Here is a 107,278-nt window from a genome sequence, read left to right on the forward strand (position 1 = left end):
ATTGGCAAATAGAGAGATACAAAAGAATTGTCCACAGGCATTGCATTATCTACCCATCTGTTTAGCGAGATACAGCTGTTTTGACACTGAATGTCAGTAGTTCGGCTAGGCATGAGTGACAAAGCTGAATAAAATGACACCAGTTCTAGTGTACCAAAACTATAATTTGTCTTTTAGACTTCCAGTGGCTGACCCCTCTCCAGTGTGCTTTCCTGTTAAGCGGAGTTAATGTTATGACAACCCTGCCTAGTGCACAATGAGCTCACGATTGGCTGGCCTGCAGCAGTGGAATGCTGACCATGAAATGCCTGTGAGTTTTGGCAGTGACAGAACAAGCACACTGCCAGGGACAGAAACTTCCTTGTTTTCTAAACCACATGACTACCCACACAATAACACTCAGTGGTTCTTTTAAGATCAAATATTGTTTATTTAAATTTGATATTAATATGAATATAGACATGCTGGAATTACTTATAACACGTTGTAGAATCAACTTGCATTTACTTGTGTAATAAAATAAGTGAATATCTATCAAACGTAAACTTACGAGGGCAAAAGAACCCAACAGAAAACCTCAGATGTCTGTGCTCCAAACTTTTTATCACATTGTCCAAGGAGCACATTGAACTATGGCCTATTTGTGGTCCGGTATAGGGCATCCAAATCAAAAATCCACGTAAGTCTCTGAGACATAATAGTTCTTGGGAAAACAGTCGATCTTGATAGGTTGATCCCAGGTCTCTTTCATTGGCTTTTTTACCTCCACAAAGCAACAGTTTGTTGGATGTTCCTGGATGTAGAGCTTGCTCTGCATGAAAAACATGTTTTGAGGATTTTTCACATTCAAGTTTTTTTTCTGTTTAAGTCCGTCCTTTGAATGTGCTCATACAGGTATAGCTTCCTGAGAACTTATGGATCTCTTCCAGGGCAGACTGGGGCAGAAGGCTAAAGAAAGACAATCAAGACAATTCTGTTAAGTGATCTGTTGCCAATGAAAACATGACATTCTAGAGTTATGCAAGTAAGGGATAATGTATTGTCAGTTTCGCATCTGCTTTGAGTCAGATCCTGATCACCCTGTCAGGGTTTGTTTTGCGATGATTGTTAATTATCCTGCTTATTACATGGCTACTTACCAAATAGGTAAATAAATGGACATGAAATGTTGATTCGAGGTGCAATGATTATGTTGGCTTGACAAAGCAACATACTGTTATTCTACAGGCTTGGTTTAGTTTTTTATTATTATTTATTTATTTTTTTATCTCTAAGCAAAGACTAAAATTATCAACTTTAACTTCTTTTCAAGCTACATCCACCAAACTTGGTCCAGAGCTTCAGGCTGTTCTAAATTTTATACTATATTTGTATATCTGATCAGACAGTGACGATTAAATCCCATAGACTTACTATGAAGGAATGTTTAAACAAGCAAAGACTAGTCAAACTCCTACTGTCAAAAAATGTAAAAGTAAACAAACACAATCCCTTTAATCTGCTTTTTGTAGCTCTCTCGCTCTCTTTTCTTGCTTTTCTCCTTTTTATATTTTCCATTCTTGGCCTATCTATCTATCCAGCAAGCCAGCTGTTTGTCTTACTGTAAGGTCTGTAAAACTTTCAAACCTCAAGCTTTACATTTTTCTTTAAACTTTTATGCCAGGCTTTATCAAGCCCACATCAAAGTTTGACTTGACAAATTTCTAGATTCATTATGTGAGAACAAATAAATGTGAAGTGCTAGAGAGATATGAAACTGACAGAGTGTGGAGACTGATTGCCAGGGACAACTGTCAAATATATAAATAGCTGTCATTATTGTCACGACTACCCAATCAGAATCAAGTATTCGAGAGAGCTGGGTAATAATATTTGTTATACAACAGTTAGTTCCAGTTCTCGAATTTGATTGACTAAGCAACAATCCAAGTGTTGTGATATTTTATTATTTATGCTTCACTATTTGTATCACTAACTGCTTGTCTGTTTCCCAAATAGTGGTGGGGATTTTGATTCAACATTCATTTTGATTTCATCCACTGATTCATTACGTGAGCATTTCTGCAGATTACATATTTACACCAGTAGGTGAAATTATGAATTAGCGTCTTTTATGTTATGAGTGAGTCACTGAATCAATGACTGATTTGTTAAGTCGTTCACCACCAAAACAGTGGTCGTGAATGATGTTCATTTAGGCCACATCCACACCAATCCGTTTCCTAGCATCATTGTTTTTCAAATTAGGCCAATGCGGTAATGTAAATAATTCTTCATCTGTGTTTGGTGAAGTAAAATGTTTTACTAGTGTGTATGACAGGAGTAAATATAGCCAATTTAAAGTTGCTTGTCACTGACCAATCAGAGCTAAATTTATTCACAACCAATCAAACGATATTTAACTTTTATGTAGTCAAAAACAACATAGAGAAAAATATACTCACTGAGCTACAGTATATTTATTACATTTCTTTGAGCGTTTATAGAGACATAAATAGGGAAAGAGCCTCATGGAAAGCTGTGAGTGGACGAGTCGATGTACCAGGTGAAAATAGACTACGGAAATATGTATAGCTTATGTTTGTTAAATAGACGACTGTGCGATGTATACAAATTGGTCATGGACCATACTTTAATTTTCTCTTCTGCAACAGGTGTCTAAAAAATCAACTTTAGATAAACAAAATACAATTGTCCAGGCAGGTTATTGGCAGAGTGTTTTGTTGATTTTGAATGTTAATTTGTTGCCTACCCATTTTAATTATTGATGTGATGTTATACTATGCCAATTTGACATAAAAAATATGAAATAACTCATAGCATTTGGAGACAGGTAGCAAGATGCCATCAGTATTTACAATTACTTTGTTTAGCCTTAATACTATAATGTTACATTAATATAAAAAATAGCTTATTACAATATTTAGAACACATTTTATGAAAAAAGATTATTGACTTTATTTAAGTGCAATCAGTTACATGAAAACTAATACAATATTTACAGTAATCGCCTCATAGACTCAGTATCTGAGCAGAAGCAGTTGGGGGGGAACTACTCCACTTCTAATGGTGTGTTTCGCACCACTTCTCGTGTGAATGGAAAACGCCTGTACAAACAAAAAGCAGAAAGATCGCAAGCAAATCCTACCACCCACCGCATCCCGTGTAAAACCGCCTTTTCAAACGAAAAATTATTAGTGTGGATGTGGCCTTAAATGATTCATTCAAAAACAGATTTACGAATGAAAAACCACTAGTTTTAAACCAGAGTATGAGAGCAATGCTGAGAGTGGAGTTGTGATTGATGCTTTAGCTTCTTTTGGAAATATTTTCACTGGTGGCATAGAAATGTAAAATCTAACTGGGGTGGAATTGCAGATGCACTGATATTCTGGAAAACTAAACTCTTGTTCGTGGGATGTTTAAAGTAAAGCTGTTATTCTGTTCTAATTCCTACAGGAGTGATAGTCTCACCTTTTAAGTATGACAAGCATGTGCATGGTCCATGGCAGCACAACAAAGGCAGTGTTGGTCCTAACAGCATCAACGGTATGCTGGGCCACCATCTCAGGATTCAGAGGAGGAAACAGCTTTGGGAACCTAAAATTCCAAAATACATGTTTTTCGTGAATGATAGATTGCATCAATTCTAAATAATCAACACCAGCTACTCAGAGCATTATAGTCCCATTACCTAACTCTCATGCCCTGGAACATCTCTGTGTCAGTGTGGAAGGGTAGCACTGTTGTGCAGCCCACTCCAGGGCAGTCCAATAGGCCTAGCGTTAGGCTTTCCATGAAGGCATAAGATGAGGCCTTGGACGTGCAGTAGTCGATGGCTCCAGGGATGGAGGCAAGGGAAAGAATGGAGTTAATGCACACCACGTGGCCATTGCACAGCTCCAGCATACGAGGCAGAAATGCTTTTGTGGTCTGTGGGGGAGACACAATTACACATTGTTCTCTCTGTTATTTCTAACTATCTTCTGGAAAATCCAACAATAACAAAGAAAGCTTCAGCTATTAGGGATCAAGAATGTGCTAATAGTCTAGGATTTTCTGGAATACCTTAGGTGAAAATCAACAAGCTTTGACTGGCTCAGCAGATATTTGAGCCCACATTCAGTGCTTGATCTTGACTATGACTATGGCCCTTTATTTTTGTTTCAATTCTCTGTCCATGGCTATTAATCAGAACATTTCTCTGCAAACTCCTTAAAAGGTTGCTTCCTGGCCTAAGCTGATTCAGCTGATCTCTCTAAACCCAACCAAACCAGGCTGGGATACCAGTTTACCACTTTAGGCTGATTTAGGCTGTTTGTTTTTTTTTTTCAGCAGGGTTGGTATTCAGAAACTTTACAGTTGTTACTCAACTGAAATGGCCATTTTACCGCTGCAGTTGGCTCAGCAATTATGCATTTGCTGCTCTAAACCACTAAGTGGTGCTACTCCCATAGAATTTCCGTTGGAGGAATGTCAAAGCTCATTCCCATGAGAAGCTGTTTGAGTAAAAGAGGTGTGGTTGACATCAACTGTGTCTGGCACCACTGTGAATGTGTTCGAAAATATAAAATATAGCAACAACAGATCAAAGCAATACCCAGTGCGGGCTACTTGTGCACAAGCATCAGATGATCACCATTGTTCTCATTGACTCTAAAGTGCCAAGATTTTTGGCCAGTCTGTTTTACATTAAATGTAACTTTCATTATTCCCTAGAATTTAGCTTTGAGAAGTTCTCTGAAGAGTTTGCTCATGAGTCTTTGTCTATGACTGTTCAATGGAACATAGTTTGACTTTTTTTCTCTCTTGGCAAAAACATGTTTAAGTGATAAGGAAAGCGTCCAAGGATTACAGCATGCCAAATGACATGAAACATTAAGTAGCTCAGTGTTTTTAGTTCTTGTTTGGTTCAAAGCGTAGGTACAGTACGCTATAATAAACAGACTGAAAACAGTTAGTAACCCAAAGTATTGATTAGTCTTTGTCTCTTACCCAGAACTGTCCAAGTGTGTTTATGTGTTGAGTTTTCAGGAGGGCATCATCATCGCTGTTCATTAGACTTTTCCCATGGACAACAGCTGCATTATTTACAAGAATGGTGACGTCCCCAACCTGTGAGAACACATTGCATCCATTTAGAGGAGTCATGATGGTGTGGGTTGAATTAGGGTTAACTAATACGTTTTTGTCATTTTGCTATTTTGCTAAGTCTCTTTTTAAAACTCTTGCAAATGTTTGGTCAACTCATTAAGTCCAGCTAGTCATAATCTTTAATGAAGTACCTAAAGAATGGGTGAACAGTTGTGAGTACTAAAGAATGCGATGTGCTGAAACATCTGCTCTTGTTGGTGTGGCTTTTAATTCACTTACACTTTGCACTTTTTCACTCTGCAAATTAAAAAATAAATATATAATGTGCCTACCTTTTCCCTGAGCACTTTTGCCTGCTGGTACACCTCCTCTCTGTTGCCCACATCACACACAAAGTAATGGCACTCTGTTCCAGTCATAGAAATCTCCTCACATGTCTCTTTTAAACAGTTCTCTGTACGGCCCCATAAAATCACCTGAGGGAGAAAAGGCATAATTGGTAAAGAACAAATGCAGAACATAATTTACACTTTTCAAGACTGGATGAATTTTTACATTGTGAGCTGTGGAACAACGTTATCCAAGTTTATGATGTATTATAATTGGCTGGTCTGTTGGTATGATTGCTGCACATTGATGTATAGGTTGAGTTCTTTAAGGAGTTTAGTGAATAAAGCATTTCCTTATCATTGTACAAGTGTTTTGGGGGAGCGAGTGAGAGTGACTGAGGACAGGGTCAGGCTGTAGGTTGGTTAACTCTCCGGCTATTAGATCCATCACTCAGTAAGGTCAGCAAGAGGTAATGAACACAAGCAGCCCTAGCCCTCCCCATCCTGTCAATCTCCATTTACCTCATAAACAAACATACACACATAAGACAGCCAAATGCTCCGCATGGCCTCTGAGGAACCCTTCATTTTGATGGCAATTTTCAAGGCTTCTCAAGGATGTGCTGCATTCAGATAGGGAGTGTATAAGTGTATGGGTAAATCTCACACTAACTATCAACAATATGCCTGGGTTATATTTCAATCCAAAATCGAAATAAATAAAATATATTTTTTTTTCTTAAAGAAAATGAAGCCTGTTTTTAGGTTGTGACAATATTTTCACAACAATTACACTATGTAACACAGTTTTTGTTCCTGGTTAGTAAGTAGTATTTCCTAATTGCTTATGCCTCAAAAGTATAGAAAATGGCTATTATTCCCCACAATCTTTGCTTTTGTGACCAGGACAGTGATATTTAGAAATGTACCTATTTCTATTGAGAAAACGGGCGGATTTGTGTCTTTTCATTCACATAAAGTCTGAAAAAAACAACACATGAATCCAAATTAACATGTATTTATACTAAAGTAATGCAAAAAAAATGACTACAGAAGATTTAGATCGAGATTTACGATTATAATGTAAATCACTTTTACGAATCAGCCCCCAAATGTACTCATCATACTTCAAGGCCTCCAGCAAGGTCTTGATGATTTTGTAATCCTCTTTAAGGTGCACCGAGTGAGCCAAGGGAGGAGACGGGTACTTGTTACCATTATGGAGCAGCACGGTTTGAGGCGCCTGGATGAGCTGTCGATGAATAGGCGCCACTCATTCTGGTTACAGGTGATTCCGATTGCCTCGAACAGACTGGTCACATTGTGGCAGAAGCAGAGCCCATCTTGACGGGTGAAGAAGCTGGAAAAAGGTTGGTGATGCTTCCTCTGATCTACAACTTGCACACTTTCATCCAACAAGTTCCATTGCTTGAGCCTAGACGTCAAATGCTCGTCTCTATACAAGATCTCTAATCAAGTCGTTGAGGTGTTTTTGGTTGGGGTAGCATGGCTTTCTCTCCTCAGCTCCACCTCTGAAATTGTCATCTGGATCTACAACGTCTTCCTCGCTCTCTGACTTGCTGCTCTCTTCTAAAGACGGCTGCTCTCTCTCCGGAGGAGTGGGTAAGGGGAGCTCATGGCAGTGTGGCAGTGTGGCACTGGGGCGATCAATGAAGGAAGGCCGGAATATATGATAGCAGGTGCATTCTTGCTAGTCCGACGTTTGGAAGGGGCCACCATGCAGAAGCAGCAGTTGCTTGAGTTGGTTCCCGCAAAAATGTTGGGATAGCGAACTTCATGGCTCTGTTATCCCATCTGTACCATTCTACAAAAATACATTTATTTCACCCATGACTAATGTTTAAGAGATTTTTCATATTTCATATATGATATATTTATTCAATAACATTGAAAATTGTAAAACATTTTAAAATTAAAACCTTTTACAATTTAAGAAATTAACAAATTTTTTAACATAAAATTCCGAGCAACAATTGTCCATCTTACCTTCCAGCGTTTTTTTTTTTTGTTGCAGTGCTCGCAGGTGAAATGAGGTACCCAGGGTTTGTCTTGATCCCTGACAGTCATGCCGAAATATGCCTTGTAGGCCTCACACATCTTAGCAGATGCTTCCACTGAGTACTTTTTCGCTCGTCTTGATAAATTGGCCACAGACCAACATGCGTCTGCCGGATGCTTGCAGCTTCTTGATGCCATCTCAGAAAAATGCAGATATGTATCCACTTAGGCAGCTGGAACTACACTGAACTGGTGGGCTTAAGGCCCCTGTATTTATACTACTACTTATATTACTGGGAGGTTCTAGAAGGTTGTAGACTTCAAGTTTACTCAGAATCTATCTGGAATGTTTTGGAAAATAGGTAAATTTAAAAATATTACTGTCCTGGTCACAAAATCAAAGATCGTGGGGAATAACAGCCATTTTCTTAACTTTTGAGGCATAAGCAATTAGGAAATAACACTTACTACCCAGGAACCAAAAAAAAGAATAATTATTGTTACACTGTGTTATGCACCCCAACACTCCCCAACCCATCCATGCTGCCCCAGTTTTATAATAAGAAAAAATTGTATTCTTATTACTGTAATGGGGGAAAAATTATAAAGGGGGCAATTCACTAAGAATGAAAAGAGCACAACAGTCTCTGCCCACGTTTTCAGCCATATGAGTTTCGGAAGTATTTTTCCCATTCTTTTTTTTTTTTTTTGTAATAGGCTTTTCATAAAATCCTTCATAAAAGAGTTGTGCTGAGTCATGAACCAAACAAAACAGCTCAGAGGTGAATCACAACATTACAAACTTTGATTTGATGCAACACAATTTTTTTTTTAAATTGGACAATAAGATAAAGGTACAAGATTGTGTATTTACCGTCTTTCATAAGGGCATGAACTACAATCCCATGAAGAATTGCGAATGATGTAATCATAAAAAAAACTATGGAAAAAACTGTTGATTTTAGGTTGTTGATTACAATATAGAAACAATATATTTTCAGTTAACGGCAGAATATTCAAATATATACAAATGTAAATGTAGTTTCAGGATGTATGAAGACCAACTCGACTGCATCAGTTACAGTGAGTCATGGAAGTGGGCGGTTGCAGCTGGACTTTTTTATTTTATCCCGTGTTCTCCCCAATTTGGCATGCCGGATTCCCACTACTTAATAGGTCCTGTGGTGGCGCGGTTGCTCACCTCAATCCGGGTGGCAGAGGATAAGTCTCAGTTACCTCCGCTTCTGAGACAGTCAATCCGCGCATTTTATCAAGTGGCTAGTTGTGCTTGACACCGCGGAGACTCCCATGTGGAAGCTCATGCTACTCTCTGCGATCCACGCACAAATTATCACTCACCCAATTGAAAGCAAGAACCACTAATCATGACCACGAGGAGGTTACCCCATTTGACTCTACCCTCCCTAGCAACCGGGCCAATTTGGTTGCTTAGGACACCTGGATGGAGTGTCCTAAGCAACTCGCGACTGCAGGGATGATAGTCAGTGTCAATACTTGCTGAGCTACCCAGTCCCCCCTGCTGGTCTTGTTTGGTGGGATTTGTTGATCATGGTTCTGTGATTGGTGGAATTTTTTCTGCTGGATCATGGTTAGTGTAGTTGTTCACTAGGAATTCCGCTATTTCTAAACAATGAAGTTGAAACAATGCAGAATGATGGCTTCAACAAAGGCACATAGCATCGATGATCAACCTCAGAGCTCACAGTAGGTCTATAGCTATAGGCCTGTCTTTAAAGGTTTATGAGTTATCATTGAAAATCAATTTGTCTATGGAAAATATCAGACTGTTGCGCTCTATTGTCACTCTGTAAAAGTGAGACATTTTCACATGCTGTTTGTGCTGGTTTAGAGCCTGATTCACTAAAGGAATTTTTCCTGGTTAAAACACTTTTCTCCATTAGTGGATGAATTACTGCTGCTGATATGATCAATAGAAAATGTGCACTAACAACTCTTTTAAATAAAAAAAAATTGAAATAGCGCAATCTAAATTGCGGCAGGCATTTTTTGCGAATGAAACGTAATCTATAATGAGCCTAATGTACATGACTTAATTGAAATACTCAAGACGCAGCACAATTTCAGCTCTGATTGCGTTGGTTAAACTAGATTGAGGGTGGTTAGTGAATAAGATGTAGGTTTTTGCTCAACTTATATTAAACCTGGAACATTCCTTTAATAAAAAGTATATTATAGTTTGCCATAATACAGTATAAATTAATAATAAGAATCTAATGAAAAAGGTTGTTGAGAATAATCAGATCCACAAAAATGCATTACACTAATGAAAATTTGGGGGTGAAATGTACTTAAATTTCATGAAAATTTTACAATGCAAAAAATCATAATGGTCCCAAAAATATGCTTCATTTTTATCTTAAATATGATTATTATTATTTTTGAAAGATAAAGAGAAAGTACTAGTTTACCAGTGTGAACTAGGGCAAGAAAGCAACAGGTGTGCCCCCTCATGTGTTGAGTGTAATACCGCCTGACTCATACCCCGCCAATGTCACAAACAGCACATGGTGAGTGTCCCATTATCAGTAAAAGTTCAAGCAACAGAGCCACCGGGAGACATAGGCAGGGGCAACCACACTCCCCCTTATTAGTGCTGTTCCACTGGGGTCAGGCATGGGACAAAGCCCAGCTGGGAGTATGGAGAGCTAGCCTCTATTCACCTTTACCTTCTCACCTTTATACCTCATACTTCTGTCATCTATTTACCTTGTAGCCCTTCCTCATTAACCCCTTGTCAATGTATATACAATATTTTGACAAACTGCTATTCTTTGTACTGTTTATAAACTCATAGACTAATTAAATAGATTTCCAGGAGAAAATTAAGATTGTTTTCCCTTGATAACTACATAGAATTGATTCATCTGATTTTTGAATTTTCCGCCTAATTCGATTATTCTTTTTTTTTATAGTTATGGATTTTTTTATGATGTAATAAGTGAGGGGCTATTCCTAACTTGTGTCTGCATGAGTCTCAGCTCCTTTGGCTTTCCATTCAATGTTTTTCGCTTGGAGTCAGTCGTAAGCAGCCCAATACAATAACACAAATGACATCATCAGCCCTGCTCTGCAAATGCTGGCTGACCTGCCAATGAACTTGGTTGTGGTAACCAATCTGCAAGGTACTTCTCTCCCTACTACACCCCCTTGCAATTGATCCATTCACACACCTTTACATGTGGGGGGGCACACAGGAATACATTACATGTGTTCTCTCTCTCTCTCTCTCTCTCTCTCTCTCTCTCTTTACTAAAGCAGACCAGCTACTTCTGTCACCTGATGCTCATGATTTAGTGATATTGTTGTTTTGGCCTAAGCTTTCTATTTATGGACCATAAAGAGATTTAATTTGGTGTAGTATTAAAGTTTAGATTCAGTTTTATTTTCATTGCAAATAAATCACAGCAATAGCTGGTCTGAACTTCCCTCGAAAGTTAAAGAGTCACACATGATTTGAGTTCAACAAAACAGTTAGCCTTGCATGTCAGTAGTCCATTGTTGGGTATTTGTAAAGGCATAAAGGGTTAGGAAACACCTGTGACTGTGTGCCCAGTGAGGAGAATAAAACAACAGAACTAAAGCCAGCAGACGAGGGCAGCGACAGGTCAGTATACCGTCTGTTAACTGAATACGCCTACTGGGAAACAACACTGTACCTCGATCAGGTACACTCAACGAATTCAAAGTATATTTCCATAGCTAGAAAGGTCCCTGTTGTATGAAAAAATCAAGTATACACAACCCTGATGAACCCTGCTAGACCTGGTAAAGTCAGGTTTGTTAGTATTACATCTGACATTTTAACCAGATTGATCAATTTGTCTCATAAGATGCCCTACTGACATAAAAGCATAACTTTGAACACTTTTTTGTCACTTACTTGTAGGTATACCAGTTTGAAAGGATCATTACTACACTGTATAACATAATGAACCACTCCTGTATATGCATACACTAATGCAATTATACATATGCAGATATGTACACTCACCTAAAGGATTATTAGGAACACCATACTAATACTGTGTTTGACCCCCTTTCGCCTTCAGAACTGCCTTAATTCTACGTGGCATTGATTCAACAAGGTGCTGAAAGCATTCTTTAGAAATGTTGGCCCATATTGATAGGATAGCATCTTGCAATTGATGGAGATTTGTGGGATGCACATCCAGGGCACGAAGCTCCCGTTCCACCACATCCCAAAGATGCTCTATTGGGTTGAGATCTGGTGACTGTGGGGGCCACTTTAGTAGTTCAGTGAACTCATTGTCATGTTCAAGAAACCAGTTTGAAATGATTCGAGCTTTGTGACATGGTGCATTATCCTGCTGGAAGTAGCCATCAGAGGATGGGTACATGGTGGCCATAAAGGGATGGACATGGTCAGAAACAATGCTCAGGTAGGCCGTGGCATGATGGATCCATGTTCTCATTCTGTTTACGCCAAATTCTGACTCTACCATCTGAATGTCTCAACAGAAATCGAGACTCATCAGACCAGGCAACATTTTTCCAGTCTTCAACTGTCCAATTTTGGTGAGCTCTTGCAAATTGTAGCCTCTTTTTCCTATTTGAGATGAGTGGTACCCGGTGGGGTCTTCTGCTGTTGTAGCCCATCTCCCTCAAGGTTGTGCGTGTTGTGGCTTCACAAATGCTTTGCTGCATACCTCGGTTGTAACGAGTGGTTATTTCAGGCAAAGTTGCTCTTCTATCAGCTTGAATCAGTCGGCCCATTCTCCTCTGACCTCTAGCATCAACAAGGCATTTTCGCCCCCAGGACTGCCGCATACTGGATGTTTTTCCCTTTTCACAACATTCTTTGTAAACCCTAGAAATGGTTGTGCGTGAAAATCCCAGTAACTGAGCAGATTGTGAAATACTCAGACCGGCCCGTCTGGCACCAACAACCATGCCACGCTCAAAATTGCTTAAATCACCTTTCTTTCCCATTCTGACATTCAGTTTGGAGTTCAGGAGATTGTCTTGACCAGGACCACACCCCTAAATGCATTGAAGCAACTGCCATGTTGATTAGATAATTGCATTAATGAGAAATTGAACAGGTGTTCCTAATAATCCTTTAGGTGAGTGTATATTGATACACATATCTATTTCTTCTCTTATTTGTATTTATTTGTTTTTATGTAGGCTTTGAGGGGTGCTGTCCATTTATTTCCATATTTTCATGTCTGTTCAGCCTCTTTATTGTCAAATTCTTCACAAGTACAATCTAACCTGGCAAATAACAATCTATGCTGATTCTGATTTTGAAATCAAGAGTGAAATCGGAAATATACACCAAATAATAAATATTTTAATTACCCATCGCAAAATTAAGCTTGAAGTTATGGACATAATAAACACATATGACAGTCCTGTTTATTCAACAGTGTAATACATTACATTGCTCTGAACACTCCTGATCTTAACAGTGATAACGCAGCAGGTAGAAGCTGTGTTACCTTTCTTGCTCCTTGTCTGGCAAACTCTTTGGCCAGGTGACGGCCGATTCCTCTTCCACCTCCTGTGATGAGCACCACATCAGCGCCCAGATCTCTGCGCTGCTGGCGCGTGAAGAAGCGCACGATCGCCCTCAATACGCACAAGAAGATCTGGAGAGGGAAAAGCATCGCGCATCCCAGCACCTTCATCTCCATCATGACTCTCAGACAGTCCCAAGTTTGTGGAATAAATAAATGGAAAAATAAGCTGGTGAGGTGGTAGTGTGTTTGTCACTAGTCAGTTTTCAAGGAGTTCCCTGACAAACTTGAAAAGGCTTTGACTGGAAATGCGTCCTGCTCTCCTGGTCTGGAGCAATACAGTGAGATGCGGTCCCTTAATGTGCGCACATTTAACAGAGGAGATCCTTCAGCATGCCAAGTTCCTCGTGTTTTACCTACCTAGGAACTGAGACAAGTGATACGTCTCTCTCTCTCTCTCGCTCTCTCAAGCCCTCTTACTCAAAATCATGACGCTTGGAGAACGGTACTATATTAGAGACTGTAAGTCTTATTGGAGCTCAAGAGGCGGGACGGGGGTCTTGCAAGTGTTGTACAAAGATTGCGATTTTGGGGGGATAGACAAAGGGGCCGTTCACACCAATCCCGTTTGTGGATCCGTTCGCACATTTTTTTTTTTTTTTCAATTGCAATTGAAAATTGATATTGATATTATTAATATATAGATGTGTGTGTGTGTGTGTGTATGTGTGTAAACATGCGCTTTTTTTTTTACTTTTTATTCTCATTTCTTGTTCTGATTGTTTTTAACATAGAATTTTTGTGTTTCTTGTATTTTCTTTATCATTTTTATTTAAGCACTTTGAATTACCATTGTGTATCAAATGTGCTATAGCCTATAGTCTAAATAAACTTGCCTTCCGTAGACTGATGCGTCTCGCGCAGGTGTGCTGCCATTATTATACGCCGTCTCATATAAAAAGTAACTTTTATGCGTCATGCGTTTTGTGCGTTGCGCTGCGTCTAGCTTTTTGCGGTGTGAACGGCTCCTTAGACGCCCCATGAAGTTATAAAGTACCTCAACTTTTAAAAAAGGTATATCTTTTTGCACAAGAACGTGGTCCTAGTGAACGTTCTCTTGGACGCCGTGTCAAGTTTTAAACAACCTAACATTTTAAAAACGCGTCTCGAGACACATACATTCCATTATATGCGTCGGCTGCGTCTATCAATTTGCACAAGAACACTTTCGGTATGAACAGCCCTTAAGACGCCGTACCAATAAGACGCCGTACCAAGTTGAAGTAGCCTACTTCAACTTTTAAAAACACGTCTCGAAACACATGCATTCTATGATATGCGTTGCGTCTATCTTTTTGCACAAGAACACGTTCGGTGTGAACAGCCTCTAAGACGCCGTGTCAAGTAGCCTAGCTGCGTTTAGCTTAAATGGGTTTGGTGTGAACGACGTGTAAAAAAGAACGTCAACTTTTAAAAACGCGTCTCGAAACACGCGTTCTGTTCTTTTAGTTGCACAAGAAAGCGTTCGGTGTGAACGTTCCATTTGACGCCGTGTCAAGTTGAAGAACTTCAACTTTTAAAAAACGCGGCTCGAGACACGCGTTCTGTTATATGCGTTGTGCTGCGTCTATTTCTTATTTTTAACGCCAAAATGACCGATGTTGATCTATTTAAGAAAACATTCACCCAGATATGGCGTTGTGGGCAAGAAGCGATTTAATGTTGCGTCACGACTTGTTGTTAGACAAGTGTGTGAATTTCTTAAAATCACACAAACAGGGTATTTTCTAAATAAATACGTAACTCAAATAATACGTTCCCCTCTCTCAATCTTTCTCGGGTGTAAACTTTCACAACTTTTTAATTTCGTCAGAATTCACGCTAAATTCACTAGAAGAGAAAACATAGTGAGGCCATTTGAAAACCTTGTCTTTTATTGTTCATCTTTCTCTATAGAAATAATGACATTTCGCTATAAAAGCATTACATAACTGAGGTTTTTTCACATGTGTCTGGTTTGAAGATCTACACTGTCATCTAGAGGTCACATGTAGTAGGTGAAGCTTATTCTGATATTTCAAAATCAAGTTCAGCTCTGAAAGCCAGTGAGTGTCTTTGCACCCAGCTGCTGGACAATGTTAAGGAACAACATTAATTAAATTACATTACAGATTTCATTATACTAAACAGCTTATTGTAAAGTATTATCTGTATGTGGGCCGACCCATTCCACCACACTCTAATCCTTTCCTGCAACAGCTGTACACAAATAAAATGTAGAAAATGAAGGCAAAGTATGAATGTCACTGTATTGTGACAAAACAGGTGTGGAACAAACTGAACTGAAGTCACATGATGAAGGTCGTCGGGGTAGATTGAGGCTTGCACTCTCATTCTGAGCACACATTTCTCTGATGCATTCTCAGTCCTGGATTATAGCTGCTGGACAGCGAGAGAGATGGCAGTGGAGCTGACAAGAGTATCATAGAGGGTTTTAATTGAAAGTGTGTCCTGTAGTGTTCATGTTAACTCTAAAGTCAATGACACCAGTAGCAGCATCAATGAGGGTCCGAGCATAGCTCCACCAGAATCACTGACTGAAAATCAATTAAACAGTCATTGTGAGAGGTTATGTAGAATATAGCAAGACATTGTATCAAATATTGTGATTTCGTGTGAAATGGACTTACGATTTAGATGTGTAGTTTTCTTGATCCTTGGATTTTCTATTCAAACACACAGATTTTAAGATTAAAAAACTAATCTGCATAAAATAACAAAAGATAGTAAATTAAGAAAAATGTAACAAATTTAATCACATTAATGTATCTATGGACATGTTCCACAAAGTTTGACAACCAGAAAGTGTCCACTTTGTTTCTCAATTTTTAACAGTATATCGATTTTAGTACATTTCAGTAAAATTTTCTATTTTTGTATTACAAACACATTTTTTAATCATTTGAAACCAAACAAGCTTCTTTTTTTGAAAATGTTTGCTACATTTCTTTAAAAAAAAAAAATTGCTACTTGGTTTCATATTTTGTTATTTAATGCAAATACATTCATACATTTTTAAGTGTGCCTTAAACATCAGAATACTTTATGGGGGCTATATATATACGTACATACATATAGGCCTATTTAAAGGGTTAGTTCAATCAAAATGAAAATTCTCTCATCATTTATTCACCCTCATGACATCCCAGATGTGTATGACTTTCTTTTACTGAGCACAACGATTTTTAGAAGAATATTTCAGCTCTGTAGGTCCATACAATGCAAGTGAATGGTGACCATAATTCCAAAAGCTCCAAAAAGAAGATAAAGTCAGCATAAACATGATCAATCAGACTCTAGTGGTTTAATCAATGTCTTCTGAAGTGATCCAGTTGGTTTTGGGTGAGAACAGACCAACCCTAAACCTTGACATCTGCAATCTCCTTGGTGATCATGATTTCAAGCTTGATCTAGCACTCTGCACATGCCTCAAGCAGTAGAAAGTGTAATCAAGCTTGAAATCATGATTGTGCCTGGAGAATGCAATGACAAGACGTACAGTGAAAAAGGTGTTACATGTTTTTTTGTTCTCACCCAAAACCAACTAGATCACTTCAGAAGACATTGATTAAACCACTGGAGTGGCATAGATTACTTTTATATTGACTTTATCTGCTTTTTGGAGCTTCAAAGGCCTGATCACCATTCACTTGCATTGTATGGACCTCCAGAGCTGAGATATTCTACTAAAAATCTTTCATTTGTGTTCTGCAGAAGAAATAAACTCACACACATCTGGGATGGCATGACGATGAGTAAATTATTATTATTTTTATTAGAATTTAAATTTTTGGGTGAAACTATTATTTAATCTACATGAACAAGAACATAGCCAAACAGAACTCTTCAGTAACAAATTTGAATTGACAGGTGTAGTTCATCACATAAACTGTGGACATGTTCCACAAAGTTTGACAACCAAAATGTGTCCACTTTATTTCCTAATTTTTAACAGTATATCTATTTTAGTACATTTCAGTAAAAAATTATTTTAATAATTTGAAACCTAACGCATTTATTTTTGTAGGATGTTTTTCTTGAATAGTGTGTTTGTGCTATATGTCTTTAAAGGGGTCATAACATGCCTTTTTTTTTTATTATATTAATATGTTCCTTAAAGTTCACTTATAATATTAGTACAGGTTTTTGCACAAAAACCAGTCATAAATTTGACAGAAACACTAATTTTTGTGCTGCTTCTTAGATTTGACAGTAAATGCCCACTTTTATGATTGGCTCTCTGCCCTGGACTGACCTGCTCTCTCTCCTTGCCATCTCACTGCTCACCACTACTGGACAGGCTACGGAAGTAAATAAAGGTAAAGTAGGCATTGATGTGTTGTTGTGTAGGTGGTCAGATGCAATTGCTACCACACTGTGACATTACAATGAGCACTTTTACATGCATTTAAGAAAACTGATTATTCCAGTGTTTTTGCAGTAAGCGGCGTCTGAAACGTCATGCAAACAAGAAGGCAGAATTGCTTACGCCATTTAGGGGATTAAGAGAAAGAGGTTTAACACACCCAGGTTTCTCCCGGAAAACACAGATTATGTGGTCATGTATATATATAAGTGGCGTTGTTACTGGTTTTTGAAGAGTGCGCATGTGAACAGACCAGATAACAAACGTCATATGATGGAGCCCTACAATAAATCAACACAGCGGAAATAATTCAACATTTCTGAGAGTACAGTGTGAAAAGCGCATACACTATCAACTATACCCATTTATGCAAACCAAAGTAAAATATCAACGATTCCTCATGCTTGCGTACTGTATATGCAAGTTTACATTGGGGGAATCCCGGAGATTGACGTAAGAGGCTAAACCCACTCTTGCAGCGCAATTCCGCTGCATGTCGCAATAGAAAGTTAAGAAAACAAACACAGCAACCATACTGGAATATCTGGAAATAAAGTGAAAAAGCAAGAAATAATGAAGTCTTCCTCAGATACCTTGTTTGTTATTTACACAAGCATTGTGGGGAAATCATGTTGCTGTGGAAAAAGCTGCTTACTGACCATGCTGGGAGTAAAGAGTATGCCACTGAAACGGTGCTCGTAAATGGGAATGCTACTTTCTCGCAATACGCCACTTTCTAGTGTCCATGTAAATGTAGTCAGTATGAAGGAAGTAGAGAGTGAGTTGTTTTGGCAGCTTGGTTTTGACAAATGCTCTTTTTGCAGTGAGGAGGAACTTTTGAGTTCTGAAACGTTTTCAAAGTACAATGACCAATGATGTCAAAAGATCAATGAAAATTGTATTCCTCATGTCACGATGACCCCTTTAAAAAAATGTCACAGTTTGAAATTTTGTTATATAATCCAAAGAGATTCATACACGATTAAGCGTGACTTAAGAGTAAATTTTTTGGGCCACTAAATATATTAACATACTGTATATTTTATATATATGAGCAAGATCAGAACCCTTCTGTAACCAATTTGAATTGATAGGTGTTGTGTTCTACATTTCAGTCACAAATAATAAATGCACATGTTGGTATTAAACTGACCAAACACTATGAGTGTTCCATAATTTTTCATCTACAGATCATACACGTTGATGTCTGAACAGGATGAGGCATTTTATTATAAAAGACTGTGAGAAATATGGATGTTGGGAATAATCCGAATATTTTGGGGCATGCGAATGCTGGGTACATACAGACAAAACCCTGTGTGTGATGAATGTCAGATATATCGATGCGATTGGGTAGAGACCAAACACTATGAGGCATCTGAGTGTTATCTACAAGCCACCTAAAATTTCTGAAGTTTCTGGTACTGACCAAACACTATGAGGCGGGTGTGCATGTTGGTTGATCCCAAAGGGTTTTGCACTGTGCAGCGGTACATTGAGCCGTTGAGCTCAGCTGGGACTCTCTCCAGAACCAGTACTTTCCCAAATCTCTCCACACTGCCATCCAGCAGGCGTCCTCCCACGCGTGTCCATATGAACAGAGGCTCTGGAAACACTTCATTCTGTAACATGAAGAAAAACATTTAATATTCAAACACTTCATACACTATCCAACAAGTATAATATGGCTTGTCATGCCCAGACTGACTTGCAGAGTAAATATTCAAATCACAGACAAACCTAAAATATTTATGAGTTGCCAGGAAGACCTCTTCCTACTAAACACGATTGGCAGAATTCGTTTGCACATATATTATCCTATAACGCAATTTTTCAAATGAATCTCTCTAGGACATTTAAGGTCTAATACTCACACTTAAAACATCAAAAGAAGCGTAATTATTTTTTTCAAAATTTATCAAATATTAGTTTTATTATAGTATAGCTAAATGGTTAAACATTAGCCTTTGCAAAAGACATAAAACAGCATGCCATGCTATTTTACTGACACAAAAACATGAATCACTGGTACTGTTAAACTGCAAATCTGCACACTGTCACTGCACCCCTTCATATTTTAGCCAATATTGACTTTGATGATTATACCGCTTTAGGTCCCATTTGGAATCCTTCCACTTTGATGCGGACTGTGTCTGCCACTTTCGCTCTGCTTGGTGTAACAGAGAGTTTTGGGCCTTTCGGAGCAGCTTTTAAACACAATGAAAAAGTGTAGTCATTTATGTCATAGGAGGACTGTTAGTCAAGGTATTCAATGATTTTATTACATAACTGCAACATACTTTAATATACATCCAGTGGGGTTCAAAAGTCCACTTTGAAAATAAGGAATTCATAATTAAATTTAAGCATGGACATAAACTGAAAGTTTAAGGTTCTTGAAAAATCGAAAACAAAGAAATATTACAATGTCAAATAATTAAACATTTAAGATTTTGGACAATTTCTTGGTCACTAATTAAATATGCAAATGTGAGAAAATGACATTGTAAACTCCTGTATACAATGTGAGATTTGCCTGCTTCCACTAAAGTGCACACGATGCTCTTTGAAACACTGTCAAATCATGCTGGGGTAACATGGATCATCAGGTTTTGCACAATAAATGTCCATGCCAGCTTGAGAGCAAGTTGTCATTAAGGCAAATTTACAAACTTTTCACTTAAATTGAAATGCTGATAATATAATTTTTTTTTTTTTTTAATCAAACAAATTACATGACATGCTAATTAATTAATTTAAATGATAAATCGGATATATCAATATTTGCTGAGAAGGGCCCCCAAATAAATATAACTGAATATAACTAATACATAATATTTAAATTAGAGCTATGTTAATGCATGCGATTAATTAAAAAAAGTTTAACACGTTAATTTTTCTTAATTGCAATTAACACATTTACTGTTCATAAAGCATAAACCAGCATAAACACTGGTCAGAGAGTCATTACACTGATGCACCCATCACACACACACAAAAAACAGTGATTCGATGTCAGTGACCAAATGATAGAGAAACGGACCTCTTAATGGTATTTGTTGAGCAAAACAAGCCCAGATGGGACTTGTTATATAAATAAAGTACTTTGCAGCCTCTGTAAGGGACGTAAAGTCTTAACATTCACAAAAATGCAGAGCGACTAGTTCTTTCAACTAGTCACACTCCCACTTAGACTTTGGGTAACATTTAACATTATTACTTAAATTGGTGCGATTTTAGTGCATTTTTATCTTTATACTGAGGAAGGTTTTGTTTGGAAAATTTTTATAAAACGTTACATATTGTTTTGTTTTCTTTCCGTAAAAAAATGAAAATAACTATATTTAGAGTCACATTTCACCACTTTCAAATTTTAATCGACTGAGAGCACTAATTTAAATAATGATATACATTATTTCACAAAAGTGAGTACACCCCTCACATTTTTGTAATATTTGTTTATATCTTTTCATGTGACAACACTGAAGAAATGACACTTTGCTACAATGTAAAGTAGTGAGTGTACAGCTTGTATAACAGTGTACATTTGCTGTCCCCTCAAAATAACTCAACATACAGCCATTAATGTCTAAACCACTGGCAACAAAAGTGAGTACACCCCTAAGTGAAAATGTCCAAATTGGGCCCAATTAGCCATTTTCCCTCCCCGGTGTCATGTGACTCGTTAGTGTTACAAGGTCTCAGGTGTGAATGGGGAGCAGGTGTGTTAAATTTGGTGTCATTGCTCTCACACTCCCTCAAACTGGTCACTGGAAGTTCAACATGGCACCTCATGGCAAAGAGCTCTCTGAGGATATGAAAAAAATAATTGTTTCTCTACATAAAGATGGCCTAGGCTATAAGAAGATTGCCAAGACCCTGACACTGAGCTGCAGCACGGTGGCCAAGACCATACAGCGGTTTAACAGGACAGGTTCCACTCAGAAGAGGCCTCGCCATGATCAACCAAAGAAGTTGAGTGCACGTGCTCAGCGTCATATCCAGAGGTTGTCTTTGGGAAATAGACTTGTGAGTGCTGCCAGCATTGCTGCAGAGGTTGAAGGGGTGAGGGGTCAGCCTGTCAGTGCTCAGCCCATACGCCGCACACTGCATCAAATTGGTCTGCATGGCTGTCGTCCCAGAAGGAAGCCTCTTCTAAAGATGATGCACAAGAAAGCCCACAAACAGTTTGCTGAAGACAAGCAAACTAAGGACATGGATTACTGGAACCATGTCCTGTGGTCTGATGAGACCAAGATAAACCTATTTGGTTTAGATGGTGTCAAGCGTGTGTGGCGGAAACCAGGTGAGGCGACAAGTGTGTCTTGCCTACAGTCAAGCATGGTGGTGGGAGTGTCGTGGTCTTGGGCTGCATGAGTGCTGCCGGCACTGGGGAGCTACAGTTCGTTGAGGGAACCATGAATGCCAACATGTACTGTGACATACTGAAGCAGAGCATGATCCCGTCCCTTTGGAGACTGGGCCGCAGGGCAGTATTCCAGCATGATAACGACCCCAAACACACCTCCAAGACGACCACTGAAGAAGCTGAGGGTGAAGGTGATGGACTGGCCAAGCATGTCTCCAGACCTAAACCCTATTGAGCATCTGTGGGGCATCCACAAACGGAAGCACAAGGTCTCTAACATCCACCAGCTCTGTGATGTCGTCATGGAGGAGTGGAAGAGGACTCCAGTGGCAACCTGTGAAGCTCTGGTGAACTCCTTGCACAAGAGGGTTAATGTAGAGCTGGAAAATAATGGTGGCCACACAAAATATTGACACTTTGGGCCCAATTTGGACATTTTCACTTAGGGGTTTACTCACTTTTGTTGCCAGAGGTTTAGACATTAATGGCTGTGTGTTGAGTTATTTTGAGGGGACAGCAAATGTACACTGTTACACAAGCTGTACACTCACTACTTTACATTGTAGCAAATTGTCATTTCTTCAGTGTTGTCACATGAAAATATATAATCAAATATTTACAAAAATGTGAGGGGTGTACTCACTTTTGTGAGATACTGTATAAATACAGTAAATATAATATATAACAATTTAGACTATTTTATTATTGTGGCAGACAAGTAAAACATACAAAATGTGGCTTTAGAAGTCAATTTTGTTTTTGTTTTATTCCCATATCACTGAACAAGCCAACAGTCGACAGCAATACATTTAGCAATTTCAGTTGGTCAATCTGTTCTGTTCTTATGTGGCGTGTTTTGTGATCCACCTGTGCTACTTTTAATTGTTGTTCCACGTACAGTACATATGCATCAGAAAGATGCTATTGGAGTGTCTCAATGGTTTTCAGCATCATAAACGCCACGTTTTTAGGATGCTGTGGCAATTTAAAAGTAGTTGAAACTTGAATTGTGGCTCAAGATCCTTGCATTCTGCTGCATTCTGTGTGACCGGCTCTAATTCAGTGGCTGTGCTGCTTGTGAGGTTTGATGAGGTGCACTGACTGCCCCCTTCTGACGCGGCTTGTAAAAACACGAATTAACATGTATGCTGTGTCCAAATATCCATACTTCCCTACTATATAGTATTCCAAAAATAGCATGCCAATGGAGTAGTATATTAGAATCCTCAGTTTTTATATACCATAACCGAGAAATACTCAGATGACCAACTATTTCCTGAAATGTGGATCAACTGGACACTCTGCAATCCCTAAGGAGTTAAGCAGACATTCAAACATCACGTTGAAAATGCTTGATTTAAAAGAACTGTGTTAGACCCTGAGTCGACGGCTCTTTTCAACTGTAAGTGAAATATATACCAAGAAAGTTGTTCCTTGTGCTTAAATGGTGCTTGTTTAACAAAACCAGAGTAGATTATTTTAGTGGTTGTTGTTGTTATTACATCATATAGTCGAGTAACGGGTCAATACTCACGCCCCCAGATAAAGTATGTCCGCAATCTATTTATACTGCTCGCATGCATACGGTCTCCTAAAGAATGTACTGTTTTATAGGCCGAGAAGTGCGGCCTTCATCAAATACAGTCCATACTCTGACAGTATGCAATTTTGGATGCATATTTTTATTACAGAATTTACGTTCGGATCTGAGGGCATTAAACTTGTATTATTAACATGTTTTATAATTTATTTTATTTAATTAATTGTACTAATGAGTTTAATCGACAGCCCTTATAACTTAAAAACTGTATTCAATAAGAATAATGCAGGGCTCAATAAGAATAATGCAGTGCCCCAGGGCTCTGTTCTCGGCCCTACTCTCTTTTCCATTTATATGCTCCCACTGGGCCACATCATCAGCAAGCATGGCGTTGCCTTCCATTGCTATGCTGATGATACTCAGCTCTATGTCAAGCTGGACCCCATATCATCTACACCTTCACTCTCCACTTTAAATGCCTGCCTGGAGGAGACAAGGGCATGGATGATGGATAACTTCCTCCAGTTAAACAGCACCAAAACTGAAGGTCTCCTCATTGGGACCCCACACCAACTCCGATCTTCCCCCCTGACAGTCTACTCATTTGCTGGCCATGATATTTCTTTGACGTCCTCTATAATAAACTTGGGGGTTCGATTTGACGCCCACCTATCATTTAACACTCACATCCAACACACCTGTAAAACTGCACTTTTTCATCTCCGGAACATTTCCAAACTCCGCCCCTCCCTCTCTTTTTCTGATGCAGAGATGCTGGTGCATGCCTTTGTCTCCTCCAGGCTTGACTACTGCAATTCACTACTTGTTGGGATCCCTGGCAGGAGCATACAAAGATTGCAGTACATTCAGAATTGCGCTGCCAGGGTCCTGATGGGGGTTCGCAAAATTGAGCACATCACACCCATCCTCCAAAAACTTCACTGGCTCCCTGTTAGACTCAGGATTGATTATAAGATCTGTCTCCTGACCTATCAGTGTGTCTACGTTAGTGCACCAGTGTACCTTAAAGAACTCATTACTTTGCATAATCCACACCGACATCTCCGCTCTTCTGACAGCCACAAACTCCAGGTTCCTAAGTCCAAACTCCGTACTATGGGAGATAGGGCCTTCCAGGTAGCTGCGCCTAGAATGTGGAATGCTCTCCCTAATCACCTGAGGGCGCCACAGTCTATAGAGGTTTTTAAAAATAAATTAAAGACCCACTTATTTTTAACTGCTTTTTCTTAAAACATATCCTGTTCTTGTTGTCACCAATTGTTCTTAATTTTGTTATTAAGTGTTTTAATCTATTTTTATTTTTTATTGTTTTTTTTTTTTTTTTACCTGTGCACTTGTAGCACTTTGAGATATGTTCCTTCATGTGTAAAGTGCATTACAAATAAAATGTATTATTATTATTAAAATATAAACATTTTCTCAAGTGGACTTCTGACTTATACCCAACTGAATATTTACATATATATATATATATATATATATATAGATGTACATTCAATATACATAAACAAGAACTGAATCTAATTTGACACTCACAGAGTGTAACTTCTGCCTTCATGGGCATGGAAAGGGCTGGGTGCTTGACTTCACAGCTGAACAGAGCCTCATTGTCCAGTTGTGGATTCAGGTGCCAGGTGAGCATTGCTTGGACCTCCAGAGTACCGTCATGTAGTTCATACCGAGTATGGTTGAAAAAGTACAACGGGCTTGAGCTGAGCACCCAGCGAGGGAATTCTCTACTGATCACAGTCTCTGGGATGACCTCAGTGGTGGGGCTAGGTTCTTCCTCACCAGGGGCTCTAGAAGTGTAGCTGCGTTGGGGTCTGTCCTTGTCCAGACGCACCGGTTCGCTGTAAGGGCCCAGGAAAGACTGGGACTTCTGCACTTTTGTATCGTCCAGTTCTCGGCTAATAAGTGGCTGGTTGTCTTTGGCTGCAAGCAAGCCTCTGCTTTCTACTTTCTCAGAAGATGTGGAAGTATGAACTTCAATAAGTTCTCCATCCCTCTTAAAGTACACCTGAATTTGGAGACAACACAGGCAACAGAATAAGTAACAAAGGTGTTGAGACAAAAGACAAATTTTTATTCATATAACCTTTGCACTGATTATACCTGCATTTATTGAATTTTTATTTGAGCTTGAATGTTTTAATCTACTAACCACGGGGGCAGGTTTTCCTCCAGTAACAATGCAAACAAGCGTGAAGTTTTGAGCCTCGTAGAGATTAAATCGAGCTGGCTGATTTGCAGCAATGACAGCTATAGATTTTGGTGGAGCTATGAAAACAAAGACAATGAAAACTCATTATAAATGTATTTCTTCACTGCAGCAGTTCAAAGGGATATGGATAGATGACAGTGCAGCATTCACCATGATTATTAGTAACTTCCCCTCAAGGGCACATTTGTGTCTCAGACCAGAAGATACTCATTTAATGAGCTTTCACTTTATAAGCAAACAAGTGCATTAGTTAAGCAAGATCTATATCACAATAGTACAGTGGCTTATTTTTAATAGGTAATCCCTGTGAAATCTTACTGATGTCATTCCAATAAGTGAACTCTCACTTATATCTCACTCACACGTCACTCACACGTCATGACACATTATATCCACTGGGAGTTTTTTTATTAATTTACCAGTGCAAGCAGAAGAAATTAATCTCAATACCCTGCTGAATATCTCCAGACTGTTATGGACATATGGACATGTGGGTACATGTACAGGGAAATAAAAACAACTAACAGGGATGTGTTTGGAATTAAAACAATAAGCCACAAGAGGATTTGCATTACAGCGTTCTTAGGTACATGCAAAACTCTTATAAATCAGTGGCAACTGCAATGTGATAAAAGACATCAATGTTCAATAAAAGTTACATTTATTACTAAACAATTCTTCCAACAAGTAATAGTGTTCCTTATCCTAACTTTTTGCAGTTGCCTTTTGGAATCTTTTGGTTATTTACTGTAGAATGCATGGTCAAAGGTGTGCATTTGTTGTCACAACAATCTGTTTTATAATTTTTTCTAACTACCAGATTGTTTGAAATTTTGTCTTGGTCTTGGTTGACCACATTTACAAGATGTAGGCCTACCCACCTTTAAGGTATCCCAATAAAACTAAAAATCCATTAAATTAGAGTAAGCAGATTTCTTCTAATAATTAATCGTGAATTTCCCATTATCATTATTACATTTTATCCTCTTTAGAACCCAAGTACTCACTGGATTTTTGTTTAGATAATTGAAATTTAATGGCTAAAATAAAAGGCAATCATTAACAGGTATAATGACTTTGTGTTAATGTAACCAGACACTAGAGCAGTGGTTCTCAAACAGGGGACCGGGGCCTACTTAGGGGCCTCAGCAAATTTCCAAGGAGGCAATGATATGACTTTACAGCTTAACTCAAGATGTAGGCCTACATTTAAACTGATAGTTCCTGAAACATTTACATAATTTAAATAAATTATGATTAAGTATTATATTATAAAAAGATGGGGGCCTTTGAGAATTGTCTTGGACAATGGTTGGCCTTAGAGTCAAAAATGTTAAGAGCACATCACTGTATTGCTTGTCTGCACTATGCATCCGTGTTCCAGTTTCGACAGTAACTTTGTATGATGGATCGTTTATAGATATACAACTAGAACCTACACATAACATTAAGTGTGATACTCCCAGATGCCAGGACCACCTTCTCTCTAGACACCTTGTCATAGATCCCCACATGACATTCATATGGCCCGTCATCTTCCATTTGAACCTCAGGGAGCCTGGGAACATTGCGGAACAATCCGTCAAAACACATAACAGCAGCCATAAAAATAGCATGGTGCATATTGAGAGAAAAGCCAGATAATATCCACTCCAAGCTGAAGTCTTCTGGATATAACTATCACCTGACAGTAGACTGGTAAACAAGGTCCTCTCTTCTGCGAAAGTCCTCCATGTGAGAAACATTGGCGTTGTACATGGCATCATAAGTAAATATTTTCTGTTTTGAGGTACCTCCCTCCGTCACCTGAAAAAACATGAACAATGTACAACTATGCAATTAACAATGTATTTTTAAAGGGATAGTTCACTCAAAAGTGAAAATTCTCTAATTTACTCATCACTTCATGTGCTTTATCTGCTTTTTGGACCTTCAGATTTCTGGCCACCATTTACTTGCATTGTATGGACCAAAAGATAAAAAATATCTTTGATAAAATATTTGTGTTCAGCAGAACAACATTATACACATCTGGGATGGCATGAGGGTGAGTAAATGATGAGAAAATGTTTGGGCAAACTATCCCTTTAAGGCCAAAACTGACTTGAAAGAAATAAATCATACAATTATAAAGATATTTTCTTATGAAATCTTTGATGTTTTGTTATAATATACCCTGAGCATCACCTTAGATATAGGGAAATGTAGTAAATATATAACTACCCTCTATGACAGAGATTCTCAACTGGTGGGTCGTGACCCAAAAAAGGTTCACAGATCAATTCTGATACGGTCACGGATAGCAGGAAAAAACAAAGCTAAATGTAATAAAAATCCAACTGATCATACAGTGAGTATAAGCTCAGTTAAAGCAAAATAAATAGGCTTATAATCTTTAAAAAGGGAGAATAAAAAGCTTCCCATTTCTTTTAAGTGAGTCAAATCAAACAGTATTTTGGTGCAAATTTGGTAAATTTGGTGCAAACTTGATAATATAGCTAATACTGTACTGTACTGAGTCTGTTCCATAAGTTAGGCTTGTAAAGATATTTCTGCTGCTGTTTGTTCATTTACAAAATGGTCAGTTTTAATATTCAGCCACCATTACCACCTGGAATAAATTTTCAGGGACATTTTTTACCTTTATGATAGAATAAAATAGAATAGAATAGAACAGAATAGAATTAAATTATTCAAAGGTTAGATTACATATTATTTAACCATACATGTATCTGTGGTTTTGCATCCCTTTTGGGGGTATTTGTGCCTTGAGCCCTGGTTAAATTCTGACCCTAATTCCCTGACCCTGAGTCTATGCAATTCATGGCAATGTTAATAAATGTAACATTTGATTTTAAGGGCAAATTTGTTACTTTTTTATTGTAAACAATTTTAGTACTGTGTTGGGTTGCCACTTGATGTCCAATGTAAAATCTGGGTTCTGAAGCAAACCAGTTGAGAAACACTGCTCTATGATATGATAATTTATACTGATAATTTTCCCAGTAATAAAATAATCACATGCGTACCGATACACTGCAAATGATGTGACAGATTTGTGTCATGTAAATTGTTTGGCATCCTGATCATGTTAAATTGAATGTTGTATCTGGTTGTATCCCATCAGGCCTGACATACTCATGCCTCTGTGTGACAAGAAGATAAAAACAGCTTGTCCTAAAATCACTGAGCCATGCACACTTAATCCTGAATATATTTTTATATTTTTGACAGCTTCTGTTCTCATGTCAGTTTGCCAACAAAACACAATGGAAAGAGTTTGACACAACACATAACTAGTATACAGATAACAAGTGATCTATATTTACAGGATCCTGATATAAAAGATGCGGCACGCAAAGATGCAACGCTCTGAGCCCACTTACCCGAAACCACACTATCTCTCGAAGGTTGCCATCAGTCCTGAAATTGCACTTCAAAGTCACTGTGTCCCCCATAACTACAGGAGGGAGAGGCTCAATGGTGACTGTTAAATAACCTGGAAAAAAGAGCAGAATCACTTGCAGAAAGCTTTATTGCATACTCAAATTGTACAGCCCTCCCTTACAATCCCATCCAAATTACCAGCACTGAGCTCCAGCAAAATTACTGTGCCGTCCTCATTTCTAATACCATTAAGTTATAAGTTAGTGAAACGGTGCTTTGAAGAACCCAATATAAACCTCATCAAAGAAAGGTCATACTGCAATGAATGACAGTGAAATTATAGCAGATAATGAGGATTTATATAAGTGGTGGATATTTCAGATTAAAATCATTATTGTAAAAACCAATATAAATGGATGATTTGGAGAAGTCAAAAAATGTCTCCGTTCTCAAGTTTCATGAACTTTTAATATTTTCAGACATCCATCACTGCCTACCTGACAGGCATTCCTGATTGCCCATTATTTAATGACAACATCAGTGCAGAACAATAATGTCAACAGTATATTGCACACTATGTTTCAAATGTCAAACGAATTTTTACTCATCAAAAACAAACCACAAAACAGTGCTACGCAAGTGACTTAAATTGAACACCCATCTGTTCTCATGCATTTGAAAAGATGTTGCACACACACACATTCAGTCAGGTCCATAAATATTGGGACATCGACACAATTCTAATCTTTTTGGCTCTATACACCACCACAATGGATTTGAAATGAAACGAACAAGATGTGCTTTAACTGCAGACTTTCAGCTTTAATTTGAGCGTATTTACATCCAAATCAGGTGACCGGTGTAGGAATTACAACAGTTTGTATATGTGCCTCCCACTTTTTAAGGGACCAAAAGTAATGGGACAGATTAACAATCATAAATCAAACTTTAACTTTTTAATACTTGGTTGCAAATCCTTTGCAGTCAATTACAGCCTGAAGTCTGGAACGCATAGACATCACCAGACGCTGGGTTTCATCCCTGGTGATGCTCTGCCAGGCCTCTACTGCAACTGTCTTCAGTTCCTGCTTGTTCTTGGGGCATTTTCCCTTCAGTTTTGTCTTCAGCAAGTGAAATGCATGCTCATTCGGATTCAGGTCAGGTGATTGACTTGGCCATTGCATAACATTCCACTTCTTTCCCTTAAAAAACTCTTTGGTTGCTTTCGCAGTATGCTTCGGGTCATTGTCCATCTGTACTGTGAAGCGCCGTCCAATGAGTTCTGAAGCATTTGGCTGAATATGAGCAGATAATATTGCCCGAAACATTTCAGAATCCATCCTGCTGCTTTTGTCAGCAGTCACATCATCAATAAATACAAGAGAACCAGTTCCATTGGCAGCCATACATGCCCACGCCATGACACTACCACCATGCTTCACTGATGAGGTGGTATGCTTTGGATCATGAGCAGTTCCTTTCCTTCTCCATACTCTTCTCTTCCCATCACTCTGGTACAAGTTGATCTTCGTCTCATCTGTCCATAGGATGTTGTTCCAGAACTGTGAAGGCTTTTTTAGATGTTGTTTGGCAAACTCTAATCTGGCCTTCCTGTTTTTGAGGCTCACCAATGGTTTACATCTTGTGGTGAACCCTCTGTATTCACTCTGGTGAAGTCTTCTCTTGATTGTTGACTTGGACACACATACACCTACATCCTGGAGAGTGTTCTTGATCTGGCCAACTGTTGTGAAGGGTGTTTTCTTCACCAGGGAAACAATTCTTTGGTCATCCACCACAGTTGTTTTCCGTGGTCTTCCGGGTCTTTTGGTGTTGCTGAGCTCACCGATGCGTTGATTTGGCCACACCTAATGTTTTTGCTATCTCTCTGATTGGTTTGTTTGGATTTTTCAGCCTAATGATGGCTTGCTTCACTGATAGTGACATCTGTTTGTATCTCATATTGAGAGTTGACAGCAACAGATTCCCAATGCAAATAGCACACTTGAAATGAACTCTGGACCTTTTATCTGCTCCTTGTAAATGGGATAATGAGGGAATAACACACACCTGGCCATGGAACAGCTGAGCAGCCAATTGTCCCATTACTTTTGGTCCCTTAAAAAGCGGGAGGCACATATACAAACTGTTGTAATTCCTACACTGTTTACCTGATTTGGATGTAAATACCCTCAAATTAAAGCTGAAAGTCTGCATTTAAAGCACATCTTGTTCGTTTCATTTCAAATCCATTGTGGTGGTGTATAGAGCCAAAAAGATTAGAATTGTGTCGATGTCCCAATATTTATGGACCTGACGGTATATTTCAACATGTTACAGTATTACATAATGGCTGTTACAAGGATGGATTTTGTGTGTAGTTTGATGCCTAAAGACAGAGCTACATATCATCCCTTCCATGACTTTCATTTATCAATGGTGCCAAAGCTGTTCCCCTATTCTACTTAAAGGGATAGTTCACCCAAAGATGAAAATTCTCTCATCATTTACTCACCCATGCCATCCCAGTGTGTATGACTTTCTTTCGTATGCTGAACACAAATGAAACATTTTTGAAAAATATTTCAGCTCTGTTAGTCCTCACAATGCAAGTGAATGGACACCTATATAAAAGGTCCAAAAAGCACATAAAGGTAGTGTAAAAGTAATTCATTCAGTTGTTAAATCCATGTCTTCAGAAACAATCTGATACTTGTGGGTGACAATTAGATCAATATTTAAGTCTTTAAGTCTTTTTTTTATGATCAATTCCCACTTTGACTTTCACATTCTTTTTTGTTTTTGGCAATTAGCATGCTTTGTGCATATCGCCACCTACTGGGCAAGGAAGCTAATTTATAGTAACAAAAGACTAAATATTGATCTGTTTCTCACCCACACCTGTCATTTAGCTTGTAAAGACATGGATTTAACCACAGTAGTTGTATGGAGTTTTTTATGCTGCCTTTATATGCTTTTCAGACCTTCAAAATGTTGGTACCTATTCAGTTGCATTGTATGGACCTACAGACATGAAATATTTTTCTAAAAATCTTTTTTTTGTGTTCTGCAGAAGAAAGAAAGTCATACACATCTGGGTAGGCATGAGGGTGAGTAAATGATGAGAGAATTTTCATTTTTGGGTGAAGTCTTAAGTTTACTCAGATTTGACCAGCATCTGACAGAAAACATTGTTAAATCAAATGCTCTGTATTCAGAACATCACATGAAAGCAGCCATGTCTTGCTGAGCACTGCTGTTCCATTGAAACCGTCACCATCTACCAAGCAGGCATCAGTGTGGGAGGCAATCGGGCTATAATCTGTCAGAAATTCACTGACCTACAAAATCCCATTGCTTCACCGTATTGGCTTTTTAAATGTGACGGCAGCAAATGGATTAGTTTTTTCTTTGCATAATCCATGGTATTCCCCCCCCCCATCAAACAAGTGATTCTGCAGGTCACATGCAGTGCAGGGCAGTGGGATGTCCAGTGACCCTCAGGCACTTAGTTCGTCATGCCATCATTTACAGAGAAAATGCCACAGAGTGTCCTTTAGGAAGCTTATGTGGAGGCGATGTGTATTTTTGAAATACAGGGTTTATAACAGTCCCAGACAACAATCACATTTCATAGACTGCAATAATCTTGGAAATCATGGAAAATCAATCTCTGGTCAAATGTCAGATTTAGCAGAGAGAGTTTATGCATTTCAGAAGGTGATGTGCCAGGATTATTTGGGTCACTTAGATGTATTGAATAATCTATTTGATTATGTAAACAAACACTGGTAAAAGCATATAAATGAAATACAATGTAAAAAAAACAAATTGTGTGGGCTAACAAGGCAGGCCACAATTTGATATCTACAGGGCTTCTGAAAATTTGACCAATTTATTTTCATGACTGTGCCATGTTTTTCCAGTAGTTCATGATTACTGGATAATTGTAATTTTTTTTTAATCATTTAATAGAGATTCAATTCAAAAAATGTATATTCACTATTGAAATGAGGTAACACTCTACAACAAGGTTCCATTGGTTAACATTAGTGATTGCATTAAGTATCATAAACAAGCAATTGACAATATATTTTTACAGCATTTATAAAATCTTCGTTAATGTTAGTTAATAAAAATACAATTGTTCATTGTTAGTTCTTGTTCATTTATAGTGCATTAACTAATGTTATCAAATACAAATTTTGATTTAAAAAAATGTACTGTATGTAGAAATTAACATTAACCAAGATGAATAAATGCTGTAAAAGTATTGTTCATTGTTAGTTCATGTTAACTAATTTCCATGACTTTTTTTTTTTTTTTTAAGTTGAGGTCTTATTAAAGTGTTTTTCAGTCCTGGAAATCGTAAAATGTCCTGACACTTCCAGGTTTTCCATGACTGTAGGAAACCCTGTATCTATGAAGAATCAAGATAGAGATCAAGCCATGATGCATAATTCAAACAATTATGAAACCTCCCGAGGAGTTACCTGAGAAATTTCATCCACTTGTGAAAAAAGATATAGAACGTTAGATAAACACTGCTGACTTTTGGGAAATGCACTTTGTCCCAAACTGCTATAAGTATTGTATTATATTATATTATATGTTATATACTGCTAACACACATGCATTTTCCAAATTCCTATGTAAATCTATGATCTGACCACTTGACATTAAGTCCTTGTCTCACATTTTTAAGGGAAGGAGAAATTACATGATGCTAGCCAGCATTATTGAATTACTACCACAGTAATAAGTTTGATGGCTGTAATTACTGATTCATTTCCAACACAAACACTCTCTATCCCTCTCTCTCTGATGTACAGGCATGAATGAAAAGAAAAAAACTCTACCTACCCACAAACATACAAAACACACAAAGATACTGTACATAACATCATACATTTGTTTGCTCTATACTGTAGTTTCTAGATATTTTTGCTTTATTATTTAGCAATGATTAACCTTTAATTATTTTAAAGTGCATTCAAAAAGTGGGTCAGGACAAAAGCTTAAGCTTCTTCCACAAAATGACCACCCATCAAAATCATTAAACAAGTGTAGGCCTACCTGAGTTTAGCAGGCAAGACACAACACAGAAACCACGTAATCATTATATAGTACAGCAATTCAATACTCCAGATGGTTGTAAGTGACATGAAGAAAAATGTAACTTATTCGAGAGTGGTTTATGCATGCACACACACATTAGGAGTAAATGGTAAAGATTAGGTGGTTTTATGGACACTAAAATAAAGTTAAGGACATAGAAGAAATAAATGCGTTATGTTTCTTGCCTCACAGCAAATGCATAAACACGGTATTAACTGATCCCATTTAGAGCTATTCTCTGACTCTAAAGAGCTTTTAATCTCCATACAGGTGTCTGTCTCAAACTGCTGTCTCTGAGTGTTCTCGTACATGACGACAAACAGAAATCTAAGTAAAACTTACCTATGACGAAATCCAGGAGATCAGCACACAGGAGCAAAGTTAAAGTGATTATACTCATCTCTTTTATTTTCTAATTTTAATAACAGTCAAAAGAACGATAATGTCACTATTCCTTTTTTATGTTATGGAAATGTCATCCTCCGTACAAAGCTGTGATACTGGGGAACTCTTCGCAATTCTCTCGGTAATTTCTCATCGTGTCTTCTAACGGTGTAGCAGCACCATCGCTGTGGGTTCCGACGGGCGAAGATTATCAAAGCAACTGATTTGAATGAATTCCTTTTCTCGTGATCGCGCGCTCCCTCCCTGAACGCGCGCGCGCGCGCGCGCACACACACAAACACAAACGTTGGTTCAGCTTTCATTATGAGGACTCTCCATATACATAATGATTTTTATACTGTAAGAACTACAGATTCTATTTTTTTTTTCTTGTTTTTCCCTTTAGGTGCACCCAGTAATGTTTTCCTCATTAAAAACTTTTACTCCTAAAAATAATTAATTGTAATTTTGAAACATGTATAAAATCATGAGCACTCACATGAAATGAAGACCAGTCATATCAGTAACCTTACAAAAGGTTCATGTTTTATTCTACATGGAGAGGGTCTGCACATGGGAGCTACCATGTTAGGATAACATGACCAGCCGGATGCTACTTGGTTAATTTCAGTAACTGCCCTGTTATTGGACACTTTAACTCATGGATTAAATTAATCATGGCAGATAAGTGAAAAGTGCATTTCTACAATGGCAACAAAAACTGAAAGCTATTGTGTTTTAATGATGCTGCAGCAATGCTGTGTGTGTGTATGTTTAAGTTCAAGAATATAAACAAAGCATTAATGAGTGAACCTTTAAATTAAATTTTTTTTTTTGGGAACTCTGGCCATAAAAATTTAAAATTCCAGTATCGTCTAATTTTTACAACAGCCTGTTGGGTAAACAATTGAATACAATACAATAATGCTAGTATGCTTTCAGGTATGGGTCAACTATATAATGAAGGTAGATTTAGAAAAACAAACTGTGATCTCAGCACAAAGGTGGCTGTCACTCACTCAATTTTGTGTCGATCTAGTGACACTAGGGGTCGCTCTTAGGAGCCTCAAACACCTCTGATGGACATTGGTGGAGGTTACGAGAAGGCCGGGTCTGCTCGCTACGAGGCACACAGTGGCTTGCATGCACCTGCATCACCAATCCACATAACACAGTTCAACTAGTTGTGCCGTTTCATATAGGGACCCCTAGTGTCAATACATTGACACAATGTCAAGTAAGGGAACGAGACGTTGTGTCCCTATTGCCACAACACTGAACTACCCACTGAAATGGCCAGGACCCTGTCTCAGCTCCTCAGCGCAAAACCTGAATGAGTGGTTGCGAGCCAGCTCCTTTTATACCCGTATGTCCAAGGCAGTGGCATGCAAATTCCACTCGCCAATTCCCATTGGCCTTTTCTCAAAGATCAGAGGGGTTTGGGGCTCCCAAGAGCAACCCCTAGTGTCACTACATCGATACATGTCTCGTTCCCTCCATCAGGGAACAGAGGTTACAATTAGGGTTGAAACGATTAGTCAACATTTTCAACAACGTCAACAATAAATAATTGTCGAATAGTCGTTTGATCTCATTTAATGTAACATGGGATCACATTAATGCGAATGTCCTGATCAAGTGGGAGAGATTGAAACTGCACCCGGTTGAGGCACTCTCTGTCGTGGAGACGCTCATCCCATGAGCGTGCACGCTTAATGCAGCTAGATTATAACGTGAAGGCTCGTGACTTATCTAATTTAATTTAGAAAAAGATGCATTCACCTGAGAAGCAGCATATAAGATATTTAGACTTGCTTTTAGAGAATAGATCTTAAATATAATTATATTTTGTCTTTACTGCACTCGCAGAGGTATAACCAAGTGAAATAATATACACATATATACTAAAAACATGCATATTTAAGATGGATTCTCTTAAAGCATGTCTAAATATCTTATATGTTGCTTCTCAAGTAAATGTGTCTTGTTTTAAGGATTTTTTGACCATTTCAAATGGAAAACAAGACAAAAACACTTGATAACAATAGTAATTAATTTCTTTACTGAATTAAAATGAATACAAATATTTTTTTCCCTTTAATTCATTGAATGTCATTTAGAGGTATTTTTAAAAGATGAATTTTTCCTCTTTATTGTTAGTAAGCACGTTTAACACAACCTTTTAAATCAGGGCACAAGCTGAATAATCGGTTAAGGGCTAATGATTAATTGTTGCAATAATCGCCAAATAGTCGTTCTAATAATCGTTAGATTAATCGATTATCAAAATAATCGTAAGTTGCAGCCCTTGTTATGACAGTAACCAAGACGTTTTCATAAATCTCAGTTTGGAGCAAGTTGTCACATGTGTTTTAAATGTTAAATAAATGTATACAATTTATTAATTACATTAATTGTAGGACAAAAGAAAGAGAGAAAAAAAAAGATAACGATGCGATGGTTTGATATTTGGGCATGTTTGGCAAAATTGCTTTTTGTAACAAAAAATATTAGGTATATGCCAATAAAGAACTGCCTTTCAAAAATAAACCTATATAACCTCCATCAAGCACTGAAGAATTGAGATTGAAGGACAAAATACTTGTTTGTACATGTTATTTACTGAAATATGGTCATTTGTGTTTTTTACTAAATTAAGCAATGCTTTTTTATTTATTATTGCACATACTGTATTACTAATGCACAGTAGGTACAGCTAGCCAAATGGATTAATTCTCACATTCAGGCACCCATCCACACAAACAAACTAACACATTTAAACAGGTACACAGCACATGACATTTAGAAACACCTCACTCTATTATGATCACATTGGATCAGGTCAGACATGATATCTTTAATAAAAATTGCTTTCAGTCAAATCAACTTATTTTTTCATCTCTCTCAGCTTGGTATGGGGGAACCATGCAGGTGGATGGTTTTTGTTTTCTTTTGTCATTTTTGCACTGCTGAGAAAAATGAATTCAACAACAAAAACTGGGCAGCACAACCCATCTAAAGCAACTCACGTCATTGCACTGTTATTGCAAAATTCTCCACAATCAGAGAGGTATATCAACATTGTTCTTGTATTTAAGCATTAAAAAAGGAGTGGCATTATCTTGATCAAGTCCATCAATTAACCATAATGAGTGTCTTGATTTCCCACTAGACACAAAGCAAATCAAACATCTCTAAATAGGAGGCTTTGATGCAAGCATGCTTTACAGCCCCTTAGTCTAAATTGGGCTCTTAATATTATCTTACCACACCACAAGAAACTTACATAGACAAAAAGTATCATCCTTAAAGTAAAGCGAACTGGGTTGCAGAAAAGTAAACGCGATTCTCTTCTGCAAGCCTAATAGATTTAATATTCAATAATGGGCTAGATTGATTCATTTTATTTGAGCATTCACCAATACATCTTGACATTTATTTGTTCATTATTTTTGTAGTGCAATTTAATAGAAATAAATGTAAACAAATTAATAGATGAAATGAGCCAAGTCCCTTAACCATCATTTGCCAAATAGAATGATGAGTGACTGTTAGACAGCTCTTAAAAAACCTGACAGGTCAGTTGTACTCCGTGTCTGCCAGCAATGTGATTTAGCATCCTCTTCACGTACTACTGGTGTCACAACTTGCATATATTAACCACTGCCTGAGCTGCACCATACTGCATTTGCTGATATGTTTATTGTGAGAGCAGGCAGTGGCTGCCCAGAGATAAAAGGATACAAATATTTTCAGATTCAACATATAATATTTCTCTGCAGTATTAATTTACAGCAAGTCTTTGCACACAGTGTTGTTTCAAAACCATTTAATGATAACTGAATTTAATATGAAATGCATTTAAATAAAAAATGAAATAGTAATGGAAAGATTGCAGATGAAGAAAAGTCTCTCATAGCAAATATGATTTATTTTTTGACAAAGTGACACTGCGTAAAATAAGAACCATCTGAAACAAGTACCTATGCCAAAGGCTTCCTTTTTCTCATTTTTTGGCTATTCACATTTTACACTAAAATAACATTAAAACACATTTAAATAGAATTATGCAACATATTCTATTGCCTCACTTTTACTGTGCACACCTATGGTGGTGTTGCATTAAATTTATATTTTTTATCATTTACACAAGAAAGAATTAGGTCACAGCGCTTTCAGATACATACTAAGGATTATTTTCTGTATTACATCTAAAAAAAAACACTAAGCCTGATTCCTTGCAAGCATGTGGACTAAAATCAAATGTGATATTTTGGTGATACCAGTCATTTACCAGTCAAGAGGTGAAATTACTGTTATATTTAGTTGTGGTGCATTATACACCAAATACATGCTATTATTACAAAGAATGAATATTGAATGGCGCAGTTGGTCATCAACCTAAAACCTTCTGGAAGAAACGTGGAATGAATAATTCGGCATAAGCCATACAAATACAGGCTAATAGTCCTTTTGTCCTTCGGTGAGCCGACAACCCATCACTACAAAAACACCAGATGAAAGCCAATGGGAGGAAAATGTATTACTGCCTCACACTGTAATGGGCAACTGCCAGACCACAAGTGCATTCTCATTAGATTCAGTGGAGATAGAAGAGTTAGTGAGCCGACGGAAGCCTTTTCCACCTGATATAACAGCGGCTGATGTCACCTTCTCCCTCCGTGCTGCTTCCTTAGAAGATGGCCCTGGGCCCCTTACCCAAATCTCTGGGTCATCACTCAGCTCATAGATAGAACCGTCCTCCAGGCTGTGCTCCAGAGAGTCCCGTGTCGAGTCGGAGTGTGCTTCTTCGGGCCGAGCTGTCAGGAGCTTACCTGGGAGCTGAGAGGTAGACCGCAGGTGGTACTGCAGCAGCACACCTTTAGATTTGGCTTCTCCGTGTGAAGCACCATCTGCCTGCTGGAGGGACTCCTGAGATGAATTGGTCACCTCCTTATCCTCCTCTCCAGTATTTGAATCCACACCCTCCACAGCAGAATCCCGCTTTAGGATTGCTTGAGATAAAATGCTAGAGGTGGCTACCAAGAATTCAACGGGACCACTGTGAGCGTTGAGTGATGTCATTGTTTTACCTGTTGGGAAATAAAGTTTGTTTTTTGTATCACAATTCACTGTAAAAAATTAAAAGGTACTTGAGGCACCATTTGGGTTTCCTCAGATGGCAAAAGCCTCAGGGAGTTTCTCTAGACACCCTTTAACCCTCAGAGACCCACTGTAGCAGAATTACAACGTTGTGAAATATTCCGATATGTGCAAATATATAAGTAGTATAAGGTTGTGGGAGACCGACTCAATTATGCAATTAATTTATGTAACAGTGCGTCATGGGAGTGGGCGGTAGCTCCGAGGCACGTTTCGCTGGCCGCAGTTCTCTGATTGGTGAATTTATCTCTGCTGGTCCATGGGTAGTATAGTTGTTTTTAATGAACTCTGCTATCAAACACGATTTTTAAACAATGAAGTTGAATTAATGCAGACAGATTGCTTCAACGGAATTATATACCATTGATGAACAACCTTGGAGCTCACAGTAGGTCTTTCTTTAAAGGTTTATAAGTTATCGATAATTGAATGTGATTTTTACACCCAGAACCATACTGCTGTGCTCTATTAAAGCCACATCCAAACTAGTAAATTTATGTTTGAAAACTCATTGTTTCCCAAAGTACATTGGTGGCCAAAAGTTTGGAATAATGTACAAATTTTTCTCTTATGGAAAGAAATTGGTACTTTTATTCACCAAAGTGGCATTCAACTGATCACAGAGTATTGTCAGGACATTAATAACGTGAAAAATTATTATTTCAATTTGACACAAACTTTCAGATCTTGAAGCAATGACAGCTTTACAGATTCTTGGCATTCTAGCTGTCAGTTTGTCCAGATTCTCAGGTGACATTTCACCCCATACTTCCAGCAGCACTTGCCATAGATGTGGCTGTCTTGTCGGGCACTTCTCACGCACCTTACAGTCTAGCTGATCCCACAAAATCTCAATTGGGTTAAGATCCATAACACTCTTTTCCAATTATCTGTTGTCCAATGTCTGTGTTTCTTTGCCCATTCTAACCTTTTCTTTATGATCTTCTGTTTCAAAAGTGGCTTTTTCTTTGCAATTCTTCCCATAAAGCCTGCACCCCTGAGTCTTCTCTTTACTGTTGTACATGAAACTGGTGTTGAGCAGGTAGAATTTAATGCAGCTGTCAGCAGAGGAGATGTGAGGTGTCTATTTCTCAAACTAGAGACTCTGATGTACTTATCCTCTTTTTTTGTTGTACATCTGGTCTTCCACATCTCTTTCTATCCTTGATAGAGTCAGTTGTCCTTTGTCTTTGAAGACTGTAGAGTACACCTTTGTATGAAATCTTAATTTTTTGGGCAATTTCAAGCATTATATAGCCTTCATTCCTCAAAACAATGATTGACTGATGAGTTAGAGAAAGCGGTTTCTTTTTTTTTCAATTTTTGACCTAAAATTAACCTTTAGACATGCCAGTCTATTCCATAGTGTGGCAACTCAAAAACAAACACAAAGACAATGTTAAGCTTCATTTAACAAACCAAATACCTTTCAACTGTGTTTGATATAATTGCAAGTGATTTTCTAGGACCACATTAGCAATTTATCATGATTACTCAAGGATAAGGTGTTGGAGTGATGGCTGATGGAAATGGGGTCTGTCTAGATTTGATCAAAAATGACTTTTAATTTTAAATAGTGATGGTGCTGTGTTTTACATCAGCAATGTCCTGACTATATTTTGTGATCAGTTGAATGCCACTTTGATGAATTTAAGTAGCAATTTACTTTTGAAAAAGCTAAATCTGTACATTATTCCAAACTTTTGGCCGCCAGTGTATGCTTTACGTAATGGACAGCGTTTGCGAAACATTAAATTTTTTGGTGGAGGAAAACACCTTTCTAATGTGGGTGATAAAAATGTTTTATAAAAAGATAGGTATCATATAGGCCACTTCCACACTACTATGTTTACGTTTAAAAATGCATTACTTTGGCTAGGTTTACACCTCTGTTTATTAAACATTTTTATTTGAATGTCACAGCTTGCTCAAGTCACACAAAATTCACACCATGCTTAAAAATCAAGATTTGTGCATTGAATGTCACAGTCTGCCAGGGCCGTTTCTAGCTACAAGCGGAACAAGCAGCCGCTTAGGGCCACCAGGGGGCCCTGCAAATCAGGATTTCACTTATAGGGCCCCCATATGCTCATAAACGGCCCTGCAGTTTTCTACAAAAAGACACACAAAATTCACCCCTAAACAAAAAGTTTAAATAACTGAATTTTTGTTATCTGTGGCTTCCTAGAAACCCTTTCAAGGAGGAAAAAAATAAAAATATATTGACAATATCAATGCAGGAAAGAGTCTTTATGTGGTCTTGCTGGAACTAAGAGTCAACTTTTCAGAGAGCTAAAAGTTTGCCTAGAGGTTCTCCAGAGGGTTCCACCAGTGTGGCATTTGAGGTTCCTCAAGAATAAGTTTTATACAGAGAAGGCTCAGGTACAATACTTTGTTTTGTTTTTTAATTGTGGCTCACCTGTTATTTTGGGGATGCCCTCTAGTCTGGGCACTGGCAGGGTGACAATAACGCCCTGAGCTGTTCCCACCCATAGCAGTCCCTGGCAGATGAGCAGGCTAGTTACACACACAGTTTTTTGTCCTGCAGAGAAAGAGGACATATCACACAGTGTCACTGATTTGCTACACATTTTTACAAACCAACAGTTTCAAGCTCTTTACAGCTGTAAATATTTCTGTGAAAATAAAAATAAAATAAAACTTAGACCCTTGTTCCAGTTTTTAAGGCCTATGTGCCAAAACATCATCCGGATTGGATCAAAGACTAAGGAAATGATATTCTGCATCATAATCATATCTTGCACTTGCCGGGGCTGAAATATGCAGAGTGTGTTGAAATGTTGATCTCTTGGAGGTGTTCCATTGTTTCTGTGTGAAACAGACGGAGGGATGATCCCTCTGAAAACGCCATCCACACCCCTCCTCCAGCACGTACCATGTGCGTCACACTAACCATTGGGTCTGGGTGAGCTTCAAAACTCTGAGATTTAAAAAAAACATTTAAAAAAATGGAAATGATGAAAATGCATAAAAACAAGGAAGTGCATGAAGAATTTAGACTAGGGGGGGAAAGAGAAAAAAAACATCACAAGCTTCAGACAACGTTGTTGACGGTAGTCCTCAAGAATGAATATCCTTTGCAGTATACTGCCTACTGAAATTCTGTTTGGGCATGTGAGGCTGGTCAAAATCAAAGGCCAGAATGTCAACTTTAATGGAAAAACATGACAGCTTAAATGAGCAAATATCCCAATTTATACATTAGTGATTTAAACTATAAACCAATCAAAGAGCACTGTGATCATAATTATAAAACTAAGAGGCAACATGAAAAATTAAAACAGCAAAATTAAATTCAGAATTTAGTTCAAGATTCAAAGCAAATTTAATTTAAAAAAATAATGAAAAAGGGTAAATATATTATATGTTAAAGTATACATTATACAAAATTCCCTCAGCAGAATGGAACAGACCGCAGGGTTTTACAAAATTAAATTTACCTTGAAACGGCATCTTAAAAATGTGTTGCTAATGGTGCCTGCCGCTGAAAATAGCTAGATGTGACGCAACACCACAAAAACGTCCGTCGGACACGTGTCTATAGATTAAAAAATTAATTGCTGTGCACTGTAGCCCATTTATAGTCATATTTTCAATGGTATGTAAATAAAACATTATATTGACTTTTAAAGCAATTTTTTGTTTCTGCCACAATAACACTAATGATCTCCTTAATGGCCATTTCTTAGCAAATCAATTTAATTAATTACTTAAATTACAGTAATTAATCTGCAAATCATTTAATACATTTTACTGTATATCAGTCTATAGTTAACACTTAAAAGCATACCTCTGGTCTTTATAGACCCGGGACACATTTCACTCCCTGTACCTCATCCATTTTTTGGAGTTGTGCCCACACCTCTTTAGTATTCCTCAATCTATGTCTTATAAATAATGTAACACACGCACACGCACACGCACACACACACACACACAAAAGCCAAAACTGCCTTACTAGATGTTTAAGTACCAAAAGTGTATAGGGTCAATTCCATAAATTATATTGTTTATGATTATTTCATATCTACGTATATAAGTTTACTATCACAGGATATATATTTCTTTATAACAAGAGAAATGGAGTACTAGATTCATCCAAATATATACTATATAATTTAGATATTCTATGCAACAATGAAATATCAACAAATGTGAATTATCAGTATTCCATACACCATACACATACACTGGCGGCCAAAAGTTTGGAATAATGTAGAGATTTTGCTGTTTCAGAAGGAAATTGGTACTTCAAAGTGGCATTCAACTGATCACAAAGTATAGTCAGGACATTACTGATGATTACACTATTTGAAAAAAGTCATACCAGCAGCCATCACAACTTATCCTTCAGTAATCATTTTAAATTGTTAATTTGGTACTAGAAAATCACTTGCCATAATATCAAACACAGCTGAAAGCTTTTTGGTTTGTTAAATGAAGCTTAACATTTTCTATGTGTTTGTTTTTGAGTTGCCACAGTATGCAATAGACTGGTATGTCTTAAGGTTCATGACCTACTTTTGGATGATGGGCTATCAGATTCCTTATTTATTGAAATACATAATGGAAATATGAAAAGTATAATTGTTGGAATAATCTACCGACCTCCTGACTCTGACTTAAATTGTTTCTTGACCAAACTGGATGAAATACTAAGTAGCATCAATTACATGAATAAACATTGTTTTATTCTTGGCTGACTTTAACATCAATTTAGCTAAAGATGATGGTGCGAAAAATGATTTCTTAAACTGTTTGTATTCTTCTAATTTTTTTCCAACTATAAGCTCATATACGAGAGTAACAGAAACAACTAAGTCTACTATTGATAATATTATTACAAATATAAATGTCCATTTTGACTCAGGTGTAATTATATCAGACACCACAGATCATTTTCCAATTGTACTTTTCATAGACATGGATACTAAGACCAGGAAACAACAAAAGAATACATTACCTTTTAAAAAAAGCATAAAAGTATTATCAGGACAATACTTAGATAAATTGCTGAGCAATCTTAGGCATAAAACATGGGATTCTGTATTTAGATGGAATACTCCGGAAGAAGCCTATAGTGCTTTTATCAATGAATTAACCAACAGTATAAATATCACAATACCAGAAAAATGTGTTAAAGGAGATAGAAGCAATGAAAATACTTGGCTTACAAAGGGAATCCTAAAATCAATTAAAAGAAAAAATAAGCTCTACAAATGCTATATTAAAAATCCAACAAATGAAAATAAAGAAAAATATTTTATATTCAGAAATAAACTCACAAAGTTAATACTGAATAAGGAAGCGGAATTACTACACTGATTTAATTAAGGCTTCTCATGGTGATCAAAAGCGTTGCTGGAGAGTACTAAATACTGTGCTTAGCCGAATCAAAAAGCAACTGTCCTTCCAGAAATCAATGTCAAATATAATGATAACCACTACCTTAATGATGACGATCTCGCTAAAAGTTTTAACAACTATTTTACTTCTATAGGTGTGACTCTTTCGAAATCTATAAATCCTCCAGGGGAGCTTCATACCAACAATATTTAAAAGGAAATTATCTGAATTCTTTTTTCTAACACCTACCGACAAAATGGAAGTTCGGAAAATTATTATGAATATGGAAAGCTCTTATACTGCTGGTGTGGATGATATTTGTAGCAAGATTGTTAAATCTATTGCAGATGAAATTCTAGAGCCACTTGTCTATTGTATAAACCTCTCTCTATCTCATGGAGTAGTACCAAAAATGACAAAAATTGCAAAAGTTATACCAATTTATAAATCTGGTGGAAAAAATAACTTACAAAATTATCGACCTATATCTATTTTACCAACGTTTTCCAAGGTATTTGAGAGGGTTGTGTACAACAGACTTAGTGGTTACCTGGATAAAATGAATATACTCATCCCATCTCAATACGGATTTAGGAAAAAGAGCTCTACCTGTTTGGCAATGCTGGATCTCATTGAAAAAATCAACGACACTATAGATAATGGTGAGATTGGTATTGGTCTATTCTTAGATCTATCAAAAGCCTTCGACACCATTGATTTAGAAATTCTAATTGGGAAATTGCAACACTATGGTGTCAGAGGGAAGGCACTCTGCTGGTTCAAAAGTTACCTGCTTGATAGGGAGCAATTTGTGCAAATTAACAATAGTTATTCAGAATGCACAGGTACCGTTTGTGGTGTCCCCCAGGGCTCCATATTAGGTCCACTTCTTTTATTTTGTATGTAAATGACATTATAAGTTCAACAAATCTTTTTCATCAGGTTATCTTTGCAGATGACACTAATCTTTTTTGTCTCATAAAAATCCAGATATTTTACAAAAGCTTGTTAATGAGGAATTAGTTAAAGTAGATAGTTGGTTTACATGTAACAAATTATCAGTGAATGTATCTAAAACCAAATTTATTATATTTCGTTCAAATAGAAGCCGGGTAAACATTGAAAGGATACAAATTAAAATACATAACAAAGTAATTGAAAGAGTAGAGAACATCAAATTTTTAGGTATTTATTTAGATGAGTTCTTAAACTTTAAACAACATATCGAGAGTTTAACAAAAGAATTGTCAAAATATGTTGGTCTGTTCTATAAATTGAGATATGATCTTCCTTTTATTGCTCTTCTAACACTGTACCGATCCCTTTTGAATCACATCTAAATTATTGTAATATTATATGGTGTAACACGTATCCAAGCCATCTTGAAAAATTGCAGATCCTACAGAAGAAAGTTATACGTGTAATATCATGGGCAAAGCATGATGCTCCCTCTGATCCGCTTTTTTATAGGTATAAGCTTTTGAAGCTCGCTGAGTGCAACAGTTTTCAAAATGCTTGTATTATGTATAATGTAGTTTATAAATTGCATCCAAAACTTTGCCATCTCATTCCAGTTACCTCATCTATTCATGACCACAACACTAGAAGGAGAACCTTATTACGAGGGAAAAGCGTAAGCTGAAGTGTACCAGCTTTAGTATAACATGTAGGGGTCCTGGGATCTGGAATGAGATTGACAATTCTATAAAGGAACTACCTTCTCTCGATATATTTAAAAAGTATCTTAAACACAAATTGTTACAACATTATGCATGATAGACCCCACAAGGCTGAAGGTTTCATTCATATTTATTAATGTATCTGGCTTTCTCGAATACCCTACTATCGGATTTTGTTTGAGGGTTGGATGAGATGCGTGATATATGCTGGTTGGGGGTGGATATTTTGTGGTGAATGGTGTTGTTGTTTGTTGTGGATGGGTACTGGGTGGGTGGATTATTTTGTGATGTTATTAGTACTAATTATGTGTCTTCAAGGGCCCTATTTATAAGCCAGGACTTGGCTTCTGGGAGGTCCTTTTCTTTTACAGAATGGTTCTTTAAATCTGTAAACATGAATTTGTTGTGTTCTGTGAATGAATGAAATGAAATGAAAGGTCAATATTAAGTCAAAAATGGCTAAAAAAGAAACAGCTTTCTCTAGAAACCTGTCAGTTAATCATTGTTTTGAGTAATGAAAGCTATACAATGCTTGAGATTGCAAAAAATGGAGATTTCAAAGATTTAATGCACTGCAGTCTTCCAAGGACAACTGACTCTATCAAGGATAGAAAGAGATGTGGAAGGCCAGATGTACAACAAAAAAAGAGGATAAGTACATCAGAGTCTCTAGTTTGAGAAATAGAGGCCTCACATGTATTGCTAAGAAAAAGTCACTTTTGAAACAGAAAAACAAAAAGAAAAGGTTAGTGGGAGCAAAGAAACACAGATATTGGACAACAGGTAATTGGAAAAAAGTGTTTGTATTTTAACCTCATTGAGCTTTTGTGGGATCAGCTAGACTGTAATGTACGTGAGAAGTGCACGAGAGGACAGCCACATCTATGGCAAGTGCTACAGGAAGCATGGGGTGAAATGTCACCTGAGAATCTGGACAAACTGACAGCTAGAATGCCAAGAGTCTGCAAAGCTGTCATTGCTGCACATGGAGGATTTTTTGATGAATACTCTTTTAAGTAGTTTAAAAAAATTCTAATTGTACATCTATTTAGACTCAATATATGCCTGAGAAAATATTTATGTGTATCCTATGTGTATCTTATGTTATGTGTAGCTTAATATGTGTTTGACAGCCAGTTGCGTCTCATGAAATTTCAGTGTTAAAGTGTGAATATAATGAATCCCATTCTAGATTTGTCCTGATTTGTTGCATTTTCTCTTTGATATATGAAAAATTTAAAATCAAAATATATTTTATTTTATTATTTTCTAATTGTCTTAAAAATATTTTGAGAATGTTACACTATCTGTGCATTTTGAAGATACATTTTTGATAGATATACATGCCGGCTCTATAAAGACCCAAATGTGTAAGAGTGTTTGGTGAAATGCATTTAAAGTGTATGCATGCACTTTCTGCACCCCTTCTAAGATTAAACTACGTGCCTTTGCATAAGACTAATAACATTCTGACAGATACATTCTCTCCATGTTAGACATACTGTAAATATAAGTAGTAAACATCAACTGACTTCCAAATGTAAATCGGTTGACATGTCCATATGTGTACCCTTCTTATCTTCCAGTTGAACTGAATTTCAAACTTCCAGAGCTGAATTCAACCCTGATATTAAGCATAAAAGGAGGCTAGAGGGAGGGTGTGCTCCTTGCGGCAAAATAGAGAGGTTGGCTCAGCTGTCAGAAGTGATCAAAGGCTAGCACCCTAACATGCTGTTAGGCTTCTACAGGGAGGATACCTTTTATGTGCGGCTTAAGATGCTCACTCATAATGCATCCAGCATGGGAAGCCGTCTACACAACAGATTCAAACATAAAACTCTGAAATAAAAGAGCCATTTTAAGCTTCCATAGTTACCATTTTAATGGAAAAAAGCTCAGGCTTTGAATGTTGATGTGAAAGTTAATTATTTTTGCAGGCCATTTGAAAAGCAGTCAGTGTGGACTGTGTCTTTAGTACAGTACAATTGATTTTGGTATATCAACACTAAATAATTTTTATCATATTCCCTGACCGGAAAGTGGAAATAGAGACTAAAGCCACTATTGTTAAATGCATCTCAGGGGCTCGGGCATCTGACATCAAATCAAATGTACAAGTGCTGGCTAATGCTAAACATAGATTCTTCTCAAATTGTTATTCATGTCGGCACTAACAATGTCCAGCTTTGCCAGTTGGAGATGACTAAAGATAATGTTCAAGAGGTGTGTGAAGTTCCAAAAACAATGTCAGACACTGTAATATACTCTGGTCCCCTACCTACTTGTTGTGGTGACAAGGTTTATAGTAGATTAGAATCACTGAATGGCTGGATGTCAGAGTGGTGTCTGGAGAATAGCATATGATTTATAGACAATTGGAAATGTGAGAAGTGGGTAGATCTGACCTGCTAAAGAGAATCAGACTCCATCCCTCCAGGGAAGGTGCTGCTCTCCTCTCAAGTAATTTGGCTCATAGTCTTAATAGTGAAGTATTTGACTAACTGGGGCCATGGTCAGGAAGCAGACAAACTAGTTAATCCAAACGTCTGCTAACTGCTTTGAGACATCACACAGGTCACATAAACAACAACATATAGAGACTGTATCACCTAGATATCATATAGAGACTGTGTCTGTTCCACAAACTACCAAAAACACTCCTCAATAAATAATTTAGAAAAAATTTGATTAAGGTCGAACTTGGAAAATAAAATAAAAATGAAAAATTTGAAGATAAACATCATATAAAAGGTAGGGCCACTAAACATTAGACATCTTTCCACCAAAGCACTAATTGTAAATTAAATTATAACAGATCATAGTTTGGATGTGCACTGCATGACTGAAACCTGGCTTAAACTGGATATATTAGTTTAAATAAATCTACTCCCCCAGGTTATTGTTATAAACATGAGCCTCGTCTGAAGGGTCGAGGAGGAGGTCTTGCTACAATTTACAGTGAAGTTTTTGGTGTTACTCAGGGGACAGGATATAAGTTTAAGTCTTTTGAACTAATAATGCTTAATGTGACAACGTCAGATATAAATAAAAAATCTCTGTCATCTTTTGCCATTGCTACAGTTTATTAGCCGTATTTTGATTTCCTTGGTGAATTTACAAATTTTCTATCAGATCTAGTAGTTACAGTAGGTAGAGCTTTAATTGTCGGAGACTTGAAAAATCAGCTGGACAGCCTGGGTTGGAGCCTCCACTCTCCGCTGAGCGTGCCCTGATGCGACAGTGCATCCGCTGCTGTGTTAAGGTTGCCCGGGATATGAGTGGCGCACAACAATCTTAGTCGTTGCTGGCTCCAAAGGAGGAGATGGCGGGCGAGTTGCGACATGTGATGAGAGCACAGCCGCCTTGGCAATTTATGTACGCTATCATGTTGGAGCTGTCTGAGCGAATCAAGACATGCTTGCCCCAAAGTAGTGGAAGAAACCTCCGCAGGGCATGTAGTAACAGCAACTCTAGACAGTTGATGTGCCAACCCAGTCGAGGCCCCATCCAGGAGCCAGCTGCTGCGTGCCCACTGCACGCGGCGCCCCGACCCTGTTTGGAGGCGTCTGTGGTGACCAGAACACATCGGGACACCTGCTATAGGGGGACTCCTGTCCGCAGAAAATATAGGTCTGTCTAAGGCATCTGCGACCTTCGTGAAGACGCGAGGGGACAGGCGATGAGCCGAAGAGGAGGACCTGGTACGTTGGGCCGTCGGACGTGAGCCGTAAAAAGGGTCTGTGCCGTGAAGTGAGACGTGAAAGTACGCATCCTTCAGGTCTGCCGCTGCGAACAAATCTAGATGCTGGATACACGTTAGAATAAGTTTTTGCATCCAAGATTGGCCAACATGCACCGCCTGTCTTGGCTGAGGGCCTTAGAACCCTGCCTGGCAAACTAAATCACATCGCCGAGTCGGATTGATCCCGGCCCACCAGTGCAATGGGTTGGAAGCGTAAGCGAAGCATTCAAGCTCCGAGCACTAATGGGACGATCACGTGACGTTCCTGGTGGGGCTTCACAGCGGAGGAACAGGTAATATGTCGGGGAGCAAAGTTGCGTCCCAAAACAATTGTGCTGAGAAAAAACTCAAAGCACATACCTTGCCCTGTGTACCCGGCTGGGGGCTGGAAAGTGACTGAGGAGCAGGTCCTATGGAGGCATCCTCTAGACTCGTCAGATCCGGCCCGCCGGGAGTCTACAGTCGAGGGTGTGGAGGCGAGGGCGCCCAAACAAAAACTTTTAATTTATTTATTTTATGCACATTAGTTGAAAATGAAATGCACTTTTCTAACAGGCAGGATAGGAATGTTCTATGAAATAATATAATGTTGCTGAACTGTTTATGTATTTATTGTGCCCTCTTGTGGACTAAGTAATCAACAGCAATTTAAAAATCAGCTATTTGTTTTTGTAATAAAATTCAGCACTATTTTACTTTGAGTAAGTAAAATATAATATTTTACTCATTTTACTTTGAGTAAAATAGTGCTAAATATTTACTCAAAGTAAAATATTTTACTTTGAGTAAAATAGTGCACCATGTTACAATGATGACACTCATGCTTTCAAAGAGCAGCTTGTAAAATGGAGCGCAAGTGGAAGAATACAAAATTAGAGGTATTTCACGGTGCATGGAAGGATAGTGTCTGTAGATATAGACAGGCACTAAAAGCTGCCAGCAAACTCATAGAAAATAACCACAACAATCCTAGGTGTTTATTCATTACTGTGGCTAAATTTGTTAAGAATAAAGCCTTGACTGAACGTGATATTCCGTCGCAGCACAACAGTAATGATTTCATGAATTTCTTTACTGATCAAATAGAAATCGTCAGAAATAAATGTGGAACTATGCAATCAACTGTCACAGCACCTCAGAAAAAAGTGTCTCCTCATGAGCAACTTCAATCATTCACTGTCAAAGGACATGAAGAGCTATTAAAGTAAAGAAAAATCAAAAACTTTTAAAAAAGGTATTCCCTGTAATCTCAGAACCTCTTCTTAATATTATTAACTCCCTTAAAATGGCAGTTATCAAACTGCTTAAGAAGCCACAGCTTGATCCTGAATTGGCTAATTATAGACCGATTTCTAATCTCCCATTTATGTCGAAAATATTAGAAAAGGTAGTATCCTCCCAAATATGATACTACCGAGGAATAGTACATACTGTATACACATCGATGGATGGTCCTTATACTAAAACTGAAAGATTCCCCCACTACTTGGTGCAGGTTGCCAGCTCGACGAAGCCATGATGATTCGCTTTTGGGTCGGAACCGGTGCGATAGGCGCAACATTAGGACCAAATTACAGTCTTATCAGAAGGGCATCAGCTCCCTTTTGATTGCAATTCCTCATCTTCTGATTGATTTAATTGTGAAATGAAAATGAATGTAAGCTGACTAATTTCAATGAATTGTCTCAAAATCTGTGAGGCAAAAGGTACAAAATTAGCGATACACACATTTCTGTATGGAAACGGCTAAAGGGCAAATTTCTTTTGTGATAAACCAAAACTTATGTGAAAATTATTTTATTTTCATTTTATTTTAAGCATGACATCATCACACACACAATTTTTATCGATAAAAGGCCATTTGAATGGGAACAGGCAGAAGACGGCAAATTTTGCAAAAAAAATTTACGCATTTTCACTTTGTCGATAACAAAACAGTGAAAAGTGGATGGAATCTAGCATTCTAGTCAATTCTGACAAAACAGAGGCAGAAATTATCGGACCAAAAGCCTATAAAAATAAGCTGCTAGAATATAATTTTACATAATTTTGATGGATGTACTGTTACGTTATCTTCTACAGCAAATAACTTAGGTGTTATATTTGATACCAATCTGTCCTTTGAAAATCAAATTTCCAATGTTTGTAGGACAGCATTCTTCCACCTCAGAAATATTGCTAAAATATGACACATGCTCTCTGTTGCTGATGCCGAAAAATGAATTAATGCATTCATGACTTCGAGACTAGATTATTGTAATGCATTACTGTGAGGATGTTCAGCAAGTTCAATAAATAAACTTCAATAGGTTCAAAATGCAGCTTCAGTGTTCACTAGAACCAAGAAATATGATCATATTAGCCCAATTTTATCATTGTTACATTGGCTACCTGTTAAATTTTGTATTAATTTTAACATTCTGTTAACTACATACAAAGCTTTGAAAAGTCTAGCTCCACAGTACTTAAGTAAACTTCTACCACGCTATATTTCATCACGTTCTTTACGATCACAAAATTCTGCCCTGTTACCATTTCCTAGAATATCAAACAAAAGGAGGTATATCCTTTTCCTATTTGACTCCAAAACTATGGAATAGTCTCCCTAGCACTGTTTGGATGCAGACAATCCACTGCTACGACAAACTACAGCCGGTGGTAGCCAGACATCACTTCAGTCTTTATGATAGATTCAGAGGATGAACTGATGCCAAATCAAACTGTCAGATACTTCATATACCATATACCACTGCCTGAACCTTGAGACTTAGAATGGACCCCTTCGAACCTCAATGAAATGACCTGCTGGTTGAACTTTGATGCACCTCATTGATCTCTGCTTGCATCACCTTTGTCTATTGATGGATTACTCTCTTGGAATGGAATATATAAACAATTAATTAATTGCCAACAAAAGCCTTCATCAGCCAACTAATAAAGGAAAATGCACCAATGAGAACTTCTGAAGTTAATCCAGGATTCAAAGACTAGATTATTGTAATGCATTACTGGGAGGATGTCCAGCAAGATCAATAAATAAACTTCAATTGGTTCAAAATGCAGCAGCCAGAGTGCTGACGAGAACCAAGAAATATGATCATATTAGCCCCATTTTATCATCGCTACATTGGCTACCTGTTAAATTTCGTATTGATTTTAAAATTCTGTTATCTACGTACAAAGCTTTGAATGGTCTAGCTCACGCAGTACTTAAGTGATCTTCTAACACGCTATATTCCAACACGTTCATTAAGATCGCAAAATTCTGGCCTATTAATAGTTCCTAGAATATCAAAATCCACAAAAGGAGGAAGATCCTTTTCATATTTGGCTCCTAAACTATGGAATAATCTCCCAAACACTGTTCGAGATGCAGACACACTCTCTCAGTTTAAGTCTAGACTAAAGACTCATCTATTTAGCCAGGCATACACCTAATTTATCCCACACTTAGGCTGCTTTAGTTGAGTCTGCCGGAACTAGAAACATTGAGCATGATCTCAAACTCTGCAATAAATTGAATGGCATCTACGCTTACATCTTTTTATTTGTTTCCCTGTCTCAACCTCGGACTCCTATCCTGAGGTCACCAGAACCGGCTGGATCCAGCACCATTCCTGCTTCATGTTGGACTCCACTGCTACATGTCGCTGAATGATGATGACTAAATGCGGTCGATTGATGGACTACGATCGTGAAATGGAATGCATAGACTAACTATTGCCCACAAAAGCCTTCGTCGGCCAATTGACAGGGACACTTGCATCTATGTGAACCTCTACAATTAATCTAGATGGACTTCAAAGACTTTGGTCATTAATCTTACAGTTCAAACACAATCGATTTTTACTCACTGACACCTTAACACTTAGTTTAATAATTTTAAAACATGATTTTACCTATACATAATTAATATTTACATTACATTCATAATGTTAGCCAGAGGGGAACTGGCCCCCACAGTGAGTCTGGTTTCTCCCAAGGTTATTTTTCTCCATTAATCTAAATCTTATGGAGTTTTGTGTTCCTTGCCACAGTCGCCACGGCTTGCTCACTGGGGTTATTAACTCTTTCCCCGCCAGCGTTTTAAAAAAAAAAAAGTTGCCAGCCACCGCCAGGGTTTTTGACGATTTTCGCAAAACTTTAATGGCCCGCAGAATATTTAATTCCATGAATATATGAAGATGCTATATATCAAAATAAAGATCTGAGCCTCTGCTTTTAGGCAAATAAAAACGATTTTATTTTATCTTCATTTGTTATTTTTAATGCCATTAAGGCATTAAAGGTAGGCTTTGTCAAAAACAACATTTCGGACAAAAAGCTGAGAAAAAGGCATTTCTATCTACATTTTGAGCTACATTCTCAAAACTCCACTTACGTTTAAGACGATCGCAGTCTGTTTCTTTGATCAAAGAGTTGCGTACTCTTTCAAAACATGCGTATGGGTCTTTCTTATCAGTATTCCACCTAAAACACGGATACCAGGAAAATTCCGTGTTTGGCGGAAGCTTTTTTCATAAAACCCGGAAAATTCCGTGTTTGGAAGGGAAAGAGTTAATATAATTAATATAATTATCATTTAATTATTTTTAAACCATTAAAATCAAATTTTGTCTAAATTACACAATGATGATTAATCGACTTTATGGACGTTGCAGTTTTTGTCGTCTGTTAATGCTGATGTTCTGTGAAGCTGCTTTGAAACGATGTGTGTTGTGAAAGGCGCTATACAAATAAAATTGAATTGAATTGAATTGAATTGAAAGACATTAGTCATTAATCTTACAGTTCATACAAAATCTTTGTATAAACACTAGCCCTTACAACTTACTTAGTTTACCAATTTCAAACCATGCACTGCACACAAATAACTAATATTGGCATTATTTTCATGCTGGTTAGCCAGAGGGGAAATGGCCATCTTCTGGAATTTTATGTTCCTTACCACAGTCGCCTTCGGCTTGCTCTCTGGGGTTCTAAGTAACATGTATTATTTAATTATTTATTTTTATACACAATTTACAATCATATTTAATCTACACAATAGATATTACAGTTTCATTTTCTGTTAAAACATGATTTTATGTAAAGCTGCTTTGAAATGTTGTGTGTTGTGAAAAGCATTAAACAAATAAAAATGACTAATTCCATAATAAGGGATTTTCCTTAACATTTGAACAATTCAAGCTTAAAAGAACCATTTCAAGCTTTTGATACAAACCACTGTTCTGGAAAGAAGCTCAGGCTTTGATTGGTGACGTGACAGTTAACTCTTTTAACAAATCTTAAGAAAAGGCAGGTGTGCATTGTATGTCTTCATAATGAAGATAGGGAATCACATTCAACACACTTCAATTTCACCAACAAATTTCTCAGAGGAAAGGGGTCTAATCATAAGTTATTGTATACCTGAGTCCTGAGAGAGGAGCCCTCAATCACAGAGACTTGGTTGGCACAGCTGGCCCACACACACTCTTCTATTCGGAGGAGTTTGAGGACGGGTGCATATCCAATAACCACATGTCTGCAGGAGTCTGGATCCCACAATCCCTCTGTAACCGCAAAATGGACCATGCTGAATATAAAGGTGCTACTGAAAATATTGGACAGGTGCTATATACTGTTGCTAATATATACAAATCCTTGATAACATACCAACACATATTTATAGAGTATAGAAATTGAGAAGATAATTTCCTTGTATTACTTGTTTCTATTTAAAGGGTAAAAGAAAATAAATGTAAAATGCAATAGAGTGCCACAGTCTGGTTCTGGAAGAAAAAATCCCATTCATTTTCTCCATAGACAAAATAATGTATACATTATAAAGCTAACTTAACCTAGAAACCTTTAAATTAGGGCTGAAAATCGATTACAATTTTTTTATCAAATTAATTACATGGTGTCCCGATTAATCACAATTAATCACATATATAAATATTTGCTGAGAAAGCCCCTCATATAACAATAATTCAATATATAATGATTCAATAACTACACATAGTTATCTTTAAATATTAAAAATATTTATATATTAAATTAATATATATATATATATATATATATATATATATATATATATATATATATATATATATATATATATATATATATATATATATATTTACAATTATTCAGATAATTAAAATGCATTACATTCTTGTGGCAGAAGAGTTAGTCACTGATAAGAAAATACAAAAAGCGGCTTTGGAATACAATGTATTATTTACAATGTATTATTTACTACCATATTATTGATCATAAGTCAATCAATATAGTTTAATTCTTAGAACACATCTTGAGATCTCTTACTTCGAATTTGCGCTCCATCGAGTGTTTTGAACGCAAGAACGTAACATGTTTGTGTTGTATGTCTGCTGGAGGGTTGTTTTGTTCACTGTATAAACTGCATGTTGCTCATACAGCTGAAGTTTCACTTACTGCCCTCTGGAGTAAACAGGTGGTACTACAAGCTTGCATTTGTAGTACTTCCTTATCTTCCTTATTACGGTCCGGAGGCATTGCAATTAATTCCGTTAATATTTTTAACGCTTTATTTTTAATCAAATTAATCACACTGAAGAAACGTGTTAAATAGACAGCCCTACTTTAAATACATGCCTACTGTGAGCTCTGAGGTGAATCGATATGTTTCTGCTAAAGCCTTAATGTGTGCATTATTTTAACTGTGTTATTTCAAGCAAAGATCCACCGATCAGAGAATTGTGGCTAACAAACCACTGGAAAAGAGCTCAGCAGTGACTGCCTGCTCCCAAGATGCACTGTAAATGGTGCAATCAAGTCGGTCTCCCTACGCTCTCAAACTACTTATATACAGTAATGATATTTATCAGAATTTTTTGCCATAAAATGTTAATATATTGTTTCTATACTTATAAACAACCACTTTCAATCGTTTTTATTTTGATTACTTCATTCGCAATGATTCATGGGATTGTAGTTCATAGCCTGATGAAAGACGTTAAGTACATATTCTTGTAACTTTGACTTTTTGTCCGATTTTCAAAAATGTCTACTTAAAATCAAAGTTTTTAAGGTTGGGATTCACCTCAAAGCTGGTTGATTTAGTTCATGTTTGTAACGCTTTTAAGAAGAATGTTTTAAATCCCTTTGTTAAAAAATAAATGGGAAAAGTATTTCTGGAACCAAAATGGCTGGAAAAGTTATTTTTTGATGTAAAATACTTTACGCAATCCCAAATTAATATGAAGACAACTATAAAGTAACATTTCGTAGCATTTCGCACCCAATAATGTGTAATTCTGTGATTCTTTCAACACAATGCTCTGTTTGTTTGAGTATCCCAACAAACATGACACAGCAACCAATGCCATTATCTCAACCAACACCATGCATTTGGGCCGGTTTGAGAACCAGTTTGAAAACAGTTATTTTTCCAACTCCATAAAGTGATGCAAATGGTGCACAAATACACACTTCATGTTTAAATGATAAGAAATCGATTTACCTCCACTCTTTCTGTTGTAAACTGCAACCTTTCCATTACTGAGTCCAGCAAAGAGAAAGTTGGCAGAGTGTTTCAGGCACAAAACTGGACTGACCTCTGGGTTACAGAATGTTAGGAGACACTGAGCAGCAGTGTCCACACTGCCGTAAACTAGTATGCTGAAGAAACACACACAAGTTTGTCAACTTCTCCCCACTAAAAGGAAAGGAGCAAATTCATTCTGTCTTTCTGCATAAAATCAACAACGTAATGATTACAATAATCTCAATTCAAATGAACTCACTTGCCATCCTGTAATCCCACACAGATGGTGTTGCCAATTTTAAAAGGAACTTCAGTGGCCTGTACCTCCTGTTCCTCATCAGTGCTGGGCTCTGTGATATACTCCAGACAAAGCACTTGGGAACCAAGAGAGAAACTCTTAACAGAACGTGGAGTGGGTCTGTTAAGGGAGAAAATCTCCACCTGCCCGTGGGAACCATCACCCCCACTAGCCACCTGTTGAGTCGAAAGACAACAAAGAGGAAAACAAACATAAGGAGGACATCCCGTGCCTGAAGTCATTGGCATATCCCTCTGAGGGGCTGCGGGAGAAGCAAGAAGAAAAGAAAAAAACACAGTAGAAGCAAAGCCACGAGATAAATGATTTATAGAAATATCTTTTGATGTAGAGTATTTGATGTTTGTTTCTAGAGCTGTTCAAATGCCTTTCTAATCCGATCAAACAATATCAACAGCTTTTTTAAGCTCCTGCTACAATCACTTTCTTCAGGTGTTTGAAAAATACTTTAATTTTAGAGAACTGCATTGTCTGAATAGTTTTGCAAGGCACTGCATATATTGCAGGGAAATTATGCTTATTATATGCTGTGCTGTAGTGGTTAAAGTTCCAGGCTGGTAACCTAGTAACGAACAGATTTTTGGTCCAACCCATGCAAGGAGTGATCCATAAGCTATCATCATTATGCCCTTGAGCCAGGCATTTATCACTGTAATAAGTCACTTTGAATAAAAGCATTCACTTCATGACTACTTACTTTAACCCTCTGGGGTCTGAGGGTATTTTGGGCCCTGGAGAAGTTTTGACATGCCTTGACATTTGTGCTTTTTTCAGTTGCTTAAAAACATATTAATGGCTAAAGTCTGATAACACTGTATTCAACACAATCTGGGCTACAATAATATGTGAGCAACATGTATGTACACGTTTGTATTTTTGAGAAAATAACGTTTATGCATGGTTTTTGAAAAAACAAAAATTTTAAGTCACTGAAATAAAGCCATATAACACATACTAAACATTTGTCCACAAGACTTTTAAGAACTGGATCTTGTAACCTAGAGTTTTTGCTACAAAATGATGTGAAAACCATACTGATCACTCAACAAAACAATATAGTAATTTAACTTTTGTAAGACAATTTTAGTGTTGAAAGGTAATATGCGAGGAGGCCTGAATGATCATGAATATTCATTGTAATTCACACATGAGAGACAAAGACCCCTCCCCTGGGCCTATCAATGAGGGATAGAGAATGAATGCGAGGAGATTTAATGATCCAAATCAAGTTTTAAGATAAAAGAAGTAATCTGACCATATATTTTCTTTACATAAAGACTTTACTTAATTTTAGACCTACACTACCGTTAAAAGAAGTCTCTTCTGCTCACCAAGACTGCATTTATTTGATCCAAATTACAGAAACAACATTGATATTCTGAACTCAATTTACAATTTAAAAGAACAGTTTTCTATTTGAATATATTGTAAAATGCAATTTGTGATCAAAGCTGAATTTTCAGCAGCATTACTGCAGTCTTCAGTGTCACATGATCCTTCAGAAATCATTATAATATGCAGATTTTCTAATATGGGAATATTTAAAGTGCATTTTACTCATTTAATCTGAACACATATTTGCAAGCACAAGCTTTGTTTATGATAATGAGGCAGCATAATTGCTATTTAAAATATAATCTAAACATTCATATAATTTTATATCATATTACATATCATATTTATATTATACAGCATTCAATTTAAATACCTGCTTTAGCCAAAACAGCATTTAAAATGTAACTAAAACTTGCTTATTAGGACATATTTCAAATGTCAATACTCTGAATCCAGGCTGGCAAGTCTGGAAATGGTCACATTAGTAAAATATGAACATGTTTATATAAAATAGCATGTCAACTAATGAAAACTCAAGGACTTACTCATCTGAAATTGTATCCTCGGCTGGATCAAGTCTCTCTTCAAAATACAAATGTTCATCGCAGTCCTGCTCTTTTTCTGAGGAAAATGTTAACTCTTCCTTAATATCCAGGAGTTTGATCGCCTGTATATCATCACAAACGCGCAGAAAAATGAATGAAATGTGTTTAAATCAAACCTCACAGTCGCCCGTGTAACGTTACAAACTCGCAGAAAAGTTGAGTTGTGTTGTGTTTACATTAAACCTCATCGTCGGGGGCGTGTACATTTGCATTGATCGTCTCAGCACATTAGCGCATGAATGGCGCGCTTTGCTGGTGGGTGTGATCACATTACAGATAATTAGATAGCCTAGTAAAAACTGTACATCGCGTTGTTTCAAACAGATTGCATTGCAGGAGAATATTTGTTTTAAATTTGAATTGTTTTATTTAAAAGTAGACATTTTAAGCTTTCTTTAGACATATGTTTCATGTTTATGTGATAAGTATTTGCGGAGTTTCAGTTCATTTTTGTGACCCGTTTCTGAAACATGCTTGTGAACACAGAGACTGCTGAAAGCTCCCCCTTTTTATTTTCTTTATTTTACAAAAGCACAAGATTTTGTTGTTATTGTGAGTGTACACAATAAAAGTAGACCCTTTATAGTCTCTAATGATGTCTTACACTTATCTGTATACCCAAAAATGACGGAGTATTTTAAGTTGTTTCTGCTGTAATGAAGAAAATATCCAGCAGGACGCGCCAGCACGTCCGCCGACCCCAGAGGGTTAAGAACCCAAGAAATCTAAATTGTAGTTTTGAGGTGTTAAGTCCATGTCTGTTAGCATTTAGGCTAGAAAAGATGCTAACAAACTCCTAACAGTTGACAAAATGAACTTATGAGTAAATATATAAATGTGCAGTGTCTCTCTTTGAGACAACGGACCAAAATTACACATCATGCACTTATGGGCATATACAACATTTTGTCCAGTCAAATGCTCTATAGAATGCAAATGTCCCTCCTTTTAATACCACATGCAAGTAGCTCATGTCCACAACTGTAGCTTCAGAGATATAGTGGCAAGAAAAAGTATGTGAACCCTTTGGAATTAGCTGATTTTCTGCAGTAATTGCTCATAAAATGTTCTCTCATCTTCATTAAATTCATAATTATAGATAAGGCACAATTGTGCTTAAGCTAACAACACAAACAATTATAATCTTTCATGTCTTTATTAAACTCATTCCATTAAAAATGAACCGTGCTGTGAAAAAAGTCATTGTATCCCTATGCTAAAGACAACAAAAAAGTTAATTAGAATCAGGAGTTGGCAAATCTAGCATCCAATAAATGAAACGAGATTAGAGTTGTGAATCAGAGCTACTTTGACTTATAAAAAGCACTCAAACACAAGAAGCATCTGCTGACGTGGACAATGCCTCGCAAAAAAAGAGATCTCAGAAGACCTATGATCAAGAATTGTTGCTATGCATAAAGCTGGAAAGGGTTACAAAGTTATCTTGGTGAGCATCTGTCCACAGTTAGACACATTTTCTAGAAATGGAGACGATTTAGTACTGTGGCCAACCAGCAAGGTGACTGAAAGGGCACACCACAGAATGCTCAATGAGGCAAAAAAAAAAATAAAAAATAATAACCCAAGAGTGACAGCTGAAGAATTGAAGGAATCATTAGAACTGGTTAACATCTCTTTTCATGAGTCTACTATACAGAAAAAACAGGCATGGTGTCCATGGCAGGACACCAGGAAGGAAACTGCTTCACAACGCTGGGAAAATGTTTTGTGGACTGATATAGAAGATCACGCAGCATTACGTATGCCATAAAAAGGGCACTGCATATCAACATGAAAATATCATACAACGGAGAAGGACCATGGAGGGAACATCATGATTTGGGGCTGTTTTGCTGGTTCGGGGCCTGGCCCACTTGCCATCATCAAGAGAAAAATGAATTCCCAAGTTGATCAAGATATCCTCAAGGACAATGTCATGGTGGCTGTGTGCCAGCTGAAGCTCAGTAAAAGTTGGGTGATGCAGCAGAACAATGACCCTAAACTTCGAAGTAATTTCAATACAGAATGGCTTCAAAAAAGAAAATCCACCCTTTTGAAGTGGCCCAATCAGAGCCTAGACCTTAAACCAATAGAAATGCTGTGGGGGCCTGGGTATCTCAGTGAGCAAAGATGCTGACTACCACCCCTGGAGCTGCAAGTTCGAATCCAGGCAGTGCTGAATGACTCCAGCCAGGTCTCCTAAGCAACCAAATTGGCCCAGTTGCTAGGGAGGGTAGAGTCACATGGGGTAACCTCATCGTGGTCGCTATAATGTGGTTCGCTCTCGGTGGGGCACGTGGTGAGTTGTGCATGGATGCTGCGGAGAATAGCTTGAAGCCTCCACACATCCTCAACAAACCATGTGATAAGATGCGCGGGTTGATGTCTCAGACAGAGGCAACTGAGATTCATCTAATGTCACCCAGATTGAGGCGATTCAATACACCACAGAGCATATTGGGAATTGGGCATTCCAAATTGGGGAGAAAAAAAAAAGAAATGCTGTGAAATGTCCTCAAGAGAGCCTCTCACACCAGGCATTCTAAGAAGGCTGAGCTGTAGCATTTCTGTAAGGAAGAGAGGTCCAAAATTCCTTCTGAATATTGAGCAGATCTAATACTCAGCTACCAGAATTTCTTGGTTGAGGTTATTGCGGCCAAAGGAGCATTGGCCAGTTATTAAATCATTGGGTTCACTTAATTTTCCACAGCACTGTGAATATTGGACACATCCCATTAAACAAAGACATGAAATATTATAACTGTTTGTGTGTTGTTACCTTAAGCACATTGTGCTTTGTCTGTACTTGTGACTTTGATGAAGATGAGATCAAATTGTATGAGCAATTACTGCAGAAAACCAGCTAATTCCAAAGGGTTCACATACTTTTTCTTGCCACTTTATATAGAGATATTATAATGTTCCTGTCCTGAGGGAAGACTGAAGAATATATATTCTCACTGTGTGAAAATTAACCTACCCAGAGGTATCCCTGAGGCAAGGATGTGCTGGCAGCAGAGAAACCAAGAAGAGCACACTGGACGGGGTTATACAGAGCAGCTTGCAACTGCAAAAACAAGATAGAGATCCGTTCAGCTCCTACTGATCTAGCTTTTCATGCATTACAGTAAATACAGCATTTTATAACATGTGTCTCTTAGCAGTATTATGCAAATTACATGTTGAATAGAACATTGAAATAACACTTAAACCTCTCATATCTCCGCTGAACGTAAAGAATGAATGCTCAGTAAACATAATTTTGCTTTTAAACTACTCAAACATTGGGGGTCAAAAAGAAAAGAATGTTTTAAAAAAAGTGCAGGTGCAGGTGCAGATGCAATCCACAGTAAGCATAATTTACACAAAAAGGTAGCATATTTGCCCTGAAAAGTATAACAATTACTAAATATAAATACTCACAGTGCAGTGCTATTTTAGCACATTTAGCACCTGATTAAACTAGATTGTGGGTGGTTAGTAAATAACTAAGATGCAGGGTTTTATGTTGAGGTACCATTAGAGAACTGTTAGTGAATTCTCCCATTCAAATTGTGATAGTATTTAGTTTTATTTTCTGTGTTCTGACAACCGTGGGGACTTTGATACATGCTGAATTACTGCATATCTAAAAGGGCTGTTGACCACAGCAAGCAGCTGGCTTGGAAAGAGAAGTAAAGGAAATTAATTGACTGCAGGGTGTTTTGGCTCAAATTAGACACACACGTTTATTAAACATCCAAATATAATTTATGCACACACCAGGAAAGCTATTATTTTAGGTTTAATCATCAGCAGCCCATTTGCCTGATGACAAACCATGCCTGCCAACACTGATGATCTTAATTAAGAGTACACAGTTTGCCACAACAAAAAAACACACAGATCAAAACGTACAGCATTTTATGTTTGCTTACAACAGATTTGCTTATAGCTCATGGTTAGTACACAACATTTAAATAAAAAATGCTTAAAGGGTTTTGTCCAATATTGTGGATGTATGATTTTAAGGGGTTTTGTCCAAAATAATGTCGGATAATGATGTATCTTTATGTAAGGATTCAAAGTTGAACCTATTCCATAGTAAAAACATTGAATACACTGTAGTTATTTTCTTCACAATAGATTCTAAAGCAGTATAGATGTCACATGAATTAAAATACACATCAAATGAACTTTGTTCTGGGTTGCTGTCTTAGCTGGTGTCTTTTAAGGAAGTCTTAAAATACTGACATAGCTGTCATTAATATTGAGTTTATTACTGGTAGTGTCGGTGAGCAACTTCTGTTTTTCTTTTCTTTCTTTTCAAGCAGCCTAAATAGACCAGCCTTTAGCTGGAAATTATTTTGTACACCATCATGTGATTTTCTTTGATGCTTATATCACATTTTTATAATTGGTCTATGTACATATGCATCAGACCGATGTCTTTTTTAGTTGCGTCACGTCTTGCTGTTTTTTATGGTGTCGCACTATAAGAAGTCTGTTTTTAAGATGCAGTCTCAAGGTAAAAGTAGTTCAAAACAGTCTTGAGTCCGCTGTGTTCAGTTCCATTGTTGTCATTTAGCACTTATAGGTGTACAAGGGGAAATTAAATATAGCTTCACTAAAAGGTTACACAAACATATACAAAAGGGGCCAATGGGCGGTTTCTGCCTAATGTAATGAGAATTCATTAAATGTACATGACATATTAGCCTTTAACACAGTTCCATGGTTAGAGGACGACCTGTTTAGATGAAACGGTCCACATTGTGTTTGAGGAGGCTGTTGCGTGGGAATAGCAGGCTGCTGCTGTCCCTCTCCTGCTGTGAGCCTTATGCTCAGCACTCCGATGTGCAAAACTTGCTGCAAACTCTCGCTTCCCTGATATGTACAGTGGGAATGAAGCCCCTTTCATCTTAAGCACTCTACCGGGGCCAGGGCTTTTATTCACACTCCATGAAAAAAAGCAGGCAGAATATTTAATATGTACATGAATTAACCCACTGGAATTATTTATACAAGGTTCTGTGTCAAGCTTGTCATTCTATTCCATCAAAATGTGCCGAAATGTTGTTTCAGCAGCTTGAAAGACTGAATCCTTGAAATGGAAATAAAGAAATAGTTAACCCAAAAATGAAAATTCTGTCACTCTCATGTTGTTCCACATCCGCATTACATTCTTTCGTCCATGGAACACAAAATGAGAAATTGTGAAGAATGTACTGGACACTCTTTTCCATTCTATTAAAATGAATGGGGACCAGAGCTTTCAAACTTAAAAAAATGAAAAAAAAAAACATAATAAAAGCATCATAAATGTGGGCCCTGTGACTTCTGGGCAGTATTCCAAGACCTCGGAAGCCATACGATAGTTTTTTGACTGAAATTAAAGTCATTAGATACTGAAAATCTTAACATCTGCTTTTGCTCCCCTCGGTGCATAAAAATGTTATCCTTTTTCCTCAAACAATTCTGTCAAATACTTCAGAAAACTTAGAATATAGAGCATAAATTGTATCTGAACCGATTTATAATACTTGTATTGTGTTTTGCATCCTTTTTGAAGCTGGAAAGCTCCAGTTCCCATTCATTATAATTGCATGGAAAAGAGTGACTAGTCCTCAAAATATCTCCTTTAATGTACTAAGGAAGCAAGAAAGTCATACGGGTTTGGAATAACATGAGGATGAGTGAATGATGAAAGAATGTTCATATTGGGTGAACTATTGCTTTAAAATGCATCTCTTAAAACAGGAGAAGTTTCTTAATAACCTGACAACAGATATTTGGATTTTTATATTCCTCATTCCATCTTTCTTTCTGTCAGCTCATCGTTACTTTTTTGCTGTCAAAATATGGGGGTGGCAAATGGTTATATGAAAAGACAGAGTTAAGACACAGGCACATTTGTCTCACGGGTGTTCCTCCTGAACAAAGGTTACACTTCACATTAGATAAGCATTCGCTTGTCTATTCCTGCATCTTCTAACGAAGGCATACGATCAAACGTTCTCTACAAAAGCTGAAGTTTTTCCACTAAGGGATAGATCAAGTTTAACGAGTTTAATATTTAAAAAATGTCCTCTGATCTACTCCATCACAAACACATATTTGTATATGTACAAATATATAGGCATATACACAACCCTCCTCCTATGCATACTACATGTAGAAGTCTCCCTTCCGAAGCTAGGGAATTTCTGTGGCAAACAGGGATGTTCTAAATTATTTAAGACATAATTAATAGCTTTTCTCACAGCTTTGCCTGCCATGTATTTGGAGAAAACTGTGCACAGCAAAGGGTCAGGTTTTGGCTAATTAGTTTCTTGAGTTAGCCCCTGCTGGTAGATGCCGTAATTACATCATGATGCTGGCAAAATCTATCTTTCTCAATTTACGGCCATCCAAAAGTACTTTTATATTCAAAAAAATGAAAATAATAATAATAAAAAAAACTGTTAATTCCATTTATAGGCCTATACAATGATTTCACAAATATGTCATTATATTATTTCACACTAGCATATTTTTATAGCCAGAATCTACACCTATATATAAATAAGCAGATCCTCTTTTGCTTAAAATATTATCTGAAATGTAGGCTAATACGTCACCCAGGCACACAAGTGAAATTTACAGCAAAAGTTAAAAAAAGTGTCACTAAGGATCCTAAAACTGCTGCTACCAATTGCAAGCACTTATTTGTGCACATCAGGATTCAGCATTGTTGTTTTCATCAAGACCAAATAACGACCCAAGCTGGAAATAACAGCAGAGACAAGATGCACACTCTCAGCTACCGTATGCCAGATTTAACAAGCTGCAGTGTGACACACAAGCCCAACCATCTACTTACAGTGGGTGCCAAAGAATCAGTGCCCAAATATATATGTATTTTTTCATATTTCTTGTTACATAGTAAATAACAATAAAACTGACTAAAATGGAAAACGTGTATTCTTAAGAAGGTAATTTGTCAGCTATGCAATTACACCAGTGAGAGCTTGTGTATAGCTTAATTCTAATAGCTTAATGTACAGAAGTGTACAGCTTAATTTTTTACATGGGTGGGGGTGTGGGGTGGAGTAACAAGAAATTTGGAACCTATAAAATTGGACCCTGGAGTATACGGATCCTAATTCTGTTATCAGAGGAAGGATTCTAACCAAATGCAGAGAGCGTGTGAGCAATGAGGGGAAAGCACATAAATGTTCTGCAGGTTAAGAGGAGCATATACTGAACAACAAAGAGCAATGATGCCTTGGATGCCAAAGAAACCTGACTGAATGCAAATGTAGGTAGGTACTGTAATCAAGTGCATGCCTTAGCTTGTGGCAGAAAGTCTGATGTGATCACAGGCTAAAACAATACTAGAGACTATATATAGTCTTTACTCCTGCATAGAACGAGGGGCTGTAGCTGTAAGCCTTCAAAGTATTACACATCCCCAGCAAGCATAACATAGACCGTCAAGGCTGTTAGGAAAGACATCAAAACACAAGAGACGCTAACATCAGGATCAGATGAGCATGTGTGATTTGTAGCTGTAAGTGCGACACACAAAGCAGTAACCAACAGAAAGGTAGAAGACTCCTCAGCCACAGATCCACAGTCAATAGAGGTATGGAATGCAATAAATAAAAGGGCATTTTGAGAACTGTAAAGCATATGCACCTACAGCAAATGAGCTGTGAATTATTTGTTATTTAATTTTTCCTTTTTTTCTATTAGATTCCTATTAGGAAGCACACATGTTGTCATGTATATGGGCAGTTGACGTGACAATGTTTTTAACGTGCCTTCATGAAAAAGATATTCAAATATTTATAAACATGGATTTTCTTAAAGAAGAATATATATTTTTAAATCATTCAGATCAATTATCAACTTTAATTCTATGTCTGAATTTCATCATGCAATTTTGAGTGGAATATGGAAATACAGCATTACCTAGAATGTCCCCAGTGTTGAACAGCAAATAAAATAATTTAATTAATAATTATTATCTTAAAATAACACTGATCTAATTATGATTCATAGCAAACATATATATGGTAATACATTTAAAATTGTCTTCAAAGTTTCCAAGAGCAATTTGACTTGGGACCTAAGCCAAGACATCAAGGACAATCTTAACAAGAACTAACTGGAAAAGGCTGTAATGTTTTTGCCTTTCATACTATTACAAAAAACAACAACTCAGGCTTAACTTGATCAATGTGACATAGTGTCCTCCTTATGTGTGACATGCTAAACTCCACCTAAAACTTATTAAACAGAGAGACTATATTAATTTTGTACTTTTGAAAATGAATTTGTCTTAATAAAATGAACTAGTGAAGTCAAAAAGTTTATTTAAAGAGGTAACATACATAAAATCAATTTTACAGCATCCAAAAACCTATTATTTCCATTCCAAAAATATGTACAATTTAACCTAAAATCTTGATTTTGATTAAAATAAATGTATTTCCATAAATTATTTTTTCATTATTATTATTATGATTATTATTGTGCATTTATAATGCTGTATAGGAGTAATTTGTCTTAGGTTTATAGTAGGGATGTCCCCAGAAATGCTAATTGATTGTTAAAAAAAACAAGTACTCCATCTTCTCGCTTACCTTCAGATCTTGTGCTTTTGGGGTAAAAACAGGCACCTGGCAAGCCAGTAATGGGCACCGGAATGGAGGCTTAGTCTTTTCATCATCCTCTACACACACCCAGCCAGGCAAGTTCTCCTCTCCTACACAAACAGTAATAAGCTTAGCCAGAGGCACTGTGCTGTCACTGTAACTCAAAGTAAAACTAGAACATTTATGCACTTGAAAATGAAGCCATGGAAATAATAAGTGAAAGATTCATGTCAACATCTAAATTCTGACAGGTCACACTTACTGAGGGCAATTTTGGCCAGATGCAGGCGATTGACCCAGGAGATTTTGCTAATTGGGCTGGGTGTACTAAAGACCACTGTGAAGGTAACTGGACGTCCAGACCTGTAAAAGAACATGCACATACTTATACAAACAACAACAATCTGAGAGGGATTTAACACAATTGAAATCCAAGTGAATCAAATCCTCTTTTGGTTCCATGCATGACTAAAATTAGTATGTATAGCTCACTGTGTGCCAAGATTCAATAGTGTATGAGTGGAATAGTTAATTCCAAACCTGTATGCAGTCTTTTGCATTTATGGAACACAAAAGAAAATATTTTTTGAAGGATTTTTACACAGCTATTGCACTACAACAACAGTTCATAGTGACCACAACTATCAAGCCCCAAAATAGATAAAAACACAAAATGTAAGTCATTATTTACTTATAATATTGCCCTCCCCTTTGTTAACAACATATGAGAGAACCAATGCAGTTTTGGTGTCAATAATGTTAACTTACCAGTGAATAATGACTACAATTTCAGTCTGTTTCTCACAAAAACCTATTGTATGGCTTCAGAAGACTTGGAATATAGTGTATGAGTTGTATGGGCTACTTTTAAGGTACTTTTAGGACATTTTGGATTTTATACTGTATTTCTCTGAGGCTACACCCACTATAGTTGTTAAACTTAGTATATCTTAAAGTGAACACCCTGGATATGTTTTGGGGTTTTGTCTCACTGGTCTATAAAAATGTCTAATATCACAATTCTGCATATTTTATGAAAAGATAAACCTTTGATGTATTATTTTATATTTATTATTAAAGGGATAGTTTACCCAATAATGAAAATTCTCTCATCATTTGTTCACTTTCAATTTCTTTTTTGTAAATAAACATTTCAAGAAAAATTACAAAATTACAAATTTCCAAAGAAGAATATGATTTTATTTAACAAGAAAAAATATTTCTTGTGTGTTTTTATCTACTGGGTGATTCTACAGGTGAATATGGTATAAAAATAACCATATTTCTATTAGATATGAGATATTCCTATGAAATTAGATTTCGGTTTCAGAGTGCTAACAAACACGCATTAAAATTGAACACCATTTAAATGGCACTGCTAATTACTGCAGTTGAAGTCAGAAGTTTACATTCACCTTAGCCAAATAGATTTAAACTTAGTTTTTCACAATTCCTGACATTTAATCGTAGAGAACATTCCCTGTCTTAGGTCAGTTAGGATCACTACTTTATTTTAAGAATGTGAAATTTCAGAATAATAGAAGAGAGAATTATTTATTTCAGCTTTTATTACTTTCATCACATTCCCAGTGGGTCAGAAGTTTACATACACTTTGTTAGTGTTTGGTAACATTGCCTTTAAATTGTTTAACTTGGGTCAAATGTTTTAAGTAGCCTTCCACAAGCTTGCTGGAATTGTGGCCCATTCCTCCGGACAGAACTGGTGTAACTGAGTCAGGTTTGTAGGCCTCCTTGCTCGCTCACGCTTTTTCAGTTCTGCCCACAAATTTTCTATCGGATTGAGGTCAGGGCTTTGTGATGGCCACTACAATATCTTGACTTTGTTGTCCTTAAGCCATTTTGCCACATCTTTGGAGGTATGTTTGGGGTCATTGTCCATTTGGAAGACCCATTTGTGACCGAGCTTTAACTTCCTGGCTGATGTCTTGAATGTTGCTTCAATATATCCACATAATTTCCTTCCTAATGATGCCATCTAATTTGTGAAGTGCAACAGTCCCTCCTGCAGCAAAGCACCCCCACAACATGATGCTGCCACCCACATGCTTCACAGTTGGGATGGTGTTCTTCGGCTTGCAAACCTCACCCTTTTTCCTCCAAACATAATGATGGTCATTATGGCCAAACAGTTACATTTTTGTTTCATCAAACCAGAGGACAGTTCTCCACAAATAAGATCTTTGTCCCCATTTGCACTTGCAAACTGTAATCTGGCTTTTTTTTATGGCAGTTTGTAGCAGTAGCTTCTTCCCATCTTCACAAGGTCATTTGCTGTTGTTCTGGAATTGATTTGCACTTTTTGCACCAAACTACATTCATCTCTAGGAAACACAATGCGTCTCCTTCCTGAACTGTATGGTGGCAGCATGGTCCCCATGGTGTTTATACTTGCGTACTATTATTTGTACAGATGAACGTGGAACCTTCATGTTTGGAAATTACTCCCATGGATGAACCAGACTTTTGGAGGTCCACTTTTCTTTTTCTGAGGTATACACTGATTTATTTTTTTCTTAAATTTTCACATGATGTCAAGCAATGAGGCACTGAGTTTAAAGGTAGGCCTTAAAATACATCCACAAGTACACCTCCAATCAGAAGCTAACTGTATAAAGGCTTGACATCATTTTCTGGAATTTTCCAAGCTGTTTAAAAGCAAAGATAACTTAGTGAATATACATTTCTGACCCACTGGAATTGTGGTATAGTCAATTAAAAGGGAAACAATCTGTCTGTAAACAATTGTTAGAAAAATGAATTGTGTCATGCACAAAATAGATGTCCTAAATTACTTGCCAAAACTATAGTTTGCTAATATGAAATCTGTGGAGTGGTTAAAAAAATGACTTTTAATGACTTCAACCTAAGTGTATGTAAACTTCTGAATTCACCTGTATGTATATTAGTGTGCATGCAAAAATTACAAGCTATCAAATATTTTATATACATATTGTTTTATACATTTTCATAAAAGCAGTGTAGCAAAGTGTTAAAAAAGAAACCTAAAACATTCATAGTACCTGGGTCCCAATATCCTCAACAGAGAACAATAAAAACAAAATTATTTCTTCAAAACATTTTATGAATATTGTCATGATTCTTATGCACCAAACACTGTATTGACATTAAACAACATGAAATTGCAAAAACTTTTTTTTTTTTTTTTTGCTGTGTCTCAGGAAGATAATGAACTGTTGTTTTATGGTAAGAGCTCTATACAAATTCCATAAAATGTTCCATGGTAAAAATAATAGCATACAGATTTGGAAGCACAGAGTTCCCCTTTTCTTTGTGACCAATGAATTTCCAATACTTTTCTAGTGGTTTTTAATTAATGGGAAATGGTTTTAAAAAATAATTTTGAAGAATGACATGCTAATGAATCATTCAGACTGATTTGTGAACCATTTTGACCAATCAACAAAAAAACAACTAAATATTTTAAGTTTTGTTCATTTAATTTGATTAAACATAACACAATTCAATTTAAAATTAAAATGCATAAATCTTAAAAATAGACTAAACTATGTTTGAGTGTATAATAAATTCATTTTTGGGGAAACTATTCTCTTAGAGAGTTAAAGTAGGTGGCAATTCAGCTTAAACCAACATTCTCTGTGATGGCACATTAGAGTATGTGACCAGCTGCCCTAAAAGCTGCCTAAAAGTGTTAAAAAGAGCTGGTCTAAGACAAATCCAGAAATGTAAACCCTTCTGGTACAAGTCTGATGAAATGGATGAATATGTTTCAGTCAGTATAACTGTCATATCCGCCTACATCTGAGGGGTATTTAGTACACTGCTATTTTTTGTCTACTCTGTGCCTACTGGCATCAGTGGGTTGCCAACACTCACTTATCAGACTTGCCAGGGACCATCAGTCGTAGACGGCACTTGTTGGCACACTGGATCTGGTCTTCTTTGATGCGGATGAGCCTCTGAAGAGCCATGCACCAATCCTGCCCCACTGTAGTGTTAAGATTCTGTACATGCACAGAGGCACATTTAAGGGAGACAACTGTCAGATTGACTAAGTACCGGTTACCACCCTTAGTGCCCTGCTTTTTGACATAATTAGTGCAGAAGAGGTTGGAGGGCAAGAGAGTTACAAAATAGAGAATACTTTGCTGACGAGAGACAGAAATAGATGAGGTGAGCTGCTTTAAAGGGATAGTTAACCCAAAAATAAAAATTCTGTCATAATTTACTCATGTAGTTCCCAAAACTTATGACTTTTTTCTTCTTCTGTAGAAAACAAAAGGTGAATTTTTGAAGAATATCCTGGTCACTCTTTTGCACATAATTAAAGTGAAGTAGAAGAGCTCCACCATAAAAGCATAATAAAATATGTACAAACAACTGGTGTGCTACATTCCAGGTCTTCTGAAACAAGTGTGAGGTACAGACCAAATTCAAGATGTTCTGACTAATCCCACAGTGAAATCTGAGTTTTCTTTAGTTAAATGAGTCTTTGCTTACTAAAATTCAAACACTGCCCCCAGTGGTCAAAGCAGAAAGTGTTGTTGGGAGTATGGGCAAATGTGAGCTCCATTTCCTTGGTGAAAAATTGAGTTGTGAAGCAAGTTGCTTTCAGCTCTACAGGCTGTAATACAGTGAAGAGGAATGCACATTTTATAAACTAAACCCCCCACACAACCCCAAGCATAAATCTAACCATAAGTGGAGTTACATTTTATGTTAGAGGGAAAATGCAACCTCCGAATTGTGCTCATCACTGATTATGCGAACATGAGTACTTCTTGGTTTTTAATGCGGGATCCCCTCCGGTGAGTTGAACTAAAGAACCGTTTCTGTCAGTTTTGTGAATAAATCATTCAGACTGGTTTTGTGAAATGGATCGACCGATTCATTAAGAAGATCAGACTCTAAAGAACAGTTAATTTATGTTATTTCTCTCATGAACATGCCTCAAGATTTTCAGTGAACAACATCTTAAATTTCTGTTCCTTACACAAAGCTATCGTATGACTTCAAAAGACTTGGAATATAGTGCACAAATTGTGTTGACTGCTTCCATGCTTCTTTTACGCAGCAGTTTAGTCATTTTGGAGTCCTCGTTCAGTTTTATTATATGGAAAATGGTGACCATAATATTCAAAGATTAACCTTTTGCATTATCTAGTCATAAAACAAGTAAATAATGACAGAATTGTCATTTTTGAGTGAACTAATTCTTTAAGTAGTGCTGTGGATGATTAGGGATTTTACCTGGTAAGACCCCTGTAGGGTGCCCACCAACAATGTGACTTCCTCCACCACTTCCAGATCATGCTGCAACTCCTGCAATTCCTGAAACAGTCGGGGTGGTCCCAGAAACAGCTTTCCTGAACAAACAGCATTTCCACAGTCATCAGTAATTATATTCACTTTAAAGCATTTAGGTCTAAAATAATGCCTCTATACATAGGCTTTGCTGACCATATTAGCTTTAGCCCCCTGTCTTTTACCCCGGTCCCCCTAAAAATATGTGAATAACTTGACTGTTTGCCCCCGAGCAACATGCTGTCACAAACGTGCATTCCATTTCTCTAATTTGAATGTTCTCTGTTCCAATTAAATAAGAAAGTGATACACAATGAAATACTTCAATGTTACAGATATAGAGTACATCTACTGACAGACATACACAATTTGTATTTGTTTATATTAAAAAGTCAAGGTTGAGTAAGATTAAACCTCTCAACCATTTGCATTTAAAAACAAGTAGTAAGACTCAAGTCCTAATATCACCCCTGTATCCAGAGCAAACTCTTGCAGTGGGATGGTTCAACTGACATTTCTGTGCAGCATTTGCATCACACTGAAAGCTCAACCACTGCAAGAAAGAAAAAAAGAAGAGCGTCGAAGATGCTGATGCAAAAACGAAAAGAGAAAAAGTAATCCAAAGACATTCGGTACATCTTTTCATGGAATTAGACCACTACTGTGCCCTCTGACAGTGAGAGTATATTTCCCCTGCCAGAGGGTATGAGCTGGGAGTATTGCATTGAGCCCCACAGAAACCAGAGGTCTACTGAACAAGATGAATGTAGCAGGAGGCCTGTGCTACACTATTTGTTCTGATTTGTTAAGGTAAAGTTGGTGTAACATTGGAAAACTGGAATTTTGTTTACCAAGGTCAGAGATCGGTTGCAAATATATATACACATAGGATTTAGAAGGAGATTGAATGGTAACATTATATGAACCAGCTTTACTGACTTCATCAAATAACTAATTTCTTTATTAAAATATTATATTATAATTAGGGCAGGACTTCCAACTAGCAGGAATTGACTGGATCATATAATGTGGGTGTTCCACTCAAGAGTGGGGCCTGGCCTGAATGAGTTTGCAACAAAAATGCCTAATATTTTTGCTATTGGTTAACGTTATCAAAATAGACTGTACGATCTGAGTACCGTCAGTGGTAAAGGAAATTATTTCAAGAGGAACAGCAAGTTATTGCATTTTGACTAAAGATTACAATGACCATTTTTTTTATTTGGAATAAAGCACACAGATAAATAGTTCAAAATAAGAACAGGAGCCTGGATTAATCAAGTAAATAGGGTACATTTTGAATTCATGTTGACATTACAAATACCAACCTTGCGAGTTGTTGGAGCTCAGGCGTTTGCTGCCACTCTGCTGGTAAACGCTTTCTTTGCACTGGGGGATCTCCTGGCCCACCTCCACAACTTGAACCTGCAGCAGGGGGGCGCTCCACTTAACTGTGTATTTAGGCCCCACAGGGACCAGACTGCTGATATCTGAGGGGCCCCTGATTAAACACAAAAGAACTACTTTAAAACTGCATAAAAAACTCCAACTGGCAATTACTACAAATAATACATGATCATGACTGATCTCGAGGAATCAGACAGCCAATTAGAGGCTTTGTGCTCAGAGGCATTCTAGGGAGCCTTGCATGCCCCAATGTGAATTTGGGAAATTATTATTCATATATTCCTCATTTATGCATGATCTGCATGGAGAATGCTTCAATGAAATTTGAGTAGTGCAGGAGAACTTTGAAGGCAATGTGAAATCATATTGATCCAGTGTCTTTGAAAAGTGCATGACCCAGTGGTCATTAATGAAAAATTGTCTTAAGATCTAAAGAATGTTACCTTGGCTCCTCAATGATGTTATCAATGCCTGTTTCAATGTATCTATATATCAACCATTGAGAGGGAAATAAAAAGGAGATGCTAACCTTAATCAATAAAACATGTTCAAGGAAGTGAATTTGTGTTACTGGAGCAATTAACTTAATACAATGTAATTTGCATTAGCCCCATTCAATTTTCATTGCGTTACCATCGCCAGTGCATTTTCAGCACAACTGTGTAAAATGAAAAATTGTGTAATGTGAAATAAACTAATGGTGACCAGACCTTTCAAGTTCCAGAAATCACATAAAGGCAGCATTAAAGCAATCTATATGTCTTCAGTGGTTTGATATATGTCTTCTAAAGTGATGCGATCACTTTGGGTGAGAAACAGATACATTTTTAAGTCTTTTTTTTTTTACAATGAATCTTACTTTTAAGTTGTCTTTATGTGATTTTTGGAGCTTGAAAGGTCTTGTCACCATTCACTTGCATTGTGAGGACCTACACGGCGGAAATATTCTTCTAAAAATATTTTTTGGTGTTCTGCAGAAGAAAAAGTCATACACATCTGGGATGACATGAGAGTGAGTAAATAATTAGATAATTTTTATTTTTGGGTAAAGTATCCCTTTAATGTCTTTCATGAGGGAAATAACTATAATCTCATGAAGCATTGTAAATGATGTAATAACAAAAACAAAAACTATTGATTTCGAGTTTTTGTTTTTAAAGTAAAAATCAATATATTTTAAGTTTATTTCTAAATATATATATATATATATATATATATATAAATACTGTATATAAATAGTTTGAGAGTGTAGGCAGACCGACTTGATTGCGTAATGTACAACAAAACTACAGTTTTGTCTGCTGTGATTAATTTCGCCATGAATTCTGGTATTAAACACAATTTGTTTTTCTAAGATGAAGTTGAAATAATGCAGACTGATGGCAGAAGAACATACCATTGATTAACCTCACGGTAGGTCTGTTTTTAAAGGTATATTTTAATAATCAATTATTAATAATCTTAATAATAAGTTATTATTAATAATCAATTGCCATATGGAAAAAACGAATAGGTGTTTCATTTCCGGAACCAGAATGTTGCTCTCTATTGTGATTTCTACATTGCTAGACATAGGGAGAGAACTTACTTTAAATTGATGTTTGCACAGACAACCAAGTCATTCAAGAGGAAGACTTTGCGCTCTTTAGATTTGAGGACTTGACCCTTCTCACCATAGACAGTCTCAATCAATGTCTCGCACATAATCAGCTGCTTCTGAACTGAGTTCAGCTGCTGTTAAAAAAATAAACATTTTAAAAGTAAATGAATACATCATTACTCAACATTTTGAGAATCTTTAATCATCTTCCTTTAAATAATTTGAATAATTTCAGACTTGAAAGTCTGGAAAGTGTCCTTTAAAATATCACTTGCATCGCTAAATAAATCTACAGTTGCTTATTTGCAGTTTAATGTGAGTGTTCTCTGTATGCAGTATCTGTATGTAAAGGCGGTGGGAGCACTCTAGTGGGAATAGAAGGTATAAAAAAGATGTGCAAGAGTTCAGACAGAATGTCAGCGGTGCATAAACTAGATAATCAAACTTGACAGCTCATAAAGCCCAATAACGGCATAGCCATTTAAGAGAACCATTTCAACAGGAAATCAGGGAGCAATGGTAATATAGCTGACGCTTTAAAGGTTATACATAAAATTTACGTTTAGGAACTCGTATATACTTTACATGGACTAAAAGTCCCAAAACTCCAATTCTGATTTCAATTTTGATTTAATAGGTGCCACTAAAATTACATTCAACTATCAACCTGACCATCCTTGCAAGGAAATCTCTTTGTCAAAGCTGAAAGAGGAAAAATGAAAATAGCAGTAATCAAACTGACAGCTCATGTCCTGCCAGATTAGTTTGTAAAGCCAAAGTATTATGTTGTTTGCTTGCTTTGAAGTGCTATGGTGTGCGTTTGTAGTGTGGTGAACTTTGACCTTGCTGAGGCTGCGGTCACTGATGCTGCGAGCGAGCTGTTGGATCTCAGCGACCTGCTCTGCTAGCCGTTTTTGCTCATTCAGCTTCTCAGCGAGAGTCTCAAGTTCAGTGAGGGCCAGCTGCAGTGGCAGTCTGTCCTGATGCCCCACAGGAGTGTTCTTCAGCATGTCCTGCAGAACACAAACAACATATATATTTACATTTATTCACTAATTACTATTTAATTTAGTCATTTAGAATAGAATAAATTAGAATAGAATAGAATTGTCCATGAGTCTGGGCCAGTGGAACTTGTTGCATGTACATTTTAAAGACATACTAAGTGTGTGAATGTGCAAGTATGCATACTGTGTGCAATATAATTTACACTAAATAAACACTTTACAAACAATTTAGTACAATATACAATACCATACAATGTGCAATATACAAAACAGTGTGATATATAATACAGTACACAGTAGATTATTTTTCAACTCCTTCACTCCAATAGCCTGGCTCCATAAGGAAAATCGATGGTAATGCTATATTATTTTGATTTAATTAAACATAAATAAAAAAGTTTAGCCGTTAAATCAAATTTTCAACTGTAGTCTTAAGCAAGTCTTAACAGACTAGGGCATTTTACGGCCATATAAAACTCCCTACACTCATGCATTATGTCCCTGATCAACAGCCTACAGTAACAGCACCCAAGTGACAATATGCAAATTAAGTCACTGAATGTAAGAATGATCTAATGAAAAATAATATTTGACAGAACTGGGCTTTTGCTGCTGTAGGAAAATAGTAGAGACCTTTATAAGTAATTAGCATGCAAGTCAGAGGCATTGAGGGAGAGGGCTATCACCAGTGCTCAGGTTTCCACATTTGAACATGCTGCCTATGCAGTCATGTCATATCATATCATATTATATCATATCATGGTTTTGATTGTAAGCACGTCATATGTGGGATTAATGTGCTTTACTAGCACTCTGTCTTTCACTTCCCCACACAGAACATTCTGAGGAAATTCCACCATAATTAAAGTTCCCCTCAAAGATACATTTCTTTGGTTCATTTGTTTTGTGTGCATGCATGTGCATTTAAGAGAGCAGTGAAAGTAAAAAAAAAAAAAAAAATTCTGTCACCATTTACTCACCCTTATTAATTCCTGTTCCAGACATTTTGGAGACTGTTTTTTTATTTTATTTTTTCATGCAGTTTCAAATTAGAATGCAAAAGTGCAATAAAAGTATTATTAAAGGAATAGTTCACCCAAAAGTTTTAATTCTCTCATTTTCTCCCCCTCATGCCATCACAGATGTGTATGACTTTCTTTCTTCTGCAGAACACAAACAAAGGTTTTTAGAAGAATATCTCAGCTCTGTAGTGAATGTGAATTGTGACCAAACTTTGAAGCTCCAAAAGGCACATAAAGGCAGCATAAAAATCATCCATAATAATGTCTTCTGAAGTGATCATAATCGGTTTTGAGTGAGAATAGACCATTATTTTTAATTATAAAAATATACATTTTCTTTATATATTCTACATTACATTATACATCAGCAGTCTCCTTGGTGATCATGATTTCAAGCTCGATTACATATCCTATAGCGCTATCTAGCGCTCTGCGTGTGCCTCAAGCACTAAGAAGTGTAATTAACCTTGAAATCATGAACATGCCTAGAGGCTGCAAAAGCAAGATGTACATTGCAGGGAGTTACATTTTGGTCTGTTCTCACCCAAAACTGATTAGATCCCTTCAAAGTCATTGGAGTTTTATGGATTCATTTTATGATGCTTTTTAGAGTTTTGGCCACCATTCACTTGCATTGTATGGGCCTACAGAGCTGAGATATTCCTCTATAAACCTTAATTTAATTTCAGCAGAAGAAAGTCATACACATCTGGGATGGCGTGAGGGTGAGTAAATGATGAGAGAATTTTCATTTTTGGGTGAAACATTTCTTTAAATTAGTCCACATGACATGGGTTTAATAATAATTCTGAAGCCATACAACAGATTTTATGAAAGGAACAGACCTCACTGGCTTTAGGATACTTATATGTATGACTGTATGGACTACTTTTATGCCGTTTATATGGTGCATTTAGGGACTTTTTGAAGCTTGGCAGCTCCAGTCCCCTTCTTTATAATTGCATAGAGAGAAAAAAACCTTCCACAAATTTTGTAAATACAGATTTGGAGTGACATGGTGGTGAGTAAATGATGACATCATTTTCCTTTTTGGGAAAATTATTCCTTTAAAGCTTTCAAAGTACTAACCTGAAGCAGAAGAATGAACTGAGGGAAGCGCTGGATTGGTTTGACCATCAGCCCATAAAGAGTGATTCTGTCCACACTGGATGCCTGCTTTTTCTACAATCCAGTACAACACAACACAAGAACATGTCGGCAATGACAAGAACCCAGTATCAGCATTTTCACCTTCTTTATCATCTGCAGATGAAAATTATTAGTCCAATTACATAAAAAGGAAATTACATGCATGTCCTTAGCAAGTGAAACAATTTGAGATAACTAGGGTTAAGTTTTTTTCCCCCCAACCCAAAGTATAAGCAATAGTGATGTTTGCATTACCAAGCACCACAAATTGAGATTTACATTGTGAAGGGATAATGACAATTAGGAGCAGAATAATTCATTCACCTTGAGAAACTCCAGGAATGCTGGTTTGGACATACAAGCTTTCTTGATGAGAGCCATTGCATTAGTGAAGTTGTTGACATAGTCACTGTACACATCAAGCACCATTGACTTGGAAAACTGAAAGAGATTAATATAATGCTCCATTTAATGACATACACATAAAGCCCTGTTATGGTAAAATCTATGACTATCCTTGCATTCCTAGCTTCAATAGTTATGGAAAGACTACTTGTACTATTGCTCTGGATTTAACTCATCATCCTATCTAAAACACAATGTGCTCAGCTGCAGGGCACAGCCTGGGAGATGCAGAGGAAATAAATTGGGTTTAAATAGAACTGCTGACAATGCAATCTCCTGTTTTTTTCCATGTGCAAAGGACGATACTTCAGCACAAAAGTAAAAGAAAGCAAGTCATATTGGACTAAATATAGACCATTACACAGCTCAACTGACCTGTCACTTAGATTGACTTTGAGCTGAAGTGTGTCATTTTGGTGCCAACTTAGCATCCCCAAACAGGACGATATCTTTATAATCAATGTAAATAACCTGCTTCTTTTAAATATTAAAATGTGTTCAAAATTACTGTTAGTTAACCTAATACTTGCAAGTTCAAAGTTACAAGGACCTGAAGCTTTACAACACATCAGAAAGGAATGTTTCAGTAGAACAACAGGAGACGTACAGAAGCTACAAAGAGGTCTCCAATTTTTTCAGAATTGTCCCATTCAGCTACACGAGAGGCCAGCGCAATCTGAAATATGGAGTGACACTGCAGTATCTCCTTCAGCCTGTAGAAAATGGGCTGGATCTTCTTTACACTTAATATCCGTGGCTCCGCCTCAATTAGTGTCTTCTTATACTCCTGAAATACAATTTAGATAGTAAGTATGGGTCACTTTTATGTTCAGATTTTATTGTGGTGACAAAAAAGTACTTACTATCAATTTATTTGTCATTTTAAATAAATTCCTTTTGTTACAAATTAATATTCATACATAATATTCAAGAAGGTGTAATAATCTTTTTTGTATTTCTTTCTCTTTTGTGAAATATTGCTATTTTTTCCCAATTTACCAACCGCTTCATAAATAACATGTTTAAAGAAAATAAAACAAAATTGAGAAATATTTCAGTAATGGAGAAGTTGTCTGCATTATGTAATGCATCATGATCAGTCGGCCTTTCATCATTACAAAATAAACCCAGACAGGGTGATCAGGACCTCAATGCAAAGCGAAGATTTTAGAATTATGAACTTATTAATGAACAGTTATTTACTATTTCAAATATTCAATCAAATAAACTTTTGAATGCAAAATGGTGCCATTGATCTATCAGAAACAATATTTCAAGTGTAACAAAAGTAATGTTTGCTAAATATAGTACATTATCTGTCAGTTGTCTTTACTATGTCACTGACCAGCAGGATCCTCTTGAGTGAGTCTAAATAGCTTCTTTCACTCTGGATGATAGAGCCAAGAATATGACGCCTGACAATCTGGGACATACAAAATAACATTGAAAATACAAATGAGGAATATGAATTAAAATATGTTAAACGGAGTTCACCCAATAATGAAAATTCTCTCATCATTTACTCACACACATGCCATCTTAGATGTGTATGAATTTCTTTCTCCTGCTGAACACAAACTAAGATTTTTAGAAGAATATCTCAGCTCTGTGGGCCCTTACAATGCACGTCTGTCTCACCCACACCTATCATATCGCTTCAGAAGACATGGATTAAACCACTGGAGTCTTATGGACTACTTTTATGCTGCCTTAATATGCTTTTTGGATCTTCAAAATCCAACAGATTTGGAATCCAACAGAGATATTTTCTAAACATTTCCATTAGTGCTTAGCAGAAGAAATTAAGTCATGCACAACTGGGATAGCAAAAGGGTTCAAACTAATGTTAAACTTTAGGCTTAATATTTATCATTAAAATATGCAAAACTAGCTAATTTTGAAAAGTGGATATTCTCACACATATACACGCATAAACACACAGACATGCACCTGTTGGCTACTGAGCCCCTCTGGCATGGGAGAAAGTTGAGGTGGTGGATGCTTCAGTTCAGATACAGTCACATCCAGATATCCAGAATCATCCTCTATGTCATCTGCATATTGACAGTGAAAAGCACAGTTAATCTCCTGATCCCCATCAACTTCATAGACTATTCTAGCATCTTCCATCTCCTCCCTGTAGGTCAACTCTCTCTTGCAACTCTGTTATATATCCTGTGATCCTCACATAGGCCATCCAATGCTTGCTGAGAACTACACAGTTCAGTTGCTATTTATAACATCTTAGATCAGAATTATTCCAAATTCAAGACACTTCGAGAGGCATTGAGTCTCTATTATTTGTTTATGTACTGTTCCCTACTAGGTGACAGAAAACAGCAGACATGAACAAGAGGAAATGAGAGTCACAAGTCAAACCTGTACAGTCTTTTTTACTCAGGAAGGACACTTTGCGCATCATGGCTATTTTTGTCTTTTCCAATCCATCTTTCGTGCCATTCCTAGCAGCCTTCATGAGCTGTTGAACCTAGGAAAAGAGAATAAAAAAGTAAAACAAAAAAGGACAGTGTGGAGGAGAATGAATCAGCAGAACTGAAAGGGAGAAGATGGGGCAATAAAAACGGACAAAATCCAGTTTGTGGGTCAAGGCAAACCCTTAAGGTCACTTTCTGCTATTGCAACACACTTGCAGGATGTGTACTGAAAAAGAAAACAAAATAATTCATGAGGGGTTACTTACCTACAAGCTGCATGTGGGTTTTGGTGAACATTATGGAAATTATGGATGTGACTAAATCTACATAACTCCATACATTATTTTGGATCCATTTGTTTAACACGTTTAATGCATTTGGGTGCAAAAAAAAAACGTGTTTTTCACACAATACGGGTCAATATTTTCAGAAAAATAATAATGTATAATTAAAATGGTTTAAAACTGATTTTTAAACCTCTGACAGAGTTGACAGTTTACGTTGTTGACCAAATAACCATATTTTGCATTATATTAATATATTAAATGCAGTAGCAATTTTGTTACTAGCTACTAAATGAACAAAATTAAAAATAATTAAATTATCTAAAAATCGTACAATTTGTGTGACGGAGTGAACATATCATGGTTGTGACACTGAAAATAGAAGCACAACCACTTATAAATTGTGGTTTTGTTGCATGTCTCAAGAATCAGTGAGAACTACACATCTGCTGCTGCAAAAATGTACCTTAAAATCATAGCTTTGTTTAAGTTGGCCAACATCTGATGCCCCTAAACGCATGGCTAGCTCGCGCCTGGTCTGGAAACAGCGTTGCTTCAGACGCCGCACATCTGGAGAAATCTATATACCACAAAGCCATGGCCACAGGCAGTATTGGGGGTCGGATTGAAACAGTGCATAGAGAAAGATGTGAAAAAAGGAGAGTAGGAAAACAGTGAGTTAAGACAGAGAGAACGATTGAGGGTGTAAGAAACACAAGCAGACAGTGATAACATCATGGCCAACAAGAGAGGGAACTGAGGCAGACATAACAGAGTGAACAAGAAAGCAAGACGAGAGATATAGCCTCACTGAAATCTGACATTAACTTTAACAGCCCTTCTACTCACACAATAGCCCTTAAACAAAAGTACACGTGTTCTGATTGAATAAGGCCCAGTTTGTATGCTCTAGTTAGTCTAGTAAAGGCTTTCTGTACCTGTTTTCATGCATGACGTGCCACATCTGTGGATTAAGACCAGATCCTCTGCATGCATCAATAGACATAAACTACAACAGGAACAGGGTAAACCCGCCAAGGAAAGAGAACTGAAAGTAAACTCACAGCTTTGTGAAAAGCCATCTTTTACAGATCCTTTTTTGTGTGTGATGATGACGGGTCATGTGTAATGACTCAGAAATATTGTAAGGGCTTTTACTATTACAGAAACGTGAGGGTTTGCTACTGGGCATGCATTGCCACCTTTTGACAAAGTACAGCAATTCATTTTACTATATTCCTTGATACAAACACCCAAAATAAAGGAATATTCCAGGGGTCAATACAAGTTAAGCTCAATAGACAGCATTTGTGAAATAATATCGATAGCCACTAGCCACAAAAATATTTAAGAAAAAAAAAAAACAACTTTCATTTAGAGCAAGGCACTTACAATGCAAGTGAATGGTGTCCAGAACTTTGAAGTTCCAAAAAGCATATAAAGGCACCATTAAAGTAATCGATAAGACTCCAGTGGTTAAATCCATGAAGCGGTATGACGTGAGGGTGATAAATAGGTCAATTATTTTTTTTTTTTACTATATATCTCAACATTCACTTCCACATTCTTCTTCTTTTGTTTTTGGTGATTCACATTCTTTGTGCATATCGCCAACTACTGGCAGGGAGGAGAATTTATAGTGAAATTTTATAGTGAATAACTTAAATATTGATCATTTTCTCACACCCGTCATATCACATCTGAAGATATGGTTTAAACCACTGGAGTCATATGGATTACTTTTATGCTGCCTTTATGTGCTTTTTTTAACTTAAAATTTCTGGCCACTATTCACTTGCATTGTATGGACCAATAGAGCAGAAATGTACTTCTACATATCTTTGTTTGTGTTCAGTAGAAGAAAGAATGACAAACAGGTTTGTAACAACATGAGGGCAAGTGATTACTACCTAGAAGGGCATTTTGGGTGAACATCCCTTTATCGTAAAATATTTATGTCTTGTGATTATGCTTTTGAAAGTGTGCATTATAATGTTTATGGACTAGCCTCATTCACTTATGTGAATTACTGTGAATATTTTATTTTTTGGAAATAAATAAGGGACTGTAATAATATTTGATAATATTTCAATATCTAATAATATTGTTTGTGGTAATCCACATTATGCCACAACTGCTGTCAATCGAACATAACTTGTATATTAACTTGCAGACAGTTTGTCAGTCTGTGTGTTGCACAGCAACAAACAATGTTTGACCCAGAACAAAAAATACAAAATAACTGGCCAAGTTACTTGAAATTAACTTCTTGTTTGTAGAACTGATGTATAAAAGAAATATCACAAGTCACAATCATGCTGTTGTACTTAATATCAGCCTCGTCCTATAACTGAATCACTGTCGTGCTGATTTTTAGTACAACAGCAAGCTTACTTGCATAATACTGCTTAAGTATTTGTACCTTATTACGGGTGGGCTGCTTGGTCTCACTGTCTGACTGCTCGTCATAACTCTCAAACTCACTGGAACCCCAGCCATTGTCTATCAGTGCCGACTCACCAGACCTCTGCACCTCCTCATAGATCACGTCATCCTCTGAACAATAATAAGAGGTGCATCTAAGAATTATCTCTAATTTGTATTAATATAGGCTGGTAGTTATAGAGTGATCAAAGTCATTGCTTGCTATGTACATTCAATGGCAGACTCTACCTACTGTAGATTGGAGACATTATTGATCCAGAGATGGTTGGAACATGATACCCATATTGGAACACTGACCTGCATCTGGAGAGGTGATGTTCTCACTAGGGACATCATCGTAGATGACCTCTGAGTGAGCAGAAGCTGGGTTCAACCTCAGCTGTTCTCCCTCTGACATAGAGACAGCGTTTTCTAGAGAACAGAGACCTAGAGGGTCATTCAAATAGTTACAGACAATAATTGTGTTCTTTAGACAGATAAGCTCTTTCACATAAAGAATATCATGACTCTTATTAGAGGGGCTTAATGGAACTGTTCACTAGATATTTTGAGCATTTTCTAAGCACAAACAACAAAAAGGGTGTGGGATCCTACTTACTGGGCAGGACATTTGGGTTTGAAATCTTGAAGCACCGGTTTGATCATTACAAATTTAATTCGTTAATCATTCAGAACTTAAAAAAGATAGGAGCATGTGAACTCAAATGGTGGAGCATGACACTAGCAATGCCAAGGCCATCATAGGTTTGATTTCCTGGGAACTAAATAAATGTGTACCTTGAATGTACATGAGTTCCTTTGGATAAAAGTGTCTGCCATAAACATAAAATGTAACTGTATTAAAGGAATAGTTCACCCAAAAGTGACAATTATTTCCTCCTTTACTCACACTCATCCATCCCAGCTGTGTATTACTTTCTTTCTTCTACTGAACAAAAACAAAGTTTTAGAAGAATATCCCAGCTCTGTAGGTCCATACAATGCAAGTGAAAGGTGACCAGACCTTTCAGGCTCCAAAAGTACATAAAGGCAGTATAAAAGTAATCCACACGACTCCTCCAGTGGTTAAATCAATGTCATTAAAGTTATATAATAGGTGTGGGTGAGAATATTGATGTCCTTTTTTATTATAAATCTCCACTTTTACTTTCATTTTCACATACTGAAAGTGAAAATGGAGTTTCCATTTTTGGGTGACCTATCTCTTTAAGCTCTATACACGTTGAGAAACTGAATTCACATGGAATTATTACTGATTAGCAAAGAAAAGCATAATAATCCTTTTGGCACAGATTTGAACACAGATTCTGACAACAGTAGCAAAAAATAACAAACTCACTCCTACACAGAAATGGTGGATTGACAGTACATATAATTTTCTCTATTGTGACAGTGAGTACAGATTTTTTGACAGGCTCTTTTTACCTAATGATGTTGCCTGCGGAGTCTTCCCTGCGGGAATTTAAAATACCTCAAAGTGAAATGTTCTTTAAACTGTTTAGGCCCCTACAAATCTGAAGGTTATCCCTATACTGCTGTCTGGGATGTCAGAGAGAGATCATTTTAAATTCGGAAAACACATTAATTAGGAGTGGCAGTATAATAAAATATCTTTCCTGTGACTTAAAGGAATATTTCAGATTAAATGGGTTAAATTGGTTAAATACATTTAATATGTTAAGCTCTATCAACAGCATCTGTAGTATGCAGTTAATTACCACATAAAATGTAAATCTATGGGGCAACGGATTAATTTCTGTTTTTTCTTTTACAAACTGAGGTACAAATCAGTACAATTATTTTCTGTGGTAATTGATGGCATGCCACAAATGCTGATGATAGAGCTTAACTTGTATTTAAAGGGACAGTTCACCCAAAAATCCTGTCATTTTCTCATCTTCATGTTGATCCACATTGTCTTTTTTTACATGAAATAGAAAAGATTTTAGGCAGAATGTCAGCTTTAGTCACCATTCACCTTCATTGCATCTATTTTTCCATTCAATTAAAGTGAATGTGACTGAGGCTAATATTCTGCATAACATCTCCTTTTGTGTTCCACAGAAGTCAGTCAGTCATACAGGTTTGGAACAACATGAGGGTGAGTAAAATTTTATTATTGGGTCAACTAACCTGGAATATTTTTATTGCTGCTATGTAGATGACAGTGATTGTCCAGCAGTGTGATTTTGCATGTATGTACTATACATGTTTATAGCACATTTTGTTACCCTGAAGAAAATGCACAAAGATCTAAAATGGTGTAGCACTGACAGGGGGAGCAGAAAGGGAAATAGATGCCAGGCAGAATACTAATTACCAGTCATGGCATGACAAGAAAAGACTGTATTTTCAGAATCAATACAGTGCACTGACAACAGTAAGTATATCTATAGCCTTCGGCAATAGGCCCTGGATGCTAAATTATTCCGACAGTCTGAAAAAAAAACTTGATAGGGTTGTCAATCATTTCAGCCAGAAATACAGAATAGGGTTGGAAACTCTAAGCCAAATACAAATTTAGCACATGGCTACAAAGCTATTCCTACTGTCCAGGGGAAGTGTACCTTTATGTAGTCGCAGAGTGAGCTCTGAAACCACACTGAACCATTCCCGAGAATGAACCGGTGCTGCACACACATAGCAGAGACATCTGCTTCTTAACAGCCAAGGGACACATCTAGACGTTACTTCCGTTATGACCGATGCTAAATTGCTGATCATTTCTTGGCTTAAGTTAATAAGACCTCTCAAAATTATGTCAAGTGATCATTACATAAAGTATTTAGAGCAGGCACACATTTTTTTCATTGCAGATTGCACAATTTAAAGGGATTGTTCACCCAAATATTAATACCTAATGCCATTCCAAACTTGAATGGCTTTGTTTCTTTCATGAAACACAAAAAGAGGTGTTAGGCAGAATGTTAGCCTCAGTCACCTTTAACTTTCTTTGTATGGTAAAAAAAATGCAATGAGGGTGATTTGTGACTGAGGCTGTTGTATTCCATAGAAGAAAGAAAGTCATACTTATTTGGAACCAGGGCCGTAGCTAATGATGTGAAAAGTGGTAACGATTCTACCACAGGTCCAAGGGGGCCCACACCAAATATTAAACTGCATTTTTTTTAATATGAAAGGGGCCCAGAATACATTGCTACGGCCCTGTTTGGAACATTACGAGGGTGACGATTTGGGGGAGATCTATCCCTTTAAGAAAAATAATTAATGCATACGCCCTTGAATTTGAAATTACATTTTTGATTATATTAATTGTGGCATTTTGAGTTTATGATCACTTGTTGATTGTTTGATTGCTGCTCCACATGGTGAACAAAATGTTTAGAAAACTCTTCCTGATTTAGTGCTGAATAAAGCATGGACATTTGTCTTGGTTATGTTGCTTTCTTTCTTGTAAGATTCCTGTGTGTGTGTGAATTTGATTAGGCATTGCTTTTTTTTTTTTTTTTAGATCAGATCAGATTTTTCCAGATCTCTGTTTTGTATGATGTAACACGTTACATTAGTGTGGATTTAAAGAAAGGTGAATGTATGACACAAACCCATCCCAGAGCCACCAACCTGTCTGAGCATGTCTGTGGACAGACTGCGGTATAGAGGAGTAGATGCACTCTGGCACAAAATGTGAACCTGGAGATATATATTGTCAAACACATCTGTCAGATTTAGGCGTTGAGATAAACTGTCTTTATGTACACTGGGAGTGATATGTTTTGCAGATTCAGCAACGCAGATAAACTGTTTAAAATACACTACAAGTCAAAAATGTGGACCTACCTTATACATTGATTTTATGTGTCTCATGCTCTTACAGACCTTTTAATCTAAAGGCTTATGCTTAAATGCTTGAATTTGTTTTGTATACTAAAAAATGTGTATGTAAGTATGAATTTCTTTACAAAGCACAATAACATTTGGTAACAATTTACAATAAGGTTCCATTTGTTAACATTAGTTAACAATATTAGTTCAAATGAACTAACAATGAACAATACTTTTACAGCATTTATTAACTCCTTAGGTGCCACCTTATGAAGTTGGTTGAGAGAAAGTGTAGCTACTTTAAAGATTTGTGGTCACTACATTATCATATGTCCATTTGTGTTATTTTATAGTTTTGATTACTTTATTGTTCTTTTATCATAGTAATAAAAAATAAGTAGGTGTGTCCAAACGTTTGACAGGCAGTGTAGATTCATAAAAAAAAAAGTAGTATTCATAACCACAAGTAACCTTAATGTCCATTGAAAACAACACAAAACTGTCAATGGCATTTAACGAGTTTAGAGTCAATTTCATAAATGTGACAAGAGTTCTACAGTGTAGTACCTTCATAAATGTTATTTTTCTTCCAAGCGCTTGCCGGTTCATCAGTCATTCGAGGCTCGGCAGATACAGAACTCCTGAAACAGCACAATAATGTATTTGAAAACTGTCCCTCAATGTTTACTCTAATTAGACACTGTTTGCTTTTGGGCACATCACATGACCACTAGATGACACTAGACCCAGAGCAAGTTGTTGAATAACTACTATGTTCACATTAAAGGTAAATAATCCATCCTAGGCTGAGACTACAGATTTTTACAGAACTAAGACAGAATGTTAATACAAGAAAAAAAAAGAACACTTTAAACTGTATGCATATGAGGATTTATAGTGTCTCTATGAAATTCCTGTTAGAATAATAAGAATCAAGATGTTCAGTTGAATATGTTAAAGCGAACACATTAGGTAATAAATCGGTCATAAAATCAGCTGCATTTACAAAAACAATCGTTTCTTACCCATCAGGAGATTGTCTGGCCACCATGTCTGCAGGGAAAACAGAAAATAGGTGGAATGTTTTATATACACTAAACCAGGGGATTTCAAAGTCTTAGAAAGTGGACCTCACCTCTAACAAATCTTTCAAAGATATCTGTTTGACAATGAGATTATTTACAGTAACTGTTTTTTCTTGAATATTTGGGACAAAAATTGCAGGTCATTGGATCACTCTCAGAATCATATACATAGACTGCATCTCTCACAAAAACATGAAGACATGACATGATTTAGCTTATCACATTTTCTCTTTGGTATCTTAATGCATGGGAATATCCCACATATGTGAGATAAATAAATATATATATATATTAGGCATTCTAGATAAACTTATGATAGTAAATCTTAAACTGAGGGAAAAGATGTACACATATATTACAGGTTAACACATACTACAAGCTAACCTGGGTATGTTGAGTGTGGATTTGTGGTGATGTCTTGGTCCTCTCCGTTAACCGACTGCTGGTAACTGTGTGTGACACGCTTTATAGCTTGAGAATAAAGTGCATTTGAGGCCATGCTCCCTTTAGTCCTCTCTGAATTCTCAGCTTCTACATGAGAAGATTCCGACACTTTCTTCTGTTCAGAGTTCTCTTCTGTGTCATGTTCATCTTCACTATCATCAAACTCAAACTTCTCACCAATTTCTTCATCTTCATCGTCCTCCTCTTCCTGCTGCTGGGGTGTCTGAGTCACACCAGTGAACATTGACTCTGAAATAAACATTAAAAGTTAATTTTCCTGACATCAAGAACAATAAAAACTCAATTTGAGAAAATATGAGTGGTGCTTTATAGTTATAACTCGCTGCTGCGATGCTAAAGGTGTTTGGGGTGGTTGCTAGGTTATCGCTATGCTGTTGATAAGGTATTTGTAGTGGTTTCTAGTTTATTGCTATGCAGTCACTAGTGGTACTAGGTCATTGCTAGGTGGTCAAAAGAGCCCACTTCCAAGTCCCTATGATTTTCTGATAAATAGATAAGAAAGCCTTAAATGGAACTCTCCCTTCAATGTTAGTTTTTCACATGTTTTATAATTTGCCGTACCAAACTCAAATTTATTAAATTTAGGATTAGGGGTTTGTTCAAAACTTAAAGGGATAGTTCAACCAAAAATTCAAGTCAGCATAAAAGTAATTTATTAGAATTCAGTAGTTAAATGTACATCTTCAGAAGAGATATGATAGGTGTGGGTGAGAAACAGATCAATATTTATTTCCTTTTTTATTATAAATATTCACTTTTGTATTCTCCTTCTTTGCATATGCATTCTTCGTACATACCGCCACCTACTGGTTGGGGCTGGTCAAAGGTGGCAATTTAAAAAAAAAAAGGACTTAAATATTTATCTGTTTAGCATTTATCATATCGCTTCAGATGACTTGGATTTAACAGCTGGAGTCTTATGGATTACATTTATACTGCCCTTATGTGCTTTTTGAATATTCAAAGTTATGGTCCCATTCAATTGCATTATAGCCCTACAGAGCTGAGATATTGTTCTAAAAATATATGTTTGTATTTTGCAGAAGAAATAAATTCATACACATCTGGGATGGCATTAGGGTAAGTAAATGATGAGATAATTGTCATTTTTGGGAGAACATTCCCTTTAAGTATATGAGCAAAAGTAAAAGTGATTAGGATACATTGCACTCTCTGTATCTAAGCAGCTGCATTTGTATTCCACTATGAAGCCAGAGATTGAAAGAGGCTCAAAATATGTTTTGACCGTAACACTGGAGCCAAAACCCAGCCCCCCAATGAGTCATCAGATTTGTTCTGAAAAGCACACAAAACTCAGATTTAGTCATCCGCCCCATCATCAGAATACTTCTACAATATACATAAGCTAAATGCCATGACTCCCTCACTCTCAAAGCACAACATAGCACAAACATTAAACACATAGACAACAATATTTGTCATAATGGAAACAATCTGTTACATTCTTCAAAATTTTAAGTCCAGAGTTTCAACCAAAGAGTCCACAGTGCGTTGTGAGATGACTTCAAAGTACTAGTGTGTAACGATGACAGCATACAGTATATCCGCAATTTGTTATAAACTACAGTCAAATAAAACATCACATCACTTTTATGGAATTTCAAACAGTTTTACATGTTGTTGTTGGAATACTGACAAGCCAAAAGCACAGGGATATGGATTACTGACTCCTCTACTCCTCTGGACTGAGAAAACAGACCATGTGATTAGCAGGATTACACATGTGACCATATGGTCTCTAGAGAGAATACTCAACTGAAAGCACTATGTTCTAGTAAATGTTTTCACTTTGTTTTCAAAAAAGTGGGTTGTGCAAATCAGGGACACAACATTTCTATGTTTGAGGTAATCAATACAAATACTTATATGCACCACACTGTAAAAACAAATGTTCATCATTGTTACCATGCATTTACTGTAACTTGTCATTTCTAATTTCTATCATTTTTATTTCAAGTTTCAACTTAGTGCAATATGTTTAAAATAAGTGAAAACTTAGCAGATTGCACTACTTTGATTTTACAACCAGATTTAAGCAACATTTAAATGCAGGTTTTCAATTTTACTGTGTTGAAATCTTTTATAGTGCACTTTTCAAAATGTCCCTTGCAAATTTTCCTTATAAAATTTGATCAATGAGTAACTCAAGTCTATATAAACTCACATGACTTGAAAATGGCTCTAAAGGTCAACAATCACACAGTGCTCAACTGCTATCATCCCATTTTCTTCCACAACAGAACAACGGGTTGAGTGTGAAACAATTCTTTACCTTGCCTCTTCTCCTCATCACCCACTCTCCAGCAAAAGTATGAGAACCTCTTATGCCCTGCCAGGTGGATTTTAGGTGACATTATACATTTAAGGGACTGCCTCATGCAAGCGGTCTCCATGGCTGCAGGGTGGATGTGTGTCAAGGGAAGGTGGCATATGGTGCCGTGGAAGAGTTGCTCTGACAAAGCATATGGTCAGTTACCTTGAGCACTGCCTAGCCCCCAAGCCGTTTCCCAAGCTCTCATCAGATTAAAAGGGTCATGCCGTATTCCCTCAACCAGGTACACAAGCGTCTTGTCCACAACTGTGCTTTACAGTTTACACATTGTGTTCTGTAGTATACACGATCAGGTGATGTGTGGGTCATTATCAGCTGTAATGCTGTGATTATGTTTCACTTTGTTTGAAAAGAGAGCCACCCTTATGTGTCATGCCCATTGTTTGGGCCTTGTTTATACCAGAGTGTTGTGAACAATGTGATGTCACATGTACCTGCTCTAACAACTTGTCAACACTACCAATTCATGGCATGACTAAGCGCCACTGGGCTTGGTAGGTTTGAATAATATGTAATAATTTGTTGCTTCATAATACTGTATGTACTAACCTTGCTGAGGAGGGTTAAGAGACTGTGGAGATGCCATGATGTTAGACTGTGTTCATGTCTGCACTCCTGTAAAAGAAAAAAGACTCATGTTACCACATTTTTAATACAGGTAATGATATTTTAAAAGGACTATTACATGGTCCTAAACATATTTTGTAGGTAGTCCATGGTGTGTATCGTTCATAAAAGTAGCTTAATTAACACCTCACTCCTAGATATTAGGGAATTATGACTAATGTGGTAATCAATGTTTCCATAAAGCTGAAGTGTGTAACTTTTTTGGTGTTAAATAGTTTCTCCAATTCCAGCGTAATATGTAGAGACAATAATAAGTAAGCCATTCTTAGGTTAATTTTCTCTAAAAACTGTAAACACTGTGTCTCTGTGGCACTTTACAAATTCCTATTTGTGAACGGCAAGTTCTGTGCACTTTGCTAGTTTTAACAATTTAAATGACATAAACCATTGAGATTTGATGCACTCTGTTCAGGTCAAGTGTCAAGTGATGACAACGTTCCTCCAGGACCATGGTGCTACATAAATCAACATAGGACAAACACAGAACCACATGAGACTACACAGACTAAATAACATTTCTACATAATGTGCACGTTGTGGGCGGCTGTGGTTCAGATGGTAGTGCGGGTCGGCTACCAATCGCAGGGTTGGTGGTTCGAATCCTGGCCCACACGGCTCCACATGCCGAAGTGTCCTTGGGCAAGACACTGAACCCCGAGTTGCTCCCAATGGCAGGCTAGCGCCTTGCATGGCAGCTCTGCCGCCATTGGTGTGTGAATGTGAGTGTGGATGGGTGATTGGGACACAGTGTAAAGCGCTTTGGTAATCTCTAAGGTTAATAATAAAGCGCTATATAAGTGCAGACCATTTACCATAAAGTGCACGTGCAAACGTGTGCAAAAAGTATGGGACAGTACAATAAATTACTAAAAGGAACAGGACAATAGGCACAGTAAGAGACAGTAAAGTGCCGACCAGTACACATTTGTAATTGAGTAGTGCAAAAAGATGACACATTCTAAAATGCTAAATGTAAACATAACATACTATAAAATAGTGTTCTATGGACATAGCAGTTATTGAGGTAGCAGCAGGTATAAAGTGACAATGAATTAAAGTGCAACTCTGGACATGTGCAAAAGTTGGATGGTCTACAGGTGTGTAGGTGTGTGTGTGTGTGTGTGTGTGTGTGTGTGTGTGTGTGTGTGTGTGTGTGTCAGTCCCTGAGTATTGAGGAGTCTGATGGCTTGGGGGAAGAAGCTGTTACACATTCTGGCCATGAGGGCCCAAATGCTTTGGTACCTCTTGCCAGACGGCAGGAGGGTCAAGAGTTTGTGTGAGGGGTGTGTGGGGTCATCCACAATGCTGGTTGCAGCGTTTTATGTAAATGTTTTTGATGGAGGGAAGCGAGAGACCCCTATGATCTTCTCAGCTGTTCTCACTATCCTATGCAGGGCTTTGCGGTCCGAAACGGTGCAAGTCCCAAACCAGGCAGTGATGCAGCTGCTCAGGGTCCTTTTTATCTAGGTGGGTGAGGGCCAGATGGAGGGTGGTGGCGATGGCGTCGTCTGTTGAACGGTTGTGACGATACGCAAACTGCAGAGGGTCTAGTGAGGGGGAAGCTGGGTCTCTGAGCCTCTCGAACACTTCTTGATGATGGGTGTGAGTGCGACAGGACGGTAGTCACTTCTTTGGCATAGGGACGATGGTGGTGGCCTTGAAGCACGTTGGAACGACGGCGCTGCTCAGAGAGATGTTGAAAATGTCGGTAAGAATAACTGCCAGCTTGTCTGCACATCCTCCAAGCACTCTGCCAGGAATGTTGTCTGGTCCAGCAGCCTTCCGTGGGTTTACTCTATGTAGAGTTTTTCTCACATGGGCCGTGGTAAGACAGAGTACCTTGTCGTTGGGAGGAGGGGTGTTCTTCCTCGCCACCACGTCGTTCTAAGTCCCAAACCGAGCGTAGAAGTCGTTCAGCGTATCTGGAAGGGAGGCATCTTTGTCACAGGCAACTGATGTTGTCCTGTAGTTGGTGATGGCCTGGATACCCTGCCACATGCGCCGCGTGTCGCCGCTGTCCTGGAAGTGACTATGGATTCTCTGTGCATGTGCCCGCTTTGCCTCTCTGATGGCCCGCGACAGCTTGGCCCTCTATGTTCTTAGGGCTGCCTTGTCATCTGCTCTGAAGGCGGAGTTTCGGGTCCTCAGCAGTGCACGCACCTCCACAGATATACACGGCTTCTGGTTGGAGCGTGTGGTGATGGTCTTGGAGAATGTGACATCATCAATGTACTTGCAGATGTAGCTGGTCACTGATGCTGTGTATTCCTCCAAGTTGGTAGAGTCGCCATATGTTGCAGCCTCCCTGAACATGTGCCAGTCAGTACACTCAAAACAGTCCTGAAGAGCAGAGATGGCTCCTGCTGGCCAGGTTTTCACCAGCTTCTGAAGCGTTTTTGTGCACCTGACGAGCGGTCTGAATGCTGGAATTACTCACCATTTACTTGCATTGTATGGAACTACAGAGCTGAGATATTCTTCTAAAAAACTTTGTTTATGTTCAGCAGAAGAAAGAAAGTGATACACATCTGGAATGGCATGAGGGTGAGTAAATGATGAGAATATTTTAATTTTTGGTTGAACTATCCCCTTTTCTTCCATTGGTTGTACAAACAGATAATCCTACAAATGCACACCATTGGTCGAACCACTGTTGCTTAATCAGTTTGGTCAGGATGCTCAAACCAATGAATGTTCAATAGCGACACTGAGCCACATGCAGAGATTCACTTTTGGGTGAAATTAACCAATGAATAACTTACTTACAATTGTCTATATGCATGGTTACTTCCTGGTTTAGATAAGCCAGCTCGGACATTTCCGGTCAACTGTCATTCCTGAAAAAAAATTTCAAAGATGTTCTATACTCGCTGCCTGCAGGATCTACCTCGAGTCAACATAAATACAATGCCTGATTCAGTCAAATTCAAAGACTTCATCGAGCAAACATAAAAAGGGATTGAAGCTGTACATATCCAGCTATATCCATGACTATGAAGGTAAGTTAGCAAAAGTACGCTATAATTCTTTCGTTCTGTAAGCTAGCTATAGACAGCTAACGTTGTTGAACGTAAGTTAGCTACTGTTAAGTTGAAAGAGTAGAGGCAGGTAGGTTGCCAGCATTTGGCATTGTACACAGTGAGCATGTTTAAAACACTATCTACACTGACTCCATGTAGTTCTGTTATTAAATATGTATTTCAGTAATCTCAGCCACTCTCAATAAAATGATTTACCTGAACCTCAAAACACATAAGCTACAGTATCAATTGATAATAATTATTATTCCTTTACAGGTTGTTCTCAAAGACTCTTAACCTGTTGAGCTGTTGGCCTGTCATTGCTCGTGTGGCAGGGCTTGCACTATGGAATCATGTTGCAGCTTTGCTCTACCAGACCTCACATTACAGCCAGGATTGAGTAACGGCTGTCCCCCTACTCACAGGTGCACAGGGTCTGAGCTGCAGTGGCACAAACCTAGAACCCAGGTGATGTTTTCAACACTACCACAATTAACATATTATGTTACATTATGTGTCTCACTTCTTCCTGGTTATGTTATGTAAATCGCATCAACTTTCAAGGCTCCATGCAGCATCCTTCCTTATGAAAATGTGATCATATGAGCTAAAACATTTTTACACAAAGTAAATAAGTTCTTTTTCAACATTTCTTGACAGTGCTTTAAGCCTGGTCCTACAAATGAGATTGTGGTGTTGTCAGCTAGGCCCAAGGAGAGGATTGGCTGAAGGGATCAGGTAATCTATAGTAATGGGCAGTATGCCTGCTACATGAATTAAAATATGTACTTGAAATGTAAAATTGTACTTTGTATTTTTAGACTAGTCTTTATTAGACTTAAGATGAACAGCTAATTGAACTGAATGTCCATACACAGACAAGCATTACTTAATGATGATAACAAACAGTACATAAACGCTTGTCTAACTGTTCTGTTGTGTATATTTTCAGGAGTAACTTGAACAAAGGGGCCTGTGAATGGACCTGTGACCTTCCAGACATGTCAGTTCTGCGTGTGAATGAGGTTTACCAAGGAATGCCCAAGGAAACTGCTCCACCCACAACAACAATGGGAATAGCATTTATTGAATTGTTTATTCAAAGAATATTCAGAGATAGTAGAGTCATAAAAACAATCAAACAAAAGGTTGATTAATTTTACCTACCTATGCTTTTGGCTTAAAATTTCCATGGTTAACTTTCAATCCGTTTTTTTACAAATTTCAAATAGTTTGGTGGAGAGAGTGATTACATTTTTGACAAAAGATTATAAAGACAAACATTTTTCTTTTTCACCAACAAATTACTCACAACAAGCAGCAATATGTAATAAGGTACTGTAAATAGGCTCAGCACTGATTTCATGTTGACTTTTAACTGTCCAGGTAAATTCAAGCTGAGTGAAAATGTTACATTCCTTAATAGTGTGAGGCAGATCAAGGCTTGCCTTACCAGCTGAATCCTCACTCAACCACTCCTCCCAAATTTACGGGAAAGGCTCCCGGCATGTATCAGCACAACACAACTCAACTATGAGAAATGACTAAAAGGTGATATTGAGAAAGGTTCAGAATAAACTTTAGGACAGATTTATTTAAAGCAATATTTATTCTGTCATACTTTACTCACCCTCATATTATTCCAAACCCGTATGACTTTCTTCCATGGAACAAAAAAGGAGGTAGAATATTAGTCTTAGTCACCATTCACTTTCATTGAATGGAATAGAAGTATGCAATTAAAGAGGATGGCAACTGAGACAAACATATTACTTCACATCTCTGTTTGTGTTTCATGAAAGAAATAAAGTCATACAGGTTTGTAACAACATGAGGGTGAGTAAATGATAGAAGACCAGTATAGCTGATTTGTAGTTGGGATGCTGGCATGCTTGTATACCCACCAGATATTTGAAAGACCCTGTAAAATCATGATTAAAAATTTGCTGATTGTAGATTATATCTATTAGCTTTAAGGTCATCTATTTGCTAGTGTGGTAGTTCTCAAGCTTTTTGACTCCAAGGCCCCTAAGGTAGGCTATTGGATATTCATATTATAAGATATTTCCATCAGATACTTCAACTGAAATTATGACAAAGCTTGTTTTTCAAAGTTTTTTTTAAATGTAAGAAACTACTAGTATAAATAGATTAAAATAATTAATCACGATAAATTTTGTGATTCCAGAAATGTCTAGAACTCGAACGTTCTTTATAAAAATCAAGCTGTTAAAGGGAGTTATTACACTGGTTTAATTTGTGTAAGAGAGATGCATTTTCAATAAGTTGAATTATAAGAATTAAATTACAATTATAATAATATACCTTATTTTAAATAATTTTAAGAAATCTTAAGGCCCCCCTGGAAGTGTGCTGGAGCCCGACCCCCTGATTGACTGTGCCAGTGTACTTCTAAACGCTGACAAAATTTGTATTCAGAAGATATAAGCATTTCAAATCTGTAGTCTCTCTCTTCCGGCTAAAAAGACTAAGGAACATCCACGACGTCACAAAGAAGTTGAGAACCCTCTTCTAAACAAATAACCCTAACACCTTCTAGAACAAGAATGCACCCTCCCCTTACAATTGTTCAGCATATTCGGCTGTTTTAACTGGTGCTGATCATGACCTCTCAGGGCACTTCAAAGGTAGCACAATCCATGCTGTAGGGACGCTCCAAACAGATTTCTGAATAAGAATCGCTTAAAAAGTGAGTTTTGGCTGAACGCCACCTTTCAGCCATCTGAAGCTCTCATAGTGGAGGGTAACTGTCTTAGAAGGGAATAGGGCATAGGAATGATCACTTCTGAATGGGACGTGCCAACAAGGAAGGTTTATTTCGTTTATTTGGTTTTTGTGCATCCAGAAATTTCTTGGGATGTACAGCTCAAGTATGTGTTCTTCATTCTTTATATTCAGTGTATTGTGATTCAGAACATGGATATATTATCTTTTAATCACTTGTTTCTCATTCATCTGCATTATACTTGCACAATGGCTTCAGCCTCATCCTAAGTAAAGACTGCAATGTGCAGTGTGCATTTGTGGGCTATATATGAATTAATATTGTCAGTTAGATCATCGTTCGGTTCTCTGGAAAAGCTGGCCAATATTGAGATTGCTTCTCAAATTTCCTCGGTAAGTGGCTCTTGCATGACCAGCGTGGTGGAAAGGGGTTTGTGTGTCTGTTGCTGTAAGCTAAAGCCTGTTGGCTATTTTTAAAAATGGGATGAGTCTATCAACATGTACTGCCCCCCTTCCTGTTTCAGTAGGAAGTACGTCAAAATGCCAAATCGAACTGCGCTCATCAAGGCACTTCAGGGGACTTTAACCAGCTTAACCAACAGACTTCCTTGGTCAAGCAGCTCCACGACAAAGGCCATGCAAGTTGGCCAGACTCAAGCTTCATGGTGAACAACATGGCTATGCTGGTCCAGCACCAAACCAGCAATTAATCTGAATGGACCAGCAAGAAAATTCAAGCTGATCTTTTCAGCTCAGTTAACCTACATATGAATTATAGCAGTGTTTCCCAACCACTGTGCCAAAGATTGTCAGGTGTGCTGTGGAAAATTATCAGATTACACAAAATAAATTAGGGCTCCGGACTGAGACAAATTTTTCAAACATTTTTCCTAACAGTGCAATTAAACTTTGCAAGAGGTCGCATTGGTGCGACTACAAAGTTGTCTGACTCGCTGATTGTTGTTTTTTGTTCCGTATGAGAAATATAAAACAGCAAATGTTCCAAAAGTGAAAGGATCAGTCAGCGCAGAGATGTCCATTTACACGTGGTCCAGTCTTGAGCGCTAAGCCGGGCAGATCATCAGAAACAGAGCTGCGAGAAGCACGGACTGGGTCACGAATTCTGCATTGATTATTTGTTTAAAACCTCTATGAAAGCCCATAATATGTCGATGATTAAACCAGTTTAAAAATGTTAACTTTTAAATTTTTAAATGTAAAACTTTCTAAACAGCACTGAAAAGGAATAAAGGAGAAATCTGCACAATGAACAGACAGAAATTGTAAGGTTTCAATCCACACATCACAGATATAAAAAATATATTTACCATGAACTTATATCAATATAATAGTGAGAGAATACAATTTAATTTCTGAATGTGTATTTCTTACGAAAAATTGCATAATTTGTTTTATGGTTACTGCTAATCATGATCTTACTTTTACTTACTATGATCTTATTGCAAATGCCACAGTTAAAACTATGGCTACAATGAAACTTTCTACCAACTCAAGTGCTGGTGCGACTGTTTGTAGAATTTAACACCGGTGCGATCACTCTTAAATGATAGTCTGGAGCCATGTAAATAAATAGATAAATAACAAATTATTTACTGTGGCATTGCAATAATTAATTTGCAAGTACAAATCTAAAAATAAGAAAATATGCAAATTAGTTGTTTTATTCATTACCCAATTAGTACTCTTGACACCTGTGATCTCATAATACACCATACCTACGTGACTTGCGTTTTTTGCATAGCTGAATTTCAAACATTACGAGTAAACACGCATCTAAAATGGACAGAAAACATGGAAGTTCTTGAAAAGGAAAACTATCAACAATGGTTATGTGGGACAGTGGGATAGAGGTGTGCCATGGGATTTGTTTAATTTTAAAAAGTGTGCCATGGCAAAAGGTTAGGAAACACTGCATTATAGTACAATTTGCAATGTCTTAATGAGATGTATTTAATATAAAGTTCTTGCCAGAATAGACAAAGACAAATAGCATCTATCCAAATTCACTCTGAGAGAGAGCACCACATGGCTGAATGGTTGAGAGTAAAGCACACAGTAAAAACTGTGTACTTCATGTCTCTACATGGACTGCAATGAATGCCACTGCTCCCACCAACACCAAGCCACCTTTCAAACAAATAACAGAGGCATCACCTTGGACACAGTAACAATGACAGAAGCATCTAGACTTCCACACATGCAGTATTAACGCTCCATTCACATTCAGCTTACAGTATTTTTCCCTCTTAAACACTGTTATCTCCTTCCACTTCCTGTTTGAGTCACTATTTAACCCATTAATCAATACACTAGACAGCAGATGACATGATGAAAGACCAGCGTTTCATATAAAGTATTGACATTAGTGGCAGCAGCAGCCTTGTAGAAAAATGACCTAAAAGAGTGATTTGAGTCAAAATGGTTAACTGTGTACTGCTGATACAGTCTGAAATATCATGGACAGGACATGAGATTGGGCTAACATTTACAAGTCTGATAACCTGTTCAAAATCATGTCACAAATGAAACACAGAGAAAGTCATCCACTATTACTGTCAGGTGAAATATGGCTTTGTTTTTATCTACCCCACTAAGTTTCACTCTGGGATCATGAAACCCTATTGTCTTTCTTTTAATCTATCCCTATTTAGGAATGTATCATGACAGGTAAGTCAATCAGGATATACTATCTCTCAAAACTGCACTATTGTTGTCTCATAAGAGACCAGAATATTATTCATACAAGATCAGCACAATTTCAGAATATGCATATTGCAGAAGTATAAAATACACTTTCTCCATAACTTAATTAGGACAGTGTTCTTTAATATGAGCCCAATACATTCATCAGACAGTTATAATGACCAGAATGACTATGCATACTACATTTTGACTAATTTTAATATATTATAAATATGTAGTTCCATCACTCTCACTTGCCCCCCCCAATGAGCTTATATTGCGTTGTCGTATTTTCATGTTAAACAACATAAGCAGCACTATATTTTTACCTCTCGTTCCAAGGAAAGACTTGCTCAGTAATCTAGCTTACCTTCAATGTCACCCATTTATATCGTCCTTATTGATCACAGGCTATCAATATAAGTCCATTGTCATCATGTGTGCTCCCATCTTTGCGCAGTGCAGCCATCTGTAAATTTGCGAATGATGACAGCACTATTTCTTCTTCAAAAAGCACAGAAATTATAAAGAGCGCATAGCAACTGTGTTATTTTAACGGAAGAACAAGTTCTGAGACACCCATTGTATGAACTGACAAGGCGTCTACAGATATCAAACTATTCTCCTCTATTATTTTCCTGAGTCCCTCCCTTTTTCCATTCTTTGAACTCCCTTCTTCCCCCTGCTGTACATCAGGAGAAAGCCTCCCTCGCATGCAAATACTCACAGATCCAACCAGCCAATGGCAGATGTTCAAGCGAGCAAATCCACCAATCACAAAAAAACAACTCTTTCAATCGTTCCATGCTGTTGCACAGCTTTCAAGGACAAGACTTGAGCGACTAATATACTTATCTTGAGATGCCCATAATGCTGTCAGCACTAAAAAACACGCCCTCTACGTAGCCTATGCTATATTGCAATGATGTACCAACAAATGTGTAAGTCCACACTGTCACCAGTCGTGTGAAGTACTCAAAACTTAGCAACTCTGGTGCTTCTGCCAGTCCTTACTATCCTCAATTTTTTTTTATTTTTTTTTTATATGAAATATGGAAATAGGAATTATGAATCAAACTCTTTTGTTTTGTTTTTTAAAATGAGCCTTATTTTTTTTTACTATACAAAAGGGATGTTTCCTTTCACATATAATATATTCTAGGTAATGTTAAGGTGAAATAAGGATGTTTTCAGATTTCCTCAAAATTATATTGAAAGAAATGTACTAAATATTCCTTATCGGTCATATTAGACCTTTGTTATTATTTTATTTTTCCCCTTTGTAATGTAATGTAATGATTTGTAATGTTAGTTTCTTGCACCAAAAACATAAGCATTTTCCTTTCCCTCATGCACCCTGACCCATTAAATGAAACAGGCTGTTTTTGCAACTTTATCTTTAAGACCTTTGTTATGACTGGTTAACCTCTTTGGATGAAAAATGAGAAACTGGGCTGTCAAAGCATGTATTGTGACATGTTCACAAAGCAATCCGTGCTAAAATATGCCTTAGAACCTGCTTAAATCTTCTAACCTATTTAGACCCAAATTAAACCTTACTTTTAATCATAGAAACTACATATAACTTGGAACCCATCTAAACCATATACCTACTGTAGGACAAATTTAGAATATAGCTATACTTGTAACTTGGAGCCAAATGCAAACCTACTTCGATATTAGAACCTCCTTTAGAACTTGGAATTGGGATCTAAGAATCTAATTTGATTTTAGAACCTTGGAACCTACCAAAAAAAACGAATAAAAGTTATGTAGAAATTGGAACATAATTGGAATACACTTGGATCTTTAAGCCTACTAATAGAGCTTTTCCATGGCCGAACGATGCTGAGCACGGTGAGTAACGGTATCAGTAGCATTTACACTTCAGCATGATTCAGTACGATTGCAAATTGTTCTGACCTGGATTTATCAGCACGGTTAGCTAACCGTACTCAGGAGAGAAAATGGTTCTGGTGGAACATCTTTAGTGACGTGGCGACAAACGATAGGCCATTTCCTCAGTCCAATCTAAACTTGATTTTGTAGCACCACAGTGGAAATAGAAACTGTAACCGTGTCAGATATCTGCAATACAGACACATTTACAAAGCATTCTCCACTGAAATATGCCTTAGAACCAATATAAATATTATATTATATTTACATTTGATAACCTATGTAGACAGTGACAATAATTTTCTTCCTGGTGATTGACAGAAGCTGGCTACGTATTTAAAAAAATATATAAAAAGCATGGTTTATTAAAAATATAACACTATTTTGCTGAAAATTATTTTTTTGACAAACCTAAAATCTGTGAAAAGCTGGAGACCAAACAAATATGAGACTCAAAGCCTTGCAATAGACTGGGATAGCAACTTTTGTCCTACTATTGAGGCAGAGATATTATCTAGGCTTGCAACAATAATAGGTTTGTATGGAATTTATAATCTGCCAATTTTAAATAAATAATTTGTTTTAAATGGTTAAATAATTAACCATTTCATTTCCACAAAGTTTCTGAAAATATGTCAAAATTTAAGATAAAATAATGCAAATGTTATTTTCATTTTCACAGTGACAATGCATCTTCCCAGTTGAATTAAAAACTAAAACGTAATTGATGATTTGACATTCCATTTTTACTGCAATCTTCAGGCAAATCTGCTAACATTAAAATTAACAGGCAGATGTGAAAAATTGCAGATACATTTTTTTCCCGAAGCATTTTGATCTTTGAACCTTCTAGTAAATACATTTTAATTTTAGAAAGATGAACCAATAAATTGAAAACAAATGGTATTTTGATTATCTTTTAATATTCAAAATTTAAAAACAAGTAATTTTTCCTTTTTTCCTTTGAGGCAAGGAAAACAAAAATCGCAGAAAAACAAAAACAGAAACTTTTAGATTTTTCAATGTGTTAATGCGCACCAAACCGATATAGGCAAAACACGTGTCACCCACATCCACCCTTTTTTTAATGAAAACTGCATTAATAACATTTAGCGTGGTCTTGAGACATCTGTTCATTGGATGCAATGTCATATAAAAGTCCAAATATGTCCTCATGCTCCCAGAGCAGAGAAAAGCACTCCACAACGGAAAGAGCATTTTCTAGATTTGTTTTGGATCCACGATAATCTTGTTGTCTTCATCGAACGGTGAACGCTTTTTCGCAGTTTTTAAAGGGAAGCAGTCTTTTGTTTTCTAATTTATCAGCTAATTTTCTAACACTGGACGTCACTCTGTCAAAAACTGGGCTATTCCACAAGGAATTCCACACCTCAGTTGGATCAAAGAAAGAGAAAGGGCCACTAAAAAGCTAGATGCAGTGTCACGAAAAGAGCAACCTCGAGAGCAGACATCAAGGGTTAATTTGACTTAATTAATTAATTGTTATTAACATAGCACAGGCTTTTCCTTGGTCATCCTTACCCAAGAGTATGAGCTTCTGAGCACCCACAGGACATTGCATATAGCAGAAAGTGTGACTCCATTGAACTGGCCAAGAAAAAAACCCCACTTGGCTCAAAGAATTTATCTCCTCAGTTTAAAATGCATGACAACTCTGGGTGTAACAACGGAAAGCTAAAGCAATAAGCCTATAATATATGAAAGCTAAAATAGGTGTCAGGGTCAAAATGCTCTAAGCAGATTCACATGACAGTGGACGCTCTCGTTTTCATTTGGTTATGCACAATGGCTTGTGCAAGCGTTAGCCCTCTCCAACCCTGATTATATTCCAGGGACACAAAAATAGAACCATTTATATCCACTCTAAATGCAGCCATAAATGATAATTAATCAGAAAATCAGACATTTTTGGTTCAAAAAGTAACAAAGTAGTTTGAACTAGCCCACCAGTCAAGGTGGCTTGCAGATTAAAACATTTACCAGCCAGTTGATTTTTTATATTTATTATTAATGGATTGTACAGACATGAGAGACAAATAAAAAATACTGTAAGCATGTTTAAAAGTGAACTTCTTTTTTATGATATATGAAATATTGAATTGCTAGATAGTCCATTTATAAATATTTTTCTGATTATTCACTAACTACATAAAAACTAAATTTGTATTTTAACATGTCATATGAATGAACATTAAGTAACTCTCATCAGTAACACATTCAGTCAACTGATACAGAAGTCTTTTTGTTTCACTAAATATAGCCGACTCATAGATTTACTGCTAACCATGTCCTCATACCATTTTTTAGGAAAACAAGTGCCGATACTTCCTTTTCGGTACTCACCAATGCTGATACCTATTTATTGTTTCATTTTTTTTTTTTATCCATATCAACCGTTTATTTCAATTGTATCATCAAAATTGTGTCTAAATTAATATCATTAAAACTTTCATAAAATCTAATTAGAACAATTAATTTCAACATAATACTGTTATTTTTATGAAATGAGTTTGTTTTATTCAGAATCTCACAGCACAAACCAAAATACAAGATTACATTACTTAATAGCTTAAGCATAAAACATGGAAAAATCAAGCAATTTTTGTTTTCCTGACATTTTTCTTTTCCTTGTAGCAAATGTATTCATGTATTGGTTCCTCTTTCTAAAATTAAAATTGAATTAACTGAAGGTCCGCGGACGGAAATGGTTAATGAAGTTTTTAATTTTCATTTTTATTGCTGCAT

General features: G+C 37.0%; 3 protein-coding genes across 5 annotated transcripts; all 3 read right to left on the reverse strand.

Annotated features, from left to right (window-relative positions):
- Nucleotides 1–425: 425 nt before the first annotated feature.
- On the reverse strand, nucleotides 426–13,462 carry LOC127618676 (short-chain dehydrogenase/reductase 3-like). The gene is made up of 6 exons (XM_052091266.1): nucleotides 12,947–13,462; nucleotides 5,427–5,570; nucleotides 4,996–5,115; nucleotides 3,695–3,933; nucleotides 3,475–3,600; nucleotides 426–948 (listed from the first exon to the last, which is right to left on the reverse strand). Exons 1-6 carry the CDS (start codon nucleotides 13,142–13,144, stop codon nucleotides 864–866), a joined length of 912 nt encoding a protein of 303 aa, XP_051947226.1. The 5' UTR covers nucleotides 13,145–13,462; the 3' UTR covers nucleotides 426–863.
- A 1,499-nt stretch (nucleotides 13,463–14,961) lies between these two features.
- LOC127618673 (immunoglobulin superfamily member 21-like) lies at nucleotides 14,962–34,514 on the reverse strand. The gene is made up of 10 exons (XM_052091264.1): nucleotides 34,389–34,514; nucleotides 28,928–29,040; nucleotides 27,226–27,347; nucleotides 26,981–27,099; nucleotides 25,482–25,597; nucleotides 24,857–25,337; nucleotides 19,497–19,597; nucleotides 18,820–19,012; nucleotides 15,655–15,690; nucleotides 14,962–15,561 (listed from the first exon to the last, which is right to left on the reverse strand). Exons 1-10 carry the CDS (start codon nucleotides 34,444–34,446, stop codon nucleotides 15,485–15,487), a joined length of 1,416 nt encoding a protein of 471 aa, XP_051947224.1. The 5' UTR covers nucleotides 34,447–34,514; the 3' UTR covers nucleotides 14,962–15,484.
- Nucleotides 34,515–37,822: 3,308 nt separating this feature from the next.
- Nucleotides 37,823–103,272, reverse strand: LOC127618666 (rho guanine nucleotide exchange factor 10-like protein). Of its 3 annotated transcripts, none has more exons than XM_052091251.1 (28): nucleotides 102,984–103,272; nucleotides 94,068–94,133; nucleotides 91,085–91,393; nucleotides 90,641–90,668; nucleotides 90,183–90,256; nucleotides 86,130–86,243; nucleotides 85,810–85,943; nucleotides 83,854–83,967; nucleotides 83,048–83,156; nucleotides 82,619–82,722; nucleotides 82,014–82,091; nucleotides 81,276–81,455; nucleotides 80,588–80,704; nucleotides 80,204–80,296; nucleotides 77,928–78,098; nucleotides 77,074–77,219; nucleotides 75,407–75,579; nucleotides 74,025–74,140; nucleotides 72,651–72,778; nucleotides 69,037–69,137; nucleotides 68,763–68,884; nucleotides 63,134–63,220; nucleotides 58,157–58,371; nucleotides 57,874–58,031; nucleotides 55,794–55,936; nucleotides 42,363–42,534; nucleotides 42,013–42,135; nucleotides 37,823–39,523 (listed from the first exon to the last, which is right to left on the reverse strand). In XM_052091251.1, exons 2-28 carry the CDS (start codon nucleotides 94,102–94,104, stop codon nucleotides 38,982–38,984), a joined length of 3,888 nt encoding a protein of 1,295 aa, XP_051947211.1. In that variant the 5' UTR covers nucleotides 94,105–94,133; nucleotides 102,984–103,272; the 3' UTR covers nucleotides 37,823–38,981. The 3 variants fall into 3 exon arrangements, with proteins under 3 accessions (XP_051947211.1, XP_051947210.1, XP_051947212.1); XM_052091250.1 differs by having other exon boundaries at nucleotides 86,130–86,258; XM_052091252.1 differs by lacking the exon at nucleotides 83,854–83,967 and having other exon boundaries at nucleotides 86,130–86,258; nucleotides 102,984–103,271.
- Between the last annotated feature and the right edge of the window lie 4,006 nt (nucleotides 103,273–107,278).

This window comes from Xyrauchen texanus, chromosome 25 (genome assembly GCF_025860055.1).
Source record: "Xyrauchen texanus isolate HMW12.3.18 chromosome 25, RBS_HiC_50CHRs, whole genome shotgun sequence".
Taxonomy (NCBI): Eukaryota; Metazoa; Chordata; class Actinopteri; order Cypriniformes; family Catostomidae; genus Xyrauchen; species Xyrauchen texanus.

Bases quoted from the DNA above. Each gene is read 5' to 3' on its own strand.
- LOC127618676 (XM_052091266.1), bottom strand. From the start codon at position 13,144: ATGATGGAGATGAAGGTGCTGGGATGCGCGATGCTTTTCCCTCTCCAG. The intron at 3,934-4,995 runs GTAAGAGACAAA...TCTCCCCCACAG, and splicing joins ACACACTTGGACAGTTCTGG to ACCACAAAAGCATTTCTGCC. The intron at 3,601-3,694 runs GTAATGGGACTA...TTGGAATTTTAG, and splicing joins TTCCAGGGCATGAGAGTTAG to GTTCCCAAAGCTGTTTCCTC.
- LOC127618673 (XM_052091264.1), bottom strand. From the start codon at position 34,446: ATGAGTATAATCACTTTAACTTTGCTCCTGTGTGCTGATCTCCTGGAT. The intron at 19,013-19,496 runs GTATAATCATCA...TTCATGTTACAG, and splicing joins TCCAAATGGGACCTAAAGCG to AATGAAGTGTTTCCAGAGCC. The intron at 15,562-15,654 runs GTAAGTCCATTT...ATTGATTTTCAG, and splicing joins GAAAACTACACATCTAAATC to TCAGTGATTCTGGTGGAGCT.
- LOC127618666 (XM_052091250.1), bottom strand. From the start codon at position 94,104: ATGGCATCTCCACAGTCTCTTAACCCTCCTCAGCAAG. The intron at 90,669-91,084 runs GTTAGCTTGTAG...TTTTCCCTGCAG, and splicing joins TCCACACTCAACATACCCAG to ACATGGTGGCCAGACAATCT. The intron at 39,524-42,012 runs GTGAGCCACAAT...ATTTCCCAACAG, and splicing joins GGGCATCCCCAAAATAACAG to GTAAAACAATGACATCACTC.